Below are 144,179 nucleotides of genomic sequence, written 5' to 3'. Positions count from 1 at the left end.
AGCCAACCTATAGTAGGACCAGGTAAATATAGTATCAAGGACACTATAATGGAACATACAGAAGAGGAAAGGGATTTAGAAGTCACCATTTCAAATGACTTAAAGGCAGGCAAGCAATGCACCAAAGCATTGAGGAAGGCAAGTCAGATGCTTGGTTGCATAGGGAGAGGAATCAGTAGCAGGAAAAAAGATGTGATAATGCCACTGTATAGATCACTGGTATGGCCTCATCTAGAATACTGTGTTCAGTTCTGGAGGCCATATTTCCAGAAGGATATAGACACATTAGAGATGGTACAAAGAAGGGCAACTAAAATGGTGCATGGCCTACATCACAGAACTTACCCAGAAAGGCTAAAAGATCTTAATATGTATAGTTTGGAACAGAGAAGGGAAAGGGGAGGGACATGATAAAAACTTTCAAATACATGAAGGGTCTTAACAATGGACAGAAGGGAAGCATTCTTTAAAGGAAGAGATGTACAAGAACATGAGGGCATGCACTGAAACTGGATGGAGGTAGGCTTAGAGGAAATTTGGGGAAAAATTACTTCACAGAAAGGGTAGTGGATAAGTGGAATACCCTCCCATCAGATGTGGTTGAAGCTAAAACGGTGGAACAATTTAAACACGCTTGGGATAGGCATAAGATTATCCTCAAGAGAGACTTAAGGAACAATTAGGGTTGAAGTTGCCTAAAGGATACATGAAAAGGGGCAGACTAGATGGGCCAAGTGGTTCTTATCTGCCGTCAATTTCTATGTTTCTATGTTGTAGATATCAGAAAAAATGGTACATTGTACAAGGATTTGGTGTTGCAAAAAATAGAAAAACACACAGAGATAATTATAATCAATCGAAACTTAGAGAGCACAATAAGCATATTCTAGGGTTGGTGCAGACATTTTGGGAATTAACTTCCATGGGTTATATATTCCACCCACAAAAGGTACCAAATGAGGCAGCCATCTTGGGCGCACTATGTAGGATTACCCTGGGTGGAACAGGTTACACCTAGAAGAGATGACACAAAATGGGTGTGGTTGCAGCGTCCTGACGCTAGGAGTAGGGTCCCATGACAATAGTCATGTATTTTTCATCCAACCCATGAGAGTACCAGGTGAGGCAGCCATAGTGGGCGCACTACGAAGGTTGCACTGTGGGAGATAAGCCATACAAGGACCCAAGGCATATATGGGAAAATTGACACATGTGGCACTATGATATACCCTGTGTGAATAGATCCACAAGAAGTATATTTGCCCATGGAGGATGCACTTCAGTGGAGGTATAGCACACCAGTATCGCATACAGTGGGGTGGAAGTACATTTTACAAAACCAGGAATAGTAAATACAGCAAACAGTGCTGCAGTTCAGGCATGACATTTACGGGTGACTGAAACATTTGAAATATGAAATGCACTAAATTAATAGATCCACATGTTTGTTCATCCTGCCCAAGATGGAACCATCTGAGGCAGCCATCTTGGGCGCACTGCATAGGTTACATCTAACAGGGTGTGCAGGTAGCAGAAGTATAACATCCAGATGGAGAAAAAATAAAAAGAATAAATGGTGACCGCATTATAAGTTAAAAACCATGTTAAACTTAACAGAAATTAAAAAATGATAGAGTGATCTGCAAAAAGCTACAGCATCTCTTTCGATCGAGTGTGTGGTCTTGTCGCATCCAGCAATTTGTGGAGTTCGATTTGACTGCATCATGTGACAGCACCCAAATCCAGTCTCAGGGGAGTGTAAATGAAGGTGGAGTGGCATCATTCCCGTGCTGCTGTGTTTGGGAAATGGTTTAATTTTTGGTTACAAAGTAGTCAAAAGTCCAATCCAGTTCAAACTCCGGTTCTAACTCCATGCTTCAGATGACATGCTTAAGATGCAGGCTATAGTGGCAGGCCAAGTCTGTGTGTGCAGGCTTTAAAATGAGTCCCTTTTGCAAGAGAAGCTAGGTCATTTAAAAATAACCCAGTTCAGTAGACACAAAAAGCATGCTAAAACAAGGCCAAGAAAGATGTGAAATGAGAGAAACGAGGAAGGCACAGTACAGTAGCTTTTATGATTGCACTTAGAAAATATTTAAAAATTTATTTTCTTAAGTACCAGAGATCATTTTTCACACACACACATATACACACTTGTTTTTCAGGGCCTTTCTAGCTGTGATGGCACTACAAGTCCCAGCGCATTGTTGACAAAGTGTGCTGGGACTTGTAGTCTCATCATAGCTGGACAGGCAGTCAGTGATGATCTAGTTGCACAATGCTGGCCACCCGGTCTGCTTACCTAGAGCTCCAGTGGTGCGGTGGTTGCATAGTCCAGGATCACGGTATGACAGTCAAACCGTGCTGGACAGCTGGGAAGCGGAGCTGAGGAGGCGCCCCACCCCCGGCTAAATCCGGCATCACCCCCGAGTCCTGACCGAAATTACCCGCTGCCCTCACTGCTGACAGTGAGGGCAGCCTCTTTTAACAAAGCCACACACGCGCACAAGCGCTCCATATACTCCGCTGCAGTGCTGCTCCTGGAGCCAGGCAGCCGGAGCAGATGACAGCTTCCTGTTTGTGTACTATAGCGGAACGCAAATACAGGAAGCCCGGCAGCCTGGCACAGTGATAGACATTGATGTCCTGGCCCAGCAACTGATGTTAGCCGGCCCGGCAGAGGGTGGGGAAGGGACCGACCCAGCGGGAACCCTCCCGCTGTCCCGGTGGCCCAATCCGCCCCTGCACTCGGGCATGCGCAATCGGGCACAAACATTATGCGATCCACACAATGTATTGTTCCGATTCTCGTCAGAACTATATATCTTTCAATGGATCGCATAGTGTATACGCAGCTTTAGGTGCTTCTGCAATACTATAAATAATTTTATATTAAAAGTATCAAATGCTTAGTACCAAGCTGTTCCTCATGCATTTAAATGTTTTGAAGATATCCCTTTTATTTGTTTTGCATATTTTTTATTCTGAACCAATAAATTTGAGTTACTGTATATTTACCATTTAACGTATTTCTTAAATCTATCTTAGGTAACCTGTGGGAGACCTGTACCAAAGGTTGAGACCCTAGTCAGTAGACAATATTACATAATGAGGCATTTGTGGCTGGCGGATGATAGTTTAATTTCTCTTTCAGCATACATCTCTTTGCAGATAATTATACATCACATTTTCTCTCAACTCTTTGATAGATTTTTTTAGCACAAGTAATGGATAATTAATATGATTCAATAAACCTTTAATTCATCTCAGTAACTACAGTTGGAAATCTGTATTCCAAATGAATAGCTTTTAAAATACCCAGGACATAGTATTACAATTATTTAAATTGTTTTCAATCCTTCCACAAAATACAACATTATCACGAGAAATGTTATTTACAATCTGGTCTCTAATACTTTTGGAGATAATAGGTAATCATTCATTTTGCAGGACTTTCTATATGACCTGTTTGCCTACACTCGTACCTGTCATTTATTCTAGCCATGCAAGCCGAGCACTTCTAAATTCGATTGACTTCGTATCCAGGCAAATCCATGTTTAAATTTAGCAGGAGCAAATCAGTTGCTAAGCTTTTTATCAGTGTGCAGCATACTGAATTTAGGCATTATCACTTCACTGTGAATACAATACAAATCATTTATTTTTTATTTCCCATCTGCTTGAACTTTAAATTAAGTTAGATATACTACATTTTCTAATAGATGTTGCAATATCAGACATCTGTTAAGTTCTAGTTTAGGTTTATATATTATATATTTACGGTAAGCATTGTATTATTTCTTACATGAAGCAGATGCACCTAATCAGATAAGCTTGGCTGTGAAACCAGTACATAAATGGATTAAATATACCTTATATTAGCCATCCCGAAACTACATTTCTAGAATGCTGTAAGTCTTCATTAATGAAATCTTCACAAACCACATTTGCTTCCCAGCTTAACTGCACTTTTTGGTAAAAGTATACTTTGTAGCTATAAGTACATGGCCTTAATGATATAAAATAAGGAGTATGCAGTTATAACAGAAGCACAATTAATGATGTACCTGCAATGTTGTGAATTAAATAAAGAGCATGTGTAAACAAGAGCTGATCTTCATATACAGGCTTGTTTTGCTTTTAATAACTGTTAATTGTTTAGTCATTGAACACTTTTAAAATACTGTAGGGCATATGAAACAAACATGTATTTTGAACATACTGTAGCAGTTGTAATATCAATGAGATGTGTGAAGATTCCTGGTGAAATATTATAAAAAATAAGAAATATACCCCAGTGTAGATATAATAAATGTAATAGTTGCGAAAGTGAATGCGCTCGTCTGTTCCTAGTGAGATTACATTTTCAACCAAACTATTCTGCTTTATCCCCACAATCTAGCTCAGTGAGAAATTCCCTCATGTACTGTATACTATAGATAAGTGGTGCACATACTACAGGTGGCCAAATAAATGAAAATACACACCAAATAATTTTCGCCAAGGCCAAAACAATAGGGGTACAACTGGTGCCACTGCTCAGGGCACAAGACTGAGGGGACGGCACAGATGCTTTCCCTATATCACCTGTCTCCAGCATGCAGGATAATCCATATTGTGTATTCCATGAACTGTATGTTTTCATTGTTTTTGTGTCTTATACAAAGTATTCTAGTTATATGTTTATATGCATAATGACATCAAGATGTCACAAACAGCTGGGGGTGGTGTGGAGGTTGCTTGATACATTGCTAATATCAGAAAACACATTTATTGTTTCTTGTAAGTTACCAGGAGTGCTCTTGTCTATTTCTGTTTATTTCTTCATCTGGCACTCGGATTTCAAATTATATTTATTGAAGTTATTGGTCCTTCTACTGCTGTTTCGTGCACTAGAATACATATTGTGAAAACCAGGACCAAACAGTCAAGAATCTTCTGTAACCTCACATGCACCACCTTCTTGCTCTGAGTCTAGATGTGTCATCACACACCATCAGACAAATAAGTGGAAAAAATGAACACTAAGGCTGAAAACAAAATGTAATGTACAATTTCACAGATAGCTGAGGAGAGTCTAATGATGTCCTTGAGTGCTATGTGTGAGTCTGATATTTCTGGTTTTAACACTGTAATTGTAATGGAGTCTCCTTCAACCATTTAGGAAACTTCTGCAACTGTGACAGTGAGTAGGAGTAAAAGTAATGACAATTGTTTAGACATAGAAATTGAGGAAACTACGTTGGAAGTGAAATAGGATGAGGGGGATCACTGTGTGTCTGACATTAATGAAGATGTTGATGATAAATGTGTTGGACAAGAACAAGTTTATAAAATCCAAAAAGATGATGCTTGCATAAAAGTAAGTCAGACACCAGTGCCAGCAGTTCTTGCCAGTTATAAAAAGGACATTGTCATGCCTGAGCATAAAACCAAAAAGCCACCTCTTCCATGTGGAATAATTTTTACCCAAATCCTGACATTTATCAAGGCATCTGTACCATTTGTAGTTCAAAGTAACTAGAGGTAGGTACATTAACTATCTAGCCACCTGCTTAATGTTAAGTAATTTGCAGAAAGTTCATGCAAATTAGCTATAAAAATCTGGAAAATCATAAAAAATAATAACAAGCAGTCCAGCATCAGCTACCAGCAGCATGGACATATCCCAGCACATGCAATCTCCACTACCAGCACATTCATTATCAATCTCCTCATTAATGATCGGAGGTAGTTGTGCATCCAATTTGCAAAGGCAAACTGACTCCTCACCTATTATGAATTCCCAAGAAGAATCCTTGCATACTAGGGCTGCTGTTGGAAAACAGCTGGAGAAGCTGAAGGAGGAGATGAAACTAAGACAGTGGTTCCCAAAGCTTTTTGAATCATGGCACCCCAGTGTTTCAGCATTGTTTTCATGGCACCCATAAGCTGAATGTTTGTTATTGAGAAATTCAGAAAAATATGTAGTGAAGTAGTAAAGTAAATTGTGTTTACCTGTCACCCTTAGGTTCAGCTATGTGGTGGTGGACAGGTTTGCACTTCTATTTGACTACATATTTACATTAAATTGACCATAAATAATTTTATTTGGTGCTGGACCACCAACCTGAGGCACCCCTGCAAGTGCCCCGAGGCACCCCAGGGTGCCGCGCTGCACAGTTTGGGAACCACTGAACTAAGCGATCCTGCTAAGTATGTTTGGCCAGATACTCCTCCTTATCAAGAATTCAATGTTTTCAGTAAAGCTGGTGCTGATTTTCTTCCTCCTCACTGTTAATGGGATCATCCAAGTCCAATTTAATTAATCCCTGAGAAATCTCCCAGAGGGCGAAGTTATCTGTTATTGCACCCAGAAACAAATGTCATGACTGAGTATATCCAAGAGAAATTGGAAAAAGGGTTAATCTGCCCTTTCACCTCTCCCGCTGGTGCAGAATTTTTTGTCATAAAAAAAGGTCTGTGCTCCTGCATCGACTACACATGACTGAATGACATCACCATTAAAAACCACAATCCTCTCCCTCTGATCACAGAGCTTTTTGACCAAGTCAGTGGAGCCACCATCTTCACCAAATTGGAATTTCGAGGAGCATATAATCTCATACAAATTCGGGAAGGAGAGGAGTGGCAGACCACATTTAACACCCGCAATGGTCACAACGAGTACCTTGTTATACCCTTCGGTCTCAGCAATGCTCCCGCAGTATTCCAGCACTATGTCAATGAGATATTCTGCATATCTGTTGTACAAACATGTTGTTGTCTATCTTGACGATATTCTCATATTCTCCAAAGATCTGCAAGACTGTTGCCGGTTCTGACACCTCTCCAGTCCAATAATCTCTACTGCAAATTAAAGAAATGTGTATTTGAGGTCAAGTCTACTCTATACCTGGGATATAATTTCAGGTTCTGGCCTCAAAATCGACCCAGAAAAGCTCCAAGCAATTCAGAGAATGGACACTTCCTAATATTCTCAGGACTGTTTAGTGCTTCCTTGGGTTTGTGAACTACTATCCCAAATTCATAAATAACTTTTCCACCATTATTGCACCTATTGCCACTCTCACCCGGAAAGGTGCCAATTCATCCTCATGGTCAGAGGAAGCAAAGGAAGCTGTATCAAACAGAAATTAATTTCAGCTCCTGTTATTTGTGAACCTGATGTCACACAGCCATTAATGTTGGAAGTTGATGCTCCTTCCATAGGAGTCGGAGCTGTGCTCTCTCAATGTGCTTCTGATGGTCTTCTCCACTCCTGTGGATTTTTCTCTAGAAAATTTAATTTGGATGAGTGCAACTACTCTATTGGGGATCAGGAACTTCTCACTATTAAGTTACCCTTGGAGGAGTGGCACTATTTTTTTGATGGAGCTGTGCATCCCATTTCCTTTCTCACAGACCACAAAAACCTCTTATAACTTAAGACAGCCTATTGTCTGAATCTCAGTCAAGCCAGATGGGCACTCTTCTTCTTAAGATTTAACTTCAAATTGTCTTTTTGTCAGGGGGTCCAGAACTGAAAGGCTGATGCCCTCTCTTACTTCATGGAGCAAGAAAATGAGACTACATCCACTGAGAAGCATCTCATCACTGAACCAGTGGCTTTCTCTGCAGTCAGAGGAGAATCTTCACCACCTGTTGTGAAAACTCTTGTCAAGCCTGCATTATGCAAGAAACTACTACATTGTGCTCGTGTTTCCTGCTTCGCAGGTCAGACAGGCATACAAAAGTACTTTGAGTTCATTCCAGCTCTTACTAGTGGCCCTCTCTCAGAAAAAACATCCAAGACTTCATTGCCTCTTGTAACAAGTGTAATCAGCATAAAGTGCCTCAACAGTCTTCAGCTTGGCAGTTACCTCCTATCCTGTTCCACATCAACCATGGTCATATCTGTCAATGGACTTCATTACTGACCTCCTGGTCTCACACAAATTCAACACCAACTGGATGGTAGTTGACTGGTTCACCAAGACGGATCACTTCATACCGCTCATCAGTCTTCAGCCAGCTCCCAAGTTGGCTCAATTATTCATACAACAAATCTTCAGACTCCATGGACTGCCTCTGTAAATTATCTCTGACCGGGGAGTGCAGTTTGTCACCAGGTTTTGAAGTTCCTTGTGTTCTTCACTTCAAGTCAAGCTCAATTTCTCCACTGCCTAGCACCCCCAGTCTAATTACCAGATGGAAAGAATCAACCAAGATCTGGAGTCTTCATTTATACGTATTCTCCTCTCAGAACAACTGGCTGAACTGCTTCCTTGGGTGGAATTTTGTCACAACAATGAGTACCATTCTTCATCTGGTGCAAGAAGTTCACAGACAGGAAGAGAGAAGAGAGAGAGAGTTCCTTCCTTCCATGAAATTTGCAGCCTGCTACATTGGGCCACTCACCATTGAGCGTGTTATCAACCCAGTGTCATTCAAACTCAAGCTACTTCCCTTCCTGAGGATACCAAACTCTTTCCATATTTCTTTATTGAAACCACTCATACTCAACCAGTTTTTTATTCAGCTCTTCCAAAGGCACATAAAGTCAAGACTCATCATGGATTAGAACACAAAGTGGCAAAGATTCTGGACACTAGAATCCGCTATGGATGTCTTCAATACCTGATCAACTGGAAGGGCTATGGCCCAGAAGAACATTCTTGGACTTTTGCCTCTGATGTCCATGCTCCTCAGATGATAAGAGCATTCCATGCCAAGTTTCCACGTAAGTCTAAGAGGTGTCTTAGGACCACCCATGAAGGGGGGGTGCTGTCATGCTCTGACCCTTAAAAACCACTATCTTACTTCTCCGGTGCCTGTCCAGGCTAGTGCAGAGGTCCGCTCATGTTGTGCGTCACTCCCGGCTAGCACCAAGGTCCGCTCATGCTGCATATTGCTCCCAGGTGGTACTGAGGCCTGTCTGTGCTGCTCCTGCCCCTGCCGTTCATTGTCCTGTCACTGTGCCCACAGTATGGGCAATAGACTTATACAAACTGTGTACATCCAATGTACACAGGAGAGTATTAATCAGTATAGACTGTAATTGTTGCAATTGTAGCAAAATGTGAAGTTGTGTCTTTAAGATATGTTTTTTCTTTTACTACACAAGGCTGTAGTATGATATCCAAAAATTGTGAAATAGACTGGTAGATAGAGCCCTTGACGGATTCAGTCAGTCAGCCTGTTGGTCTGGTGGCATCTTTATGTAGTTTAGGGACAGTGTTAAGCACTGGGATGATGGAATTTCTGTATAAGTGTTTTAATAAAATTTTGTGTGATGATGTCACCAGAGACTGCATCTTATAAGATTTGGTAGATTTCCAACTTGAAATTTTAGGTTGGTTCCCTCGTTAGTTTTTATAGATGTTACCATTACTAAGCTGACTCATGATCGTATTTCTATATTCAGATATGTTTTGTATTACAATTGCCCTGCCTTTATCTGTGTGGCGTATAATAATGTCCTCATATCTCTCCTTAGAACCTTGAGGGCCTTAAATTCACCTTTTGCCAGATTTTGTTCTCTCTTATATTTATTGACAAAATCATCTAGTAATCTTGTAAAACATTTCAATGAGGCATTATTAACTTGTGGATCAAATCTTGCCTTAATCCGTTCACAAAAAAACTTTGCTGACCAACTACACAGAGTAGTGTGGATCCAGTAGCTAAGTGTTCATGCAGTCACAATTTGTGGCCAAATTGGTGTAAATCAAGTTTTCAATCAAAATTTGAGTGTAAATTAATAGGAATGATAAAAGTCCCTTATATAACACTCCAAACTCATTGAAAATTAATGATATTAGCATTACACATTGAATGGTGAAACTGGTCTACAAAAATTAAGCAATTGATTCTTGGACTGGTTGTTCCACATGGACATTCAGTAAGACATTGATCTAGTGCACTAACCGATTTAACAGATATATTGTGGCAGTATCAGCATAAAGGATAATGAGCCATGGATTCTGTGTGGGGCTAGAGGGATCCACCCACACAGGGAAGAAATAGGAGGTGTGATCACACCTAATGGCTTTTGAGTGGAGTTAGTCCAAGGAGGACAGAGGCAGACAAGTGTGTATACAACCCAGGTGGGGTTTTGAAAACCAGTCAGGCTGCCTTGTGTACAGAGCCCAGGGAGGGCTGGAGAGTGCAAACAGTCTGGGAGAGACTGTTACAGACAGGTGAGGCTTCAGTGTGGAGACAATCCAGGTGGAATTGTACAGAGCCCTGTGTGTCTGGAGGCCAGTGGGGGCTAGAAAACCAGGCCCAAATGTATGTGGCCAGACCTGTGAGAGACAGGACTGATACTTTTGAGAAATGTTTTTGCATGCAGACTAGCTGCCCTATTATGGATAGTGGTCAAGCAGTGAGCTAGTGAGTGAGGGGCTAGGTTGTTCTTGTTTTCCATTTCATGCTGTAAACTGACAGTGTGTGGACCCTTATTAAGCACCTAGCCACTGCATCACTGCACCTGCTACCGATATATTTGTGTGTATAAATATATATAATATATATATATTTATATAAATGAGACAAGGGGGCCTATTCATCAGTTTGTCCTAACGTCCATCGATACTTTGGTATCTAGCATGCTGTGAATTGCAGTGTCAGATATCATATTATTTGAGAAATTCACGATTGATCAGATGTGGAGATGTGGAGACAGCTGCTCCTAACTTCCCTTGATGCTGTATGCAGTACCCCCTTGGCAGGGGGTACATCATCAGGAAGCAGGAAGGAATAATTGGGTCTGATCAGGTCAAAGCCAGTCCGCATGCTGGGATGGGGGTGAGGTGGAGGATGTATTAATCAACTGCTATTTCCCGTGAAGTGCTAGGTGGACCAAAGTGGTGCTGCAAAAAACTTTTGGAGCCAATAGTGATGGAGGTATTCAGGAGCTTGATGTTATAAATAATAATTGATATAGATATGTCCAGTTGCATCTTGTGTGACAAATCGCGCCACATATGGCGCGAGTCGCACGCACGTGAATAGGTACATGCACCCACGACTCAAGGATTGCATGCTGTGAACACAGCGCGTGGCATGGTGTACCGTAGTACACGCACTCGCTGCAAATCGCATGGCATCATGCGTGCGCACATTTGCAGTGTGAGTGGCAAGGTTGCAAGGGGACACATCTATAGTTAAAATATATAATTATATATTTATAATATATAATTATAGTAGATTAAAAAGGAAATATACTTACATAAAGTTTGAATATAAAGAAAAGCTGGGGTGAAAATAAAGTATACACTTGCAATATTTTGCATAAATAAATAATAATATAATACATAGATGGGGTTGAATTATTGATGGCAAACAATATGTTTTCTCAGGTAGGAAACAACTGTATGGGTACTGGTTTATTTTAAAATTATGCATAAGGAACCCAATTTTTTACCAATCAACACACCATTGTAAACAAAAAACTGCCTGGAATATACACATGTAGTGGTGGAAAGCGACCTGCAATGGATGCAAAGGAGGTTTCACAGTAACACAATAAAAATAAATGGGATTGTACCACTTTTCTTTGTTTTCATAAATGATTCCTATTGTACTTTAAAATAAGTTTTGCTTTGGAATAATATTCTTATGAAGTACCTTTCATCTCACTTGCCTTCCACAATTTCACTCTCATCTTTTGAATAATTTGATATTTGGCAGTGATTTAGCATGAGAAAATGATTTTCACATTTTGCCTAAAATCCCACTTTGAGTTCTAGAGACGTATTTAATGTAAATCCTCTCACAGAACATACAGATCAATCTATTGATTTAGAAGAAACAAAGAAATGTAAGTGGAGTCTGACTTGTTACTGAAGCTTTTACCAACACAATTACTTCGATGTAGTTTCCTACAGTCAGACTAGACCCCATTAAGATGATAGGATGTAATTTATTGATGTTTGCTGTCAGAGTGAAAAATTAAATATGTGCTAAACCTATGATCTATAGTTCAATATTGATTAAATTGTGCACTTTAAATTAGTAAGATTACAAAAACTGATCAGTGAATGTGTGAATGCAAAAGAGTTTTTGATATATGAGATATTATTTAGCATTATACAATGCTTAAACTACTGTATATTTTTTGCGTTAAAACCTGTTAAATAAAAGAATATTTATTTTTTTATTTTTATAAGAGTTGTACATTTTCTTAGAGATATTCTGACAGTGCTTTCTTATTTAATATATGTAACATACTGTACTCTTGCATATGTATTTTTCTATTCAAATGTGTACAGTAGTTACACTCATGCCACGTAATTTAGTCTAAGCACATTTCATGACTATGAATGTATGAATGGGCTGTTGCATGTTACCATCACATGTTTAGACTCTTCAACCGTCATTGCTTGATAAACAGTTATGTACAATTCACTTGTTTTGTCTGTGGCATTATCTATAACTTGTTATAACTAACTAGTACTGACTTCAGTCTACAATAACAAGGCATATCAAATTACAGTACTTAAGCTAATGAAGGTGTCTGGTGGTCTAGTGGTTAGTTACCTTGTACGGTGGGTCTGGCTGCGACTTTCGGCAGATCCAGCTGCATTTCTAGAGGTGTGTCAAACCACTAACCTTAACCCCTAATCCTCTGCCTATTGCCAAACTCTAACCTCCCCTCCCACAGCCTAACCCTCCACTGTCGATTTATGAAGAATGTTGGCGCTTAGCATATCGACATTGTGAACATAAAATTTACAGGTAGAGAATTCTTGCACAGGATCAAACAAAACTTGTGTCTATAGCAGAACCACTAATGTGTCCAGGGCTCAGATCAATACTACTAGTGTTCAAAAATAGAGCGCTATAGACATTTTGGTCACCATGTGGTACCTCAGTAATGGTCAATGGCCTCACGTTTTACATCCCACAGTGAACAAGAAGACACGCAAACAACTTTAAAATGCACAGTGACCCTTATACCATGCAAAAAATTGACCCACAGGTGACTACAAATAACTCAACACCAATGCCGGCACACAAGTGGGGACATGTCTATGGTAAATAAACAGGGGTATGGATAGATCTGACTAGGGAACACAGACCGGTATCTTGCCTAGGGCCCATGAGGTCTTAATCTGGCTTTGGACATAACAAGCGACTAGTGCTGAATTGTGCTGTTAGTTTAAGAGGAACATGCACCATCTGTAAAATCCATGGATTGGAAATCAGAAGAGAAGCAAATTAAATTGATTTATTTCCCATGTTTATTTAGTACATCATTTCACAAATGAGTTGAAACTTGGCTATCTTCTCATGATGAAACCTATGGTTGCACCCATATGTCATCAATATAGGAATATATTTTTAAAGCAATAATAGTAATCATTATAAAAAATTCAATTCATAGGTATTAATGCCCGCAAAAGAAAAACAGCCTATGACAATTGTTCTAAGTTTGGAAATAGCCTGGTGTTTTTAGCAAACAGACTTAAGGGGTTATATTTACCTAGTAAGTATCTTCAGAGCCACCACATTTTCAGTGGTTTCTATCACTGAATTTAATTGGACAATAATATTAAATATAAAACACACTTGGCTTTGTGTTTAATCTTATTGCCACTTTAAAACATGCACCCATTATGCCAAAAACACAGTGGGCCTGATTCAGAGTTGCAGCTGCTGTTGCGATTATTTACAAAGTCACAGTGGCGGTAATATACAAATGCTATTTTCAGCTTTCTTTTCACGTTCTAGCGTGTAGCAGACTGTGCAAACCCTGAGACACCCACTTTCAATGTAACTCCACCAATAATTCTGAACACTCCACCATCAGCGAACCATCAAGCCCACCATTCACATTTGTACCAGCCCATTACTGGCGCAGTGTCTCCTTTTGAACTCCAAGTACACATGGCCTCTGTGGCTGTGGCTCTGCATTTTGGAACGCAGCTGCATTCGCTGACACGCCCATGACACTCCCATAACACACCCATGAGACAGCCTTTCTTTGCGCACCTCTCAGACACCACCCAGGAATGCCCATGGTTTTACCATGCTGGTTCTAATGCCTGCGCAACAGCAGACTCCGCGTACACTCACGGGAATGCATGCACCATAATGGTTTTCAGAACTTTTTGTGCAGTAGCAAATAATCACTCAACTGTGCAAACATCGGTAGTGCCTCCACCTCTGAATCAGGCCCAGTGGCTCTGGAAAATACTACTTACTGTAGTAAATTTACCTCCAGGTGTTTCTTGTAATTAAATCATGGAAGTTAAATTATGATAATGGAAAAATATACAAAAACAGAGTTATGTGAAGGAATGTTAGAGTATTGATAAATTAGTAGTCTGTCAAAAGTAAACCAGTTCAATGTGTCATCTTTTTATTGTTCCATAGGACTTATGCTCTGTTTTAATGTTATTTCCCTGAGGCATAAGAAGGTTTAACATGTACAGCTGGCAGAGGTAAAATATATTGTTCATTGACAGCATTGCAGAGAATTTTTGCAAACCCAGTGACATGCTATAGATTATAAGCTACTGTTGACACATGATTACATTAATTCATGACCTTTCCATTAAGCTAATGCTGCTGAAATAAGGGTTTTTTGTATAAAACGTACAGGCATCTACTTTACTGGAAAAATATGTTAACTTGAATGAAGGTTACTGTCAAGAATACTACTGTATGTGAGCCAACTAAATCCAGGAATCTTTATATATCAATGATCCACATGTAAAAAGCCCCACATTTTGACTTTGACATTGCTTGACTTTAATCTTGTATTTTACATTCTCAAAAACATATGGGCTACACTAATGCTGCTCTATTTCCATGCAATTCTCATAAGTAGCCCTTGGACTAGTTAGCATTTGACCACTTAAGAGACAGTTTTTTTTAAATAAGTAATTATAAGTAAGACTGTCATCAGAACTGAAATTCCCCTCTTTGCACTTTCGTTATGAGTGCATGTGCAGCAGAATGCCATTTACACAGCATTCTGGGGTGATGTTGCCAGTCAGACCACTACATCATTATTGGGGGGTGGGGGAGGGGGAATCTGTTTTGCTTAGAGGGGTATTTATTTTATTAACATCTAACCATACCTTGCATCTCATTAGTATTTACTCTATTTACATCACCAAGGTGTTATAGGAAGAATGTACCCCACACTGAGATCATATCAGGGCCGGATTAACAATGGGGCGGGTGGAGCTACAGCTCCAGGCCTCTCATTGAAAATAGGCCCACACAGACTGCAGTGCAGGCAGGGAAAAAAGTGTTTTTTTTTTTCCTGTCAACACTAAGAAACAGCTCAGTCAGCTCTCTCACCTAATGACTACCAAAAACAACTTAGTCCATTGTGACCACTCCACCCGTTCTCCTCCTCTTGGAGGATCAACAGGCCAGGCCAAAGCCCCGCCCACCCTCAGCCCACTTAAGCCCCGCCCACCTCCAAAGCACCGCCCCATTATACCGAGGCTATGCCCCCTGAACCGTCCTACTACAATGCCCTGTCAAGCACCTAGTTGAGGAGGGAAGGCAGCACAGCCTATCATGTCAGGATTAACTCAGGTCAGTGTAATGTCTGTCCAGGCACTGTCTGTCTGTCTCTCTCTCATGTCTGTCTGTCTGTCTCATGTCTGTCTCGCTGTCCCATGTCTGTCTGATGTCTGTCTATCTATCTCATGTCTTTCTATGTATCTCATGTCTCTATCTATCTATCTATCTATCTATCTATCTATCTATCTATCTATCTATCTATCTATCTATCTATCTATCTATCTATCTCATGTCTGTCTGTCTCATGTCTGTCTGTCTCATGTCTGTCTGTCTCATGTCTGTCTATCTATCTATCTATCTATCTATCTATCTATCTATCTATCTATCTATCTCATGTCTGTCTGTCTCATGTCTGTCTGTCTATCTACAGTATCTCATGTCTGTCTGTCTATCTATCTCATGTCTGTCTATCTATCTATCTATCTATCTATCTATCTATCTATCTATCTATCTATCTATCTATCTATCTATAAGAGCATATATATATATATATATATATACACATGCACAGAAGTATGTGCATATATATACGTGTGTATACATACAGTACATATACACACACATACTGTATATACAGTAAATACTATATAACAAATGTACGTGTGTGTGTATATATATAATATATATACACACACGTACATTTGTATATATATATACTGTATATACAGTATGTGTGTGTGTATATGTACTGTATGTATACACACACGTGTATATATAAATGCACGTACCTGCGTGCTTGTGTGTGTATGTGTGTATATATACATATACACACACACACATATATATATATATATATATATATGTATATTTATATATATATATACTCCAAAAGAGAAGATAGGCACTCAAGACACATCATAAATGCAAAAAGCAAGATGTATTGAAAACAACGTTTCGGGGCACCAGCCCCTTCGTCAGGACACACTGTAAAGACAATAAACAAACAGTGTACACTTACCCACATAAATACCCACCGGCACTCAGGTCAGCCAGCCACCACACCGCGCCGCCTGCAGCCTACGCCGATCACAGCCACTTCCGGGTTCTGCCTACCATTGTCACATGACCACCGTTCAGCTCGCGGCTCAAGCACACATCCGGCTTGCGGTCCAACACCAAGTGACACGTCCGTCATGAGGGGCAATCAGCAGCAGTGGGCAGCAGCACCTGTTAGCACCCCTACTCAAATACAATCCCCATCTGGCAATTCTTTGTTCTCCAGCCCGGCTGGGCTGCAGGCTTCCCCTATAAGGCGAGGTGCTCCTGCGGATGGACATCGCAGTGTCTCCGCTCGCAGCACCCCTGTTAAGCCGCAGTTATTGTTACCTGTCACGGCACCATTGCCGCAGGTGCCCAGTGTTACTGTTTGTGGTCCCGCGCAGCATAACCTGCCTGTGTACAGCCCTGCATTAGGAACGCAATGGTCCCCTTATTTTGGCCATGGCTTCGGGCAGCAGGCGCTCCCACCTGCCCCTCCGGTGTTCACGCAGCAGTACTTTGACCCGCAGTTGTCTCAGGCGTTGGGTCATTTCGTGCAGCAGGCGGTGCCACCCTAGCGGGCCAACATTTTTATACCGCCCCTACGTGGTTCCGCCTTCAGCATCCAGTTTCCCACCAGGCACCGGGCTATTTTTTGCGTCAGGATCTGATCCCGTAACCCCCTCTGCCAGCGGCCCCTCCTCCGATTAGGCCACCCACCTCGCCCCGCTTGGGCCACGTGCAAACACTGGCTTCCCCGCCCGCATTGGACCCACCACAAGCCCCTGCAGCGGCTTCTGTATCTGATGTGAACGGTTCTAACGGTGTTGTTCCTAGTTCACAGGGTCCATCGACTTCGGCCGTTCTGGCTCAAGATGCTGTGACCACAGTGGATGTCCAGGCATCATCAACTTCAACCGCGGTGGGCGCACCGCGCAACGCAAGTCAAGATGCAGCTTCCGCCGTGGGGCCCACTACCCCGTCGACTTCTGGAGCAGGTGAGACAACATTGCATCAAAGCACCGTTGATTTGTAACACTCGGAGGATTCGTCCGACTCATCCAGTTCAGTTGAGAAACCGCGTAAGCTAATGCGCTATTTTGTTCAACAATTGAAAGGGAAGCATAAAAGCCCGAGTAGAGCCCGTAGTTCAGCTGGGAGCTCGGTTCCCGAGGCGATGGGCGATGCGGTGCTCTGCTCTAACACTGCCATTGTAAGAGGCGTTAGATCGAAAGTTAGGGAGCATATTTGGAAAGGCAAGTACGTCGACATGTTTTCTATTATGCATGACGCCAAAAAAGCTTTGGATCTAGCTAAAGCTGGGGGGGCAGCGGCCGAGGAAACTCGCCGTGGCAACGCAAATTGGCTTTGTGGGATGTACATTTTCGTGGCTTGTTACACTGAAACTAGGCCTACTGAGTTTTTGAACATCCTTAAGTATTTACACCTGGTTCATAGCATGCAGTTGTCCGCTAGGCATAACGTTTGGTGTCAATATGACGAGGCTTTCCGTAAGAAGCAGGATGTTTGTTGCCCGTCCGGGTTTCAACATGGCAGGAAAGGGTAAATGGTTCGCATTTAATAACGGACAGTGTAGCAGAGGAGCCAGCTGCCGTTTTAAGCATGCCTGTCTGTCGTGTGGAGGTAGTCACACAGTTAAGGAGTGCAAGCGTACAGATGGACAAGCAGCTGGGCAAGGCGAGCAGCTAGTGCTAAATAGAGTCTTTTCACCAGTGCAAATAGATGTTCTTGAGCGGTGGTTGGGCCGCTATCCGCTTAGGGCGGAAGCGGCCTTTTTGTTGCAGGGTTTTCGGGAGGGTTTTCGTTTGCCAATAGTTAGGCCAGTTTTTGTGTTAGCAAAAAGGAACCTTAAATCGGCCAGGGATTATCCTGATATTGTGAGGGACAAAGTGATGGCGGAGGTGGATTTGGGCCGCATGGCCGGCCCTTTCCCGTCTCCTCCTTTAGCGGCTTTGTGCATATCTCCTTTGGGCGTTGTTCCCAAGAAGGAAGTAGGTACATTTCGGTTGATCCTGCACCTGTCCTATCCGGATGGGGGGTCAGTTAACGATGCGCTGGATCCAAACGATTGCAGTGTTGCTTATCAATCTTTTGAGGACGCCCTCCGGATAGTGCAGGAGTTTGGTAGGGGAGCGCTATTGGCGAAAATAGACAGAGTCTGCTTTCAGGTTACTTCCATTGCACCCCGAGTCTTTTACGTTCATGGGTTTTAAGTTTGACAGTTCATATTTCATTGATAAATGTTTGCCAATGTGTTGCTCCATTTCCTGTTCCTTTTTCGAGTGTTTTAGCTCATTCTTGCAATGGTGCATTCGAGCGGGTTCAGGAAAAACTGGGACAGCCCATTATTTAGATGATTTTTTATTAGTTGGTCCAGCGGATAGCGATGTTTGCAGCGAGCTGCTTTTATCAGTGCAGGCTCTTTTTCACGTTATGGGCGTTCCCATTGCGGTGAAGAAGACAGAAGGGCCTACCATAGTGTTGTCCTATTTAGGTATCGAGATTGATACCGTGATGGGTTTATGTCGATTGCCACATGATAAAGTCGCTAAGATGCGGAGTATTTAGGGCTCTGCCTCTCTGCAAAGAAGATTTAATTGAAGCAGTTGCAGTCATTACTCGGCCTGCTTAATTTCTCTTGCCAGGTGATCTCTATGGGTAGGATCTTCTGCCGTAGGTTGGAGAGGGCCATGGCGGGCGTTATAAAGGCGCACCATTTAATTTGTTTGACTAGGGAGCTTAAGGAGGATGTGCGTTTGTGGTGCGCCTTTTTGTGGGATTTCAACGGGGTGAGGATTTGGTTACCCGAATTGGTGGCCAACTCTGAACTCCAGCTTTATATGGATGCGTCTGGTGCTTGCGGTTTTGGGGTCGTTTTCAAGGGGCAATGGTGCGCGGAAGCATGGCTGAAAAGCCAATATGCTCCTTTTGGAGCTTTTCCCAATTGTGGTGGCAGTAGAGATTTGGGCTGCGCAGCTTAGTAATCGTAGCATAAGTTTCTGGTGCGACAACTTGGGAGTGGTTCAGGCCATAAACAACCAGAGGGCCGTCTATCCTCAGGCTCTCAGTTTACTTAGGCGTTTGATACTTTTATGTCTAAGGGGGAACATTGAATTCAGGGCCAGGCACGTCCCGGGTGTTGAAAACGAGATAGCGGATGCTTTATCTCGTTTTCAATGGTCTAGGTTTAGGTCATTGGCGTCCACAGCCAGCATTCATGGCTTACCTTGTCCTGCTCATGTCTGGCAGATCATCGGGCCGGCATCGATGTACTTGCCTTGAGAGCTTTGGCACCGAGCACCTTAAGGTCCTATACGGCTGCGTGGGATTCTTGGCTGGCCTTCTTAGCTGAAGTAGATCGGGGTAAGACCATGGAGGGCAACATGTTACAGTTCGTTTGGTCGTGGTATGAGCGGGGCCGGTCTAAGGCGGCAATGTCCGGTGCCTTAGCTGGCATTTCGTATTTTTCGCGCTTGCGCAGCTTGGTAGACCCAACCAAGTCATTTATTCTTGCCAAAGCATTGAAAGGTTGGGCTAGAGAGCAGGCGGGCCCAGATGACTCTTGGAGGCCGGTCGACACCGGCTTATTGAAGAATCTCCTGGTAGCGGTGGCAGGAGTAGCCCTAGGCCAGTATGAAGCGGGATTGTTCAGTTTAGCTTTTGTTTTGGCATTTTTTGTGGCAATGCGGTTAGGCGAGCTGGCGGCTGCTAGCAAGAAGTCAATGAGTACGGGGATTCTTTTGGATAATGTGATGGTTAAATCAGATTTGATCTTGCTCAAAATTCAGAGATCAAAAACCGACCAATTAGGTAGGGGGCATTGGTTGACGATCCCTGCGCATCTGGACCCGAGCATATGCCCTGTAAGCATAGCTAAGCATTACAATCTCCAGGGCGGTTTGCAATGGCTAATTCACGAGGACCTTTCACCGCTGACGCGTTTTCAATTCTCTGCAATTTTTAAACGGTGTTTGATAGCACTTGATTTGCCAGTAGAGCATTATGGCACACACTCTTTTAGGATTGGCGCGGCTACTTATGCGACAGCAGCGGTTCTTCCAGCGACGCAATCAAATGGTTGGGTCGTTGGAGATCTTCCGCTTATAAAGGTTACGTTAGAGGCGACATGCTGCCTAATTAGACAGCGCTTCATGCAAGTTTGTTTTTTGGGAAACCCAGTGCCTTAAGCTACCCGCCGCTAGGGGGGGTTGGAGTTCTTTTCCCCTTTTGCCCTCAATTGAGGTTTTGGTGTTGTTCAACTCCATCTGGGTCACTCAAACAACTCAGTTTTTTCCCCGCCCTCGTTGTTGGTTACTTTATCTTGGATATATACACTAATGTTCCTTTAATAATTTTCCCCTTACAGGTTGTGGTAGGGTATTCGATAGGGTGTGGATTGTGGAACATTCGTATGTGTATTTGGCATGCAGACACCACCTTGCTCGTGATAGCCCCGGTAATGTGCGATGGATTGGGGTGCGAGGTTTTAGATGGAGTGGCCTGTTGTCTCTTCTTTGGGATTCAGAGAAGAAATGGGGTGCCCCGGATTGCTTGATCATCCATCTAGGCGGCAATGATTTGGGCACGTGTAAAGGTGTTGAGATCATCATTGCCATGAAAAGGGATTTTCAAACAATAGCTGAGCATTGGCCACAGGTGCAGTTAGTGTGGTCGGAAGTTATTCCTCGTAGGTTCTGGAGAGGGGAGCAAGGTGGAGCGGATTTAGATAGGGTGAGGAGAAAACTGAATGCCGCAGTGTCTCGTTATGTAGCAGGTCTGGGAGGGCGTGTCATCAAACACCCCCGTATCCATTTTGAAGAGGTTGACTTCTATAGACCGGATGGAGTGCATTTGTCAGGAGAAGGTTTGGCTTTGTTTGTCTCAACTCTTTTGTCTGGTATTGGTGGCAGTTAGTGGTCCTATTAGCTGGTGGCGGTACATTGTCAGTGGACACCGTTTTTGGCGGCTCAATTTAGTGCAGCTGAACTTGACTAGCATCCCCCCTTTGAGAGAGGCGAGTCGGTCACTGCCTTAGGGGAGGACCAGGTCTCCATCTTATGGAGGGATCAGCACTGTGCTAGATTAAGGGGGGATGGTACTACTCAAGACAGCACAGATGGTGTAATGGTTAGCATTACTGCCTCACAGCAATGAGGTCATGGGTTCATGTGGTGGGGAATATAGATTGTAAGCTCCACTGGGGCAGGGAGAGATGTGAATTACCAAATATTCTCTCTGTAAAGCGCTGTGGAATATGTGTGCGCTATATAAATAACTGGTAATAAATAAATAAATTTGGTGGGGGATTCCCCACCTCCTTCTTAGTACTATACTCTCATATGGGCTGTAGCCGAGTTAGCACTGCTTTTTCGCCACCATGCTCGGTTATACAATTCAATTTCTGATCCGATTTTAATAAATTTGGCTGCCACCTCTTTTTTTGCAAATCTATATCGTTGTCAGTGTCATTATTTTAGTTGAGTAAGTTTAAGTTAAGTATGGTAGAATAATAAAACTATGGGTGACAAAGTTATCAACGCTTCAGAACTTGTATTCATTCTTTCGTCAGGATTACTGAAAGGACGAATACAAGTTCTGAAATGTTGATAACTTAAATGGATTTTAATTGTTTTATACAAGCCGTCCAGAGTGCCACCCATTCGACTGCTACATGGTTCCCTACCTTCACAGGCAGAGGTAATTAGGAGGGCACCAGATGCCATAGCACTATCCTTTGCACAGGAGTGCTGGCCTACACATGTACAGTCAGCGGCATAGCAGGGCTAACGCACCGTGCCGCTTAAGTGTGTAACGTCATGCCATTGCGTAGAGGTACTGAGGCCGCCGGCACCTGAAAATGCAGCACTGGTCGGAGTGTCCAGGGAGAACGCTGCACTGGCCACACCCCTATGTAAACCACAACCACACCGCACTGGTCATGACCCCACATTACCAGTCACACTGCTACGGCACTTGTCACACCCCCTGCAATGGCATTCTATAGGCCCATCAAAAATTTCAGCTCCAGGCCCATGTGGACATTAAGCTGGCACTGGATCATATTGTAATACCATTTATTTGCTTTATATACCGTATGTTATGGCAAATTAAGTGACTTTATATGTTCTTGGAAGATTTTTCTGCTCTCACTCATGCTGGCAGATTTCTGGGAGAGGCTGCATACAGTCAGATCAAACCAAACAGAACCCTGGGCTAGGCAGCTTTATTTGGTAAATTAGCATAGAGGTGGGTTAGAGATTAGATTTTACAAGGGTACTGTTTCCTGTGGGTGAGATGATTGATGCATAAACTGCAGGGCTGGATTAATAATGGGGTGGGTGGAGTTGAAAATAGACCATAAAAATAGACCCACAATATTTTTTTTTGTTTGAAAAAAAGCATAATTTTGGAACAAAACTAAGTGCTGTAACAGGTTGAGCTTAGTGCTACAGCAAGTGCCGATATGGTAGGTGGAGTAGAAGGACGGCGTCCCTAATTGGCAGAATTCTCTGCTCTGCCTGCCTCCAGGCATCTCTTTGCTGTTAGCATGTTGATTGGTGCATCGTACCAGACATCCACCAATCACAGTGGTGAGAGGTCTCCAAATACTGATTGGTGGATGGCTGAGAGCTATCTTCCAATCATCATGCAAGAAGCTGCAATCCCATCGCTTATGAGTGAATAAAGGAGGCTGCAAGAACAATGAGTGACAATTGGGTGCCCCCATAGATCTGAGGTCTTATTTTTAATTAAAAAAGGTGTGTGTGTGTGGGGGGTGCTTCAAGGGTCTGATTGTCTATGATGGAGTTTTGAAGTCTGATCTGGGGCCTGATTGCAGATCATGGGGGTTGTGTCTGATCTGGGGCCTGATTGTTTATGATGAAGGGGGAGTCTGATATGGGGTCTGTTTATAATGATGGTTAGAGTCTGATCAGGAACATGATTGTTTATGATGGATGAGGGAGTCTGATCTTGAACCTGATTGTTGATGATGGAGGGGGGAGTCTGATCTGGGGTCATATTGTTTGATGGAGGTGGGAGTCTGATCTGGTTTTTAGTTGTTTATGATATAGGGTGGGAGTCTGATATGGGTTTTAATTGGTTATGAGGGTGAGGGGAGTCTGATCTAAGGTTTGATTGCTTATGATGGATCAGGTGGTCTGTTCTGGAGTCTGTTTGTTTATGATGGAGGAGGGGAGTCTGATCTGGGGTCTGATGTTTATGATGGAGTGGGTAGCCAGATCTGAGGTATTATTGTTTATGATGAGGGGGAGCCTCATCAATGATCTAGGATCTCATTGTTTATGATGATGATTAGGGGGGTTGAGTCTGATCCGGGGTCTGATTGTTAACAATGAAAGGGGGGAGTCTGATCTGAGGTTTGATTGTTTGTGATTGGAGGTCTGACCTGGGACCTCATTGTTTATAATGCGGGGGGAGTCTGATATGGGGGATGATTTTTTATGATGATGGGGGAGTCTGATCTGGGGCCTGATTATTTATGATGAAAAGAGAGGGGTCTGATATGGGGTCTCATTTTCATGAGGGTTGTTCTGTCTGCTCTTAGATTTAATTTTAAATGGATCTGGGTTGTGACTTTTTTTATATCCATTTTTTATTTTACATAATTGGAACAGACAATAATGTATAATGAAAAGAGAATTACATAGGTCTTGCACTATATATAAAACCCCCAAAAATGCCTCAAGTGCCTACAGTATTCTGTTCTTTTAAATTATTTTAGGTGGGAAAGATTGGGGTGGGGGAGATGGAGGAAGGAAAGGAAGTGGTACCAACAATGCATTCCTAATCTCATAGATTGAAAATTACACAAATTTATATATACACATCATGCCTCTGGGCACAGGGGCTCCAACCAAGGATATTCCTAAAAAGGGAAGGAGGACAACAACAATGAGAAAGTAAATGTGGGATCTATAGTATGTATCTGTAAAAGCAGTCTTCTACTAACTGAGTATCATGGCCTTCTGTATAACATACTTTAAGCAGAGGTGAGCAGCTCCATGATGGTGACATCTTTGTGAGTATGTAATACATAATGCAATCTCTGGTATCTAAGGGTTATATATTAAATGGTTTAGAGCATGGATGTCCCTTGTGCTTAGAGGTTGAGTATTGAGCATTATTGGGATTATTATTGGGATAATCTGGGATTCAGGTAGAAAATTAATCTTAATTCTAGTAAGGTGTCCTTATAATTAATATGTGGTGTGTGTGTATGTGAGTTTGTATGAAAATATATACAGTATATATGTGGGGATGTAGTTAGCATCCCAGCGGTCGGGATGTCAGTGATCAGAATGCCAGTGCCAGAAACCTGACAGCAGTAGGAGTCCCAGTGCCAGAATCACGACCGCTGACATCCTAATGGTAAGTAATAGGGTTAGGGGGAGGGTTAGGTTTAGGGGTAGGGGTTATGGTTAGGCACTAGGGGAAGGATTTGTGAGGCTGTGGGGGGAGGGTTAGGGTTAAGCTGTGGGAGGGGGAGGGTTAGGGTTAGGCTGTAGGAGTGAAGGGTTAGGGTTAGGTGTTGGGACTTACCAGCAGGTGTTGGGATTCTGACTGCAAGGGATCACCATAGGAAAGGTTGTTGTTTTTAAATAATGCTTGACATGACAACAATAAATTAGAAAATTGTTTTAGAAATACATTGTTAGCATCACCTTGGAGTTGTTAGTGTTACAATGTGTATAGTGTTACACTTTGGTGGCACTTTTGTATGTAAGATCATATACACGAATGGAAACAGCATCAATATAACATATTTGTACCTGTATGGTAAGTCTTAATTTCTATAGTATTGTTCATGTTTTCATTGTAAATTTTTTGATTGTATAATATATAGATTTTTTGTACATATGATTAAATTAGTTTAAAATTATACAAATGTGTTTTGTATGTACAGTATTTAGCTGACTGAGACCTGTCTACAGTGATGCTACTAGGTAAAACATTAAAGTGTAGTATAACTTTCATAATAAACTGTATTATATAACTAAAGCACAAAACACTTTATACAAACCAATAAAAATCCTAAAAGATAAGGTCAATCCCCAGGGATATTTTAAGCTATTGTTTCAAAACAGAGTAGGCATATAACATTTTCTAAAGTTAATCAAAATGTTGCTGATATCATGAAGTTTATTTCATGCAAGAACTTGAAATCAAATAGCTGTGAACTCCTTTTTCCATGGCACTTTATCAAAACCATCTCCTTTCACTTAGTATTCATCAAGTGTAGACTTTAAATTATGAATAAAACTTTGAGCATTACTACTACTGCATTCATGGTATTCTTCTCTTAAATTAGTAAACTTTTAATAATAGTAAATTGACTGTAATGTTTTTGAATACATTTGACATTTGAGTTGCTTGTTGATGTTAATTGAAAACTCATTAATAATTGTAGCTGTCTCCAAAGAAGTACAGGTTTTGTACATTTATGTTGCATTCTGGATGACTGGTGCATACTGTAGGTCTGCTTGAAATGTTTGTGTTGATGCAATGAACAACTGCCTCAATCATTGGAATTTGATAACATGATATGCACAAAACAATACCAGAAATGTAGAGATGAGTAAAATTGCATTAGTTTCCCTAGATATATGAAACATGACCTTCCAATGAAACTGTCAAATGCTAATGATAGAGAAACGCGTCAAGTAATAGTGCTACCTGACCTGTCACTACTTGGATGATCACTTTAGTCACTGGAAGTCCCCATCTACCACTGTGTCTCTGTGTACAGGAGCTATGGCAGTTGATTAGGAGCACAGTGCATTTGGGCGATTGCCAGAGTATTATCTTTTGGAGCCTTCTACAGGAGTGATGCCCAGACCAGCACACTGTCTATGCACATCAACAGTCAGTGACTATTAAAGTTGAGCTAAAAATCTCCTATATCAGACACCATAAGCCATGTGGTACTGTATGTTTGAAATCCTGGATGGGAATCGAACCAGGAATCTCTTGCTTCATACCTCTGTGGCTGGGTCTACCTAGCCACAACGACAATGCTTACGGACAATGACTATCAAAGTTGAGAAATAAATATCTCCTATATCAGGTATCATAAACAGTTATAGAATTTACAGTGATTTTATCCTTATTAGTGACGTTGGTCGCATTTACTATCCAAAGGAACTTTTAAATTGTTATGTATGGTAGACTTGTGTGTAAATTAGGGGTGAGCGGGTTCGGATTTCTGAAATCCAAACCCCCCCGAGCCCCCCCGATCCGAGGCCGATCCGAGGCCGATCTGAGTCAGGCTCGACTTTTCCCTCCTGACTCGGATCTGAAATCGAGGAAAAACGTCATCATCCCGCCTTCCGGGTCTCGCGGGTTTTGGATCCTATATAAGGTACCCGCGTCTGCGCCATTTTCTCACTCGGCTGCGGACAGTGAAGAGGGAGGGTGGGAGTTAGGGCTGGCTGGGCTGTGTAGTGTAGTGTAGTGCAGTGTAGTGTAGTGCAGTGTAGTGTAGTGTTGTGCTGTGCTGCGCTGTGCTGCTGTTGTCCATAGGGGCTGTGTCCACTCCTTTAAAGTCCATAGGGGCTGGCTGGACTGTGTTGTGCAGTCAGTTGTCCATAGGGGCTGTGTCCACTCCAAAGTCCTGTGCAGTGTCCCAGTCCTAAAGGGGTTCTGTAGTGTTGTCCAGGGGGTGCTCTGTCCATCAGGGGTGCTCCCCCCAAGTACAAAAAAAAATTATATTTTTTCTATGTTTGTGAATTGTGTGCACTGTGGCTGCACGTGCATCAACAAAGGAGCAGCGCCAAGCGTGCGCCTGTGTCCCATAAGTTAAAGGCCGGCTGGCTTGTCCGTTAAAGGGTGCTGTAACCCCCAAAGGGCACTCCAAACAAAATAAAAAAATATTTTCTGTGTTTGTGAATTGTGTGGGCTGTAGCTGCACGTGCATCAACAAAGGGTGGTGTAACCCACAAAGTGCACTAGTCTCCAACAAAAATAAAAAATTATTTTCTGTGTTTGTGTGTGCCTTAGCCGCACGTATACATCAATATAACATAAATGGAGTACCAAACTATCTCCGATAAAAATAAAATAGGGAAAGATCAAGAACCACTTCCTCCTAGTGCTGAAGCTGCTGCCACTAGTCATGACATAGACGATAACATGCCATCATCGTCGTCTGCCAAGGCCGATGCCCAATGTCATAGTAGAGGGCACATACAATCCCAAATGACAAAGTTCAGGAAAATGACCTTGAAAAAAACATTTAAATCATCTGAACAGAAACGTAAACTTGCCAATATGCCATTTACGACACGGAGTGGCAAGGAACGGCTAAGGTCTTTCCCTATGTTCATGACTAGAGGTTCAGCTTCACATGACGATGGGAGCCCTCCTCCCGCTAAAAAATCAAACGAGTTAAGCTGGCAAAAGCACAGCGAAGAACTGTGCGTTCTAAGAAGATATCACAAATCCCCAAGGAGAGTCCAAGTGTGGTGGCGGTTGCGATGCCTGACCTTCCCAGCACTGGAAGAGGTGGCTCTTTCCACCATTTGCACGCCCCCTGCAAGTGCTGAAAGGAGCACCCACAGTCCACTTGCTGATATGCAAATTGAAGATGTCACTGTTGAAGTACAACAGGATGAGGATACTGGTGTATCTGGCACTGAGGAGGAAGTTGGCGAGGAGGATTCTGATGGTAACATGGTTTGTTTAAATCAGGCTCCGGGGGAGACAGTTGTTGTCCGTGGGATGAAAAAGCCCATCACGGTCATGCCTGGGCAGAAGACCAAACATTCCACCTCTTTGGTCTGGCAATATTTCTATCCAAATCCGGACAACAACTGTCTTGCCATATGTACCATATGTAAAGGTGAAATAAGTAGGGGTAGGGACGTTAACCACCTAGGAACATCCTCCCTTATATGGCACCTGCAGCGCGTTCATAAAAAGTTACTGTCAAGTTCAGAAACTTTGGCTAAGACCGTAAGCAGTCCAGGGACACCTAAATCCCTTTTTCCTGTTTTATCCAAGGAATCGGTGGATGAGGAGGATGAGGACGACATCTTGCCTCCATAGAGCCAGTTTGTGCAGGGACACATTAATTGCCAGCTTGTTTTGTGGGGGCCCAAACGAAGCAATCATTTCAGCCACAGTCATGTGGCAGACCCTGGCACTGAAATTATTGGTTTGTTAAAGTGTGCATGTCCTATTTATACAACATAAGGGTGGGTGGGAGGGCCCAAGGACAATTCCATCTTGCACCTCTTTTTTTTCTTTGCAGTATGTACTGTTTGGGGCCTAGTTTTTCAAACTGCCATCCTGTCTGCCACTGCAGTGTCACTCCTAGATGGGCCACGTGTTTGTGCCGCCCACTCGTGTCGCTTAGCATAGTCATCCAGCTACCTCGGTGCAATCTTTTGGCCATAAAAACAATATTGTGAGGTGTGCGGTGTTCAGAATAGACTGGAAATGAGTGGAAATGGAGGTTATTGAGGTTAATAATTGCATAGGAGAAGAAAAACCCACAAATTCTTTGATTTAAGCTGTTTTTATGCTTTTTTTCAAAAAAATACAGATCCAAAACACAAAACCCAGAACCCAAAACACGGAAGGGTGGTTTTGGCAAAACCAATCCAGATCCAAAACACGAAGAAAGTTCAAGATCCAAAACCAAAACACGAAAAGTTGCCGGTGCACACCCCTTGTGTAAATTTATGTTTTATTTATATGGTTGATCAATAATTTTTTTGGTGAGTCTCATCATTTTATTTAAATTTTATGAAAGTAGATTAGTAGGGCAATGGTATGAGGTCGTGAAGCATGAAATGTACTTTTCTATCAATCATTACTTTCAAATAGTAAATTCTAAAATGGGGATGATTTATGTCTCTGCCTCAGATAAGAGCAGAATTCACAGTGCAGTAGTTTAAGATAAAAAAAAATCTATTTACATAACTGGGCCAATGAAAAATGTGTTTATAATTCATCACATTATTGTTATTAGTACCATTACATCATTATTAATTTAAGCATTGCTTTTGAGTGGGAAACAAATAGTTATTATGGTATACCAACATATAGTCAGAGAACCAGATCAGACTAGAAAGTAGTCGATCTGGTCTATTATCTGGAAGGCCTGTGGAACCATTTCTAGTAATCCAAACAAAAGGGGCAAGGGAGGATATAGAAGCTTAACTTAACTATGACTAATATATTACTGTTCAGTCATAGTTAAGAGAATTAGGAGTATTTCTAGATACTTAAAATGTATATTTTATATTTATTTTTTCCAAAGTCTCTTTTCTCTAGATCCTAATCTATAATAGTGACTCTTCACTTACATTTATTCATCAGCATTAATATTCTAAAAATGGCAACAATTGAAATAAGTAACACATAAAAGAGATTTTAGCTCGTTAGATCTTCTAGATAAGGGATGCACAACCTTTTCTAGTCCGAGGACCGCACTGAGAGATCACACTCATTTATGGGTCACAATAAAACTTGTGTAGACATGTTAAATAAATACAATTTACTAGTGGATAAGGCCTTGCAGCATTGCTAGATGGTGTCAGCAGAAATGTGTGTATTGCCGCAAAGCAGGATGCACCACCACTGTGTGTATAGCCATCCCATGTAGCTACACATTCCCCTTTCCTCCATTAGCAACACCTTTCAGTGACAAATGCAGGATTTTGAAAGGGGGGCTTCCAAGTAATTGGTTACCGAGCCAATGACAAAAAAGTCTAGCCAGAATAAGCCAGCAACATACACTTTATTGTGTACTTCAAGTGTTTTAATATAAATAACTATAAATAATATAAATAACAAGGCATCTGGGCATAAAACTTGCACAATGTAATTTTTAGCAACTGCACATGTGCAAGAACTTCAGAAAGCCAGTACAGCAAATGTGTTACCCTGAGTGTACACGCAATGATGCTGTTGCGATCGAATCAGATGGTATTGAAAATGGAGTGACAGAGTGATGGGCATTCCTGGGCAGTGACCTGAAGTGAATGCGAAAAGAGTGTCTCATGGGCATGTTATGGGACTGTTGTGGGGTCTTTAGTAAAAGCTGCTGTGTTCTCAGATTCAGAGCAACAGCAACAGAGGTCAAAGTCAGAATGCAGCAGCGCAGTGGCGTAACTATACATTTTGCTTGTCACCTGCCAAAAAAAGTTATTGGTGCCCTCCTCCCCATAGCATTTTGCTAATACTAATGCAGGGCTGTTCCTAGGCAATTTGGCTCCCAGTACGAATAGTTAAACATGTGCCTCCATCCCTCTTAGACAGTTTACATTATCATTTTTCCTCCTTATAGTAATGCCCATTACACATTATGCTACACACTGTAATGCCCATTACACATTATGCCTCATACAGTTATGCCCCTAACACCATTGTATGCCCCATAGTAAGGCTTCAAATTACTTTTCAATTATCTGCTCATTGCCAGGTGTCTCATGTTTGTTGCCAGGTGTCTCATGCTCGTTGCCAGGGGTTTCATACTCATTGTCAGGGGTTTTATGCTATGGGCTTACATGCTCATTGCCCGGGGTCTCATGCTCGTTGTCGGGGGTCTCACGCTTGTTGTCAGGGGTCTCACACTTGTTATCAGGGTTTCATGCTTGTTGTCAAGGATTATATGGGAGAAGATGCAGCTTCCAGTAACACTATGCACTCTGTGTTCCCTGACAGACATTAGAGGTCTAGTAGCACTTTTATAGTCTGTCTCCTCCTAGCCGGCAGCCATTTTTGGAGGGCATTTTCAGCAGATCCATGCGGTTGGCTAGTCTGCATGGAATCTGCTGCCCAGGATCTCTTACCTGTCCGAGAAAGTGGCGGCTTGGCAACTGAGCAGCATGATGGGCACAAGGCACCCTGCCCCCAGCCCAGCCCGGCACTGGGCCAGGGAGGGTTTCCAGGTACTCAGAAACCCCCTGCATGTGCGCCTGCCTTTCTTCATCTTTGTAGCAACATCAGTCATGTCTCTGTTGAGTCCTACCCTGGTGAGTAATTCCCACCCCTTTCCCCAGTGTAGAAAATAAATGGTGAAGAAAAATCTTAATGAGGAACAATAAAATAAACACCACCAAGGTGGCAGCCCTAGATTGTGCATGGCTGTTCTGAGATTGTAAATTATTTGAGTGGTGTGCTTCCTATTTTGTCATGTTTGTGTAAATTTAAAATGATGTAATTGTTGTAATGCCTTGTATGTTTTCCTTACGCTGTATGTACAGTACTGCAGAAGATTTAGTACTCTACAGAGGAAGAGGTGTACATGCAGGAAAAATGTCATCATATAGGGGAACTTGCCATTCATTATGTTATACTTTTTAATATATAATACAATATTTGTTTTTATTGCCCTGATGATCGGTAAATGTCCTTAAGTCATTTATATATATTTATATATATAAATGACTTATATATACGTATATGTATTGCAACTTCTCTGTTTTGGATACAAAAAATTGACACGCATACCTCTGAGCTGATTTAAATTCCACAAAGAAAAATGAGCATAGATAAATAGAATGTTATTGCTGTGAACTGTCACTGCATAATAGATTTGGTCTTTTTCTGTGCATTTCATGGTCCCTTTCCTACAATTCTGCAATTTGAAAGGTTGCATAGATAATGTATGAACAGAGAAAGATGATTTGGAATTTTAAAGATCTAAAGTGAAAGGTCAGCTATTGGGTGCACATTAGAATGGTTACTGTCACTGAGCACAGAGTGCTTTTTACCAGTTTCTAAATTAGTTGAAATAATAACTTTATTCAGAGCTGTTTATTACTGCATTAGCATTAACTGTGATAGGCTCTACCATTAGTTCCAAGATGATTTCCCCTTTCTCCAGTAAAAATGCTCATTAATCAGTAAAATACCATGGCACTGTAAAATAGGTAATTCATGGCTAACAAAGCTTTTTATGAGCTATGCTGTTAAAATGACTTTTCCATGTAGGAGTGAAGTGGTGGCTTAGTAAAGTAAACATTTATTTTTCAGAGGTAGCATAAATGCCAAGTTTATTACTTTATCAACATATTTCAAACTGCCAAAATGTATAATAAATATAATAAAAAAAGAAAAATCTAAACCAATATAAATAAAAAATAGTATTCTACTGTGTCTACAGTATTCAACCAACTCAGAGTCTGATGCTGAGTTGAACAAACATCCATTTGAACTCAGGGCCTGATTCCGACCCGCTCGCGAGCGCTATGCGTTCGCAAGCGGGTCGATAGTGGCCGAGTGCGCATGCGCGAGATCCGGATAGTGACGGGCAAACCGTCGCTCCGGGTCTCGTACCAAAGGGGGCGTGCTGTCGATGTTGAGTGACAGCACGCCCCCTTTGGTGGGCGGGCTGGGGGAGTGGCTGCCCAAACAGAGGCGTTCCCATGTGAATGCCTCCGTTTGGGGTCGGTCCCACTGACATCACGAGTGATGTCAGTGGTAGAGATTTCGGCTCTGTTTGAGCTGAAATCTCTCTGGGGCTTGCTGCAATGAGACCCTACCACAAGGGTCTCGTCGCAAGCCCGATGGTCGCGATGGTCTTGACCATCGCGACCATCATCCTGGCCGCTCGCTATAGCTGTGGGTGGTCACCCACAGCTATGCGAGCGGCCAGGAGGCCGCTCTAAAAAGCAAGAAGGCCGGCGCTGATTCAGAGCGAGCGCTCTGTTAGAGCGTCCGGCTCTGAATCAGGCCCTCAATTTGCATGTTGTGGAAATGCATGTGCTCAAAAACAAAGCAAACACAAGTACAGCTGAATAGCTGTAGCTGAATTGTAGTAGAGAGTTCTTATATAGGTTAAGTTCAGTGTGGATGCAACAGCGAGCAATGCAGAATTGGGGGTAGGTGTAAATGCGCTATTGTTTGCACCAAGTATAGGCTGGGGCAAGTCTGCACTGATTATGAAGATAAGTAGCAACCCAAGTGTACTGTTTGGGCCGCGTACACCGCAAAGAGCTTACAACAGTGCACACGGACAAATATACACATTTGGTTTTATGTGAGCGTTCAGGTCCTCATCAGGCACCGAATGTCCAATTAATTAATTCACACTGTTGAATAGTATTATAGTATAAGAACTTTTATGCAATTTGCCAGGAAGAAATGGACACTGACATACAGTATGTATGATTTTTCTCATTAGAAACATATGTTTAGAGAGAGCCTGCATTCATTGCATCAGAATTCAAGGCTAGGGTGCATCTTCAGTACAGCACAAAAAAATCCTTTTAAATGCTTAGAAACATGAAATGTAAAAAATAGAGGGTTCTCACCAACTCCATGTTTGTGCAAACAATCCATCAGGTGACATTCATCAATTAGGCATGTGACATGTAAAACCAAGCTGGAGCGCACACCAATTAGACAGTTAATCACTGTCAAACTTGGACTTCCAAAGACAGAGACAATAACAACCATAGAAAAATGGTAGCCAATTAGAGAACAGGGTCAACATCAGAGCGTCAACCACATGAAGCTGTTCACACTGCGCTCAAGCAGGGGCGTCACATCTATAGGCTCAGCAGAGTAGTCACATGTTGCAGTCCACTTTGGAATGCAAGAGACAATGGGATGTCAATATTGCAAAACAATATAACCATTTTCACACTGTATTATGGTGCTATAGGTTCCCATAATATAAGATACATTTATTATAATTCAGGCAGTGAAGCCACCAGATAGATTGCAACCAGTGATGTGTGGACAGGTGAGGCAGGTTAGCAGAACCTGTCCTGTCATACTGTAGGTATACTCCAAAGTTTTGACTATAAAAATTATAAGAAAAATTGAAAGAAAATATTCTAAATATATTTTATGCATTATTCTAATCATTATTCTAGTCAAAACTTCAGATAATGTGCCAACTAAAGAAAATTGTGTCTCTACGCCAAATATACAACCACAAATTTGGCAGAACAACAATTTATATATATTTGCCATGAAGCTCAAAATTGAGCTCAGGTGCATCCTGTTTACACTGATCATCCTTGAGATGTTCCTACAGCTTAATTGGAGTCCACCAGTGGTAAATTCAGTCGATTGGACATGATTTTGAAAGGCATACACTTGTCTATATAAGGTCCCACACTTGACAGTGCATGTCAGAGCACAAACCAAGCATGAAGTCCAAGGAATTGTCTGTAGACCTTTGAGACAGGATTGTCTCGAGGCACAAATCTGGGGAAGGGTACAGAAAAATATTTGCTGCTTTGAAGGTCCCAATGAGCACAGTGGCCTCCATCATCTGTAAATGGAATAAGTTCGGAACCACCAGGACTCTTCCTAGAGTTGGCTGGCCATCTAAACTCAGCGATCATGGGGGAAGGGCCCTAGTCAGGGAGGTGACCAAGAACCTGATGGTCACTCTGTCAGAGCTACGGCATTCCTCTGTGGAGAGAGGAGAACCTTCCAGAAGGACAACCATCTCTGCAGCAATCCACCAATCAGGCCTGTATGGTAGTGAATGTCAGGCATTATGTTTGGAGAAAACCAGGCACCGCTCATCACCAGGCCAATACCATCCCTACATTGAAGCATGGTGGTGGCAGCATCATGCTGTGGGGATGTTTTTCAGCGGCAGGTACTGGGAGACTAGTCTGGAGAGAGGGCAATGTACAGAGACATCCTGGATGAAAACCTGCTCCAGAGTGCTCTTGACCTCAGACTGGGGCAACGGTTCATCTTTCAGCAGGACAACAACCCTAAGCACACAGCCAAGATATCAAAGGAGTGGCTTCAGGACAATGCTGTGAAAGTCTTTGAGTAGCCCAGCCAGAGCCCAGACTTGAATCTGATTGAATATCTCTGGAGAGATCCTGAAAATGGATGTGCACTGACGCTTCCCATCCAAACTGATGGAGCTTGAGAGGTGCTGCAAAGAGGAATGGTGAAACTGCCCAAAGATAGGTGTGCCAAGCTTGTGGCATCATATTCAAAAAGACTTGAGGCTGTAATTGCTGCCAAGGGTGCATCAACAAAGTATTGAGCAAAGGCAAATTTGCAAAAATCTCAAAAAAAACTTTTTACATGTTGTCATTATGGGGTATTGTGTGTAGAATTTTGAGGACAAAAATGAATTTATTCTATTTTGGAATAAGGCTGTAACATAACAAAATGTGGAAAAAGTGAAGCGCTGTGAATACTTTCCGGATGCACTAATGACGATGGAGTAAAATACATCAACCGTTGGAGCAATCCTGTGTGTTACAGTATTTCATTACCTGAGTGCCGCCGAGGGAGGTGTGTGTGTATATATACATGCTACCTATTTTTAAGTTTCTATCGGTGTTTTATTTGTTTGCTTTCTACCCACGTTCACCATTATATGTTTTTTATCCTTTTATGGGTTTTATCTTTCTAGTTCACCCTGCATTTCATTCGGGACTGTTTACTTTCTGTCTTTAATCTTTACACACAGGCTGGTCTGCTTCCCCAGTTACCCGGACAACCCTGGCGTCATTAACGTGATGATGTAATCTTCCAGGGACGCGGCAGTCGCCCACCGTTCCAGCCTCTGACACGCATGCGGGTTCCTTCCTTCTTCCTCTCTCTATTTAAGGTAAGCTGTTACACGTTATTTTTGTTACTCACCCTGACAAAGGGGCGCAGATGCCCCGAAACGTCGTTATATTCTATTGATTGCCATTCAAGACTCAGAGTGCCGCTTTCTCTTTTTCTTGCTATATATACACCCACATATATATATATATATATATATATATATACACTGTATGAATCCATACTGTCTGGCACTTTCCAAAGCAATAGTACTGCCTGGGTGCCCTCCACACTCATCCATACAGTATATAAACATATAGGAAGTAATAAATAGGATCAGTTTCAGTGTATATATATATATATATATATAAATATAAAGTCTGTCCCCTCTCTGACATGTGCACCACACACACACCTACGACAATAATTACACAATATTTTGGTCTTATTCTTTTATTGTAGAGATTGTCTTAATATAGAGACATATAATAGGGAAGCAATTGGGTAATTATTGTCAAACATTGGAGAATATAATATCTATACTTGTGAGAGCATTTATCTGGATTGTCCGTTTTATAATGAATAGCTAGAAATGTAGCTACAGTATTTTGGACCATTACTCCCACTGATTATGACCATGAACTATATTTCATTTGGATCATTAAATATAGTAAACAAAATAGAAATAATATTGATCCCCACAGAGGAGATTAGTCACATAACACACTGCAAATAATATCTCATTAGAACTAATACAGTACAGTGTGAATTAGTCCATACACACTCTTAAACTGTATATATAATGGGTATTGCGACTGTGTACAGTTGTATATTTTAATCCTTTTCTACTTTATATTTACGTTTTATTTCGCTGTCATTTTTATGACACCATCTTGGTAAAATAAATAACAAAAGTTACATTTTATTGCTATTTCTCCTGCAAGACATTGTGCATTCGTAATGGGGATTTTTTTTATTTTTGTATATCTTGAAACCCAAGTGCATATGCAGAAGCAGTAAAGGAGCTGCTAGAAGTTATACAGTTATCATCCCAGATTGCAGTCATTAAATGCCAAGCCCATATGTCTGGACATGATGAGATTACTAATGGAAAACATAGAGCTGATATTACTGCAAAAGCAGCAGGACAAAGAGAAATTGTAAAAGAAAATATTTGCACATTTACTAATGCTAATTGTTTACAATGTGCCAACTATAGAAAATTGTGTCTCTATGCCAAATTTATAACAACAAATTTGGCACCACAACAATCTTCAATATATACTGTATGTGTATATTTATATATATATATATATATATATATATATATATATATATATATATATATATTAGGGATGTGCAGGCTCGGTTTTACTTGGATTTACTCGGATCTCAAAATGGCATTTTATTGGCTATCGCCTATCATGTGTTTTGGATAGCCAATATAATAAATCCGAATTTGCGGTAAAGTGGCGATAAGAACCGAGTAAAACCAAGTAAATCCGAGCCTGCACATCCCTAATATATATATATATATATGTATATATATATATATATATATATATATGCATATGCCCTGAGGAAAGATGTGGTTAAACATCTGAAACATTGCGAGTAATACTGCAAGACTACTTTTCTTTATTGAATCCGTGGAGTGCTGCGCTCACCCCTAGTATATACAGTGGGTTCGTTTGTGTGTATATATATATATATATATATATATATATGTATATGTATATGTATATATATATATATATATATATATAGTGCATCTGGGAAGTTATCACGGTGCTTCACTATTACCACATTTTGTTATGTTACAGCCTTATTCCAAAATGGAATAAATCCCTTTGTCCTCAAAATTCTACACACAATACCCGATAATGACAGCGTGTAAATATTTTTTTTGAGATTTCTGCAAATTTAATTAAAAAAAAAACACAAGAAATCACATGTACATAAGTATTCACAGCCTTTGCCATGAAACTCAAAGTTGAGCTCATGTGCATCCTGTTTCCACTGATCATCCTTGAGATGTTCCTACAGCTTAATTGGAGTCCACCAGTGGTAAATTCAGTTGATTGGACATGATTTTGAAAGGCCTGTCTATATAAGGTCCCACACTTGATAGTACATGTCAGAGCACAAACCAAGCATGAAGTCCAAGGAATTGTCTGTAGACCTTGAGACAGGATTGTCTCCAGGCACAAATCTGGGGAAGGGTACAGAAAAATATCTGCTGCTTTGAAGGTCCCAAAGAGCACAGTGGTCTCCATCATCTGTAATGGAAGAAGTTCGGAACCACCAGGACTCTTCCTAGAGTTGGCCGGCCGTCAAAACTGAGTGATCATGAGAGAAGGGCCCTAGTAAGGGAGGTGACCAAGAACCCGATGGTCACTCTGTCAGAGCTACAGCATTCCTCTGTGGAGAGAGGAGAACCTTCCAGAAGGACAACCATCTCTGCAGCAATCCACCAATCAGGCCTGTATGGTAGAGTGGCCAGACGGAAGCCACTCCTTAGTTAAAAGTACATGTCAGCCCGCCTGGAGTTTGCCAAAATGCACCTGAAGGACTCTCAGACTGTGAGAAACAAAATTCTCTGGTCTGATGAGACAAAGATTGAACTCTTTGGCATGAATGCCAGGCATTATGTTTGGAGAAAACCAGGCACCGCTCATAACCAGGCCAATACCATCCCTACATTGAAGCATAGTGGTGGCAGCATCATGCTGTGGGGATGTTTTTCAGCGGCAGGAACTGGGAGACTAGTCAGGAGAGAGGGAAAGATGAATGCAGCAATGTACAGAGACATCCTGGATGAAAACCTGCTCCAGAGCGCTCTTCACCTCAGACTGGGGCAACGGTTCATCTTTCAGCAGGAAAACAATCCTAAGCACACAGCCAAGATATCAAAGTAGTGGCTTCAGTACAACACTGTGAAACTCCTTGACTGGCCCAGCCAGAGCCGAGACTTGAATCCGATTTAAATATCTCTGGAGAGATCTGAAAATGGCTGTGCACTGACGCTTCCACTCCAACCTGATGGAGCTTGAGAGGTGCTACAAAGAGGAATGGCGAAACTGCCCAAACTTGTGGCATCATATTCAAAAAGACTTGAGGCTGTAATTGCTGCCAAAGGTGCATCAACAAAGCATTGAGCAAAGGCAAATTTGCAAAAATCTCAAAAAAACTTTTTACACGTTGTCATTATGGGGTATTGTGTGCAGAATTTTGAGGACAAAAATTAATTTATTCTATTTTGGAATAAGGCTGTAACCTAACAAAATGTGGAAAAAGTGAAGCGATTTGAATACTTTCCGGATGCACTGATGAAACACATCACAATGTTGGAGCAATCCTGTGTGTTACAGTATTTCAATACCTGAGTGCCGCCGAGGGATGTGTGTGTGTATATAAACATGCTACCTATTTTTAAGTTTCTATCAGAGTTTTATTTGTTTGCTTTCTACCACATTCACCATTATATGTTTTGTATCCTTTTATGGGTTTTATCTTTCTAGTTCACCCTGCATTTCATTCGGGACTGTTTACTTTCTGTCCTTTAAACTTTACACACAGGCTGGTCCGCTTTCCCATTTACCCGGACAACCCATGCGTCATTAATGTGATGATGTCATCTTCCAGGGTCGTGGCAGCCGCACACCGTTCCAGCCTCTGACACGCTCGCGGGTTCCTTCCTTCTTCCTCTCTCTATTTAAGGTAATCTGTTACATGTTATTTTTGTTACTCACCTTGACAAAGGGCACTGATGCCCCGAAACGTCGGCCTGTCTTTATAACATGATTTGAATATATTCTACTGATTGCCATTCAAGACTCAGAGTGCCGCTTTCTCTTTTTCTTTATATATATATATATATATATATGTATATATATATACACTCACACATATATTTACACACACTCATATACACTGTATGAATCCATACTGTCTGGCACTCTCCAAAGCAATAGTACTGCCTGGGTGCCCTCCACACTCATCCATATATAAACATATAGGAAGTAATAAATAGGATCAGTTTAAAATATATATATATATATATATATATATATATATATATATATATATATAAAGTCTGCCCCATCTCTGACATGTGCAGTAGGAGCCAGTGATGCGTGCACCACATACACACCTACGACAATAATGACACAATTTTTTGGTCTTATTGTCAGTTTTATAATGAATAGCTAGAAATGTAGCTACAGTATTTTGGACCATTACTCCCAGTGATTATGACCATGAACTATATATCATTTTGATCATTAAATATAGTAAACAAATAGAAATAATATTGATCCCCACAGAGGAGATTAGTCACATAACACACTGCGGATAATATTCCATTAGAACTAATACAGTACAGTGTGAATTAGTCCATACATACTCTTAAACTGTATATATAATGGGTATTGCAACTGTGTACAGTTGTGTATTTTAATCCTTTCCTACTTTATATTTACATTTTATTTCGCTGTCATTTTATGACACCATCTTGGTAAAAGAATTAACAAAAGTTAAATTTTATTGCTATTTCTCCTGCAAGACATTGTGCATTCGTAATGCGGATTTTTTTTTTGTATATAATATGTGGAATTGTAGAAGCCATTTTGGAATAAGAATCCATTTTGTATGCCATGTATGCATGGAGGGTGGGTGCGCAGGACAGGATGGAGTTAATTCATTGTACAGACCCTGTCATGTGTGCACAGAAATATGGTAAGGTATGCGATTCCAATGTTTAAACAGCACTATAGTCTCACTGCAGATGATTTACAACAGATGTGTTACTTGGAACCTATAAATGAGTGTCTGTTAAATAAAGCAGCAGAGGAGGAGATGCTTGTGGTACATACAGTTGTGTCCGGTTTCTCTTTCTTTCACATTATCATATGTAGCCTTTGGCAAACAAGACTCTGAGGGTGATCAATAAGGGACTCATTCAGTAATCACAGTTATTGTCCAGATTTGACAACATGGAGGTCCCACCGACATGCCCAGCAGTATTGACTACCACTGGACAGACGTGAGATCATGCTCTGGGGACGGAGTTGCCAGGACACTTTCCCGGGTTAGTAAACACAAATGTTTTGCTCTCCTGGTAGCTGTGTTCCCATTGCAGTTGATGATCTGTCCTGCTGGAATCAATCCTTGGGTAATTATTGGTCACCCTAAAGGTGTTGTTATTTAAACATGTTATAATCTTTTGTTATATGATCAGTGAATGATAGGTAAATGTTTAAAGTCTTGTTTGTCTGTTTGTTATGTAACAAACATGTCCTAATTGTGTTTTTAGAGTAACTTTGATAAAACTCACTGATATAACTTTAGAAGAAAGCCCCACACAGTGATTTGTTAATGAAATAGAATGCCATGAAATTGCATTAGATTTAGAAAAGTATGCCAGATGGGTACAAGGATTTGATACATTTACAGACAGTGTTTTCATGTATTAGTGTCTGAAAGAACAGAAAGGGAGACCTTGTCAGACAGTGTTTTCAGAAATAGGAGGAACGTTACATCCAGTCAATAGTGTTAATAACTGAGGCAGGAAAAGTCAGTGCGTGGATGTGCCTAAGATAAACATTTGATGATATTATTCTTGTGCACGAGAATAGTAACCTCTAATTAGAGGGGAGACCATTAGGTCTGATTTTAGTCATAAGGGACTTTGACTAAGCTACACAAGGGAATGTTCTAGCAAAGCTTTATGGGAATCAAAAAGCAGGATATTTGATGAAAATGTTTTAAAAAAAAGGCTGACACCCCAGATACTGACTGGTTTAAATATCACAAAATGATAAGCTATGAGATGTGAGAAGAACCAGAGGTTATATTAATAAATATAACCTAGATGACACACTGAAAGGTCTGATTGAGAAATGTAATAAACGTGAATAAGAATATAGAAATGACCCTCAGATGCCCACTTACTTAATTATCACTGCAGAGGAATGTTGCATTTTATGAAACTAGTGTTTTGTTTTTTCTTTTCTTCTCAAAATGTATATTTCATTTGTATTGTGAAGGCATGCTGTGATAGAGTTGCTTTGCTGATGACAATGGAATGCAGGATGTCCCAGAAAATGGCTGCCGTGCTGAAATTGAATGTTTGCTTGTGAAAGAAATGGGCCCATGTGTATGTGATAAAAGAGAGTTAAGTGAACTTGAGAAAGTAGAATTGGTTGGATCAATTATGTTGATCAGATGTGACGTGTGTGAATGATTCTGCGTAGTGAAGGTGTACTGGGAATTGTGGAGAAGGTGTGCAGGAATTGAAAGGGTTAATGTGTCAGTGAGAGTGAGTTGCCATTTTTTCATCGGGATGCCCATAAATAAAAATTGGCATTGCAAGATTGGAAAAAGGATTGATGTTGAATGCATTAATAACAAAATGCTTTATTTGTTATTTTCTAGGAAAATGGATATTGTTTCTGTAACTTGTGAGATTAAGAGAATGCAGAGACACATTGTAATTCTAAAAAAACAGTAATTATTTTTGATTGCTGCAGAAGGGATTAATAGTAAAAGTGATGTATAATTTCCCTAACAAAATGTTTTATCAGTTCAGTTCATGATTTCTTTAAACTGTTGAATGATGCATGCTTACAAATTAAGATGTTAATGGTTTTAGACAACCAACAAAAACATAATTTTACAAATCTAAGAATATAGGTAGAATAGAGGCTGTTGTTTAGATATGACTGGACTTAATTAATCAGAAGCAGCCATAGGAATGCATATTGCCAATACAGTTGCGCAGGTCAAGTAAGCTTTAAATGAAAAGAAAATAATCCAATAATCCACTCTAGATGTTCCAAATTCTGGAGTGTAAAGGAATGTGGTAATATACCCATTATAGAAGAGAAATTATCCTCAGTTGTATAATATCATGAGAAACTGTTAAAAAAGATACAAATCAAGGGATTGATGGATTGATAGGTACATTTACCCTTGGAAATGTCAGGATGTTGAAACTAATTTTGTTTACAGGCATGTAACTAGAATTACACTGACACTACTTAAAACATGCCGGGCGTTTTTTGTATGCTTCTAACTGATTTGGTTAAATTACTCAGATCAATATTAAAGATTAGGATTAAGTAAGATAAACAGAAACAATTTTTTGGGTTCAAAGCTCCAACCCAACCTAACCAAAAGGGTGTCTGGACCCCAAGGGGGGGGGGAAGGAAACAAGTTGTACAAAAAGTGCCTGTACTAAAGATATTTAAACAATTGAAAGGATTTTTATGTCTTATTGCATATTGTGTTGAACTTAAAAGGTGATAGACAGCAGGAATGTAAAAGTACTGTAACTTAGTTCTTGTGTTAGCTCTGCTATATTACAGCAGTTAGTTAAGATTGAATCCAGATGTCACTTCGTTTCTCATGTATTCAAGAGGAGGGAGGAAATGTACTGTGGGGGGATGATGCTGGCATATGAGAGAAGATCTAGCAGCACAGCATATGCAAATTGGAAGGGTCCGAGGCTGCACATCCCTAATACTGTATGTAGTTCAGCAAGCAACCACAGGGGACTAGTGAGACACAGGAAGATGAAAATTATGATTACTTTTTTTATTTTCATCTTTCTTTAATGATAATGATTGTTTTGAATTAATGAAATCTTTTTCGATAAGTCATGTTATTGTAAATTATAGATAGATTATACATAGTTTGTATTAGATTTTTTGTTTGCTGCTTTTCAAATGCCAACAATTTTAGTTTTAAGTAAGGTCAAAAGCACATATCAGAGAACATACCCCAGAACAGGAACTGCTCCAGCAAACCAAGTTGGCAAAATAGGCTACAGTAATATAATTATCTGATATTGGCGACCAGAAACAGCAGAAACATTGAACCGGAATTTGTTATAAGTTGCAGTTACAGGTTCCTCAGAGAGAGAAGTATAACTAGGAAATGACTAGGTGTGCGACTTCGGGTGATGGATGGTTAAGCACCACGTCTGTCTGCCACGTGCACTGTTTTCAGTCTGAGCCCAAATACTTCATGGAAGCACTCATCAGTTTAGAGATGCTATGGTAAAAATAGCCAAGAAGCACTGGATAGCCCCAGATTTCAGTTAGGCTGCATAAGCCTATCCCTAATCATTGCACAGCCCAGGAAAAGTGATCAAGGTAGTAGTAGAAGAAGAAAGAAAGGAGTACCTCACAAATGTTATTCCTTCCAGAAACGAAAGATTGATTTTATTTAGTTGGTTAAGTGTTGGGTATGTTCTGTGCTCAGACCTGTTGTCAAATTGACTATGGTTTTGCAACGTAGCAAACACAAAAACACAAGAGAACAATAGGAACAATAGGAAAAAGGAAAATAAATGACAGAAGTAATTCATACATGTGAAGTACTTGAGGTAATAGAGAGTGACAAAGGTACACATTTTATTAAAAATATTTTTAGAATGTATCTTGAAGAATCTGAGAATAAATAGGACCCAAAGCAATGATAGAGTGTAAAGACTGAATTATACAGTCAAATTGAACTATGAAAAGTTTGTTAGAATGTTTATTTTTAATATGATTCATAGTCAAGAACATTCCCAGTGTAAAACGTAGGATGATAGCTTATGGAATACTATTTAGTATAGCTGTTAGAACAAGATGTGAGCCCCTACAACAGTTACAATATGAGCATGGTGACTTCATTCAATATGTGATGCATATATAATAGAAACTAACCAAAGTCCACCACCAGGTGTTCTCTTATGTTCTAGATCCCAATTCAATTGCAGCACCTACAAACTGCAACCAGGTGATTGGGTCATGATAAAGAAGCATCTAAGGAAAAGTCCTAGGACCCAGATACAAGGTCATTATCAAGTTCTCCTAACTACTCCGATGGCAGTAAAGGTGGCAGAAAAGAAAATTTGGATTCGCCTCAAACTGCAAGATCTTTACATAAGGGGAGTTGGAGTAATTTGAAGTTATGAATTGATATATATATTTGCTAGGCCTTAAGCCAGACAAAGGCTTGTGAGGATATACTGTATACTATGATTCGTTCTTGTTATAATTTGTTTTTAGTTTTATCAATACCCAGACCTAGTGTAAAGAATGATATAATTATTAATGAATTGAAATTCCAGGTGAAGGTATTGGGACAGTTTAGGCTGATCGTTGAGTATCTCACAGCTACACAGGGAAGTAGGTGTAAAATAATGAGACCTGTTTGCTATAATTATATAGCTAAACAGAAAATATAGTTCTGAACCTGCGCAATTGACGCCGCAGACACTGGTATCTAAAGAGACTCCCTACCAGTCTCTAGACCAATAAAATGCAAAAAATATTCTAGAATCCCAGTCCAGCGCTGTCTTGTTTAATAAAGGAAAGATTCTTACATCAATACACAGTGTCCAATTTGAGTGATATTCAGCTGCTTCAGCGATACAGACACGGAGCCATGAGTGTAATTAACCGCGACGCTGGGCCAGTCTCTGCAGAAAAGCCGGCTCCTGGATAAGGGCTTCCCGTTCTAAGTGCCCAACTCCTTCAGCTGGAAATTTCCAGAAACAAAGAGCACTTTGTTTCTGGAAATTTCCAGAGTATAATATTGATAGTAATGGATAGTTTACATGGTTGAATATGTCAAGTTGGTTCAAGGGAACAGAAGAATAATTTTCAGGTATTTTCATGTTAATAGCTAAAGGATTGAAATTGCTAGTCATCTACATGATTGTCAGGATAGATATATGGCTAATAAGGAAAATACTTACACTTGATTACTGTTCTAGGCTTAAAGCGTCTAAAGAAACATCAAAGACAACTATTATCCTGCTACATGGACATAACCAGAACTTTTGTGCAATTTGAAAGACAAGAGAACCATTGCTTTGCAGAGACTTATGTGAACAATGTATGGAAATAATTGAAGGCTTTTACAAGAATACGGATGAAAAGAAGATACAGGACTATAGGAACTGAGGGACTCATCACCTATGTGGTCTTGAATGGGCACTGCCCCATGCAGCTACCTCGTTAGGAGGGATAACTTGTTGTGTGAAGTAGGCACCAGATACGTAGGGGGTGGGCCATGGCTAGATAAGCTAGAAAGGCAATAGTATGTAAAATTTGAATCAAAAGGAGGGAATATGTGGAATTGTAGAAGCCATTTTGGAATAAGAATCCATTGTGTATGCCATGTATGCATGGAGGGTGGGTATGCAGGACAGGATGGAGTTAATTCATTGTACAGACCCTGTCATGTGTGCACAGAAAAGCATATGTACATATATGGTAAGGTATGCGATTCCAATGTTTAAACAGCACTATAGTCTCACTGCAGATGATTTACAACAGATGTGTTACTTGGAACCTATAAATTAGTGTCTGTTAAATAAAGCAGCAGAGGAGGAGATGCTTGTAGTACATACAGTTGTGTCCGGTGTCTCTTTCTTTCACATTATCATATGTAGCCTTTGGCAAACAAGACTCTGAGGGTGATCAATAAGGGACTCATTCAGTAATCATAGTTATTGTCCAGATTTGACAACTGAAACCCAATTGCATATGCAGAAGCAGTAAAGGAGCTGCTAGAAGTTATACAGTTATCATCCCAGATTGCTGTCATCAAATGCCAAGCCCATATGTCTGGACAAGATGAGATTACTAATGGAAAACATAGAGCTGATATTGCTGCAAAAGCAGCAGCACAAAGAGAAACTGTAAAAGAAAAAAAATATTTGCACATTTACTAATGCTAATTGTTTACCAAGTAAACAAACACTATTAGTGTAGTCTCCCGGTACATCATAGCCCTATCACATTGTAACTAAGATGCATTTTCAGCAAACAAATATGCAAAAAAGTTGCCAGGTGCTAGGAGAGTTGCTTGGGACCTCGCAGCTCCCTCGCACCAGGCATCTTCCACTGCATGAGGCTAGATGTATGAGGACACATCTGTACAAAGAGGAGATCATAAAGATGATTCAGCAAGAAATTAAATTATAGTAATGATAAACATGCATAGTACAATTGCAAAATACTTAATAAAAGTAAATTTTGGATTTTTACACACCCACCTATGAGTGTGGAGTTAGGTATACGTACCTACAGATGTGTCCTTATTAATTCAGCCTCAATAACCCTTGCAGTGCAATATGCCTGGCGTGAGTCAGCCACCAGATCCCCTTCAACTCTGCCAGTGTCTTGTGTTTCTATTTGCCAAAAAAGGTCCCCAGCAACTCTGCTAGCATCGGGAATCTCTTTTTGCTGAAAATGCAATGTGACTAGGATGGACCAGGAGACTGTGCAGATTAATTTGATATGCAACACTTTTATATCTGTGTGCAACTGAGTTTGTAATTAGAACTTGGCATGGAAAAAAGCTGCGGCCGCTGCATCATAGCACTTTGCATGCTGAATCAGAGACTTAATAGCATACAGATATCCAAGTGTTACATAACAAATTACTTAGCACAGTCTTGTGGTGCGTCTAGTTGCATCGCATTTCGACTTAGAAGCATTTTCATCAAAAAAATATGTAAAATAGATGCCCAGCGCTATCAGAGACTCACGGAACCAGGCCCACTGAGAGGGGCTGTTTGGTGTGACTGCAACAAAGACGAGTGAGGACACATGTATACTAGCTCAGCACAGATATGCTACATAGAGAATTGTCTTGTCATAATCATACAGGTAATCACACCTGTTTTAACAAGTTACTTAAAATGTAGTTTGTAGTGGATTTCCCCTATATCAGTGTATCAGCAGCTAATCTAATTTATGCCCTGGCCTTGCAAGTGACAGTTGCTAGAGAGAAGCCTGAGTTTTGCATGAATATAGATAATGAGCATAGTATACTGTAGGACAAAAAAATTATTTTAAAGATAAAGATGGTACAGTTAGCACATGTTAAGGGACAAAAGTTGGGTTATACTAATTGTAAAGGAGCACCTTTTGTAATTAAGTCTTATTCAGCAAAGATCGCAACTGCTGTAAAATGCACGCAATCGGCTGATTATTGCGATCGCAGTGACTATGCAGACACCTAGCAGAGTGATTGACAGGACATTCCATTTGGGGGTGGTGACAGGGGGGGAGTAGTCTGTGAAACGCAGACGTGCCAGTGCGTTTGAACACAGTTGCAGGGGCATTTATAAATTAGGCGCTGCAATGCCATACACAGTTTAAGTACTCAGCACTGCTTATTACAGTACATATCCATTTGTTAAGATAAGCTTCTGTTGGTATTCAATACATAAGTGGGGTATTTGGTTGTGATTATCTTGTTTCAACTACAAAAAGATAGTTGTACTTTTAACAATCCAACAGATGCAGCAGGAAACAACACAGCATTCTCTATGGGACTCATTTATAATGGGCATGGTATTACCTTAGGGTGAGTATAGGGTATGTTGAAAATGGGCTTATTCTTAAATTCTATTTGGAGCTAGTGGACGATGTGTACTCTTCTATGTACAGTAGTTCCCTTTATGAAAGTTACTGACCACTTAGATCAATACCCCAGAAACATCCCTGTGAAACATGACCTGGTCCCCGCTGATCTGACATGCTGTACCTGAAACATCATAACAAGAAGGAAGTGGTAAAAAGGGGATATAACCTTTAGATTCTCGGATGGTGAGTGTACTGCTGGAGTACTTTTTCCATTATCCACTATTTTCATGGTAGAAAATGTGATTTCAAGAATACCGACTTTAATGGATCAGATTGTTGGAGAATTGGTTGTCTCTATTAAACAGACAGTGGAAGAAGCTGCCCAAATTTGGAAAGTGGCTTTACAGAATATAATGGCATTGGACAAATTGTTGGCAGATGATGGTGGTACATGTGCTGTGGTAGGTCAAAAATGTTGTACATATGTAGATGAGAAAAGGTCAGAATATTGGATATTTGAATAAGGCACAGGAATTTGAGAGACTTGAGAAAAAAATAAATGCTGGAGAAAGGTGAAAGCCTTTTGGATGGTTATGATCAAGTGTACTTAACCTTTTCTATGGAATAATACAATATTTTATTTTTGCAAACAAAATCTTGAAGCCTAATAAATGAAAAGTCCTGTTTGGTAGGAAGAACTTGTTTAGAAGGCAGAAGAGTTGCAGAACTTGGTTATTGCATCCTTCCTCTGATTCCAAACTGACTAAAACATTTTCCTTAGCCTGACAGAGTGAGTCTGAAAACAAAGAGTGTGGTTTGGGGGATGTTTGGGAATGTTCACCCGTAGTTGCGGGTGAAAACTTCAGAAATTGCCTTATACAGGAATGAGAAGGAATATCCGATAGACGACCTGTGTCCTTCTTAGAGATACCATTCTTATCTTTCCCCATTAAAATAAGGGAGAGGAAAGTTTTTTAAAACAATCCAAAGGAAATAACATTGGAAAAAGATATGCATGATATTTAAGACCGTCACTAGTCAAATTCCCCCAAAGAAAGGCTAGACTGCCATCTCAAACACCCAAGCTAACAAATGTCACTGAGTAGGGTAGCTTGGGGAGAGATGTTAGATATGTTAAATAATTGGAGGGGAAGTAATACAGGCAGAAGTCTTAAGGTAGGCAATGTTACTCTGTTTTAGAAGAAATTTTCCAGTTGGGCTTTATGAGGTAGAATAAAAACAGTCACAGTAGGATAAATTGTGGCATGGAGGACAGTAGAAAGAAGGACCTATTATCAGAGGTGTAGAAGGCAGTCCTAACAGGGGATCTTCCATAGGAGACACTAGCTTTATTTTGGGGAAATAGAAGGGAGCCACTGGTATCAGTACTAGTGTACTATTGACTAGTAAAAAAGATATGCAGGGATATGTGAGTCACCTCAGGCATGTAGGATCACTACTGTAGAGACTGCACAGGTTTATACTTCCAATAAATAATGATTTTTGCTGCAGAAAGAGGCAGGCCATAAGAGAAGGAGAATACACAGTGCCAAATAGAGAAATTTGTAGGAGGCAAGGAAGGTTTTCAAGAATATTGATGAAAATCCAACATCGGACAGCAAACTGATCAGCAGGGGGACAACAATTGTCACATGCTGTGTCTGAAGGGACCTTGTGAGTAGCACCTGCTCTGAATCCAGCTCAACCTGAGACAGGAACTCAGGTGATGGTTCAATAGAGACAGGAAAGTAAGGATCTGTTCTGCAGAGTTTATTGTGTACAAGTGACCATGGATGATCACCACAGCAGTGGATGTACCCAGAGCATGAGCCCTTGGAACTCTGCCAGACTTAGATTCCAAGCAGATGGAAGACTCTTTAGAGGAAACCAATCTATTGGAGGATGGGGCTGGGGGCAGAGTAAAAAGTTCCAGAATGCTACAATATGGAAGCGGTGTGTGGCTGTAAAGTGCTGGCAGGCCTGGTGTCTCATAGTGGGAGATATATCACAGCAGTAGAACAATAGGGAGGTGATAGGGCACACCAGATAATGGCAGCAGCACTCTCCAAAGGTAGTCAGAATGGAAAACGGGGAACAATGGGGCAAAATGGTGACTATAGGAAGCCCCAAAAAGCTAATTTATTGGCTTAGTGATCAGAAGCACTAGGGATAAATGTCTGCCTCAGCTGGCAGTCAAGCCACGTCCCTAATCATGTTTCAATACAATTCTATTTTCTTCTGTGCATGTTATACAAAATAATAAAAATATGAATTTACACTTAGCACACTCACTGCTCAGCTATACCAGTGTGTTGTCTCACTGATGGATACCTCTCTTCAAGCTTTACCAATCAGTGTTAATACCAAGTCTTTGTATTTCTAAACAATACAAAACATGCAATGACAATGATTAAGTTGACAAGACAGTAACAGATGAAAGAAGTTAAAATCAAATGATTTATTTATTGGTGTAAAAATAGCACGAATATCACCTAATGCTTTTCACTGATCCTGTATCTGCATTAGAGGTGTACACTGACCCCCGTGTTTTGGTTCTAATTCATCTAATTTGGCAAAACCACCCTCAAGTGTTATAGTTAGGATTCAGTTTTGGAGCCCTTAAAAATCGGTAATACGAGGGCTGATTGAAGAGTAATGAGACTGCCTCTGTTTTTCTGTCCCATAGGTAGACATAGTAACACTATGCTGGTAACTGAGAAGCTCATACATCGATGTGTCTGAACCTTCTGTTGGACTGCCGTAGTCTTCTTTGTTTGGTCACAGCGAGTGGAAGATCTTCACATGTTTCGTCATAGCGGATGAGGAAGATGTTTCTGTGAGATTATGTCAGAGATGTGATTGAATTTTGTGTTACACTTGGTAAAATGGAAATGAAACTTATGAAATGATATGGCAAGCATACAGAAGAGAAACAATTAGCCGTGCTGCAGTATTTTGATGGTGGAAGCACTTCAAAGAGGTTGACTGACCCAGCAAGTGACTGACGAAGTACGTTCTGGGAGACCATCTACTGCAGTTACAGATGACAACATTGCCAAAGCTGCAGAGTTGTTGCAAAATGACAGAAGGTTAACTTTACGCAAACTTTTGGCTTCATTTGGCATTTCATTCCGACGGGTTCAGCATATTGTGACAAAGGAACCGAAAATGAATTGTGTGTGTGCCAGATGGGTACCCAGAAATCTCACAGAAGAGCAGATGCGATGATGAGTTGAATCATGCAAGAACCGTTCAAATGTCAGAGAGGATACCCAATTTCCTGACATCGCCTTTGACATGTGACAAATTGTGGATTAGTCATTATGATCCAGAATCCAAACAACAGTCCAGTGTATGGAAACACGCAAATTCGCCTCTGCCCAAAAAATTCTGTGTGATTCCTTTGGCATGTAAAGTCATGCTTCTGCTGTTATTTGATGAACATCATATGAGCCTACAGCACTGGCTTCCCTGTGGACAGAGAATTAATGGTGACTACTATGCAAACGTCCTGAAAATCCATTTGCGTGGAACCATGAGGAAGCAAAGACCAGTGGTTTTTGCTCCAAGACAATGCACGACCACATGTTGTTGCTGTTGCATTGGCAGCACTGACTGAAATTAATGGGACAGCACTGGAACAACCTCCATATAGCCCGGACTTAGCGTCCTGTGATTTCTGGGCATTCCCAACCCTGAAAAAACAACTGTGTGGAAAGAAGTTCTCCACAGATGATGACACAAAACAGTCTACTGCATGTCTTTGAATCATTGTTGAAACGCTGCAAAAAATGATTGAATGTGAAGGACGCTACTTTAAAAAGGAAAAACTATTCAGATCCTTTGGAGTCATCTGATTCTGAATTAAAAAAAAATCAGTTTCACTAATTTTCAATCAGCCCTCGTAAATTGATATAAAAATGAATTAAAAAAATTATAAAATATGTCCAAATTATGTTTTTTAAATCCGAGTTCAACTTGGAACCCCAAAGTGATTCTGAACTGGGACTCAATTCTACTAAGAACCCCCTAATTTCAGGTCTGTTCATATTTCAGGAAAACTGAACCGCACATCTCTAATCTACATAGAGGCATATTCTGAGGAATTTGACTCATTTCCCAGCATATGTAGCATGTGTGAATAAGTCTTCAAAGATGCTAAAAAGTGAATTGTTGTATAATGTAGAAAACCTCTGTTACAGTTCCCAGTAAGGGTTAACAAATGCTATAGCATGGAAAACGTAAATAAGAATCTTAAGGTGGGTACACACCTGACAGATATATCTGCAGATGATGGTCGTTCATACACACTGAACAGCCATCATCTGCTTGTGCCCTCGGGTCGGGGGGTGGGACCCAGCAGCCAGTGGGCGGGTCGGGGCAGGTCCCGCCTCCCTCCTCGCGGCTGCTGCTGTGTGTGTACGGGTGGTCTGCCGACCGCCTGTACACACCTGCTGATGGTCAGATATGTCTGCAGACATATCTGTCCATTGGCTGTGCAGCACAGCCAATTCGATCTTTCGGTGAACGACGAAGTTCACCGACATATTGCGGGTACACACTGGCCGACGTGCAGCAGATATATTGGCCGATCAATCGATTGGCCAATTTATCTGTCAGTATGTACCCAGCATAACTGTTGCCCTAACAACATTGCTATAGAAGACAATACAAGTCACAATATAAAAAAAAAAAGTAATACACAAACAAAGGATCTTAACATTCTTAAAGTAGCCATGTGTACTGTATGAAAGAGTGATTATAATCCATCTTACCAAGTAGCCCCAACTTTGAGTATCTATATTTGCTGAAATCAGATAATACGTTTATATCCAAACTGGCCAGATAAAGATTGTTACAAATTGTATCAGGTTACTGGTATCTGGTTGGCAGTCAATTTCCTGGTCAAGCATGTCATATCTTTCTAATACACATTTATCTCTTAAACTAATAAGGTGTCAACATGTATATTGTACTATGTTTCTCAACTCAGAAGGAATAAAATATGTCCATTACAAGCAAGATGTAAATCATCTATAGCAGACAAAAGCAGTTTATTATATGAAACTTTTACATTAAATTGTGAATTCTGAGGGCTTTAATAGTCAACCATGGGCCTAATTCAGACCCGCTCGTAAGCGCTCGCAAGCGAGTCGATGTTGGGGCAGTGCGCATGCGCACAACGGAGGCGGCTCCGTCGTGCGCATGCGCGAGACCCGGATAGCGACAGGCAAGCCGTCGCTCCGGGTCTCACTACAAAGGGGGCATGCTGTCAATGGTGAGTGACAGCATGCCCCCTTTGGTGGGCGTGCAGGGGGTGTGGCTGCCCAGACGGAGGCGTTCCCATGGGAACGCCTTCCATCTGGGGCCGGCCCCACTGACATCACAAGTGATGTCAGTGGGAGTGCTTTCAGCTCTGATAGAGCTGAAAGCACTCCAGGGCTTGTGGCCACGAGACCCTACCACAAGGGTCTCGCCGCAAGCCCGATGGTCGCGATGGTCTTGACCATTGCGACCATCTTTTTGGCCGCTCGCTATAGCTGTGGGTGGTCACCCACAGCTATGCGAGTGGCCAGGAGGCTGCTCTACAAAAAGAGGATGGCCCTGATTCAGAGCGAGCGCTCTGTCAGAGCGTCCGGCTCTGAATCAGGGCCCATGTCTACAGTATGTCACATTTGATTTCAATTATTGAAATTTAACATAATATAAGGTTTTTTAATCCAAATTAATTGGTATCTTGAAATTGCTTAATTCACACTCTTACATAATGTTTATAATAATGCAATACATAAAATCATATACTAATTAAAATAACATTAATAAACTGTATTTTTCCATATACATTAGTAGGAACCTATTAAAATTAGTCAGTGTGACCTTATTGATATATATTATGAGGCAAATTGTTTTACAGTTATAATAAATATTGTGAATAATAATCATAGTAAAATGTGAACATATTATTTCGTTTTGGTGCAAGGAGGAGGCAGACCAGACCTGAGTACATGTCCTAGTTTTCTTAAATAGAGCTTGTAGCAGGATCACACAGCTAGAGTTAACAGAGATACAGTAGTCACATAAGTTTTTGTCACTTAACTTAAAATGTAATTGATTTACTTACTATTGTGTTCAAGTGACCGTGGATGATCACCAGAGCAGTGGATGTACCCAGAGCATGAGCCCTTTGGGCAACTCTGCCAGACTGAGATGCCAAGCAGATGTAAGACTCTTTAGAGGAAAACCAATCTACTGGAGGATGGGGTTGTGGGGCAGTGTAAAAAGTTCTGGAATGCTAGGATATGGAAGCTACACATTAGTATGCCCAACCAACTCCACCTATAGCAAAATAGACAACAATGGTGGGAACAGAGATAAATACACCCAACCTATACCAATAAACAAACACATACATATGCACAAATACAAACATGAAAAAACACATTGACAAATCTAAAGCCACTGAATTTACACAAAATAACACCTATACCAGTTACAGAATTACAGTATGCCGAGATTAATTTAATTTTGTATTTTGTATTTATATATACAGTATATATATATATATATATATACACACATTATATATATATGTATATATATACACATATATATTAATGTATATAATCCTACGTGTTTTGGAGGTGGCAGTCCGATGCAAAACAAAAAGCCACTCCGGAAACCATAAATTGATATATCAATGTTTAAGTACAGTTACATATACTTTTGTCAGGGTGCAAAGTCAAACATAAGTGTACTCACCAAATTTAAATACATCTACCATCGGTACCTCTGGATGCCAGGTCTCCGCTTCCCTCATTCCACCATAAGTGATGTGATCTAGGTCTTATGAGACCCATTGTCCGGGCAACTTTTGTAAACACCAGTAATGTTAAAAAACAAAAACATTGCTAGTATGATTCAGTCAGAGATTAACTAATGGTTGATGGTTTAAAGTAATGGTTAAACATATACTGTATGTGGATGGATGGATGTGTAGATTGATACATGGCTAAGTTTATGATGCCACCTAATAAATATGTAATGAGGAATGGTATCCTAGGGATTCCTCCCCCCCATTCCATTAGTTACCCTATTCCTGGAGGTCAAGTGGATATTCCTCCTCTGCTGCGCTATGTCTGTCCGGCTCCTTTGAAGTGGAAGCCATTGGATGAATAGCGCACACCCCCAGCTCCAACTGCACATGTATGTTGGAGGTAGAGCAGACATTAGCAAATTATTATATAGATATACTATAAATATAGAATGGTTTGCATATTAGTCCATTAATAACCACTAGTAGTTAATGTTGTGTGAGTATTAAACATTTATATAGAAACAGAGTGTCTTCCTAAATGATGTATGGATTGAATCAATTTAAATAAAGCATTTAAACTGCATTCTTTATTTAATCCTTTTAGCTGCTTAGCATTTAACTGACAGATCCAAAACACTTCTTTCTGTAGTAATCTCTTATTCAATTCAAGCTCATTTCGAAGGTCCTTAATTTTGTCAGGTACAATCCATCTCAATTTGGCTACATTATGTCTCATAAGGTTAACATGTATATCTAATGGAGTAACTTTCTTCTCTCTGTGATAATTGTGAATGGCACTTTTATGTTCACTCAGCTTCTATTTCAAAGGGAGAATTGCTTGTCCTACATGCATGCGTCCATGCGTCCACAAGGGCATTTAATGGGATTTTAACTTTGTTGGAATTGCATGTAAATATCTTTCTTGTGTGAATTGAAGTATTACCTTCAATGATGGCACAATAACTCACTGTTGACACACTCTACAAAGGATAAAGGGTACATTTTTTCAGGCCTCTATATAATATTAGTTTTGTTCCTTGATCCAATGAAATATAGATGTGATCAATTTAATACCACATTTAAAAAATAAATGATCCATGCTTTATACTTTTACTATAGCCAATGCTGCACTTTATCCTTAGGTATAGGGATAGATTTATAAGAAAATAATGACTACATTTACACCAAAATAATGTCATTTTTTTATATCTACCATTTAATATAACTGATTTTTCAACTTAGGAACTATAAAATACTTCCCAACTGTACTGATGTTGGGGTCCCATATATGTCAGTCGGTCACCATCAGTGGTACTCTTGCATAAACATCGTATGAGACTTAGGGGTCTATGTACTAAGCAGTGATAAGTGACAGAGTGAAAAGTGATGTCTGTGATAAGTGCCAGCCAATCAGCTCCCAACTGTAATTTTTCAAACACAGCCTGTGAGATGACAGTTGGAAGCTGATTGGCTGGCACTTAACACAATATTTATCACTTTTCACTCTGTCACTTATCACTGCTTAGTACATAGACCCCATAGTGCGTTAAAGTAATCAATTTATTGCAACACTTAAAAGATAAAAAACTGGTGTATCTCCCGCGGTACACCACATATATATTTAAAACGTATTCATAAGCACTATTTAACAGTGCGCAGAATATCCAACTACATGCTTATACATGCACATTAGTATAAAAGGGGCGCTGCCTCTTATTTCCAGTAAGAATTGAGGAATTACCAGAAGTCCCTCTTATAAAGGCCCGTAGAGATAAAGGTGGAGCTGTCGAAGCTGAATAATTGAGTAAGACAAGTTCAGTTTAAAATTCAATCACAGCGATGCCATCTTGCGACTGGCCGCAAGACTCCATTTTAGAAATGCGATCGCAAGACGCCATTTTGCGAATGGCTGCCTAAGCGCCATTTTAGATAAACTCACATTTTAGTACATGTGGCGATAATACCATTAGCATCATGCGAAGGCATCTGTGACCATTATCATATGAAGCAAGTGGCCAGGTGACAACTGGCTTGGGTAGATAAGTTTCCTGCATAGTGTTTGTTCACTACGGGTGGTCTGGCTAGAATAAATAAGCAAGCTTCCTGCAATGTCACAGGAAAGGTGGGAGGGCCTGCTGACAAGAGATGTAGAACTATCTGGCCCAGCATGCTAAAATGTTAGAGACAAGGCACTTATCCTCACACACACATTAAATGTCTTTATATCAAACCCCGAATACTCACACATTTCATATTCACACATAAGGTTCCATAAGCATCAAAATGTATGATTCAAGTTGGTTAAGTTAGTTTAAATGCTAAGAAATAAAGGTTTTTGATAACTAAGGTATTATACATGATAAGCAAGGTGTGTTTGGTCTCGTTCTGATGCATATGCTTTTTACAGCATCCTGGTGTTATCGGTGGAGAGATCGCATCATGCAAACTCAAGTTACGGATCGCAGAACTTACAAGCAACAAAATGTTTAGCTAATGAAATGTTACAGGAGGCGTTACCAGAAAGACTCCGGCTGTTAGAGGCAGGGAAAGTCTATTTGAAACAACCTGTTAAATGTGCCGTAACATATGCTTCTCCTCTGGGAACCAATGATATCAGCAGGAAATTTCCCCTTTGTCCTGCTTTAGCCTGGGGGGAATAAATACATGTGCCCATATACTGGTTTAGGAGTCCATGCTGAAGGTTGTATGTACTAGGGGTCTCTAGTCTGAGGTCTATCTCTGGGTCCGGAGGCGCAAGCGTATGTATACTGTACTTGGGTCTGTATTATTTCCTTTTTACATCTAAATTATGTATGTATAGATTGCGTGTAACTGACTGTACTTTTACCTGAATAATACTTGTGCGTTGGAACCACAGATTCCACTCCTGTCTTTATTTGCGGTTATACTGCGTACGCAATTAGCGTTGTGTTTAGAGGTTTATAGGAAGGTTTTCAGAAGGTATAGGCAGGGGTATATAGAGGTTCATTTCTAATATTGTTAGTTGGGGGCTCGTGAAGAAGTCACTTACCTGCTCACACGGTACATACGGTCATCGATATTTCAGCAAAGGGTGGAGTGGCCACATGCAGGGTTTGCCTGCAACCCCTTTGTGCTGAAAGATCGCTATCCGTCTCCATGTGAATTAAGGAAGCTGACTAGAATCCAGGGACAAGAGAGGATAAAGTTTGTTTTCCTCTGTTGACAGAACCTTGTGTTTAGAGGGGTGCCGCAGTATTGCGTATGTGGCTAAAACGCATTTTTGCGTACGCAGTTAAAAAAGTAATTATACGGTTGTGTGGTAGTCGCATAATTGTGTATGCAGCCGTTCTCACAATAGCGTATACGCACTTCCGGTTCTGCTGCCACGTGTTTGAACAAAGCCATTGAGGTTTACATTTTTTTTTCTATTACCAATATCTGGGTTAAACGTGTTTTTTTCTGCGCAGGAAAAAGTGTGTAACAGTGAGTGTATTGTTGGTAGGGGTAATTTATTCCCTAAAGTTAAGGGTATCGTATGATCCTTAAGGGCTAGGTGCAAGGGTTAGCCTAGTCGCTCGGTAAGCAGCTTACCATTCTAAACACAGTAGCAGGTGTACATGTTGTCTTTGTTGTATAGAGGTGCGTGAGAGTGGCCGACATATAAACTCTCATAGGTCTGGAAGTTACCTTACTAAAGCTTATCCGGGTGTGGAAGTGGCCTGCTTCAAATATTATCCAGGTGTGGAAGTTGCCTTACTAAATCTTATCCAGGTGTGTGGGCGCCACCGACTTAAATCATCCACAGGTAAGTGTAAGTGTCTTGATTGTCTTTCACCAGTTTAAATTTTTATTGAAAAGCATAGGAGTTGTCTCAGAATGGGAGCCACGCAAACAGTAGAGATGTTAAGCAATGATGTGCTGCTAATGGAGGCGCCGTTTGGATCGGCCCGTCGTATCATGCATACCAAGTATGGTACTTATGCAATAAGGTATTGTGATATATGGTTTAATATGACGAGGAAGAGTGTTAGACCGTTTCCCAGAATTGGTAGTTTTGACAAAAATGTGTTAGATAATGTCCAGGATCACATCAGTATGGTGCGATCCCGAGAGAAAAAGATCAAGTATTTTGAATGTTTAAAACTATGGCAGCATGAAGGGGATGCTTGGCTTAAAAATGTGCAAATGACGCAAACTAGCGTTGCGAACGCATTGCCAGAAAATACATCCACGACGCTGAATTGCAATATGGGCGAGCCGCAAATTGGCGCGCACGTGCGGCAAGGTAGCATCGTGGAGAGTATTGCCAGCAGTTCACGCTCACCTCCCCCACCTTATGTGGACGGAGGTGCAAGTACAGTTACCAAAAATACCAACAAAAATGTAACAAGTAATTAGTACCCCCCCTTAAGTAACCATAAAGAAAATGTTTATGACGTAGATGATGAGCCTATTGTAATGTCTGCCATTTCCCATGCTGTGCAAATGATAGATGCTGCATCACCACAATCACGGGTGGTGCCGCCATCTCCATCGGTAACAGCAAGGGAAGTGTTAATACACTCTGCACCCATTGAGGAAGTTGTTAATACCATACATAGCAGCAGCAGATTAAACCCCCAGCCAGGTAATCAGGTCAGAGGTAGCAGCGCTGCCGGTGTGCATCCCATTCGGACAATAACTGTTCCGAATAGAAATGCGGATACAAACGGTGTAGTGCCCACTAGGGAAGTAGTAATGCATTGTCCATGGACAAGGGCAGAACTAAATTCCATCATAAATGGTTTTCCTGATCCAAAAAAGGAATTAGCGAAATCTCAAAGATTTTTGAGAAATTTGGGTAGTTCTCATGAGCCCACTAATAAAGATTGGTGTGTAGTGTTATCGGCCTGTCTACCACGCAATACCGACGTGACAAAATTTATCAAAGTAAACCAAGCTAACATTTCCCGCATTGTGACTCAATTGGGTATATATTTTCCAGTAGTAGTTAACTGGAACAAAATCTTCACAATCAAACAAAAGGAGAGTGAAACTGCAGAAGACTATTGGGATCGGGCTCTGCAGGCTATCACCCAGTACACTGGGATAGAAGATATTAAAGATAGCATTCACCACAGGGGAATGATAGTCACGATATTGATGGACGGTTTAAAAGAGAATTTAAAAACTCGGGTTCAGACCTCACAGCCTGGCTGGAGGGGACTTACAATAGATAACCTCATAGAGTCTGCCATAGAACATGACAAAAACATCTCAAAAAAGAGGGAGACCCAGAGCAAAAAATTAATGGCTGTCAGTATACAAGCTCTGGAGGGAATGACGGTAACACCACAGCCAACAGACACTCATGTCAGAACAAGTTGCTCTCACTAACCCCACTCAACAACAAACACAACTCTATCCCACTAACCCAATGCAACCACAGGTCCCAGGATATCCACCTACTTCTTATCCCCCACAATACCCTTACCCTCCCTATCCTTACCCATATCCACCACCTTTACCCTCTGCTCAAACTCCACAACAACACATGCTTTCACCTGAATCATGGACATGTTTTAATTGCAAACAAACAGGACACTTAAGTAGAAACTGCACAGTAAAAAGAGTATGGACCCCACACCAAGGGAATCCTGGATATCCCCATAAGGGATATGCACAGAGATCAGCAAATATTCAGCAAGCACCAGCTCCAATTGTAGCTGTAAATGCTTTATTGGAAATGGTAGCCAACGATAGGGGTCAGGTCATACCTGTAGTCTACAGATAGTCAGGTTAACGGGAAGTACTAGGGAAGAACCGGTCTTGATGGTTGATGTAGCTGGTACTGAATATCCTTTTCTTGTAGACACAGGGGCGACCAAGTTAGTGATGAAATCTCCCGTTAATTTACAGGTGACCAATGAGACAATGCCAACAATGGGTGTGACAGGTAGAGTGGAACGTTATCCTTTAACAAAGTCTGCAGAGGTTAGTATTGGGCTGTTGCATACCAGACATTCTTTTCTCCTGGCTGCCGCGGCTCCTACTAACCAGCTGGGCAGAGACTTGTTATGTAAAATGGGATGTGTCATATATTGCACCCCTGATGGTGTATATTTAGATATCCCAGAGAGAATGGTATACGAGGTGCGGGATATGTTAGACACTCCTCAAAGGATAATGTATCACTCTACCGTTTTAAAAGAAAATCCATCACAAGTAGATGAAATGTTGTCCCAAATTCCAGATTCCCTTTGGACAAAAGATGGACAGGACACTGGATTAATGGCAAACGTAAGCCCGGTAATGGTAAACTTAAAAAGCGGTAGGCAAGCTCCAAAAATTCCCCAGTACCCACTAAAACAGGAAGTAGAACTAGGGGTGTTTCCAATAATCGAGCGATTATTGCAACAGGGAATTTTAGTTCGTACAGCTAGTGTAGCCAACAGTCCCATCTTTCCAGTGAAGAAGAGTGGTGGGAGGGGTTATAGGCTGGTGCAAGACCTTAGAGGTGTTAATAAGGTAGTAGAGAGCCAATTCCCTGTAGTGCCGAATCCAGCTGTCATCCTGATGCAGATCCCACCAAATGCAACCCATTTCACTGTCATTGACCTCTGTTCTGCTTTCTTCTCTGTGCCTCTCCACCCTGACTGTCAGTACCTATTCGCATTCACATACAGAGGTGTGCAATATACATGGACACGATTGCCCCAAGGTTTCATAGACAGCCCCAGTATTTTCTCCCAGGCATTGCATGACTGTTTACAAGCTTTTCAACCTGCCAATGGATCAGTTCTAATTCAATATGTGGATGATTTATTGCTATGTTCTGACTCTTTTATGTCATGTGTGAATGATACTAAACTTTTGTTACGTCATCTCTCACATACAGGACACAAAGTGGCTAAGGACAAGTTACAGCCGTGCCAGCCCAGAGTAAAATATTTGGGACACTGCCTAACCCAGGGGTTACGACATCTCACAAATGATAGAATCCAGGCCATACAAAACATGACACTGCCGCAGAATCAACAGCAAATTCGTACCTTCTTGGGAATGTGTAGATATTGCCGAATGTGGATCCCAGGTTTTTCTATTTTGGCCTTGCCTTTACAGGAACTAATCTCTTCCTCAAAGCCCGATCGCGTCACACACACTGAGGAATCAGAACAGGCTTTTCTTAATCTTAAGGATAGCCTGACAAAAGCTCCTGCATTGGGAATACCCGATTATGAAAAACCTTTAGATTTATATTGTACGGAAGCCGATGGTTGTGCTGCAGGTGTCCTTACACAAAAACATGGTGATGCCAGTAGGCCCGTAGCATACTACAGTGCCCAATTGGACACGGTAGCAAGATCACTCCCCACCTGTTTGAGAAGTGTAGCAGCTACCGCTTTATTGGTGAGTAAAAGTGAGGATGTAGTATTGGGCCATGATATGATTGTCTACACTCCCCATGCTGTATCTGCTCTGTTGAACTCAGCTCAAGCCAGACACGTCTCCTCGGCTAGGTTCACCAAATGGGAACTAGCCCTAATCGCTCCTGCAAATATTACTGCTAAACGTTGCAGTACACTGAATCCAGCAACATACCTACCATATGTACAACATGATGTACAAAGGGTGGAAGGAGAGGAGTTGCTGGCGGGAGGTGAGTTCAGCAGACATGATGACACTCACAATTGTATGACATATCTGAATCAGACCTTTACTGCTAGACCTGACATACATGACACACCTTTAGAGAATGTGGATGTGACTTTCTATACGGATGGGAGTTGTCATAGACAAACAGACACAGGTGAATTATGTACAGGTTATCCTGTTGTAAATGACACAGACATCATGGAAGCTAAACCTCTCGGTCCTCCTCACTCAGCCCAGGTGGCAGAGTTAGTAGCACTGACTAGAGCATGTGAACTGGCAGCAGGCAAATCTGCTAACATTTACACTGACTCGAGGTACGCGTTCGGGGTGGTGCACAATTTTGGGGCTCTATGGTGTCTGAGAAATTTTTATGACAGCAGCAGGCGTACCAGTTGCACACTCCCGACACATAAAACATCTCTTAGAAGCAATCCAACTTCCCAAGTCAGTGGCAATAATTAAATGCAAAGCCCACACATGTGAGGATGACCCGGTGTCACTGGGCAACAACAGAGCTGATGAAGCTGCAAAATGGGCAGCAGGGTTAAAAATGTCTTCTCCGATTGAAACAATTATGTAATTCCAAACCATTGATATGCTGAAATTAATTGAGATGCAAAATTTGTGTTCAATTCAGGAAAAATCCATATGGAAGTCCAAGGGGTGTGGGCAAGAGTCCTCTGGGCTCTGGAGGGATGGACATGGTAAGCCAGTAGCCCCCAAGGCATATTACCCCAGCCTGGCTGAGGCAGCACACGGTCTGACTCACCTGGGCAAACAGGGTATGTGCAAGTTGGTGAGGGCATACTGGTGCGCACCAGGTTTTTCTTCACAAACAGAGAAGATGCAATGTCCTGTCTGACCTGCTTGAGAAAGAACATAGGGAAAGCGATCCCTACCGAACCGTCCCACATTCCACCGACTGATGGACCTTTCCAGGTGATACAAATTGATTTCATCCAATTATCACCCTGCAGGAACATTAAGTATGTACTAGTGTGCACAGACGTATTTTCTAACTGGGTTGAGGCGTACCCAGCGGCCACTAATACTGCTGCGTTTACTGCCAAGAAAATAGTTCAGGAATTTGTATGCAGGTACGGTATCCCTAGAATCATTGAGCGTGATAGGGGTACCCATTTCACAGGTGATGTTTTAAAAAATATGTGTAAGCTGATGGGTATTAATAGCCGACTTCACACCCCCTACCGACCGCAGGCCAGTGCCAAGGTAGAGAGGATTAACAGAACTATTAAAAATAAGCTAAGTAAAATCATGGCAGAGACTGGACTAGGATGGCCAGAAGCGTTACCTTTGGTCCTACATAGCATAAGGACCACTCCTAGGTTTCCTCTGAATCTGTCCCCATTTGAAATACTATTCGGCAGACAACCTCATTTGATTATAAGTCCCCAGGAAGACTTGAAGGGTAACAACGAGGTAACTGTAAAGTATCTTATATCAATGAGTAGGCAGTTAAAGCAACAGCAGCAGAAATTGAAATTGTTGTCTAATGATATGCCTGAAACTAACTGTCATGATGTTGAACCTGGAGAATATGTAATGATCAGAAATTTCTTGCGTTCAGGTTGTTTGACTGATCGGTGGGAAGGTCCATACCAGGTGCTGCTGACGAGCACTACATCTTTGAAGGTGGCCGAGAGAGATACCTGGGTCCATTCCACTCACTGCAAAAAGGTCAATCAACCAGTGGAGAAACAAGGCGGAGACAAGGCTGATAGTGTGAACATGTCGCTCGCGAACTTGTTCCGGGAGAATTGAAAAGGTTGTAGTGAGATACCTGAACCGAGAGAAATTTTGCAGGACTTGTTGTTAAAATGGACAGGCCTGCTGTGTTCATTCTCATATTCTCGTTTAGAGTGTTCACCATCCTGGTCAGTTCGGGAATATCCAGTGTCTGTGATGGGGGACCGATTGAGGAAACAGGAGCTGATGGCAGTGCTGATGGAGTGGAGAAAGGAGGAGTGCAATGCCAATCAGGGGAGTGTCTGACCAATCTTAGTACTGTTATTGTTAAGAGAGCTGTCCTTCTGGATACTCGGGGAAGGTGTGGAGATTTATCGTCTGAAGATTCCTGTATTTGTGAGTTTTGTGGGACCCTAGTTGATGAGAACTGTATCCAATGGTGCCAACCTAAATATAACCCGTACTGGGGAGGGTATCCTTTAGAGGATTATCACAGCATGGTAGGCAAAGTGTTAAATCAAACTGATTGCTGGGTGTGTTCACATGTGCCACAGGGACAGCATAATGTAGGGTTGGTGCCATTTCCGCTGAATATATGGAAATTTTAGATTTACAAAAAGGGAAAACTTTGGATGGAAAATTCCTCTCATCCAAACCACCTCATTTCAAACTCTATCAATTCCAAGTAGATAGATCACTTTTATGTTTGAACATAACCAACCCCAATAAACCCGGAGGTTGGGAAGTGATGGGGAATAATCAAACGATGACCTTCTCACAAAGAGCTGATAATGAGTCCATAAACTATGATCTGTTACGCTCAATTAAATCAAGTGGAAAACATTTTAGGTACCGGTATACATTGAGTTCCACCAAAGAAATGATTGGTAAAGTACCAGATGGTTATTGTGCTAAAATAATACAACCAGAAACTTGCATATACCAGATGGAAGAGCCTGAGATAGGATTGTTTGCAAGGGAAATGTGTTTAATGATAATGATGCATACCATTCCTTATGTTCTCCCTGATAATGTATATTTTAAATGTGGAAGAAAAGCATATAAATGGCTCTCCCCGAGTTCCGAAGGTTTGTGTTATCTGGGAAGAGTAGTCCCAGAAGTTATGACCCTCACACATGTTGAAATGTTGGGAATACATAAAAACACACCGTCACCATATCTGATATGCATAAGCCGCTCAGTTAATCAGTGAGAAACTGGCTTCCAAGTTTTAGTCGCCCTGGATCCCACCAGAATTGCTAGGGGTACATTAAATTTTAGATATATCCAGGAACTTGCTAAATTAATAGATAATATCACCGAGATGTACGATGACACATTGAGGTACACAGGGAGAGAATTGCAAGCGTACAAGAAAGAACTAGTGCAACACAGGCTAGTGTTGAATTATTTAACTGCTGTTACTGGAGGGTATTGCGTAATGTTAGCCACCCAATTTGGAGTAAAATGTTGCACTTATGTCACCAATGATACCAGCGACCCTAAGGAGGTGATAGACCAGAAGATGGATGAGATTCTACAGTTAAAGTGGGAATTTCGTAAGAACCATAATGCTTCAGTGGCTGAAGCAGGGGAAAAGATAGAAGGATGGGTGTCATGCCTGAACCCAGTTAAATGGTTCTCGGGTCTAGGGGAATGGGTCCAGGAAGTGATTGCCTGCATAGGCAAATTCTTGATCCTTATACTGATTGTCATCATAATAATTGGCATATGCATCTGGTGTGTTCCTATTGTGTTGAAGTGTGGAAAATGTAAAAATAGAGTAAAACGAAAGAATGAAATTATGATGGTGGTCAGAAATGATAATATGTATACCGAGGAAGATACAGAACTGCATTACAACCCTGATCTAGGAAGTACCATCATTTAAATGTATAATATTTAGACATGCATTGAAGATATTATTGAAATGTTATTTATAGAACACCTCAGATAATGTAAAGTCTCAAATTCCCCTTCAAGACTGCAGTTATAAGACTGGTGCATTCCCACACCTGTCACATGATCTCCCAAGATCCGCGGTGTGCGTATAATAGTAGTTTTATGTCCCCACCCAGAGACACATTATTGATGGATTAAGGAACACCTTGTGCCATCCCAGAATAACACAAAATAATATGTAAATGTAAGCCTAAAATAAATTTATATAACAGATTGGGATAGCATGTTGTTTGCTATCAAAGGGTGGACTGTCGAAGCTGAATAATTGAGTAAGACAAGTTCAGTTTAAAATTCAATCACAGCGATGCCATCTTGCAACTGGCCACAACACTCCATTTTAGAAATGCGATAGCAAGACGCCATTTTGTGAATGGCCGCCTAAGCGCCATTTTAGATAAACTCACATTTTAGTACATGTGGCGATAATACCATTAGCATCATGCATCATCATGAAGCAAGTGGCCAGGTGACAACTGGCTTGGGTAGATAAGTTTCCTGCATAGTGTTTTTATTCACTACGGGTGGTCTGGCTAGAATAAATAAGCAAGCTTCCTGCAATGATGCAGGAAAGGTGGGAGGGCCTGCTGAAAAGAGATGTAGAACTATCTGGCCCAGCATGCTAAAATGTTAGAGACAAGGCACTTATCCTCACACACACATTAAATGTCTTTATATCAAACCCCGAATACTCACACATTTCATATTCACACATAAGGTTCCATAAGCATCAAAATGTATGATTCAAGTTGGTTAAGTTAGTTTAAATGCTAAGAAATAAAGGTTTTTGATAACTAAGGTATTATACATGATAAGCAAGGTGTGTTTGGTCTCGTTCTGATGCATACGCTTTTTACAGCATCCCAGTGTTATCGGTGGAGAGATCGCATCATGCAAAATCAAGTTATGGATCGCAGAACTTACAAGCATCAAAATTTTTAGCTGATGAAATGTTACAGGAGGCATTACCAGAAAGACTCCGGCTGTTAGAGGCAGGGAAAGTCTATTTGAAACAACCTGTTAAATGTGCCATAACATATGCTTCTCCTCTGGGAACCAATGATATCAGCAGGAAATTTCCCCTTTGTCCTGCTTTAGCCTGGGGGGAATAAACACATGTGCCCATATACTGGTTTAGGAGTCCATGCTGAAGGTTGTATGTACTAGGGGTCTCTAGTCTGAGGTCTATCTCTGGGTCCGGAGGCGCAAGCGTATGTATACTGTACTTGGGTCTGTATTATTTCCTTTTTACGTCTAAATTATGTATGTATAGATTGCGTGTAACTGACTGTACTTTTACCTGAATAATACTTGTGCGTTGGAACCACAGATTCCACTCCTGTCTTTATTTGCGGTCATACTGCGTATACAATTAGCATTGTGTTTAGAGGTTTATAGGAAGGTTTTCAGAAGGTATAGGCAGGGGTATATAGAGGTTAATTTCTAATATTGTTAGAGCTCTCCGGATAACCTCGCCTTTTTGGATCACTATCATGGGGTCTACTGTGTATAATTCCTCTTGGGTAGATGATCCTGTCACAATGCGCCAATGTGTTTCGGGAGCTTACCTCCCTTCCTCAAGGTTGTGTGACAGTGATCACCAGGAATCATCTTAAATACCCTTTATCCAAAGTCCTTCCAGGTCATAGGTCACAGAACTGCTATTAAAACAGCGGCTGTTTAACACATATAATCCCTATCCCAATGGCTCATAATGAGTTTTAAATTTTAGTAATTAAAATTTACAAATAGGAATGAGTTTAATGTCTCAATATAATGTTCATCAATGTCGCATGAGCCAGAAGTGCGTCACGATCTACGTCCGATTCATGATCCTCATGATCTAGTCCAGGGGTCTTCAAACTTGGCCCTCCAGCTGCTGTGGAACTACACATCCCAGCATGCACTGCCACCTTTTTGATATAACAGCATGCTAAAACTATGTGCAGTGCATGCTGGGATGTGTAGTTCCACAGCATCTGGAGGGCCAAGTTTGAAGACCCCTGCTCTAGTCCGATGCAAACTATTTTTCTCATCCTTCCTCCTTATGTCGGACAACTTTTTTGTCATCCAAGATGTATCTTCCAAGCTGCAGCCAGTTAGGTTACTCAACTTCCGATATTCAGCTACTTTCTCCCCTTGGAACGCATCCCAGAACACACAGACTTCCTGTTTGGTGGCCATCTTATGGATGGCATTCTTGAGATAAGATGGCCACCAAACCTGTCTGTGTGTTAAATAGTGCTTTTTTATTTACTTGGTTTGCGGCCATAAGATGGCCACAAACCAAGTCTGTGTGTTAAATAGTGCTTTTTATCTTTTAAGTGTTGCAATAAATTGATTACTTTGATGTACTTGGTCTCGTACGATGGTCATGTTTTTCATATAAACGAGAGTACCACCGACTGAGACTGACTGACATATACGGGACTCCAACATCAGTACAGTTGGGAGGTATTTTAAAGTTCCTATTTTGGCACCATGCGCACTTGAATTGTCATAGAAATTATTTAGTCATACGTATTTTAAGTATCTGAGGGTGGTACTATTTTTGTCATTTTATCTGCAGCCATTTTAAAGTGCCAAGGCTCCCAAGACTACTTCTAATCACATTTATTGTTTCCATTTCATCTGATTTTTCAACTTGCAGAACAGTGGACTAGGGGCCTGATTCACTACGGATCGCAATATTGCGTACGCACACAGTTCAACTGTGATAGCAAGCCAAAGCACTGTGGTCGCAATACAAACTCAGCACCACATAAGGACACCCACTTTTCCATACGCACATCCAAATGCAGAATAGCAAAACCATCAGTACAATCGAGTAACATCGGACCCATATGCACATTTGCACAAGAATTTGACCTTACTCTGATGCGTACACATGCGCACTATGCAACAATCAACTGATTGCGTACATATTAGCAACTGCAATCCAAGCTGAATCAGGCACTAGGACAGAAAATTTAGTAAACAATGGAAAGCAAATTAAAATGACTGCATTTTTTACTATAAAAAATACATTAAAGCAGCTTAGAGATAATGTAGGAAAACACAGGACCCCATGCATGTTTTGAGCTGGATTGATAGCCTAGCAAGAGTAAATCCGTATATGACTTCTACTACAATTTATTAAAAGCCATAAGGATGTAATTGTGATAGAGAATTTAATACATTTAGTGAAATGACATCTGGCTCATGGTGGGATGGATGTGGCAAGTATTTAATAAGAAATCGAGTGTCAATTACTGTATATCTGGTGCTCAAGTATTGTAGCTTTACTAAAGACTTCAAGGCATCAAGCAATCTTGCCTATTAACAGTAGCAAAAGTGCCCTGGTGCACCAAGCAAACTTTGAGCAGAGATTAGAGATGTGCGATGACCCCCGTGTTATGGCTCTGGTTTTGTCTTTGCCCAAAATTCCTTTTTTGCTTTAGTACAGAAACTATTTTCGTGTTTTGACTTTGGTTTTGTCTTTGCACAAAATTCCTTGTGTGTTTTGGTCATGGTATTGGTTTTGGATTTCATTAAAATAGTCAAAAACATGTAATTTCAGTTTTGTTTAGTTCCACATTACTATTAGAGATGAGCGGTTCAGATTCCATGGAATCCAAACCCGCCTGAACATTGGGTATCCGAGTCAATCAGGTCATTATCGTCGCTGCTCTATAGGCTGTGCTGTGTCCAGACTCACAAATGGTTGTGCTGCTTAGTGAAGCAAACTTCTGTATGTTGTGCAAGTTGCTGTGCTAGTCAATGTGTATAGGGGGAGCATGCTTCTGTATGCTGTGCTGTACTCTGCTGTATAAGCTGTGTCCACACTTACAAGTCACAAGTGGCTGTGCTGCTTACTAAATGTGTATAGGGTATGAATGCTTCTGTATGCTGTGCTATACTCTGCTGTATAGGCTGTGTCCACACTCACAAGTGGCTTTGCTGCTTAGTTAATGTGCACAGGGTATGCATGCTTCTGTATGCTGTACTCTGCTGCATTGGCTGTGCTGTGTCTATCATTAAGACATTCATGTGCATTTTTTTAACCCTGTGACTTCACACAGTTTGAATAGAGCTGCTCCTGTGACATCAAAAAATAAAAAATTAAATTGAATAATTGTATTGTTTGTACTGTTTGATGTACTTTGTTCACGTGGATATATAAACTATCGGTGAGCGGGTTCGGATTTCTGAAATCCAAACCCCCCCGAGCCCCCCCAATCTGAGGCAGATCCGAGTCAGGCTCGACTTTTCCCGCCTGACTCGGATCTGAAATTGAGGCAAAATGTCATCATCCCGCCTTCTGGGTCTCGCGGGTTTTGGATCCTATATAAGGTACCCGCGTCAGCGCCATTTTCTCACTCGGCTGTGGACAGTGAAGAGGGAGGGTGGGAGTTAGGGCTGGCTGGGCTGTGTAGTGTAGTGCAGAGTAGTGTTGTGCTGTGCTGTGCTGCGCTGTGCTGCTGTTGTCCATAGGGGCTGTGTCCACTACTTCAAAATCCATAGGGGCTGGCTGTGTTGTGCTGTGCTGCTGTTGTTAATAGGGGCTGTGTCCACTACTTCAAAGTCCATAGGGTCTGGCTGGACTGTGTTGTGCAGTCAGTTCTCCATAGGGGCTGTGTCCACTCCAAAGCCCTGTGCAGTGTCCCAGTCCAAAAGGGGTGCTGTAGTGTTGTCCAGGGGGTGCTCTGTCCATCAGGGGTGCTCCCCCCAAGTGCTGAAAAAATAATATTTTTTCTGTGTTTGTGAATTGTGTGCGCAGTAGCCGCACGTGCATCAACAAAGTAGTGCCAAGCGTGCGCCTGTGTCATAAGTAAAGGGCCAGCTGGCTTGACCATTAAAGGGTGCTGTAACCCCCAAAGTACACTCCAGTCCAAACCAAAAAAAAAACATTTTCTGTGTTTGTGAATTGTGTGCGCAGTAGCCGCACGTGCATCAACAAAGTAGTGCCAAGCGTGCGCCTGTGTCATAAGTAAACGGCCGGATGGATTGACCATTAAAGGGTGCTGTAACCCCCAAAGTACACTCCAAACCAAATAACAAAATATTTTTTCTGTGTTTGTGAATTGTGTGCGCAGTAGCCGCACGTGCATCAACAAAGTAGTGCCAAGCGTGCGCCTGTGTCATAAGTAAAGGGCCAGCAGGCTTGACCGTTAAAGGGTGCTGTAACCCCCAAAGTACACTCCAAACAAAAAAAATATATATTTTCTGTGTTTGTGAATTGTGTGCGCAGTAGCCGCACGTGCATCAACAAAGTAGTGCCAAGCATGCGCCTGTGTCATAAGTAAAGGGCCGGCTGGCTTGACTGTTAAAGGGTGCTGTAACCCCCAAAGTACACTCCAGTCCAAACCAAAAAAAAAATATTTTCTGTGTTTGTGAATTGTGTGCGCAGTAGCCGCACGTGCATCAACAAAGTAGTGCCAAGCGTGCACCTGTGTCATAAGTAAAGGGCTGGCTGGCTTGACCATTAAAGGGTGCTGTAACCCCCAAAGTACACTCCAGTCCAAACCAAAAAAAAAAATATTTTCTGTGTTTGTGAATTGTGTGCGCAGTAGCCGCACGTGCATCAACAAAGTAGTGCCAAGCGTGCGCCTGTGGCATAAGTAAAGGGCCAGCTGGCTTGACCATTAAAGGGTGCTGTAACCCCCAAAGTACACTCCAAACCAAATAACAATTTTTTTTTTCTGTGTTTGTGAATTGTGTGCGCAGTAGCCGCACGTGCATCAACAAAGTAGTGCTAAGCGTGCGCCTGTGTCATAAGTAAAGGGCCAGCTGGCTTGACCGTTAAAGGGTGCTGTAACCCCCAAAGTACACTCCAAACCAAATAACACATTTTTTTTCTGTGTTTGTGAATTGTGTGCGCAGTAGCCGCATGTGCATCAACAAAGTAGTGCCAAGCGTGCGCCTGTGTCATAAGTAAAGGGCCAGCTGGCTTGACCATTAAAGGGTGCTGTAACCCCCAAAGTACACTCCAAACCAAAAAAATATATATTTTCTGTGTTTGTGAATTGTGTGCGCAGTACCCGCACGTGCATCAACAAAGTAGTGCCAAGCGTGCGCCTTTGTCATAAGTAAAGGGCCGGCTGGCTTGACCATTAAAGGGTGCTGTAACCCTCAAAGTACACTCCAGACCAAGCCAAAAAAAAAAATATTTTCTGTGTTTGTGAATTGTGTGCGCAGTAGCCGCACGTGCATCAACAAAGTAGTGCCAAGCGTGCGCCTGTGGCATAAGTAAAGGGCCAGCTGGCTTGACCATTAAAGGGTGCTGTAACCCCCAAAGTACACTCCAAACCAAATAACAATTTTTTTTTTCTGTGTTTGTGAATTGTGTGCGCAGTAGCCGCACGTGCATCAACAAAGTAGTGCTAAGCGTGCGCCTGTGTCATAAGTAAAGGGCCAGCTGGCTTGACCGTTAAAGGGTGCTGTAACCCCCAAAGTACACTCCAAACCAAATAACACATTTTTTTTCTGTGTTTGTGAATTGTGTGCGCAGTAGCCGCACGTGCATCAACAAAGTAGTGCCAAGCGTGCACCTGTGTCATAAGTAAAGGGCCAGCTGGCTTGACCATTAAAGGGTGCTGTAACCCCCAAAGTACACTCCAAACCAAAAAAATATATATTTTCTGTGTTTGTGAATTGTGTGCGCAGTACCCGCACGTGCATCAACAAAGTAGTGCCAAGCGTGCGCCTTTGTCATAAGTAAAGGGCCGGCTGGCTTGACCATTAAAGGGTGCTGTAACCCTCAAAGTACACTCCAGACCAAACCAAAAAAAAAAATATTTTCTGTGTTTGTGAATTGTGTGCGCAGTAGCCGCACGTGCATCAACAAAGTAGTGCCAAGCGTGCGCCTGTGTCATAAGTAAAGGGCCGGCTGGCTTGACCGTTAAAGGGTGCTGTAACCCCCAAAGTACACTCCAGTCCAAACCAAAAAAATATATATATTCTGTGTTTGTGAATTGTGTGCGCAGTACCCGCACGTGCATCAACAAAGTAGTGCCAAGCGTGCGCCTGTGTCAAAAGTAAAGGGCCAGCTGGCTTGACCGTTAAAGGGTGCTGTAACCCCCAAAGTACACTCCAAACCAAAAAAAAAAATATTTTCTGTGTTTGTGAATTGTGTGCGCAGTAGCCGCACGTGCATCAACAAAGTAGTGCCAAGCGTGCGCCTGTGTCATAAGTAAAGGGCCGGCTGGCTTGACCGTTAAAGGGTGCTGTATCCCCCAAAGTACACACCAGTCCAAACCAAAAAAAAAAATATTTTCTGTGTTTGTGAATTGTGTGCGCAGTAGCCGCACGTGCATCAACAAAGTAGTGCCAAGCGTGCGCCTGTGTCATAAGTAAAGGGCCAGCTGGTTTGACCGTTAAAGCATGCTGTAACCCCCAAAGTACACTCCAAACCAAAAAAAAAAATATTTTCTGTGTGTGTGAATTGTGTGCGAAGTAGCCGCACGTGCATCAACAAAGTAGTGCCAAGCGTGCGCCTGTGGCATAAGTAAAGGGCCAGCTGGCTTGACCATTAAAGGGTGCTGTAACCCCCAAAGTACACTCCAAACCAAATAACAATTTTTTTTTTCTGTGTTTGTGAATTGTGTGCGCAGTAGCCGCACGTGCATCAACAAAGTAGTGCTAAGCGTGCGCCTGTGTCATAAGTAAAGGGCCAGCTGGCTTGACCGTTAAAGGGTGCTGTAACCCCCAAAGTACACTCCAAACCAAATAACACATTTTTTTTCTGTGTTTGTGAATTGTGTGCGCAGTAGCCGCACGTGCATCAACAAAGTAGTGCCAAGCGTGCGCCTGTGTCATAAGTAAAGGGCCAGCTGGCTTGACCATTAAAGGGTGCTGTAACCCCCAAAGTACACTCCAAACCAAAAAAATATATATTTTCTGTGTTTGTGAATTGTGTGCGCAGTACCAGCACGTGCATCAACAAAGTAGTGCCAAGCGTGCGCCTTTGTCATAAGTAAAGGGCCGGCTGGCTTGACCATTAAAGGGTGCTGTAACCCTCAAAGTACACTCCAGACCAAACCAAAAAAAAAAATATTTTCTGTGTTTGTGAATTGTGTGCGCAGTAGCCGCACGTGCATCAACAAAGTAGTGCCAAGCGTGCGCCTGTGTCATAAGTAAAGGGCCGGCTGGCTTGACCGTTAAAGGGTGCTGTAACCCCCAAAGTACACTCCAGTCCAAACCAAAAAAATATATATATTCTGTGTTTGTGAATTGTGTGCGCAGTACCCGCACGTGCATCAACAAAGTAGTGCCAAGCGTGCGCCTGTGTCAAAAGTAAAGGGCCAGCTGGCTTGACCGTTAAAGGGTGCTGTAACCCCCAAAGTACACTCCAAACCAAAAAAAAAAAAATATTCTGTGTTTGTGAATTGTGTGCGCAGAAGCCGCACGTGCATCAACAAAGTAGTGCCAAGCGTGCGCCTGTGTCATAAGTAAAGGGCCGGCTGGCTTGACCGTTAAAGGGTGCTGTATCCCCCAAAGTACACTCCAGTCCAAACCAAAAAAAAAAATATTTTCTGTGTTTGTGAATTGTGTGCGCAGTAGCCGCACGTGCATCAACAAAGTAGTGCCAAGCGTGCGCCTGTGTCATAAGTAAAGGGCCAGCTGGTTTGACCGTTAAAGCATGCTGTAACCCCCAAAGTACACTCCAAACCAAAAAAAAAAATATTTTCTGTGTGTGTGAATTGTGTGCGAAGTAGCCGCACGTGCATCAACAAAGTAGTGCCAAGCGTGCGCCTGTGTCATAAGTAAAGGGCTGGCTGGCTTGACCGTTAAAGGGGTGCTGTAACCCCCAAAGTACACTCCAGTCCAAACCAAAAAAATTAAATATTTTCTGTGTTTGTGAATTGTGTGCGCAGTAGCCGCACGTGCATCAACAAAGTAGTGCCAAGCGTGCGCCTGTGTCATAAGTAAAGGGCTGGCTGGCTTGACTGTTAAAGGGTGCTGTAACCCCCAAAGTACACTCCAGTCCAAACCAAAAAAAAAAATATTTTTTCTGTGTTTGTGAATTGTGTGCGCAGTAGCCGCACGTGCATCAACAAAGTAGTGCCAAGCGTGCGCCTGTGTCATAAGTTCAGGGCCGGCTGGCTTGACCGTTAAAGGGTGCTGTAACCCCCAAAGTACACTCCAAACCAAATAACAAAATATTTTTTCTGTGTTTGTGAATTGTGTGCGCAGTAGCCGCACGTGCATCAACAAAGTAGTGCCAAGCGTGCACCTGTGTCATAAGTAAAGGGCCGGCTGGCTTGACCGTTAAAGGGTGCTGTAACCCCCAAAGTACACTCCAAACCAAAAAAAAAATATTTTCTGTGTTTGTGAATTGTGTGCGCAGTAGCCGCACGTGCATCAACAAAGTAGTGCCAAGCGTGCGCCTGTGTCATAAGTAAAGGGCCGGCTGGCTAGACCGTTAAAGGGTGCTGTATCCCCCAAAGTACACTCCAGTCCAAACCAAAAAAATATATATTTTTTCTGTGTTTGTGAATTGTGTGCGCAGTAGCCGCACGTGCATCAACAAAGTAGTGCCAAGCGTGCGCCTCTGTCATAATTAAAGGGCTGGCTGGCTTGACCGTTAAAGGGTGCTGTAACCCCCAAAGTACACTCCAAACCAAATAACAAAATATTTTTTCTGTGTTTGTGAATTGTGTGCGCAGTAGCCGCACGTGCATCAACAAAGTAGTGCCAAGCGTGCGCCTCTGTCATAATTAAAGGGCTGGCTGGCTTGACCGTTAAAGGGTGCTGTAACCCCCAAAGTACACTCCAAACCAAATAACAAAATATTTTTTCTGTGTTTGTGAATTGTGTGCGCCGTAGCCGCACGTGCATCAACAAAGTAGTGCCAAGCATGCGCCTGTGTCATAAGTAAAGGGCCAGCTAGCTTGACCATTAAAGGGTGCTGTAACCCCCAAAGTACACTCCAAACCAAAAAAAAAAATATTTTCTGTGTTTGTGAACTGTGTGCGCAGTAGCCACACGTGCATCAACAAAGTAGTGCCAAGCGTGCGTCTGTGTCATAAGTAAAGGGCCGGCTGGCTTGACCGTTAAAGGGTGCTGTAACCCCCAAAGTACACTCCAAACCAAATATCAAAATATTTTTTCTGTATTTGTGAATTGTGTGCGCAGTAGCCGCACGTGCATCAACAAAGTAGTGCCAAGCGTGCGCCTGTGTCATAAGTAAAGGGCCGGCTGGCTTGACCGTTAAAGGGTGCTGTAACCCCCAAAGTACACTCCAAACCAAATAACAAAATATTTTTTCTGTGTTTGTGAATTGTGTGCCCAGTAGCCGCACGTGCATCAACAAAGGAGCAGCGCCAAGCGTGCGCCTGTGTCCCATAAGTAAAGAGCCGGCTGGCTCATTTCTTAAAGGGTGGTGTAACCCACAAAGTGCACTGCTCTCCAGCAAAAATAAAAAAATATTTTCTGTGTTTAGCCGCACGTATATATCAAATCGATATAACATAAATGGAGGACCAAACTTTCTCCGATAAAAATAAAATAGAGAAAGATCATGAACCACTTCCTTCTAGTGCTGAAGCTGCTGCCACTAGTCATGACATAGATGATAACATGCCATCAACGTCGTCTGCCAAGGCCGATGCCCAATGTCATAGTAGAGGGCACATACAATCCCAAATGACAAAGTTCAGGAAAATGACCTTGAAAAAAACATTTAAATCATCTGAAGAGAAATGTAATCTTGCCAATATGCCATTTACGACACGGAGTGGCAAGGAGCGGCTAAGGTCGATCCCTAGTATGTTCATGACTAGTGGTTCAACTTCACATGACGATGGAAGCCCTCCTCCCACTAAAAAAATCAAAAGAGTTAAGCTGGCAAAAGCACAGCGAAGAACTGTGCTTTCTAAGAAGATTTCACAAATCCCCAAGGAGAGTCCAAGTGTGGTGGTGTTTGCGATGCCTGACCTTCCCAGCACTGGACGGGAAGAGGTGGCTCTTTCCATCATTTACATGCCCCCTGCAAGTGCTGAAAGGAGCACCCACAGTCCACTTGCTGATATGCAAATTGAAGATGTCACTGTTGAAGTACAACAGGATGAGGATACTGGTGTAGCTGGCGCTGAGGAGGAAGTTGGCGAGGAGGATTCTGATGGTGATGTGGTTTGTTTAAATCAGGCTCCGGGGGAGACAGTTGTTGTCCGTGGGATGAAAAAGCCCATCACGATCATGCCTGGGCAGAAGACCAAACATTCCACCTCTTTGGTCTGGCAATATTTCTATCCAAATCCGGACAACAACTGTCTTGCCAAATGTACCATATGTAAAGGTGGAATAAGTAGGGGTAGGGACGTTAACCACCTAGGAACATCCTCCCTTATACGGCACCTGCAGTGTGTTCATAAAAAGTTACTGTCAAGTTCAGAAACTTTGGCTAAGACCGTAAGCAGTCCAGGGACACCTAAATCCCGTTGTCCTGTTGTATCCAAGTGCCTGCAAACCACACCGTCAACTCCCTCCTCGTCAATTTCCTCCTTAGTCAGGATCGGAAGTAGTCCTGCAGGCCATGTCACTGGCATGTCTGACTCTCCTATCCGGGATTCCTCCGGAGGATCCTGCATTGCTACGCCTCCTGCTGCCGCTGCTGCTGTTGCTGCTGCTGGGAGTCGTTCATCATCCCAGAGAGGAAGTAGGAACACCACTACTTTTACTAAACAATTGACCCTCCAACAGTGCTTAGCGAGGAGGATGAAGTACGACAGCGGTCATCCTGAAACAAAAGTTATAAATGAGGCCTTGACTGCTATGTTGGTGTTAGACGTACATCGGTATCCGCCATTAGTGCAGTGGGATTTAGACAATTGATGGAGGTAGTGTGTCCCCGGTTCCAAATCCCATCTAGATTCCACTTCACTAGGCAGGCGATACCGAGACTGTACAGAAACATCAGAAAAAGTGTCCTCAGTGTCCTGAAAAATGCAGTTGTACCCAATGTCCACTTAACCACGGACATGTGGACAAGTGGAACAGGGCAGACTAAGGACTATATGACTGTGACAGCCCACTGGGTAGATGTATCACCTTACGCAGCAACAGCAGCAGCATCACCAGTAGCAGCATCTCAGAAACGCCAGCTCGGTCCAAGGCAGGCTACGCTGTGTATCACCAGTTTCAGTAAGAGGCACACCGCCGACAACCTCTTAGAGAAACTTAGGGAAATAATCGCCCAGTGGCTTACCCCACTTAGACTCTCCTGGGGATTTGTGATAACTGACAATGCCACCAATATTGTGCGGGCATTACATCTAGGCAAATTCCAGCACGTCCCATGTTTTGCTCACAAAATAAACTTGGTGGTGCAGAATTTTCTGAAAAGCAACAGGGGCGTGCAGGAGACGCTTTGGATGGCTCGAAAAATTTCTGACCACTTTCGCCATTCAGCGACTGCGTGCCAAAGACTGGAGCGCCAGCAAACACTCTTGAACCTGCCCCGTCATCACCTGAAGCAAGAGGTTGTGACGCGGTGGAACTCAACCCTCTATATGCTTCAGAGGATGGAGGAGCAGCAAAAGGCCATACAAGCCTATACATCCACCTATGACATAGGCAAAGGAGGGGGTATGCACCTGACTCAAGCGCAGTGGAGAATGAATTCCATGTTGTGCAAGGTTCTCCAGCCCTTCGAACTTGCCACACGTGAAGTCAGTTCAGACACTGCCAGCTTGAGTCAGGTCATTCCCCTCATCAGGCTTTTGCAGAAGCAGCTGGTGAAAGTGAAGGAGGAGCTAAGATGGAGCGATTCTGCTTGGCATGTGGGACTTGTGGATGAAGCCCTTCATTCGCTTTGCCAGGATTCCAGGGTGGTCAATCTGTTGAAATCAGACCACTACATTTTGGCCACCGTGCTCGATCCTAGGTTTAAAGCCTATGTGGTGTCTCTCTTTCCGGCCGACACAAGCCTGCAGAGGTGCAAAGACCTGCTGGTGAACACACTGTCAGCTGAAGCGGAACGTGACACGTCAACAGCTCCTTCTTCATTTTCTCCCGCAACTGGGGCTGCCAAGAAAAAACTTAGCTATCCTAAGCAACCCGCTGGCGGTGATGCAGGGCAGGCAGGACCAAGTTTGGACATCTGGTCCGGACTGAAGGACCTGGCAACAATTTCTGACATGTCTACTGTCACTGCATATGATACTGTCACCATTGACAGAATGGTGGAGGATTACATCGGTGACAGCATCCAAGTAGGCATGTCAGACAGTCCGTACCTGTACTGGCAGGAAAAAGAGGCAATTTGGAGGCCCCTGTACAAACTGGCTCTATTTTACCTGAGTTGCCCCCCCTCCAGTGTGTACTCCGAAAGAGTGTTTAGTGCAGCCGGGAACCTTGTCAGCGAAAGGCGTAGGAGGTTGCTTCCACAGAATGTGGAGAAGATGATGTTCATCAAAATGAATTATCAGCTCTTCCAGGGAGACCAGCCTCCAGAACGTACAGAGGGACCTGTGGTGGTGGATTCCAGTGGGGACGAGTTAATACTCTGTGAGGATGAGGATGTACACAACACTGAAGAGGGTGAGGAATCGGTGGATGAGGAGGATGAGGATGACATCTTGCCTCCGTAGAGCCAGTTTGTGCAGGGACAGATTAATTGCCAGCTTGTTTTGTGGGGGCCCAAACGAACCAATCATTTCAGCCACAGTCGTGTGGCAGACCCTGGCGCTGAAATGATTGGTTTGTTAAAGTGTGCATGTCCTGTTTATACAACATAATCCCAAGGACAATTCCATCTTGCACCTCTTTTTTTTCTTTGCATTATGTACAGTTTGGGGCCTAGTTTTTCAAACTGCCATCCTGTCTGCCACTGCAGTATCACGCCTAGATGGGTCACATGTTTGTGCCGCCCACTCGTGTCGCTTAGCATAGTCATCCAGCTACCTCGGTGCAACCTTTTGGACATAAAAACACTATTGTGAGGTGTGAGGTGTTCAGAATAGACTGGAAATGAGTGGAAATTAAGGTTATTGAGGTTAATAATAGCATAGGAGCAGAAAAACCTACAAATTCTGTGATTTTAGTGGTTTTTATGCATTTTTAAAAAAAAATACAGATCCAAAACACAAAACCCAGAACCCAAAACACGGAAGGGTGGTTTTGGCAAAACCAATCCAGATCCAAAACACGAAGAAAGATCCAGATCCAAAACCAAAACATAAAACACGAAAAGTGGCCGGTGCACACCCCTAATATAAACCCTGTGGCTCCAGTCCATGCAGTAGTAGAACTGTGCCATTAAAAAAATAAATTAAATAATTGTATTGCTTGAACTGTTCGGTGCATGTTGTTCACATGCATATATTGTATAAGCCCAGCGGCTCTAGTCCATGCAGGAATAGAGCTGCTACATCAAAAAAATAAATTCAATAATTGTATTGTTTGTACTGTTTGATGTGCTTTGTTTTGTTCACATGCATATATAAGCCCTTTGACTCCAGTCCACGCAGGAATAGAGCTGTGACATAAAAAAAATTATTAAATAATTGTACTGTTTTGTGCGCTTTGTTCACATGCATATATAAGGCAAACCCTGTGGCTCCAGTCCACGCAGAAAAGATCTACACCATCAAAAAATAAATGAAATAATTGTATTGTTTGTACTGTTTGTTGTTCACATGCATGCATAAGCCCTGTGGCTCCAGTCTACACAGGAATAGAGCTGTGCCATCAAAAAATAAGTTAAAAATAAGTATTATTTGTACTGTTTGGGGCACTTTGTTTTGTTCATGTACATATATAAGCCCTGTGGCTCCAATCCACGCAGGAATAGAGATGCAACATCAAAAAAATAAATTAAATAATTGTATTGTTTGTAGTCTTTGGTGTGCTTTGTTCAAGTACATATATAAGTCCTGTGGCTCAAGTCCACACACGAATAGAGAAAAAATTTAATAATTGTTTCAAAATTAAAATATTAATAATTGTTCTGTTTGGTGCACTTTGTTCACGTGCATATATAAGGCAAGCCCTGTGGCTCCAGTCCATGTGGGAATAGAGCTGCGCCATCAAAAAATTACATTAAATAATTGTATTGGTTCATTTGTTTGTACTGTTTGATGCACTTTGTTTATGTACATATACAGTATAAAGCTGGGTACACACTGACAGATACATTGGCTGATCAATTGATCGGCCAATGTATCTGCTGCTCGTCGGGCAGTGTGTACCCGTGATATGTCGGTGAACGTCGGCATTCACCAACATATCGCATTGGCTGTGCTACATAGCCAATGGACAGGGGAGGGGGGCGGGACATGCCCCCCACCCACTGGGACACGCCCCCTGGTCACCAGGATCTGCGGGCAGGCACAGATTATGGTTGTTCAGTGTGTACGAACAACCATCATCTGCAGATATATCTGCATAGTGTGTACCCACCTTAAGCCTTTTGGCGCCAGTCCACACAGGAATAGAGCTGCACCATCAAAAAAAATCAATGAAATAATGGTATTGTCTGTACTGTTTGGTGCACCTTGTTTTGTTGACATGCATATATAAGCCTTGTGGTTCCAGTCCATGCAGGAATAGAGCTGCACTATCACAAAAATAAAATTACATAATTGTATGGTTTCATTTGATGTACTGTTTGATGTGCTTTGCTCAAGTGCATATATAAGCCCTTTGGCTCCAGTCCACGCAGGAATAGAGCTGTGCCATCAAAAAAATAAATTATATAATTGTACTGTTTGGTGCACTTTGTTCACATGTATGTATAAGACAAACCCTGTGGCTCCAGTTCACGCAGGAATAGAGCTGCGCCATCAAAAAAATTTAATTGTATTGTTTGTACTATTCGGTGTACTTTGTTCATGTGCATATATAAGCCACTCAGTGATCTGCGAATTGAAAAATGGATAACGTTCCATTTAGAGAACAGCAACCAAATACTGTGGTGCAGAAAAACATAAAATTGCCAACATGCCATTCACTACACACAGTGGCAAGGAAAGACTGAGGCCTTGGCCTTTATTTATGAGTGGTGGTTCTGCAAGTGTCAGTGAGGCATCTTCCTCTGCCTCTCATGATGATGCAAGACCTTATCACTCAGAGTGTAGGAGAGATGTAAAAAAATGAAAACCACTAAGGCAGTAGAACAAACTGTGCATTGAGAAACAGAAATGTCACAAATTCCTGAGAAGTGTGTCCACAATTGTGATGTGTGAGCCTGACCTTTCTAATAATGTTGTACTCGCAAAGAAGCCGCCTTCCACCATTTTTGCTCCCTCTGCAAATGTGGGGATGAGCAGCACAAATATAGTTGATGACATATGAATTGAGGATGCCACCAAGGAAGTGCAAGAGGATAAGGGGGGTATTTGTGTAGTTGATGCTGAGGATGTTGAGGATGAGGATGTTGTTTGTATAATTTAGGCACCAGTGGAAGCAGCTCTTGGTCATGATAAGAGGCAGGCCATTGTCATGCCTGGGCATAGGACCAACAAATGTACCTCTTATGTGTGGAATTATGTTTACCCAAATCCTGACAGCAATTGTCAAGCCATCTAAGTATCACAGCTCTCACCCAGTTGCACAGCGGATCACTGATGCAATCATGGCTATACTAGTATTAGATCTGCATCCAATATCCACCATTAATGCAGTGGGTTTGACACAGTTAATTGAGGTCCTGTGTCCCTGGTACCAAATTCCATCTCGGTTCCATTTTACCCCAAAAGCCATTCCTTGGCTGTACCAGGATGTTAAAAAAAAACCTAAGCCGATGTACCCACTGTCCACTTAACCACAGATTTGTGGACAAGTGGTAGTGGGTAAACTAAAGATTACATGACTGTGACAGCCCACTGGGTGGGTGATTCCACTTTAGCAGTAGCAGCAGTATCAAACAATGCCAGCTCATTCACTCTGTGTATCACCAGCTTCAACAAGTGGCAGACCACTGACAACCACTTAGAAAAACTAAGATATGTCATAGCAAAATGGCTTACCCCCCTAAACTCTCCTCAGAATTTGTGACTTCTGACAATGCCACTAATCATGTTAGAGTATTATGGCTGGGTGAATTCCAACACATCCCATGTTTTTCTTGCACAATCAATTTGGTGGTATAAGGTTATGTAAAAAAGAACAGGGGCATGCAGGAGATGCTATATGTGGCTGGAAACATTTCGGGACATTTTCGCCATTCAGCCACAGAATGTAGGAGATTGCAGCAGTTGCAAGAACAGTTGAATTTGCCCTGCCAACAACTGAAGCAAAAGATGGTAACCAGGTGGAATTCCACCCTTTATAAGCTTCAGAGGATGGATGAACCGCAAAAAGCCATCCACAGCTGTACAACAAGCTATGATATTGGGAGAGGAGGGGAAGTGTTCCTTAGTCAAGCTTAGTGGGGAATGCTTTCCATCTGGTGCAAGGTGCTCAAACATTTTGAAGTAGCCACCTGTGAAGTGAGTGCTGACACTGCAAGATTGAGTCAAGTGATTCCCCTAATTAGCCTTTTGCAATATCAGCAGGAGAAATTGAAGGAGGATATTAAACAAAGCGATTCCTCCAGGTATGTTGGACTTGTAGATCAAGTCCTTTGTTCGCTTCATCATGATCCAAAGGTTGCCATTATCTTCAAATTGGATGACTACATTTTGGCAACTGTTGTTGATTCTAGGTTTAAGTTGAACTTCGTGCCTTTCTTCCCAACTGTCCCAGATCTAAAGAGATGAAAAGAGCTCCTGGCGAGCAAGTTGGCAGCTGGACTCCTAAGGACTTCCATCTCATGCTTACACAGAACTGATACCATCCAGTTCTGAAAGCCCTACTGGTAATTACTCTCTTTTTTGTCCATATGAACCTGGGAGAATAAATGCCACATTGTTATTTGATTCTCAGTATTTTGTTTGTGACTTATTCTATTTCTTCATTTATTAAACAGTATTACACTATATATTTTTCTATATTTTATCCCTCATATCACTCATTATGATAAACATCGGGAGGCTGTTTTCTAAACTGTGAGGAGGAGAATACATGAAGATCCTATTTTGCTCCAGACTACGTTTGGAGGATAGGATGAACTACGATCTATGATTGATTGCATTATAAGGAATGTTATTCATTTTTACATCTGAGTGATACGTAATTGAGTGCTGGTGGTTTTTACACACATTTTTCCTTGATTATAATTGCTTAACAGGTGGTGGGGGTCACCATTCAGGGTGTGTTCTATTTCAGCAGCTTATCTTGTGTGCGCACGGTAAACCTCACATTTTTTGTCTTAATTGTACTCAGAAAGAGGTTTCAGCACAGCCAGGACCTTTATCAGATGATGTTCAAAATGAACTGGAAATTCCATGAGGAAGATCTTTACCGCCAATTACATTAAAAAAATTATGTACACACTGATGAGGAAGAGTAATCAAATGAGGACAATGACCTCTTTCAGTTCCAACTGTACAGAGGATTAACACCAATACTGTTAGCTGCCTTATGTCCATCAGTAGCTTGTTTTGTGGGGGCCCAAACAAAACAATCACTTCAACCACAAGTGGCAGTCCCTGTCTCTGAAGTTATTGGTTTGTTAAGCTGTGCATGTCAAGTTTAATATATACAACATAAGGGTGGGTGGAAGCGCCCAAGGACAATTACATCTTGCATCTTGTTTCTTTGCATTATGCACTGTTTGGGACATTGCTGACTGACATTTTTATAGTTTATTAAACTGCCATCCTGTCTGTCACTGCTGTGTGGCAATGTTTCATAGATGTCCTATATTTTTTTAAACTGCCGTGCATTTGTGCTGCTGCTCTGTCGCTTACTTTTTTTTCAGTTTCATGCTGTATTTATTTAAACTAAAATAACAAATAGATATACTGTACTTGCAAAATACTCATACCTTTTTCAACCTTGATTTGTAGATACCAATCTGGTTGCCTTTATTCTTAAACTTTCATTCCAATGTGTAACAACAGATGGGCTTGGCTTTCCTTGATCATAACAGCCATGTTTGGTTAGATGCAACTCAAGCACCAAATGGAGAGGATATTTTGTGATGGTATCTGGAGATGTTCTCCCCCCTCCCCTCCATACATAATCCCAGAAGCATGATGCTGAGAGATGTTTAGTACCAGACTTCCTGGTCAGAGCTTCTGTTTTGTTTGCTGCCACATTAATAGTTTTTCCTTTCATTCAAGAATTGAAATGGGCAGGTGTGACATTGGAATTACTCCCGTCTGTGGGATTGCCCAATGACAATTCCATCTTGCACCTCTTTTCTTTGCATTATACGCTGATTGGGGCATTGCTGAGTGTCTTTTTGTGTAGATGACAAATATATTGTTATAGTTTATTAAACTGCCATCTTATCTGTCACTGCAGTGCCATTCTCTTTCCTAGATGTGCCATGTTGGTAATTGAACTGCTACAGCCGCTGAAATCTTCTACATGCAGTTGATGAATGCTAAAAATGTGTAGACATTTTTATGGCCACAGATAGCATCTCCTGAATGCCCTTTCATTTTTACAAAAATTCTGAACTACCAAGTTTATTGGGTGGGACATGTTCACCAAGTTGTAATTATTAATCAATTTCTGCCCTTGCAGTCTAGTGTAAGCTTTCATTCCAGTGGTCCTGTGTGAAATGGTGCCCAAATCACCACAAGACAGACTTATATGAAATTAAAAGCCCATGAAATCCAACGCTGGGATGATGATGATGGTTTGCCTTAATTTTGAATCCGTCTGGCAGGAAAACCCCAGCCGGGACTCAGATCCCATCAGACCCCTCCTCTCCCTCATAAATTTTCTTCAGAATCAATTTTTTTTATAAATTTACCAATGATTCAATCCTTCCTTTCCCTGCCTTCCACTACATACATACTCTACACGGATCTAGTTGTTCATTAATTAAAAGTTGCTGCCACTCTGTTTCCTAGACGTGCCTTTTTGGAAGTTGAACTGCCACAATTTCTGAAATCTTCAACATTCGGTTGATGAATGGCAAAAAATGTTATGGCCACAGAAAGCATCTCCTTTGATTTTTTTTTTAAATTCGGAACACCAAAGAGCTTGACTGGGGCAAGCACTGATGTGAATGAGTAACTGTTCTTTGTAAATGCCTCCCCTCCTCCCTCTTAAAATTTGCTTTCGGAATCCAACACTTAAATTTAAATTAACTACGAATCAACCCTTTATCTCCCTGCCTTCAACGACATTCATATTCCATACTATATTAATAGGCTGCAGGCCTTTGTCTCCCTTTTGATAGCCCCTCTTCTTCACTCATAGCCTTGACATTAGCTGACTGGCTGCCTGCTTACTGAATGCTGCTGTGGCTGCAACAAGAGAAACAAATGAGATCATCAACAGGTCAGTTAGGGTATAAAGAGCGATATCTTATGGAAGATAATATTGATAATGAGTGGTAAAGGGTTAATGCTTTATTGAGGTTAGTTAAAATGAAGGTTTTTTATTAGAATGATCTAATTATAATTTGATGTTAGGGTTAATTAATAATGAAAATTATTAAAGTTATTATTGTAAAGGACTTAACTGTATTAATACAGAATGAGTCTGTTACAATGATGCTGGAGTGGTTAATTAATTTTTTGGGAGAGATAAATTATTAATGAGGGAATGATAAAGGTGATGAAAACTACTCTATATTACATTATGGTGATAACTACTCTTTCTATTGTATGGAGGTCACTTACAGCCAATCTCCATTGTTTGGCAGTCACTGATCCTCTCTGTATTATATGGCAGTCACTGATGCTCTCTATTATATGGCAGTCACTGATCCTCTCTGTATTATATGGCAGTCACTGATCCTCTGTATTATATGGCAGTTACTGATGCTCTCTATTATATGGCAGTCACTGAAGCTCTCTGTGTTTTATGGAAGTCACTTATGCTATCTGTATTTAATGGCGGTCATTGATGTAGTCTGTTTGATATCACAGTCACTGATGCTCTCTGTTTTATATTCAAGTCACCAGGGCCAAATCTAGGGGTGGGTGTGGCACCAGCATTTTTTTGCAGGGTACCTAGAATAGCACCCTGCAGCCTGGAGTGCAGTCACTGCTGCAGAGCCACCCATAGAATCATTGGGATTTCTGAACATGTGTTCAGTGCTTCTGGTGGAAGATGAATCGAAAAGCACAGTCAGTAATCGCCAAAGCTGTGGAAATGAGTAATGACAGATTCCTAAATGTATCTCCTTATTTGCCAGAACAATAAGTGCGATATGTAAATTTATGTACGGTACCACAAAACTTTAGGTATAACATATTGCTGTGGAATCACACCGATGGTTTTCTCAAGGATGCCTGTAAGAATTTTTGTCCCTAACTGTGCTCAGTATGTAGATTGAGGTCCCATGTACTGGTTACTGGTGTGATATTGGTGGTAACAATCACTAAAGATGCCAGCAAGCCTAAGACTGGTACACTTGATGTCTTGAACAGCCACCTGGGTTAATTAAGGAGAACCAAGAGATCTAAGCAGCACTGGTACACTTCACAGTCTCATAAAAACCTCAGGGATTAGGCAAAGAGGACCCACAAAGAAAAAATAGGTCAGGATACTAAGAGATCACGTACATCATAAGTCACAGAGGTAATGCAGAGAGGAAGACCTATACAAGCCTGGTTAAACACAGACTCATACAGATATAGTCTCAGTATTTTGGAGCTAGGCAGTAAGCCAAGGAATCTGGCAAACATCTGCAGCCAGAGTAGCATTTAAAAAGGGGAGGCAGGTTTGGTCAGCCTGCCTCTGTATTCACAGCAATCACATGACTGCATGGATAAAGCCAGGGAAAAGCAGCTCATCTACTCTTATAACAGTGGTGTATGGTGACAGATTTCGAAATCAGCATGAAGCATTCTGAAGCCTCAAAAAGTGCACAATTATGCTGAGTATGGTTGTTTAATGACATACTGTACCTCTTTATAAAATATACATGTATAATCCTTGCGCCCAAAGTTAGGGTATAGATGAAAAATGACCAAGTGTAATTCACACAATGTTCGACCTCTCAATGTTTTTCACCCAAAGTTAGGGTAATTGAAGTTTTATCTTGATTTTATAAATCTTCTCTTTTTAGGGTACTGTACACCAGTCATCCCAGCAAATTAGGGAGATATATAAAAGAGAAAAACAGCATGCTCCACATAGTGAAATGCCATATTTGATATTAAAATCAAAGCATATAAATAGAAAAACAGAAAACAACACTGTTTACCATACACAAAAACATGCACGGCATGGTACCGTATGGTTGGGGTTTTGTTTCTAAACACCCAGAATAGCATATGCAGTAATCCAACAAAGTCTCCCGGGATGGACTGATGGAACTGTTGGTAGTCTGGAAACCTGCAACCATGATAGCCAATGATGGTATCCTTTAGCCCCGCTTGGAACCACCAACACGTTTTGACTCTATTCTGGAGTTTTCCTCAGAGTGTGTGTGCATGGTGGCTAACAATGACTTATATCCCAACTGCTCTCTCATTGGTGCATTGGTCAGAGGTTTTCAATTACGCATAATGATACACATTTCTCCAATACAAACCTAAGGTATCCATTCCAAACGAAATATACCCATATTAGTCAGTGTACATAAAATATCTTTTAATTATGAGAAAACAATGTAATTCCTTAATGCGTTTGAGTGTCTCCTAAGTCTCATATCTCAAGATTGTACTTCACATATTATATTCTCCAGATCCCCTGATGTCCACCGCAACAACCTCCGCTGACTGCATCACACCCTCGTATAATGCCGATGCCAGATAAGTCTGTGCCTGAACTTTCAGTAAAGGCTTTCTGTTCATCTTCTGGACTATCAACTTCCAGCACAAGCGTTCCTCCATCCTGGAACCCAACGACGACTTCTGGTTTCAACCTGTTTCGTGTATCTCTGGGCAGATAAATGCATAAAATTAAAAACACAAAAATTCTATATATACATTACAAATAATGAATGCAAATAATAATAACTATAGGGTCATTGTTATTGTTATAACATTATGTTTTTCTCTTTTATATACCTCCCTAATTTGCTGGATTTATTGGGTGTACAATACCCTAAAAAGAAGATTTTGGAAAATCAAGAGAAAACTTAATTTACCCTAAACTTGGGTGGAAAACATTGAGAGGTCGAACATCGTGTGAACTTACACTTGGTCATTTATCACCTTTATCCTAACTTTGGGCGCAAGGCTTATACATGTATGTTTTATAGATTGGTCATTATAGGAGTGCTTGAGACCACTCCGGTATAAGATTTGCTGCCTGTGTTTGGAAGCGTTGGTGACCTATTGGATTTGTTTATCATATCATGCCTCCTTGTCTTTGTTTTAATTTAAGATGTTAGAGTGTTAAGATGTTAATGCTGTAGAGAAACCATCAACCAGTAAATGGCTTATACATCATATACATTTTCAACAGAACTCTATAATTTGACATGAACAACCAGACTCTATCATTTGAACATTTAGAAGGTTAATTTTTAATGCATAGCACTTGCAGTGAGATGGCACAGTGGTTATCATTGCTGTCACTGCACTGGGGTGACAAGGCCCTATTCCTGTGACACTTGCACTTTGCTCTGAGAGCTTCAATTTCTATCCACACTTCAAAAACATGCTGGTAGGCTAATCAGACTGACAAAATTAACCTGTGCATGTGTGTGAGCTTGTGTGTAAGGAAATTTAAACAGTAAGCTCCAAAGAGCCGGGACTGATGTGAATTTAAAATATTTTTTGTTCAGCTGTTCATTATAACTGTGATACTATAAAAATATATAACAATAATAATGCACAGAAGAAGGTGCAATGCAAACAGTCTTTGTTGAAGTCACCTGTCTTGGTTTATGTTGGTGTATCTAGTTTTTCTCCCAAAGTGCATGAGTCTGTTGGGAAATATGACAGAGTCTGCGATAGCTTATGGTAGGAGCAGGGGCATTTCTAGAGAAGAGGGGGCCCGTGTGCAGTCTCCGACACGGGCCCTCTCCTCTCTGTCCGGCGGCGGGCAGCGCACTGAGCTGTGCTTGGCCAGTGCCGGAGTTATAGACTCTGGGCACTAGAGTGCTCCCAGAGTCTATAGAGTATGCGCAGGTCACCGGAAAATGGCTATGGTGGCCATTTTCCCTGTACTGCGCATGTGCAAATGACGGGTAAATGGCCATGGTGGCCATTCTCCAGTCGTTTTTACAGCATTGGACTCCAGAGAGGTAAGTTATACTATGGGTGCAGGGTGCGTGGTGCGGGGACCCTCTGGTCGCAGGAGCCCATGAGCCCTGCACACCCTGCACCCATTATAGATATGCCCCTAAGTAGGAGTTTTGTGGCATTTTGCTCCTTTCACAAGTCCTTTGTGAACCCCATTTTTTTGCACTGAGGGCCTGATTTAGAAAGTACGCTAATGAGATTTTCATGCAGATCGAGCAATTGTACATGCGTATAAGCCGCACTGTGCCTGTGCAGCAATCGCATTGTGATTATGGACACTTAGAGGATAAAGCTTTCTGGGGCTTGTGCCCAGTAGGCCATGCCATCTATTGAAGGCTTTGCCTATAAAAGTCTATGGCCTTCTTTCAGCAGAAATCCCCAGGCAGGATAATTCCTTTCATCAAATGGCTGACTGTCATAAACCTGGAAGTCATAACTTCGCATGGGACAGCTGTCCCATGTGTAAGTAATCATGCATGCAGCGTTAAAAAATGCTGGCATACATGCGATAAGGGGAGGTATGTACATGATACATTCCACCTATAGTGGTTACATAACCATTTATATCAGATTCTTATCTGTGAGTGCATGAAAAAAAGGATTAAGGCCGGGTAGGATGTATTATGTATTGCATTCATGATGCGATACATCCCGCCACTTATCGGGTACATTAATAACATCAGTATGTACCTAGAAATGCAATTAGAAATGCAAAGGACAGCTCTCGGATAAAAGAGCAGTCCTTTGTGATCGCAGGACTTCCGGGTTTATAACCTTCTGCACATGCTCAGTATGATATGTGTGCCACGGGTAGTGCTGGAAGGGATCCGATTGGATGCAAATGCAAAAAGAAGCCATAGTCTTCTGGCATTAGTCACAGGGTCCAAGCTCTCGCATTGTGGAGCTTGGTACATATTGAAATGTATCCTAAACTAAGGTTTGCCCACATTTTTGCACTTAGTACATCCCACCCTAAGACATATAGAAATTGGAATAATCCACGTGAATAACTAAAAAAAATAAACAAAAAAAAACATCTTTAAAGGGGAGGACTTGGGACCAGAAAGGCGGAGAGTCAGGATAGATCATTAAATTGTCCACCTAAAAGAAAGTCTAGATCCTTCCCTGAAATACCTGCCACCTCTGGGTGCTGCTTAGGGTGCCCACAGTGCTTCTACCTGCCTTGACCAAGTGTATATGAATGTTGAATGTGGAAAGATAATACATGCATCCCTAAACCCTCTTTTCTATATAATGCAACTACTTTTGTTTAGGCCAATCTGCAGAAAACTACTTTATGTAATTTTTATAAAGAGGTGTCACAAGGTGTGCTGACACCTGGTGTTGTGACACCCATGTGGCAACTACCGGCCTCTCGTGCTCACCTTCAACATGCACGAAAGGGGACATGGCCTCGTGTCTGCGAGGTCACCTCCCCTTGTTGTATGCCATTTTGGGGGCATGACTGCATGTGACGTCCCCTTCCTCGTAATGCTGGGGGCTTGCCAAGTGGTCTGTGAGCTGCTGGGAAACCCCCTGCCTCTCTCAGCATGATATGGATGACAAACACAGGCTTTTGTCAATCATCACCACTGCAGCTCTGCTTGGTGACACTATCCGAGGGGGTGACACGAAAGTAGCAGGGAAGCTGAGCTATTTTGGTGTAATCACCTCAGGTGGTGTCATCCAGTGCGACCCACACCTCCCGCATTGCCCTAGCGATGCCACTGGTTTGCTGTTTAAAATTTTACAAACTAAAACTATTAACTAACTGTAAATTAAAGTAACTTTTGCTTATTGTGAGTGTCTGCAGCTCACTTTGTCAGCTGACACACCTTGACCTCAATGAACATTTGCATTATACCGTAGGTTGTGAAGATGGAAATGGAAATAATTACATTTTTCACAGTAGAAAATGTCACTGTTGGTGCCATAAGCTCAAAATGCCTCTAACATTAATTTGCTGTAGCATACAATGATTTTGTAGCTGCATATTTGATCAAACATAATTGTTCAGGCAGTGGTAGTGCTAAAGTGAACATTTTGAGAAATTCTATAGATATATTATTTCTTGAAGATTAAAGAATAATTGCATAATATAGACTTGCCTGCAACTGTGTTATTGAGATGAGAACAAAAAGATCTTAGGGGTGAGAAAATGTCTTAGAAATTATTTAAATGAAATCCAAATAAATCATTTCTCACAAGAACACTTTATACTGAATTATTGCACTGTATATTTTGTCTCTATTTTGTTATGTCCCAGTTAACTCAAAAATGTATTGCTATTTGTACTAACTACTGTAATGTTATATTTTTTTTTCAAAGCTACTATGGCCCTCATCCAGAGCCGTTCGCTATTTGCGGTCTGTTCACACCTCTAAGTCTGAATGAGCGAGCAAAACATACGCTCGTTTATTTGATAAAAACGCCCCCTTGCCGCTCGCACCATACATCATGTCCGCTATTTATTAGATTAATCGAGTACATCGAACAGCGTATGAACTGCTCGCTATTCTTGTGGTTGGTTTTTTCAACCGCTATTTTGCGAGCAGTTCTGAGTTAAAAAAAAACAAGTGACGTGGTCAATGACGCTGCTGTATTAATTATGCACTCCCTTAAAACGCCCGTTTTGACCTTTAAGCACGCCTGCGATCTAATTCCACACCCCCGTTTTCAAGCACCTTCCCCTGTTACCACCCACATACGCCTCATTCTGTCACTCAAAATAGCAGGCACTCGCTATATAGCGTACAAACGATATTCGGCCGCACTGACTGGTTCGCGCATGCGTACTAAAAAACGTACGCATGCGCAGATGTGGGAACATCGCTCGGAACGAGCGTACTGCCGCTAACGAGCGGCTCTGAATCAGGGCCTATATCATTTCTTATATAGTAGCTTTGACAGTTTAATATACTAAATTTGCTAAACTGCCCTTCACTACTGGCTAACCAAAACAAGTTTTGATTTGCTAGAAATTATTTTATTCTTTTTTAATTTTGTTTAACAAAGTAAATATTTTATTGTGTATATTGCTGGAATAATAAGGATTTTGTTTAATAAATAAATAGGAAACAACATACAGCAAAATATAGACAAAATTACGTGAAAAACACTTTCCACTGTTCTCTTTTTTAAAGTTACATTTTTGTAAGCCAATTAATGTACAAACATGCTTAGTAAAAATGTTTTAAAAAAATATAACTGATTTACAATCTGAGCAAGACATATTGAAGGAAATATTAGCAGTTTATTTGAATTTTGATTCATTTTACTTATTTTATTTTGTCACAATTTTGAATGAAGCTTGAGTAGATCCTAATTTGTTTTGAAGTGCCCCTTTCTTTTCCAACAGCAAGACATACAGTATAGTGGATTCGGCAACACAATGCACAAAACAGCTCTTAAATCCTGTAACAGTTAATGACCCATTGTAATACCATTATTAATCTAAACAATACTTGTAACATTAAGGCAAGAAATGTAACTGTCAAAAAGGTCACATTTATTGATAGCAAAGCAAATGTATGATGGCAAAGAAAGGATACCCAGTTTCAGTATTGAATATTCACAATTCAACATGAAATTATATCAAAAATGTATTGAGGGTGGAAGTTTGCTCCAAGTGTCTGGGTCAACCATGATGTCACATTCTGTGATATGCTCAGCAGGGTTGCAATGCTCCTTTAATGTCAAGTCACATTCTTCATGAAGCTGGCTAGACGCTATGGGTCTCGGTCTTGTGCTTTCAGCACCCTTTCTCAGGGCTGCAGATAGAGAAGCAGTTCCTGGCATTGTGGTCTCCAGTGCATGCTTGTGCAGTATGTGGACAGCTGTCTGAAATCGAGGTCCCATCTTCAATTCCCATAAATTGGGAACTCACCTGCTAATCAATGCTTGGTGATTATTTTCTGTGCCTGAAAACTGTGCTAATCTCACCTGTGTATCTGATACACGAATCTTGGATTCCATTGACTACCCTGCTGTCTGCTGTGCTACTGTGTGGATTTAATGTATTGACCCATCTCAGTATACCTGGATTTCTGCCTTTGCTACTTTGTGGATTGTGTGTTCTGACTGAGATTAATTTACCTGGACTCTGTAGATTTCTGTGTATTGATCTGGCTGCATTACCTGGGCATCGGATTGTATTCGGACTTGCATTAACTATCCCTTGTTGGCTCTCACCTGATCGTCAGTGTACTAGACCATGAGTTTGTATTTATACTTGTTTTTATAATTCCTTGTCTAAGTTGACAGATCCTGACCATCTGTCAACAAGAATCACCATACTGTTTTAATACAAGTGGACAACATAACTTATTCAAATACACAATGCTCATTATCTTCTACCATTACAGTTTATCTCAGCTACTGTGGTTCAACCTGCAAAGCAACTGCTCTAGCGATTACGTAGTCTTGACATATGGTACCCACTCTCCTTCAGTTCATCTCAACTGGTTGCTATCCACAATAAGGTGGTACATTGAAGCCTGTACTGTGCTCATACTATGAAAGAGAATACACCTTGCACCAATATGTACACCGATCTGCTTTCTTTTCTGCTCACAAGAAATCATGGATTCAACAGCAACAAACAACTCCAACAAGGTCAATCCAAGAAAAGAAGAGAGGGTGTTACAAGGTGTAGGTATTAGTGCCTGGTGAATTGTAAATTAGATTCATATAGCTGGAAACAAATTCATGGTAGGGAGAGGTGAACATTGGACAGGGAAGTCTGAGGTCAGTGCATGAAAGACTAATCACTATAGTGTAATAGCAGACAAGGAGGATCTAGGAGACTTGATCAAAAGACAGAATCAGAGGTCAGGTAAATAAGGGTGGGATCCAGCATCAAAAGCTGGGTACACAAGGGAATCTTGTTATAATCAAGCATTGAATGCAGGATATTTGTTAATAGGCTGCAGGCTAGTGATGTAATCTAGGCATGGTGCCAAAAGGCTGGAGCTGTGCACAAGTGCCAAGAGACCAGTGAGCTAGTGAATGGGCAGAACCTCCAGGCACACTGGCAGGCTGTATCAGCAAACTGCCATGAACTTTACCAGCAGACAAGTATCTAAAACAAAAGAAAAATAAAAGGTGTGCAGATCAGAGTAGATAGGGTTACTCGTCTAAAGGAACAGTTATCTTAAGTAGAATCTGCAATCCACTAAAAAGCAATCAAAGGGAAAAAAATGGAAAGATAGTGCTGATAGACAATCATATATTTACATTTACTCAACATGCAAATACAAATACTAAAAACAGAAACAAAGATACAGATTTTTAATAATAATGTTGCAATTATAGCACATACATCGGAATGATAGCCAGCCTAACTGAATGGGTAAATGCAGGTAGCTTATTCTGGTGTCATACAGTTTCAAAGTCCTACATTTCTCAAGGGATATGTCCAGAATGATATACAGATGCGCCCTGTTACAATGTGGCTGATTGCGCCAGAAACATGCGCACGCATCGCGCCATGTAATTCCATGTACCTGCATGTGCTACGGTACGCTATGGTGCACACTGCAATCACACCATGCATTCCTATGGAGGTGCAGGTGCGAAGGCAGGGCATGTATCCCCTAGCAGGTGCACGTCTTGCACTATGCATGGCGTGATTTGTCACACCAGTTGCAAAGATTTAGCTAGGTAAATCTGTAGGTCCCAAGAGACAAATTTCTGCACCTAAACAAGTGGTCCAAGTCCAATTAAGGAACCAGGTCCCAGTTAATGAATAAGGAATCTAACCACAACAATTTAGGCTCCGTAGATCATATACTGTAGCTGGTATTTTAAACTCAGTGATTCTACTGCATAGACTGCATAGCGTGTAATGTTCTTACGGCATAGACCTAGGCAATAATATAGCAGGCGGATTATTAAACGGCTTAAGGGCCTCCCGAACTGCTGCAGCAACATGATCACTTTCCAAAGCAGACACTCCAAGTTGGAAGGTGTATAGTGATGGTCTAGGTGTCAGCAGTAATTACCGGCAAGAAGATTATCTCCCTTGGTAGCGATGGAGTACAGAGCCCTTAGTATACTATAACAGTAGGTGGCAATTCATCTATCTATCTATCTATCTATCTATCTATCTATCTATCTATCTATCTATCTATCTATCTAATTTGAGCAAAGAAAAGAGTGCACTCGCCAGGGCTTTTCAGTAAACAATCTGTATTATTCAAAATTCACAGCATAGTAGTCAGTCAATGTTTCGGCTACACACTGGTCTTTGTCAAGACTGAAGCACCACCTAGAGAGTAGATGAGGAGAAATCCATCTCTAGGTGGTGGTTCAGTCTTGACAAAGGCCAGTGTGTGGAGAAAATGTCAACTACTATGCTGCTAATATTGAATAATATAGATTTTGTACTGAAAAGTCCCTGGTGAGTGCATTCTTTTATTTGCTCAAATTGTGTTTGTGTTTCCATGTGGTGAATACACTGATTTCGCACCCCAGGCAGCTGATGTCAATTTCAAGTATGAGTGCCAATCCTCTATGGACTGTCCTATATATATATTGTGATAGGATCATCGGTAAAGTGGTCTGTGGCAGGTACATTTGTCCCAGATTCCTGTCTTATGTGTTTTAAACCTCAGTGCAGTGTAGCAGGCTTGAGTCTCGGCTTTTTGAAAAGCCGGTTTGTGACCTGGGGGTTGTGGGTGAGAGGAGAGGGAGGGCTCCACACATGGCCACTCCAGGTTTTGGTTCTCTTAGCCTGGTAACAGGCTTTTTAGGGTTTCCACCTGAGAGTGGCCAATATAAGCCTAGTGTGTTGAGGGCTGATTGTCTCACCTGGGAGAGCAGACAGGGAGTTTGCTCAGAGACACTTGAAAACCTATCTGTGAGTGTTGTGCTGTGCCTTGGTTGCTGGTGAGGGCATTAGGCCCTGCCAGGTTCTGGTAGTGAGGGAACTACCTGTGAAGTTAGTGCCCCGACAGGGCTAGGAGTTATGTTTATGTTTTCTTTATGTTATTTCTGACATTGTACAATAAAGACTGGCGTCGACCAGCTTGTACTTGCATCCAGACTGGTGTGCTGCTTCCCTGCTGCTGTGGGTGTGTGTAAGAAAGGAGTCCTTCTACCCAGGAGAGGGACCCCCTAACCTGACTGTGTCACAATATGGTGGAGAATGCGGGCACCCACACACACTGAACTTGCAGCAAGAGGAAAACTTTCCATTTAAAAATTAAAGGGACAGACACCCAATTTGTGAGTGTGGAAATAACACTGTGTCCTTGGAGTCCCATAAAGGAGGCATCAGCCAATGCTCAGAGAGGCAAGGTTCAGCTTCCAATCTACACCCCAGGACAAAATGGAGGAAATTATTAAGGCCTTGCTCCAAGCTACAGCAGCTCAGCAGGAAGCTACCAGGGCTCTGCAGGAGACTAACAAACTTCAGCAGGAATTCGCCAGGCAACAACAGGTCGCCATTGAGGAAACCCGCCAGGCCTTAGTGGAAAACAGCCAGGCCATAAGAGAGGTGGTACAGCACCTGGTCGCCCGGCCCAGAGATGTTAATACTGGTCCTCCCACCACCACTCACTCCGTACGAGCCAGTCACTTCCTCCAAAAGATGACTTCGGGCGATGATGTGGAGGCCTATCTCGCCGCATTTGAAAGAACGGCTGAAAGGGAGAGTTGGCCCTAGGAGCAGTGGGCAAGTCTGGTGGCACCTTTTTTGTCTGGGGAGCCACAAAAAGCATATTTCGACTTATGCCTGGCTGATGCCAAGGACTATAAAAAACTAAAACAGGAGATCCTAACTCACTTGGGAGTCACCACCTTTGTTCGTGCCCAACGGATCCACCGCTGGGAGTTCCATAGGGACAAGCCTCCACGTTCACAGATGCATGACCTCGTCCATCTGTCCTCAAAATGGCTACAGTCCGAGACGCTGACGGGACCACAGATCGTGGAAAGGGTCGTGATGGACCGGTACCAGCGATCATTACCTGTGACTCTGCGCAAGTGGGTGAGCCATGCAGAGCCTAAGTCCGCGGACCAGTTGGTCGAGCTGGTGGAGAGGTATGTGGCGGCTGAGGAGCTGATGAGTATGCCCCACCGAGCCCCAATGGCGCACCAGCGAACTCCCACAGACACTGGTAAGACTGTTCCAGGGGAGAAGGGTGCTGGGCGGTGGACTGTACCTAAGACTGAGGGTGTAGAACCTGGAGACAGGCCTGCCAGACCAGGAAGGTTCTTGCCCCGTAAACGACTAGACATTAATATGACTCAGTGTTTCCGATGTGGTGGCTTTGGCCATATTGCCTCTAATTGTTCACTTACAACTGAACCTATGCAATGTGATACTGCTCATGTCTACCGCAAGGGGTCTTTCTTTGCACAGACAGCCTGTACGACTGACCGGCAGGCTGAGACTGATAAGCACATGTGTGTACTCACTGTAGATGGCAACCGAGTAGAGGCACTGTTAGACTCTGGTAGCTTGGTGACACTTATAAAAGCTGAGCTGGTGAACCCCTTGGGGCATACAGGGAAAACTGTTGGTGTGACCTGCATATATGGGGATACTCGATATTATGTTATGGCCGAGGTGAACATCGAGACACCATGTGGCTCTGCTATAGTTTCTGTGGGTTTGGTGCATGGTCTGGTGTACGATGCAATATTGGGGAGAGACTTTGCTCACTTCTGGAAGTTGTGGGAAAGCTGTTTTGTTCCAGAGGTGAACAATCCCGATCCATTTGAGAAGGTAGTCGATGTAGTGGAGGAGGAAGTTTCTTCTGAGTCAGAGTTATTCCCTTTTTCTACTATGTTTGGCGAATTAGAGAAAGCGGAACGTGATGGTGGCCCGTCAACTGATGTGCCTCCCATTGAGGTGGGAAGTGTTGTTGGGCCAGGTGATCGTCTGCCTGATTTAGAGGTCAGAAGAGAGGTCTTTGCCGTGGAGCAGTTGAATGACCCTACTTTGGTAAAAGCCAGGGAGAATGTAAAAGTAGTTGATGGTAAACCCGTAGACCCAGATAGTCCTTTGTCCTATCCCCACATGGCAATGTGTCAGGATTTGTTATATCAGGTGACTAAGAAGGGGGAAGATATTGTGGAACAACTAATAGTTCCCAAAGCCTACAGAAGAACAGTGTTGGATCTGGCCCATGGTCATATAACGGCAGGCCATCTAGGGGTAGAGAAAACCACTGAGCGAATAATGCAGAGGTTTTTCTGGCCCGGGCTTCATAAAGAGGTGTCTGACTTTTGCGCATCCTGCCCTGAGTGTCAGTATCATGCTCCCAGGCCACATTTTAAGGGTCCACTAGTTCCATTGCCTATTATAGAGGTGCAGTTTGAAAGAATAGCGATGGATTTGGTTGGACCCTTAAAGAAAGTCTGCCAGGGGACACCAGTATATTCTGGTCATAATGGATTATGCTACCAGGTACCCAGAAGCGATCCCGTTGCGCAATACGTCAACCAAGACCATTGCCAGAGAGCTAGTTCATGTCTTTAGCAGGCTGGGTATACCCAAGGAGATACTAACTGACCAGGGTACACCATTTATGTCAAAAGTCATGAAAGAGTTATGTCGCCTGTTCAAAATTGAACAGTTAAGAACTTCGGTTTATCACCCCCAAACCGATGGGCTGGTCGAGAGGTTTAACAAGACGTTAAAACACATGCTTAGGAAAGTGGTCGACAAGGATGGTAGGGATGGGATTACTTATTGCCGTACTTATTGTTGGCCATAAGAGAAGTTCCCCAGTCCTCCACCGGGTTTTCACCCTTCGACTTGTATGAGAGACACCCAAGGGGATTACTAGACATTGCCAAAGAGACATGGGAGGGGCAGTCTAGTCCTTACAAAACAGTGATTGAGTATGTTTCTCAAATGCAGGAGAGAATTGCTGCGGTAGTGCCGATAGTGAGAGAGCACCTGGAACAGGCTCAACAGGCACAGCAGAGGGTATACAACCGCAATGCTCGGTTACGCAGCTTTGCTCCTGGGGACAGAGTGTTAGTATTGGTTCCCACTGTGGAAAATAAACTTTTGGCTAAATGGCAAGGGCCCTTTGAAATCTTAGAAAGAGTGGGGCAGGTCAATTACAAAGTTTACCAGCCGGGGAAAAGAAAGCCGGAACAGATATACCATATAAATCTGTTAAAGCCCTGGAAAGATAGAACGGCACTGTCGGCCGTCCGAGCCCCTCCAGTAAATCCAGGGCCCTTAGTTCCCGAAGTGACAGTGGCAAAAACCCTGTCGGCAATTCAACAACAAGAGGTCAAGGAGTTTCTGATCAGAAATAGGGTGCTGTTCTCTGACGTACCTGGGAAAACCTCGGTCATTAAACATGACATCATCACTGACCCAGGGGTTAAAGTTAATCTAAAGCCCTATAGGTTGCCAGAAGCACAAAGAGAATCGGTGTCGAAAGAAATTAAAAATATGCTAGAGTTAGGGGTTATTGAAGAATCACATAGTGAATGGTCAAGTCCCATTGTGTTGATTCCAAATCCCGACGGGAGTGTGCGTTTCTGCAATGACTTCCGAAAGTTGAACAGTGTTTCAAAATTCGAGCACCAGAGGGCTTGTTTCAGTACAAGATGTTGCCCTTCGGGCTACATGGGGCTTCTGCTACCTTCCAAAGAATGATGGACAGGATTCTAGGGCCCCATAGACGGTATGCGGCTGCTTATCTGGATGACGTGGTCATTCATAGTCCTGAATGGCAGTCTCACTTACCCAGGGTACAAGCAGTTTTGGACTCCTTCTATAAGGCAGGTTTGACAGCCAACCCAAAAAAGTGTTGTCTAGGCATGGAGGAAGTAAAATATCTGGGATACACCATTGGCAGAGGCCTGATAAAGCCTCAGCTCAATAAAGTTGATGCCATACAAAACTGGCCACAGCCTCTGAATAAGAAGCAGGTGAGAGCCTTCTTGGGAATTACGGGGTACTACAGGAGGTTTATACCCAACTTTGCCACCATGGCAGTCCCACTGACTGACCTGACCAAAGGCAAACAAAAAGTCAAGGTAGAATGGAGTCCTGAGGCGGAGAAAGCTTTTCTGGAGTTGAAAGTAGCATTGTGTTCCCAACCAGTCCTGATGACTCCTAATTTTGACAGGGAATTCATAGTACAAACCGATGCATCAGAAGTAGGTATAGGAGCGGTCCTGTCCCAGAACAAGGAGGGTGAGGAACACCCTATTTTCTATCTAAGCAGAAAGTTGAATGTACATGAGAGAAACTATGCCACAGTGGAGAAGGAGGCGTTGGCCATAAAGTGGGCGTTAGAGGCTCTCAGGTACTACTTGGTTGGAAGAAAGTTCAAATTGATCACTGACCATGCCCCTTTGAAGTGGATGTCCGAAAATAAGGACAGTAATGCGAGAATTACGAGATGGTTCTTGGCGTTACAAACTTTTAAATTTTCAGTGGAACACAGGCCTGGAAGCCAGCTGGCCAATGCTGACGCGTTGTCATGCGTTCAATGTTTGGGGGCTTCAGTTGTTCCGCCCCACAGGTCGAAACAAAGGGGGGGATATGTGATAGGATCATTGGTAAAGTGGTCTGTGGCAGGTACATTTGTCCCAGATTCCTGTCTTATGTGTTTTAAACCTCCAGGAGAAAGTCTGCAGTGTAGCAGGCTTGAGTCTCGGCTTTTTGAAAAGCCGGTTTGTGACCTGGGGGTTGTGGGTGAGAGGAGAGGGAGGGCTCCACACATGGCCACTCCAGGTTTTGGTTCTCTTAGCCTGGTAACAGGCTTTTTAGGGTTTCCACCTGAGAGTGGCCAATATAAGCCTAGTGTGTTGAGGGCTGATTGTCTCACCTGGGAGAGCAGACAGGGAGTTTGCTCAGAGACACTTGAAAACCTAACTGTGAGTGTTGTGCTGTGCCTTGGTTGCTGGTGAGGGCATTAGGCCCTGCCAGGTTCTGGTAGTGAGGGAACTACCTGTGAAGTTAGTGCCCCGACAGGGCTAGGATTTATGTTTATGTTTTCTTCATGTTATTTCTGACATTGTACAATAAAGACTGGCGCCGACCAGCTTGTACTTGCATCCAGACTGGTGTGCTGCTTCCCTGCTGCTGTGGGTGTGTGTAAGAAAGGAGTCCTTCTACCCAGGAAAGGGACCCTCTAACCTGACTGTGTCACAATATATATATATATATATATATATATATGACAGTCCATATATGGTTTGAAGGGGGCACTATTTTCTTAAAATCTTAGGTTATATGTTGAATTGAAAGATGGTAATAGATTTTAACCAATTACTTGGTCTACTTCCTGATTTGTCTGTATCAAAAGCCCATACAAATAATAAAAGTATATTAGTATAGACACCCTTAAACAATTAAAAAAACTTTTTGACCACAATTTTTTATTAAAATAGTACTTTTACAGAGTATAAAATCATATACAGTTTGGCAATTCGTCATACAATTTTTTACTTGTGCATTAATGAAATTCAACCTTTTAGGGACATGGGCCCTCATTCAGAGCCGTACGCTCTGAGCAGAGCGCACGCTCTGAATGAGGGCCGGCCTCCATGAAAATGGAGCGTCCTCCTGGACGCTCGTATAGCTGTGGGTCACCACCCACAGGCTATACGAGCGTGCATTTTGATGGCCGCGATGGTCGTGACCATCGCGACCATCGAAACTGCGAGCCGGAGCCTGCGGTTGAGGTTTTCAACCGCAAGCTCCGGAGTGATTTTGGCTCTATCAGAGCCAAAATCACTCCCACTGACATCACTAGTGATGTCAGTGGGCCGGCTTCTGACGGGAGGCGTTCCCGTGGGAACGCCCCCGTCAGGGAGGCACGCCCCCGGCACGCCTACCAAAGGGGGCGTGCTGTCAATCAACATCGACAGCACACCCCCTTTGATCAGACACAATGAGCGAAGGACTTTCCTTCGCTCGTCGCGTCTGGCGCATGCGCACAACGGAGCTCCCTCCGTCGTGCGCATGCTCAGTCCAGAACATCAACCCACTTGCGAGCGGACAGCCGCTCGCGAGTGGGTCTGAATCAGGCCCATGATTTTTCCAGTTGCTTGCTATGTATAAAGCACACCTTTTATACACTGATGTGTTCAAATAAAGGCTTAGGGTGGAAAAATAAATCTTAGGCAAAGTAAAATTCAGGCAAATTCACCATAAAAACAGTCTCTGTGGGTTCAGGCTTTTCCTCTTCCTCTATGGATTTAAAGAATATAGCACCCTCTTCAGACCTTGTAAAATATATTACTATCAGCCTCACTAAAGGGAAGACCTTGTTAGGGGTGCTGCTTAGTTTACTACTAATTTTGGTGCAGGATAAATTTATATTTACTAATATATATTGTATATTTAGCTTGGTAGAGGGGTCAGTGGTGCAGTGTCTAGGTGCATAATGAAGATGCACACACAGCTTTTCAGGTTGAATGAACATAACTTGACTTTTATTGTCAGCATTCAGAAACAAAATAATAAATTGAACAAGCAGGGAGGACAGAAACCTCCCGAGAAGCAGAAGGGCAAATCTGCTCCAGGGACAGTGGCAGGTGGGGAGTTTGACTGGGGCGGTACACCTGTCAAACCGTAACGCAGGAGTCCTAAGACGAGCTCAGGGAGGACAGAAACCTCCCGTGGAGCAGAAGGGCAAACAGGGCAGCTACTCTGCAAAGTTAACACAGTCTCTGTCTTTATAGACCTGTCTCTCACAGGTTGAGACACTGGCCTCCTGGTCTCGCATGTCTGCCATAAAGTCACACAAGCATTCAGAAGTTGGTGACTGGTCCGCCTCATCAGCCCTATCTGGGCTCTGTACTCAAGGCAGCCCTTGGGTGTGGTTGCACCTCCTTTTTCCCTGTGAGGGCAGATCCCTCTAGTCCCACACAGAATACATGGATCACTACTGCCACCTAGCTTGATATTGCTATACACCCCCTCCCCAGCTCAAATCTCCTGGGTTGAACAATTTGGAATGAGGCATTTTTATGGTGAAGTACCTCTTCACTTTTCATATCAGGGCCCTTCACCACATGCACAAATATCATCCTTACTAGTCTAATGGTTTAATCTTCCTACTTTTCTTGGTTTTTTTTTCTGACTTTATGGAACTTTAAAGGTTTCCATAAATCGCTCAGCACTTGCTTGATATTACTTTTGCAACATATTACTTCATTTTAACACATCTATATACAGTATATATATATATATATATATATATATATATATATATATATATATATATAAATAAATAATAAAGTCTGCAGTTTAGTGGTCTGCCTTTTCATTTTGGATAATCTCTTGAACCACTAGACAGATTTTGATGGGAGTTTCACTATTATGTGCAGCATTTATCAAGGAAGGTTTAGGTGCATGAACAATTCATCTGTTACAAAAGAGCTGAGCAGTGATAATTTTAGTGAAACAAAGTCAAAGGAAAAAATCTTGCACCAAGCTGCTGTATAGGAGCTGGCCAGTGTGCTGAAACAGCAGGACACAGTGAGAGCCAATCACAAAGAGCAATGTGCCCTGTTGCTTAGCAGCAGCCTATAGAAGGGAGGGAGATAGGGACTGAGCAGGGTCATATCTGAAGCAGATAGAGAGTGAGAAAGCCTCCAACAAACCCATGAAGCTGCCCTGATAAAGACACAAAAGCCAGGAAGGAGCCAGGGGAGGTATAGCTATCAGGATTTTTTTTAAAAACCATCAGAACACCATTGAATGGTTTTCTTTCAATGGGGCAGACATCGGACTGCCACCATCAAATGGTAAAAACACTACCATCGAAACAAAAACATTGATGGTTAGAAAGCATCAGATTGCAATGTCAATCTCTTCACTACGATCTCCATCCCTACACTGAACCTGCAGGCAGACTAGGCCACTACTTTTCTCCAGCATGATAGTCCTGCTCAGCCACAGGACAGGCACCTCCAGTGGAAGTCAGTGTTGTTCTCATGCAATGGCACCATGGCAAGGAAGCTCAACAGGAATCCCAAGAAATACAAGGAACTTTGTGCAAAGAGGACATAGCTTATTGCTCTGTTTGTGGAAATATGTACTTGTGCCCCAGCCCCGGGGACATGCTGCTGATAATGGTTGCAGTAGCTGCAATACAAATCTCTCATCCATGATCCTCTTGCTCCTCCCAGCACATCCCAGTGGCTGGGCCCCAGCCAGCTGCAGGGCATCAGTAGTGGGGGTTGTGGTGACACTGGTGAGATTAAGGGGCAGGAGTGAGATGCAAGGGGTTGTGGTGAGATGCATGGGACTGTGGTAACATGGCGTAAGTTATCATGAGATGCAGGAGGCTTTGGCAAGATGAAATTGCTCCCGTACAAAGCTGGGGCAGGTTGCTAGTTTCAAATAATGCTTTTTACACTACTTTTGCCATTTCAATAATTTTCATTGTACATCTAGCCTGACATTCTCTATAGCAGCCTTCAACTCTTTTTGGCTGTATTTAAAAATTTTAATAATTTTCTTCACATCAGATGGCAGGATGCCAGGACCTTCATCCTGTACACTTCTGTTGTTGGTTCAGACAAAGAATGGCTTTTTCTTGGTTTCTTCTTAATATAATTAAGGTTTCTCTTGCTTAAACCTCTTACAGGCACACCTATTAGCAGACTTCTGCTTGAATCCTCATTAACCTTCAGTTTTGAAGCACTGTATTGTCTATTGGCATACTTCACTGGTAACTTATCTTCTTTCAAAGAGCTATTATCATCCTGAGTGCCACCAGCATCATAAACTTCAGACCTTGGCTTTATGTCACAGGACATACTGGCACTGCCACTCTCAGATTCTGGACTCTCTAGTCTATGTAACATACTCAAATGTTTATTCCATTGATCCACAAACTTCATTTCATGGGTTAGATGGCTGTCTGGCACTTCAATAATGATCATATCCCTCAGACCTTATTAGGCATCCACTTGTTGGGCATTGAAAAGGATGAGATACTTCAACATGTTCCATCAGCACAGATTTAGATTCACCCTCTACAGAGGTCTTTAATTTCAGCTTCTGTTTAGTTGTTTTACCTGATTCATGCCTTGTAGTGTGAGACAACTTCACTTTCTCTCAGACAATTCATCTGCATTTCAAGTTCCATCATGGTTGCATAAAGACACGATTTCACATACAGGAGTATTACTCTTCACAAGCCTGTCAATAGTAACTTTCATTAAGGCTGTGCTGTTCATTGTGAATATTGTGTGACCTGGTCACATTCACATTACTCTGATCACATGGCGACACCACAATCTCATCCTTGGGAGCCATCAATATCTATGTAGGCTTTTGTATATCTTGTACCTTTGCCTCAAGGGACAAACAACCATCATCTGTATTTGTGAGCTCCACAGCACCAACTTTAGACATGGATTTATTATCTGGAACTGTAACCCTTTAGGTGTACTTCACTCCTACATAATGGGAAGCGTCCCTGCAAGGTATCTTGTCCACATTTGAAACACAGTCTTTTAGGGAGTTTCCTAACTTTGATAGTTTGGTCCCATCTTACACATGGGTACATTTAATGAGGACATCTCAATTGTCTAACTGCTGCTTGGGTTTTTGTGCAATATTTATCTCCCACTAGGTTCAGTGAAGACATTGGATGCCAGTTTGGGTTTAGAATCCAATTTCAGCAAATTATCCAACTTATTTTACTCTTCTGTTTTCTCCACTAAGAAATGGCATTTTTCTTGAGTTAGAGATTTTTACTTCCAGCCAGTGACATGTGGTGAGGTAAATGGCTGGGGAGGCACTGGCTAGTATGAGAGCCAGATTTACAGATACATATATGAACCTGAGGGTTTATGTGGGCATTAAACAAAGGTGCAGCAGTATATAGTGCTGGAAATTTGGTGTGTTTTGATCAGGAATGTGTGGTAAAGATAGACAGGGGAGGCAGTGCCTCACCTGTCATATACTTTCTGCTTTAGAGTTTTGACTATAAAAATGATTAGAATAATACAAGCAGATATTCATAATATTTACTTTAATTTTTATATTAAAAACTGTATAGTATACCTAAGTATGACAGGAAATGCTCTACCTCACCTACCTTACCTTACCGCACATTACTGCTTCCAGGTGGGTAAATTTTCCCATGGCACTTTCTAACTTGTTCTCAGACTGTAGAAGATTGCTCTCCCTATCTTCAAATTCACTCAGTCTCAACTTTTGTACAGCTATTTCAGATTCTACCACTTTTATATTATACTGAAGCTCTTGTTCTTTGCACTCAATTCCCATGGAGATTGTGCAACTGGTTCTGTGTACTTAAAAGACATTTGTCAAGGCTTTTATTATTTTCTTGAAACTTCTAAACCATAGCATGTACATGATAAAGTTCTTTCTCCAAAGCTTCACTTAGTTCTACTGTCATACAGTCATTCCTCCAGAAACACATTTTTTTCAGCCAGACACTTTGAACTTGCTCTGGCTGTAGCCAAGTTGGATTGGAACATCTGTATTTGCTTCTCCAAACTTGTTTGAAGACAAACTACTTCTTGTCTTTTGCATCATGCTCTTTCTTCCACTGAGTGTGAATCTGCAGCATTTGGAGATATTTTTCTCTTTCTCCAAAGTATTCATAAAGTTTCTCAGCCAGAGAATCTCTCTCTATTTCACGCTCTTCAAGTTTTTCTTGTGTGGACACCATTAAAGAGTTTTTTCCGTTTAACAAAAGAGCTACATTTTCCATTTTTACTTGTATGCGATCTGCATCACTCTGATGTTCCTATATACATTCTTTAATTCTTCCACTTCCATCTGAATTTCCAAACACCTTTGATGCAGCTCAATAATGTCATGCTCTTGTTTTGTTAAATGCACCTCATTCTCATCCTCTTTTTTCAACAACACTCCATTCTTTGTGATAAGCACATCATTTTTACACTCTAATACCTTATAATGCTTCAGCATCCTCAAGGTGTTCCAACATAACTGCTAATTGAAGGACTGTCTCTTTAAGAGCCTTAATCTCCAACTCTCTTTTCTCTTCATCCTGCTTAAAGGATATATTTGAAGAGGACAATTTACTGTGCAACTTCTTTTCAACTTGCTCATGCAAATTTCTCTCATCAGCTAACTGTTCCATTAAGTCATCTATCTGCCCAGCATATTACTTTCATTCAAAATATTATGCATATGGTCAAATTCTTCCAGGCTGATATTGTCATCTTCTGGTCGACCTTGCACCATAAACTGACCACAAACACTGCCAGTTTTACTCTGCTTTGGCATTTTGGATATTGGTATCTCTGGACCACCACTTTGAAACACAGTTGCTTTACTTCTAGACTGTAGATTCCAGTCCTGGATTTTTGACTCTGTAGCTTGAGAGTCCACACTTGTAGCCATCAAACCCCTCCTGGAGCATATTGCTTTTTATTTCCCATATTCATCGGCACCCAGCATAAAGACAAGAACAGCTTTTATTTTCACTATATCACACTTTGCTTTCAAAAGCTTTGTTAGTACAGCAAAACATTTCACTTGATGTGACACTACAATTATGAGCATATATCAAGCACTATCCCTTTAACAGCCTTTGACAGTTATCTTTGTTCTGTCGATACCACAACCTGCTTTAATAAGACAGAGAAAAACACTTTGTTTTCTTCAGGAGTTACAAACTGGGTTTTGCACTATTAACCTCTTATCTGCTGCACACTGCTGCAAAAAAATTCAGAAACACTTGCTTTTGCTTGCAGACAATTTTACTGTTCAAACAACACTTCAAATAGGTTTTGTTTTCAATCACCAGCTCCATGATTTCTGCAAGTGATCTAATTAGGTTCTTTTTTGTGCAGACAGCATTCATATTTCTGCGTAGACTTCTTGCATAGATTATACCCGCATTCTCCACCATATGTGATATTCTGGGGTAATTTAGCTTGGTAAATGGATCAGTGGTGCAATGTCCTAGATGCATAATAAAGATCCACAGCTTTTTAGGTTAAATGAAAATAAATTTTAGCTTTACTGTCAGCATTAAGAAATAAAACAATAAATGACCTAGCTCCCATGCAAGGCACTACCTCATTGCTTGAACCCTGACTAACAGGGCAGCTAGTATGCAGTCTCTGTCCTTATAGACCTGTCTCTCACAAGTTGAGACACCGGCCTCCTGGCCTGGCTTGTCTGCCTCAAAGTCACACAAACAGAGATTTGTGGTCCTTACTGCCTTCCAGGTCTGGACATGGCCTCCTATCCTAACACAGGCCTGGCTTGGCACACTTGGCTCTTTGGCTGCTTTAGTCCTCCTTAGACTGGTCTGCCTCATCAGCCCCACCTGGGCTCTGTACACATTGCAGCCCTTAGGTATAGGCACACCTCCTTTTTGTTTCCTGTGTGGGCAGATCCCTTCAGCCCCACACACAATATATGCTCACTATTGACACCTAGCTTGATATTGCCACAATATATATATCCCTTTGCATTCAGTTTGCAAGAGCAGGAATTCCTCATCTGTATCAGGACAATAAAAAAACAGTTTTTGCCTAGAAAATGCCATTATACCAACTGTCCACTAATAAGCAATTTTGGTTAAACTACAGATTACATGACTGTGACAGCCCACTGGGTGTATCGCCATCAGCATCAGCAGTATCTAACACACAATGTCTGCTCATTCTCAGGCAGGCTCTCTGTATCACTGGCTTCAACAAAGTGCCATACAGTGTCAATCTGTTGGAAAAACTCAGAGATGCATCGCAAAATGGCTTACCTTGCTAAGACTTTCCTCAGGATTTGTCATTACCAATAACGCAAGTAACATTTTACTAGCATTACAACTGGGTGATTTTGAACATGTGCCATGTTTTGCACACACAATAAATGGTTGTTTAGAATTTCTTAAAAACTGACAGATGCTTGCAGGACACGCTGACTGTGGCTCAAAAAATGTCTGGAATTTTCGGCATTCAGCAACCACATGTAGAAGATTGCAGTGGCTGCAACAACAGTTCCAGTTGCCATGCCACCAACTGAAGCAAGAGGTAGTTGCCATGTGGAATTCCACCATTTATATGCTTTAGCACTGGAGAAACAGCAACGAGCCATCCAAGTTCACACAACAAACCATGAGATAGGGAGAGGGGGGAGGGGACATTTTACCCTAGTCCAGCAATGTGGAGAATACTCTCGGTTTTATGATAGCTACTGAAACCATTTGAAATTGTAACTAATGAAATGAGTTCAGACAATGACAGCTGACACATTTATTAAGAGATGGAAAGAGCTCCTGGCCAGTATTTTGTCAGCTCACATGGCACATGACATGATGATGTCTCCTGCTTCAGTTTCTTCTGCAAATGCTGCTGCCAGGAAAAAAACAACCTTTTCCAAGAGACCCACTGGTGATGATGATGAGTCAACTCAGCACACCAGAGTAGAACAATATGATATCTGGTTAGGCTTAAAATAATTTCCCCCAATTATTGAGACCTCTACCATGACTCAATCTGATAAAGTTAGAATCAATAGAGTGGTTGAGGATTATTTTAATGATAATCTGCAAATTAGCATATCACACAGTCCCTTTGAAAAAATGGCAATTTGAAATCCCCTGTACAAACTGGGTTTGCTTTACTTAGCTGCCCACTCTCCAGTGTGTACTCAGAAAGAATGTTTAGCATAGCCCAGGAACCTTGTGAGCGATTGGCATAGGAGGCTACTTCCAAAGAATGTGGAAAAACTGTTGTTCATAAAAATGAACTACAAATTAAATGAAGAAGAGATTTGCTGTTTGGATTTAGTTTCCTAAGGAACAGAAAGAAAAAAGATAGAGTTTTTATATGGTGCACTCTAATACATTGTTGTGTGCCACCTTATATAGAGTATAATGTATGTATTAAAATATGAAATCTTTATTTGTCAAATTATTAAAATATATATTGGGGTACCATATTGCAAAATATAAAATCAATAACTCATAATTAAAGAAATAAACAAAAACAATAAGGAGTGAATGATATCAAAAATAAATGTGAAATAAAAAAGTTTTCCAAATACCGCTGTCTTGTTATTGTTGTATTACTATTGCCACTAATATGTTTCCCTAATCGGGTATTGATATTAATAATCTATCGATATGTGCTGGTATTCCTTTCCTGTTGCTACACACTGTTGCCAGAGTAATGAATGAGTTACAAGTAACAGTTTCTTATCCTCTTACAATACACTGTTTGTCAGAGAGTAAAATAACCATTTATCATCCTGGTTCTCTCCGTTTATGTCACACTCTGATACTGTTCAATCAATTGATTGCATCACCCCATGTACTGGAGGAAATAAGAGATATATTTAATTCACCCTATCACAGGCATATATTCCTCAGTCTTTACAAACTCCGCAGAGTACATGCAATCTTGTCCCTAGTATGATGAGCCACAATACTGGTATAGGGATACTGCACTTCTGTTTGTTATTGCACGTGTTACATCCGTGCATTCATTAATAACCGGCAAACAAATCTTCCCCTTAATAACATCATGCACATAATTCTTATCAGTAGGAAAACATATAGGGATATATTTTCTCTAATAATTAGTGAAGCTTTGGTTAGCTTCACACTTTACATGTCATAATGCATGGGGCAGCGGTATTAGTGGAAACGCCGACGCGTTTTGCATAAGGCTGCTTTATCAAGGCAAATCAACCAGAGCGCTATTTCCTATGATCTTATATACCCTTGACCTTTGCCCTCATTGGTCTGTGACCAATGAGGGCAAAGGTCAAGGGTATATAAGATCATAGGAAATAGCGCTCTGGTTGATTTGCCTTGATAAAGCAGCCTTATGCGAAACACGCGTCGGCGTTTCCACTAATATCGCTGCCCCATGCATTATGACATGTAAAGTGTGAAGCTAACCAAAGCTTCACTAATTATTAGAGAAAATATATCCCTATATGTTTTCCTACTGATAAGAATTATGTGCATGATGTTATTAAGGGGAAGATTTGTTTGCCGGTTATTAATGAATGCACGGATGTAACACGTGCAATAACAAACAGAAGTGCAGTATCCCTATACCAGTATTGTGGCTTATCATACTAGGGACAAGATTGCATGTACTCTGCGGAGTTTGTAAAGACTGAGGAATATATTCCTGTAATAGGGTGAATTAAATATATCTCTTATTTCCTCCAGTACATGGGGTGATGCAATCAATTGATTGAACAGTATGACAGTATGACATAAACGGAGAGAACCAGGATGATAAATGATTACTTTACTCTCTGACAAACAGTGTATTGTAAGAGGATAAGAAAACTGTTACTTGTAACTCATTCATTACTCTGGCAACAGTGTGTAGCAACAGGAAAGGAATACCAGCACATATCGATAGATTATTAATATCAATACCCGATTAGGGAAACATGTTAGTGGCAATAGTAATACAACAATAACAAGACAGCGGTATTTGGAAAACTTTTTTATTTCACATTTATTTTTGATATCATTCACTCCTTATTGTTTTTGTTTATTTCTTTAATTATGAGTTATTGATTTTATATTTTGCAATATGGTACCCCAATATATATTTTAATAATTTGACAAATAAAGATTTCATATTTTAATACATACATTATACTCTATATAAGGTGGCACACAACAATGTATTAGAGTACACCGGATAAAAACTCTATCTTTTTTCTTTCTGTTCCTTAGTTTATGTGATATATAGAGTTGTTGGTTGCACCATCCAAGTGATCAAGTATTTGGACAAATGGAATAAATATTATTAATAAGAAATTTATACTTGAAAACTACTTGGAATGTAAACATTAATATGAGAATCATTTAAGATTATTAAACGTATGTATAGATATACATTGTAGTGTATGTTCTCTTGTGCGGGATTATATTTTGTTTTATGATTTATGGATTTAGTTTCCTGGTTAAAATTTAATTGAGATTTTGGAAGCATGTTTTTATTAGCATTTACAATGTCTCCAATTTGTACTGTTAGTAATCAATCAATCTATGCTTTACCTGGCTTTCACTAACTCCACTTATTTGTGCTGGCTTTAGGCCTCAGATTAAGGAAAACAATCTATAGAGAAATATAGTTTAAACTGTCATCCTGTTTGCCACTATGTTTCATAGATGTGCTATAATCTTTTTTAAACAACCTTGTGTTTGTGCTGCTGCTCTGTCGCTAATACCCCTTTCAGACTAGCAGTAAAAACTCGTGTTATTGCTGGGTTAAACTGGATTGCTCCTAGGTGTAAAGGGGGCCAGGGTTGGATTTTTGGGTTGAGTGACCTGGCAATCCAAACCGGGTAACTTACAGGGTTTAACACATGAATGACCCATGTAACTACAGCATAAACAGGTAGCCCGGGTCGTCCAACACGTGCCACATTTACAGTATGGAAAGATCGGAATTTTCTGGCACTTCGAGATTATGACATCTCCAAGCTCCGGCAGACCAGTTCCATTTCACCTGTGTGCAGTGTAAACGGCACCAATCCGGGAAAACCCCAGGTCGGCACTGTGGTCTGAAGGGTGTATGTCCCGGGTCTGACCTGTTTTGGACCCTTGTTCCAAGTACCAGGTCAGACCTGGGAATTTAGTGTAAAAGGGGTATTAGTTTAGCCAGACAGCTCGCTGCAGCCTTTGGCCAATATTGTTGAAAACAATATTGTAGCTGTGAGGTGGTCAAATTTGACTGAAAATGACTGGAAATTAATGTTATCGGTGCTAGTAATACCGTTGGGACAAAACATACACACAATTGCATGATTTTAGCTATTTTTATAAATTTTAAGAAAACCAAAACATTTGAGAGTGGTTTGGCCAAAACACCACAAAGATTTAGAACCAAAACATGGGGTCCGCACACATTTCTAAAAAAAACACTTGTGGTTCTTTTTCTTTAAGTTAATATTGCAATTATGACGACAACAAATAAACTTGAATTTTTGCTTGCAGGATTGCATTTTATATGAGGTTTATTTCTTGTTTCGATACCATATTTGCAAAAATGAGCAAAGATTATTGCCTAGAACATTATGCCATGACATAATCAACCCTATAGTTATTATGTGATAATCTCATTGTTTGTATTACAAAAGTGAAAAACATATCTGAATACATATCATAATATTAATATGGCTTCAATGACTTACATTATATTATTCTAAAGCAGGAGCTGCATAATTATAAGTATTGCTGTTTACCAGAAGATCATTTGATTGAAATAAGTGTGTGGTTGTTTGTTGGCAATAGAAAATTTGAAATCCCCTTAACTAGTGTGTAACTGAATTTTCTCTAGAGCTAGATATTTTTACTGGGACACTAGGCTGGAAAATCGAGGTTATGAGCTGAAGTAACAATTCAGAATCTCTAGGAAAAGTTAATTAAACCAGGGTCAGGAACTAGAAAAGCATGACCACTGCATAATCCCCAGGATAAACCAAGGTCAAATGATGTGATGTGCCCTTCATTACTGTAAAACATTTTGTAATATCCTAAATAATAGAAAGTAGCTCTAATGAGTTTCAAGCATATACATACTGTAAATGATAGGGTGATGCATCAAGCAGTGAAAAGATTTGCAACAGGACTAGTGGAGAAGTTGACCAGTAACTAACAGCACCAACCCCAACTCACAACAGTGTAGTGCACTTTGCAGAAATCTAAATGCTAATACTACTTATGGCAACAATGCTATACAGCAGAGAGCAATTAAATGACAAGTACAAGGAAGGACAAGGATAGTAAAATAAACTCAACAGCTTATATTTGACATAATTGGGGAAATGGTGGGAAGAGTTTAGTCTCCTTCTGTGGCACTATCATTGGTGCCTTTAACACTTTGACCCTGTTGGCATATTGACTGTTTTGAGAATTAGGTGGTTCTTTATGGTAATGTGTAACTGCCTTGGAAAGAGTGCTTTGGAGGCAGCATCACTTTTACTGTTTGTACCTAGAGTACTGTGGCACACAGGGCCAGATTAAGGGGGAGGGGCGACAGGGGCGGTCATCCCTGGGCCCTCACACATGGAGGGGCCCCCATTAGCAGCGGTGCGCTGTCTGTACGTGCCGCAAGTGTCCCCTCCGCTAGTGTAGTGTAGACCGCAGTGAGCGCAGTCCACACTACACAGTGACATACCCACAGCCACCGGCGGCAGCTGTGTGTATGTTACAGCAGCCAATGAGAGTAAGACAGACTCTCACTGACTCTCAACTGAGGGAGCCGGCTGGAGCTCACTCATGAGCTCCACCTTCCGGCTCCCCCCGCAGATGATGATGATGGGAGAGATGTCATGACGCTGACGTCTCTCCCAACTGTGCAACAGAAGAGCTGGGACTCGGAGCGGAAAGCGGCGGTCGCGTCAGGAGCGGGGATTCAGTACAGTTGTTTTTTTTTGTGTGTGTGGGGCACTGTCACTGCATAGGGGGGAGCATTACAAGGGTCACTGTATAGGGGGGCAGCTACAAGGGTCACTGTTAAGGGGGGCCACTTCATGGGGCACTGTACAGGGGGGCCACTTCATGGGGCACTGTATAGGGTGTGTGTGTGCTACTAGGGGCAATGCATAGGAGGGGACTACTACTGGGGGAACTGTATAGGGGGGACTGCTACTGGGGGCAGAGCATGGGGGGACTACTACTGGGGGCAATGCTTTTGGGGGAATACTACAGGGGGCACTATATAAAAGACACTGCATAGGGGGGACTACTACTGAGGGCAATGCATAGGGAGGACTACTACTTCAGGCAATGCATAGGGGGGGACTACTACTGAGGGCAATGTATAGGGGGAGCTACTACTGAGGGCAATGCATAGGGGGCACTGTATAGGGGGACCATTACTGTGGGCATTATATAAGGGGCACTGCACAGGGAGGACCAATACTGGGGGCACTGCAAAAGGGGCACTACTACAGGGGGCACTGTATAGGGGGGACTACTACAGGGGGCACTTCATAAGGAGCACTGCATAGGGGGGACCATTACTGGGGACATTGCATAAGGGGCACTTCTACAGTGGGCATTGCAAGAGGGGCATTAAGGTGAATAGAAAGAAAGAAAAAAATCTTGGGTGACAAGAAACGGTGGTATATAGGGGCCCCCACAAGTTTGTTGCCCAGGGGCCCCCACAGACCTTAATCAGGCCTTGGTGGAACAGCCTATTTGCTGAGGAGAATGGTATACTTTATGTCTACCACCCTTTAACGTGTTCTAGGAACCTAGGTTCAAGTTTTTGGCGCCCTCCCCCCATTTTTTGAAGATAGTGCACCTGAAAAAGGGCCATGGCTTCATGGGAAAGGGCCAGGGAAGATATAGGGGCACTCCTGGAGCAGCCAGGAGATGCTGGTGACAAAAAAAGAGGAAGCTACAAGTGAGAATGATACTAAACAGGAAAATTGATAGCCCAAACAGTGCCCCCTGCCCTGCGGTGCCTGTGCCATGGCACAAGTCGCACAACCCTTGTTACAGCCCTTATCTGGAGAATGGTCTTTCGCCCTAGGAAAATAAGAGGGGTTGTACTCTATTTATGTACCCTACTGCACTGTTTGGCAGTAAAACAGGGTTTTGGATTGGACAGTAAAATAGAGCTTTATTTGTGGCGGGAATCGGCGTTAGCAGGAGATTAGGTGTTCATGCTAGCACCAAATTTAAAATGAGCTTAGCACCTGAGGTTATCAGTATACTGGGTTTAGCATCCAAAATAAACCAGTAGCTCAGGCCTGGCACCAAAATGTAACAAATAGCCTATGGGCTCAGTGCCCCAAATTATAAAGCTCTGCAGGTTTAATGCCCCAAATTATACAGTGCTGCATAGCTATTGCCTGAAATACCTGACAGCCCCCATAAGACCTAATGCCTACAGACCTGGAACACTAAGGACCTAGAACCCTAAGCCCTGATGGTCTAGGGAGGGACTACAAATACTGTATGTGGTCAGGACCCAAGGGCAATACAGCAGAGGCTGCAACCTTTCTCAATAGTAGCAGCAAGCCATGGAACAGTGAGTGAGACCACCAGCGCTGTGGAGTACATTTCGCCTACCCTCAATTCACAAGATGTGGGTGACAGCGACAGCACCTTAAGGACCAACAGCAGGGATGTTGTGCACAGTGGCCCTCATTCAGAGGTGGTCGCAAGAAGCAATCGCTCTCTCTGAATGAGGGCGGCTGCTTCTTTTTTTTTAGTGCGGCCTCCTGGTCGCTAGCTAAGCTGTGGGTTACCACCCACAGCTTAGCAACCGACCAGGGTGATGGTCACGATGGTCAAGACCATCGCGACCAATGGGGCTTGCGACAAGACCCTAAGGTTGGGTCTCAGCAACTGCAAGCCCCAGGGAGCTTCCTGCTCTGATTGAGCAGGAAGCTCCCCACTGACATCACTGCTGATGTCAGTGTGGCCGCCCACAAAACGGCAAGCGTTTCGTCAGGAATGCCTCCGTTTGTGTAGCCACCCCCCCCACCCCGCCTACAAAACGGGCCGAGCTGTCGATCAACATCAACAGCCGGCCCTTTTGTAGTGAGCTCCGGAGCAAGAGAGTTTCTTTCTCGCTCCGGGGCTTGAGCACGCGTACAGCGGCTGCTGCGCATGTGCAGGACCAAAACATCGACCCGGTTGCGAGCGCGCAGCACTTGCGACTGGGTCTGAATGAGGTCCAGTGTGTATTATCCCACATGGGCTGATCAGCAAGACACTTGGGCCCCCATTTATCAACCAAGCAAACACCAGCTGTTTTTTTTTGTTTCGTATCACTGTGATACAAACAAAGAATCCACTGGTTATTTACCAATACTTACCCCTCCGGCGAGGTCCTGCGAAGTCCTCCTCATCTGTGAGGTCCTCCGCTGGGGGTCTTGTGAATTGCACATGTGCGATAATCCGTCTGTGCATGACACTGGGACTCGGCAGTGCCTGGAAGGATTGGCTGAAGGCAGAAAGGCAGCGCCATGTCCCCATTGCTGTCAATGGGGACCGCATCACTCTTGACATCTAAAGCTGGGCGAGAGTGATGCTGTGACAAACAGCAGTAAGCTTAGATTACCTCTGTTTGTTAAATGCAGAAAGGAAGTCATAACCCCTTTGTCGAACACTAAAGGGGTTATGCTTCATTTATAAATAGGGGCCTTGGTACTTGATTATATCTTATCTCTAGAAATCACTACCTACCAAGGAGTCGCATAGTGAGACTGTGTAAGAAACATGGGAGCTTTATTATTAACATCTTACATAGGAGAAAATCTCGTAGTGACTTATCTACACATGAGGAGTCTCTGAGACTATTTTTAATTGTATCATCATATTACAATGCGTGAGCTCAAAACACCTGACAGCTTCTGTTCTCTATGTTTTGAAGCTGTACTGCTGCCTGAATTTGTGCTGTGATATAAGCAATTAGACTAACCAACTGTAGACTGCAGCTCTACTCTGTCTAACAGCTTTCCATGCAGCTATTTCTAACCATCTTGCTGGCTTACTAATCCCTGGTTTGTGACTACTACCACTGAAGTATTACACTCTACCTAAAACTAATATCTTGCTATATTGCTGGTTTAAGTGTGATTAATTACAAAGGACATATCATCATTTTATAGTATGTTTAGAATTGTAATATTATTGTGTTTTATATGTGATATATTAAAACTTTTTTAATAGATCAATTGTCATTTGGTGTATAGACAGCACTCTACGGTTCTACTTTTCAGGGCCCAAGGGTGCACTCTCTTCTCACAAGTTCAGTATATTAAGATGACAGTGACCATGTCTACATTCACATTATCAACATAGTGTGTACATGTCCTCATGTTCATCATGACAACTATCAGCATGTCGACACTCAGCATGCTGACACTGACCTAAACCCTAATCCCTAACCCTAATACTTTTACTATGTCACATGTTATATGTCAACATTTTGTACATGTAGACATTTTCCAGGTGTCAACATTTTAACCATGTTAATGTAACTGGGTATTGGTTTGAAATGCTTATCAGTGCCTCTTCTCCAGTCATCTGAGTATCAGGATTTCCTATAGTGGACTTGGGAACCCTATTAAGGCATCTGTACCTTTTAGTATTGCTTAGTTAAGAAATATTCCCTTATTTCCCTTTACTATCAGTAATTACTTGTTTAAACCCTCTCTACCACTTCTCCCCTTCAGACAATGAATGACATTTTAAAAATAATGTATTTTATATGGCTGGAATACTACTTCTATGGCTTCTCCTGTCTTGCATTAGTCACAATTAAGAAAGTAACACTGTAACAACTTTATTATATTAGCAAAATATCCAGTGTGAACACCACAGCAGTAAACTGATATAAATGTTACCTTTTCTTGCAACTGTCTAGCTTTCTCTTAATTATCAAATAACTATCCTTTAAACAAATATATATCACTCTTCCTCAGCAATAGATAGTGCCATATCCCAAACAAGTTCTTCTAGAAAAATTGGTACACTAAAATAGGGTTTACTAGATATACAGTAATTACTATGTCATCACTGAGGGAGATGCAATTCAATCCTTTACATACACTTAAGCTTCACTCTATTTAATTGTTCTTTCAGTAGTTTAGTAATCACAAAATTTTATTCCTAAGTATAAGACCCTCACTTAGTAATTCCTTTGTATATTTTAAAGTATCATAATGCACTGTCCCAGTATTTACCTTAACATTTAACTGTATACAGACAATAACTAAAAGTATTCTCTACCCATGGTCATTCTATCGTTGGTGCACATTGTCATTTGAAACAGCTTTTTGTTTTATCATTCAATGTATATATTCAATGTATATTTCAATAATGTCAATGGACCCATAAGTTTACTTTGACTGTGTCCTCTTAGTAATCTGTCTAGCTAGCATAGCTCTTACAATGGGGAAGTAGTTAAGAGACCGGCGGCCGATGCTGGAATCCCAACATGGGAGTTAAGATAGACGTTGAAATACCGACACCTATCTTAATCCCGATGCCGGAATCCAGGAGGACGCACGCCCGAATGAAGGTAAGCCGGGGTGCCCGTAGCGTTAGCTGTGAGAGGGGAGGGTTAGGTCTAGGTCAGTTAGTGGGGTTAGCATTAGGTTTTGGGGTGGAGGGTTAGGGTCAGGCACCACTGGGGGGGGTTAGGTTTATGCGCTAAGGTGGGACGGTTAGGGTTAGGCACAATGGTGGGAGACATAGGTTTAGGCACTAGCGGGGAGGGTTAGGGTGCGGGGTTGGGAGGGTTAGGGTTAGGCTAAAAGAAGGGAGGGTTAGGGGGATAAGGGGAAGGGTAAGTATACTTACCTGACCCCTGTTGGGATACCAACCATCTGGATGCTGCTGTCGGTATTGTGACAGAAGTCTTCCAGACAGAAAGCATTACATACCCATTCCCTTACAATGTATAGAGATTGCTCATATTTATTTAGGAGATCCTTCAATCTATAGACAGTGTTTATATAGTGTGCCACCTCATTCACCTATATTGGAGTGTCTGCTCTGAAGGGTAATTACCAATCTCCTAAAAAGCAAGAATGCCCAAACATGGAAAAATCTAATAGAGCGCTCAAACTCCAATAGAGACAATATACAATTTGCAACTCTCCATTTGAATAATAATTTATTAGCAATAGATATAATCTACCATATAAAAAGGGATGATCAGTCACAAAAGCACTTATACGGGAGCCTGTGGCAGTTGGCTCTTACAGGTCAGCTGCTGTATTAGGTCCTGCTAAAGCTTTTATACCAGACTGTGGGGCTGAGTATCCTTCCCATCTGACCTGTGAGCTATACTCTGCAGTGGTCGCTTGGGCAGTTTAGAAATTCCCCCTCTCACATACCCACAAATATTGGTTATAATTAAAAGACTTAATGGCATTAGTTTTTTCATTGCTGGCAACATTATATACATATACAATACTAAACTAATCCCTATATGCTCATACTGAATCTTAATAGCACTTTACGTATATATATATATATATATATATATATATATTAGCAATAAAACCGCTCTTACTAATATTTATATGCAGTCAGGTGCATAAATATTGGGACATTGACAGAATTTTCATATTTTGGTCTCTATTCACCACCACAATGGTTTTGAAATGAAACCAAACAAGATGTGCTTTAACTGCAGACTTTCAGATTTAATTTGAGGGTAATTACATTCAAATCAGGTGAACGGTGTAGGAATCACAACGGTTTCTATATGTGCCTCCCACTTTTTAAGGGGCCAAAAGTAATGGGACAAACTAAACAATCCTAAATCTAACTTTCACTTTTTAATACTTTGTTGCAAATCCTTTGCAGCCAATTACAGCCTGAAGTCTGGAATGCATAGACATCACCAGACACTGGGTTTCATCCCTGGTGATGCTCTGCCAGGCCTCTACTGCAAATGTCTTCAGTTCCTGCTTGTTCTTGGGGCATTTTCCCTTCAGTTTTGTCTTCATCAAGTGAAATGCATGCTCAATCGGATTCAGGTCAGGGGATTGACTTGGCCATTGCATAACATTCCACTTTTTAGCCTTAAAAAACTCTTTGGTTGCTTTTGCAGTATTCTTCGGGTCATTGTCCATCTGCACTGTGAAGCGCCGTCCAATGAGTTCTGAAGCATTTGACTGAATATGAGCATATAATATTGCCTGAAACACTTCAGAATTCATTCTGCTGCTTTTGTCAGCAGTCACATCATCAATAAATACAAGGGAACCAGTTCCATTGGCAGCCATACATGCCCACACCATGACACTACCACCACCATGTTTCACTGTTGAGGTGGTATGTTTTGGATCATAAGCAGTTCCTTTCCTTCTCCATACTCTTTTCTTCCCATCACTCTGGTACAAGTTGATCTTTGTCTCATCTGTTCATAGGATGTTGGTCCAGAACTGTAATGGCTTTTTATAGATGTTGTTTGGCAAACTCTAATCTGGTCTTCCTGTTTTTGTGGCTCACCAATGGTTTACATATTGTGGTGAGCCCTCTATATTCACTCTTGTGAAGTCTTCTTTTGATTGTTGACTTTGACACATATACACCTACCTCCTGGAGAGTGTTCTTGATTTGGCCAACTGTTGTGAAGGGGTTTTTCTTCACCAGGGAAATAATTCTTCTGTCATCCAGCACAGTTGTTTTCCGTGGTCTTCCGGGTCTTTTGGTGGTGCTGAGCTCGCTATTGCGGTCTTTCTTTTTAAGAATGTTCCAAACAGTTGATTTGGCCACACCTAATGTTTTCGCTATCTCTCTGATGGGTTTGTTTTGATTTTTCAGCCTAATGATGGCTTGCTTCACTGATAGTGACAGCTCTTTGGATCTCATATTGAGAGTCGACAGCAGCTGATTCCAAATGCAAATGTCACACCTAGAATCAACTCCAGACCTTTTACCTGCTTAATTGATAATGAAATAGCGAGGGAATAGCCCACACCTGTCCATGAAATAGCATTTGAGTTGATAGTCCCATTACTTTTGGCCCCTTAAAAAGTGGGAGGCACATATAGAAACCATTGTAATTCCTACACTGTTCACCTGAATTGGATGTAGTTACCCTCAAATTAAATCTGAAAGTCTGCAGTTAAAGCACATCTTGTTTGTTTCATTTCAAAGCCATTGTGGTGGTGAATAGAGGCCAAAATATGAAAACTCTGTCAATGTCCCAATATTTATGCACCTGACTGTATATATAAAATCCCAAACAATGCCTGGCACTCCACAGGTTAAAAGCACAACATCCCTAGGTGCCTTTCCTGCAATGCATCATGATATAATCCCAGTATGGATGACACTCTTAGGGGTAAATTTACTAAGAATCGAGTTTGGTCGAGTTTTGTTTTTTTCTATTTCGATTTGCATCTCCGAATCTTGGGTGATTTTCCAGTTTTTCATCTCTCAAATTTACTAATAAGTGAGTTTAGGTGAAAGTGAGTTTTCCGATGGTGAAGCAGATCGAGATATCTCCCCCGAGTAGCAAGTTTAGATGAGATTACTCACCTGAGATTGCAGTGTTTTCTCTCTGCAAAACTCCAGCGAGCAAGCAGCCTGCACATATCAGTGAGATATGGGAAGGCTGTTTGTGTGTTGTACCTGTAAAAAATGGGTTCAATGTTGAAAATAAATTACATAGGGTCCCCCCCAGTAGCATAACCAGCCCCTTGACTGGTCAGCAAGTCCTGGTTCCAAAAATTATGGGGAACATAACAAATAGGGATCCCCCTATATTTAAAACCAGCACCGGACCCAAACTGAACAGGGTATAATGCCACAGCCAGGAGACTCTATCACCAGGGCTCCATGGCCAAAGCATTACCACCCCAAGCTGGTCAGGCCAAGCCAGTAATCTCAGGGGAGTTGGGACCCCCCAAGACGGGGCCCCCCCTCTCCCAAAACCCCAGGCTTGATCTGAAGTCTGGGGCTCTTCCCCGCACACCTGGGCTGTGAGTACGAGGCTAATAAAGTGTTAAATAGTAGTAAACTATTGTATTTTTACAGGTTAACTAAAGGTGCCAGCATGCCTGCCCTTTGGCACTGGCATCAGCTTGGGGTGGTAATGCTTTGGCCATGGAGCCCCGGTGATAGGGTCTCCTACTTGTGGCATTACAACCCTGTTGGTTTGGGTCCAGTCCTGGTTTTAAATATAGAGGGACCCCTATGCAATTTTTTCCCCTACATTTAAAACAAGGACTGGCCCTGCAGCCTGGTGCTGGTTCCGGAATTATGGTGTAACCCTACTCATTTTGTTCCCCATAACTTTAGGAATCAGGACTGGCTGACCAGTCTGGGGATGGTTATGCTTTAGGGGGGGGACCCTACGTCATTTAAAAAAAAAAATAACCATATTTTTAATATTTACAGGCAGAAACATACACAAATCACACTGATCTGTATATGGTTTTGGCAAACTCGCAGCTCCAGAGTTGAGTGTTTAATACTTCAATTTGACAGAGAGTTTGCTGTCATCTCACCCGAGATTGTCATCTCGATTCGTCGTAAATTTGCAAGCTGTATATTTTAGGTGAAAAGTACTTCCGAGTTTGCCCGAAGGTGATAACATTCGAGTTTGCGATCGCACCTGAGTTTTATGAGTGAGAAGAGAGAACTCTCTCCCAAACTCACAAGAGTTTGCCTTTAGTAAATTTGCAAGATGAAAAACATGCCTAAACTCAGCAGAGATTGTCATCTTGATCAGACTTGATTCTTAGTAAATTTACCTCTAAGACTTAATATTATAAATATATACTGTATATATGTGTATATATATATATATATATTAGGGGTGAGCAGGTTCGGATTTCTGAAATCCGAACCCCCCCGAGCCCCCCCGATCCGAGGCCGATCTGAAATCGAGGCAAAATGTCATCATCCCGCCTTCCGGGTCTCGCGGGTTTTGGATCCTATATAAGGTACCCGCGTCGGCGCCATTTTCTTACTTGGCTGTGGACAGTGAAGAGGGAGGGTGGGAGTTAGGGCTGGCTGGGCTGTGTAGTGTAGTGTAGTGTAGTGCAGTGCAGTGTAGTGTTGTGCTGTGCTGCTGTTGTCCATAAGGGCTGTGTCCGCTACTTCAAAGTCCATAGGGGCTGGCTGGACTGTGTTGTGCAGTCAGTTGTCCATAGGGGCTGTGTCTACTCCAAAGTCCTGTGCAGTGTCCCAGTCCTAAAGGGGTGCCATAGTGTTGTCCAAGGGGTGCTCTGTCCATCAGGGGTGTTCCCCCCAAGTGCAAAAAAAAATAATATTTTTTCTGTGTTTGTGAATTGAGTGCACTGTGGCTGCACATGCAGGGCAGCTTCTAGGGTCTGAGGCTCCCAGTGCGAGCAGACAAAATGCGCCACCCCCCCAGAAGCGGAGTGGCCGTGGCCTCATCGTGAGGGGGTGTGGTATCACAGTAAGAGAGCGTGGTCTCGAAAGACCACAGAATGTCAGCCGCTGTGACTACTGAGCCCATTGGTGGCTAACCTGTGAGAGGCAAAGCACTGAAAAATATATGTAGTTAAAGGAAAGACCGAAAGGATGCACGTGCCGTAGACGCGCGCTCAAAAAATGGGGTGTGGTCTAGTTGTCAAGCCCACGCCGCATTTGTTTGTGCATGCCTTTGGTGTGACATTTGCAGGAGTATGACCTTGTATCACACCTGTTTTTAGTCACGCTGGAGGGCGAGCCCAGCACATTGAAAATACAAGCCAGGTCCACATAAAATACACTGAAAAAGCCACTTCAGGATTACACTGCAACAAACCATTTCCACATAAAATACATTTTGAAATCCAGGAACACATGAAAAAAACACATTGAAAAAACAAGATTCACATAATACATACTTCATTCCAGCCCCCTCCCTTGCAATTCCAGCCTGACAGGTCTTAGGCTTCCCCCCACTTGCTCTCAGGCAAAAGTGCCCATTATGCAGTGCACCCAGTAGTAGTGCCCCCTATGCCATGCCCCCATTAGTAGTGCCCCCATCAGTAATGCCCCCAATAGTAATGGTCTCTGTAGTAGTGTCCCCTGTATACATTCCCAAGTATTAATGCACCCCTGCCCCCCTCAAATTAATATTACACAAGCTGCACCACCCCCCCAGGCCCCAATATGCTGCTGCAGGCAGCTTGCACCCTGCACAACTGACAGTGACATTATTTACACACTGCACGCGCTCTCCCTCCCCCTCCCCCCACAGAGGTGCAGTTTAGTTACCTGGAAGTTGAAACCTGTTGAAGCTGCTGTGCGCTTGCCGCACTTCTATCCCGTGCCCAGTCAGTGCCGCCCAATCCGGAGAGCAGGTGCAGCCGCCAACCGCCCAGAGAGAGAGAGAGAGAGGAGTCGAGTGCAGCAAGCAGTAGGAGGAGGTCACTCGCAGCTGGCATCCGGACAGTCTTCAGTGCGGCTGATGTGTGTGCCGCCCCCTTCCTATCATGTGACACCCAGGAGGAGAGGAGGGAAGGCGGCTATTGGGTGCGCACCGTGTGCGCGTGAAGTTACTATAGTGCCACCCGATTGGTTGAGGAGGGAGACAGGCTGTCACAGGCTAGCGCTCATGCAGGCGTCAGACCCGGCGTATCTTGCATTGAGGGCGGAGCGCCCCGTGCGATTGCACGGGTCGTCCGCACCTAGAAACGGCCCTGTGCACGTGCATCAACAAAGGAGCAGCGCCAAGCATGCGCCTGTGTCCCATAAGTAAAAGGCCGGCTGGCTTGTCCATTAAAGGGTGCTGTAACCCCCAAAGGGCACTCCAAACAAAATAAAAAAATATATTTTTTTGTGTTTGTGAATTGTGTGCGCAGTAGCCGCACGTGCATCAACAAAGTAGTGCCAAGCGTGCGCCTGTGTCCCATAAATAAATGGCCAGCTGGATTGACCGCTAAAGGATGCTGTAACCCCCAAAGGGCACTCCAAACAAAATAAAAAAATATATTTTTTTGTGTTTGTGAATTGTGTGCACAGTAGCCGCACGTGCATCATCAAAGGAGCAGCGCCAAGCATGCGCCTGTGTCCCATAAGTAAAAGGCCGGCTGGCTTGTCCATTAAAGGGTGCTGTAACCCCCAAAGGGCACTCCAAACAAAATAAAAATATATATTTTTTTGTGTTTGTGAATTGTGTGGGCAGTAGCCGCACGTGCATCAACAAAGTAGTGCCAAGCGTGCGCCTGTGTCCCATAAATAAATGGCCAGCTGGATTGACCGCTAAAGGATGCTGTAACCCCCAAAGGGCACTCCAAACAAAATAAAAAAATATATTTTTTTGTGTTTGTGAATTGTGTGCACAGTAGCCGCAAGTGCATCAACAAAGTAGTGCCAAGCGTGCGCCTGTGTCCCATAAATAAAGGGCCGGCTGGATTGACCGCTAAAGGGTGCTGTAACCCCCAAAGGGCACTCCAAACAAAATAAAAAAATATATTTTTTTGTGTTTGTGAATTGTGTGCGCAGTAGCCGCACGTGCATCAACAAAGTAGTGCCAAGCGTGCGCCTGTGTCCCATAAATAAATGGACGGCTGGATTGACCGCTAAAGGATGCTGTAACCCCCAAAGGGCACTCCAAACAAAATAAAAAAATATATTTTTTTGTGTTTGTGAATTGTGTGCACAGTAGCCGCACGTGCATCAACAAAGTAGTGCCAAGCGTGCGCCTGTGTCCCATAAATAAAGGGCCGGCTGGATTGACCGCTAAAGGGTGCTCTAACCCCCAAAGGGCACTCCAAACAAAATAAAAATATATATTTTTTTGTGTTTGTGAATTGTGTGCGCAGTAGCCGCACGTGCATCAACAAAGTAGTGCCAAGCGTGCGCCTGTGTACCATAAATAAAGGGCCGGCTGGTTTGACAGCTAAAGGGTGCTGTAACCCCCAAAGGGCACTACAAACAAAATAAAAATATATATTTTTTTGTGTTTGTGAATTGTGTGCGCAGTAGCTGGACGTGCTTCAACAAAGTATTGCCAAGCGTGCGCCTGTGTCCCATAAATAAAGGGCCAGCTGGATTGACCGCTAAAGGGTGCTGTAACCCCCAAAGTACACTCCAAACAAAATAAAAAAATATTTTCTGTGTTTGTGAATTGTGTGGGCTGTAGCTGCACGTGCATCAACAAAGGAGCAGCGCCAATCGTGCGCCTTTGTCCCATAAGTAAAGGGCTGGCTGGCTCATTTCTTAAAGGGTGGTGTAACCCACAAAGTGCACTAGTCTCCAACAAAAATAAAAAACATTTTTCTGTGTTTGTGTGCGCCTTAGCCGCACATATATATCAATATAACATAAATGGAGGACCAAACTTTCTCCGATTAAAATTAAATAGAGAAAGATCAAGAACCACTTCCTCCTAGTGCTGAAGCTGCTGCCACTAGTCATGACATAGACGATAACATGCAATCAACGTCGTCTGCCAAGGCCGATGCCCAATGTCATAGTAGAGGGCACATACAATCCCAAATGACAAAGTTCAGGAAAATGACCTTGAAAAAAACATTTAAATCATCTGAAGAGAAATGTAAACTTGCCAATATGCCATTTACGACACGGAGTGGCAAGGAATGGCTAAGGTCTTTCCCTATGTTCATGACTAGTGGTTCAGCTTCACATGATGATGGAAGCCCTCCTCCCACTAAAAAAATCAAACGAGTTAAGCTGGCAAAAGCACAGTGAAGAACTGTGCGTTATAAGAAGATATCACAAATCCCCAAGGAGAGTCCAAGTGTGGCGGTGGTTGCGATGCCTGACCTTCCCAGCACTGGACGGGAAGAGGTGGCTCTTTCCACCATTTGCACGCCCCCTGCAAGTGCTGAAAGGAGCACCCACAGTCCACTTGCTGATATGCAAATTGAAGATGTCACTGTTGAAGTACAACAGGATGAGGATACTGGTGTAGCTGGCGCTGAGGAGGAAGTTGGCGAGGAGGATTCTGATGGTGATGTGGTTTGTTTAAATCAGGCTCCGGGGGAGACAGTTGTTGTCCGTGGGATGAAAAAGCCCATCACGGTCATGCCTGGGCAGAAGACCAAACATTCCACCTCTTTGGTCTGGCAATATTTCTATCCAAATCCGGACAACAACTGTCTTGCCATATGTACCATATGAAAAGGTGAAATAAGTAGGGGTAGGGACGTTAACCACCTAGGAACATCCTCCCTTATATGGCACCTGCAGCGTGTTCATAAAAAGTTACTGTCAAGTTCAGAAACTTTGGCAAAGACCATAATCAGTCCAGGGACACCTAAATCCCGTTGTCCTGTTGTATCCAAGCGCCTGCAAACCACACCATCAACTCCCTCCTCGTCAATTTCCTCCTTAGTCAGGATCGGAAGTAGTCCTGCAGGCCATGTCACTGGCATGACTGACTCTCCTATTCGGGATTCCTCCGGAGGATCCTGCATTGCTACGCCTCCTGCTGCCGCTGCTGCTGTTGCTGCTGCTAGGAGTTGTTCATCATCCCAGAGAGGAAGTAGGAACACCACTACTTTTAGTAAACAATTGACCCTCCAACAGTCCTTAGCGAGGAGGATGAAGTACAACAGCAGTCATCCTGAAGCAAAACGTATAACTGAGGCCTTGACTGCTATGTTGGTGTTAGACGTGCGTCCGGTATCCGTCATTAGTGCAGTGGGATTTAGACAACTGATGGAGGTAGTGTGTCCCCGGTTCCAAATCCCGTCTAGATTCCACTTCACATGGCAGGCGATACCGAGACTGTACAGAAACGTCAGAAAAAGTGTCCTCAGTGTCCTGAAAAATGCTGTTGTACCCAATGTCCACTTAACCACGGACATGTGGACAAGTGGAACAGGGCAGACTAAGGACTATATGACTGGGACAGCCCACTGGGTAGATGTATCTTACGCAGCAACAGCAGCAGCGTCACCAGTCGCAGCATCTCAAACGCCAGCTCGTTCCAAGGCAGGCTACGCTGTGTATCACCGGTTTCAGTAAGAGGCACACTGCCGACAACCTCTTAGAGAAACTGAGGGAAATCATCGCCCAGTGGCTTACCCCACTTAGACTCTCCTGGGGATTTGTGATATCTGACAACGCCACCAATATTGTGCGGGCATTACATCTGGGCAAATTCCAGCATGTCCCATGTTTTGCTCTCACAATAAACTTGGTGGTGCAGAATTTTCTGAAAAGCGACAGGGGCGTGCAGGAGACGCTTTGGGTTGCCCGAAAAATTTCTGGCCACTTTCGCCATTCAGCGACTGCGTGTCGAAGACTGGAGCACCAGCAAACACTCTTGAACCTGCCCCGCCATCACCTGAAGCAAGAGGTTGTGATGCGGTGGAACTCAACCCTCTATATACTTCAGAGGATGGAGGAGCAGCAAAAGGCCATTCAAGCCTATACATCCACCTATGACATAGGCAAAGGAGGGGGTATGCTATGCACCTGACTCAAGCACAGTGGAGAATGATTTCCATGTTGTGCAAGGTTCTCCAGCCCTTCAAACTTGCCACACGTGAAGTCAGTTCAGACACTGCCAGCTTGAGTCAGGTCATTCCCCTCATCAGGCTTTTGCAGAAGCAGCTGGAGAAAGTGAAGGGGGAGCTAAGATGGAGCGATTCCGCTTGGCATGTGGGACTTGTGGATGAAGCCCTTCATTCGCTTTGCCAGGATTCCAGGGTGGTCAATCTGTTGAAATCAGACCACTACATTTTGGCCACCGTGCTCGATCCTAGGTTTAAAGCCTATGTGGTGTCTCTCTTTCTGGCCGACACAAGCCTGCAGAGGTGCAAAGACCTGCTGGTGAAAACACTGTCAGCTGAAGCGGAATGTGACACGTCAACAGCTCCTTCTTCTTTTTCTCCCGCAACTGGGGCTGCCAGGAAAAAACTTAGGTATCCTAAGCAACCTGCTGTCGGTGATGCAGGGTAGGCAGGATCAAGTTTGGACATCTGGTCCGGACTGAAGGACCTGGCAACAATTTCTGACATGTCTACTGTCACTGCATATGATACTGTCACCATTGACAGAATGGTGGAGGATTACATTGGTGACAGCATCCAAGTAGGCATGTCAGACAGTCCGTACCTGTACTGGCAGAAAAAAGAGGCAATTGGAGGCCCCTGTACAAACTGGCTCTATTTTACCTGAGTTGCCCCCCCTCCAGTGTGTACTCCAAAAGAGTGTTTAGTTCAGCCGGGAACCTTGTCAGCGAAAGGCGAAGGAGGTTGCTTCCACAAAATGTGGAGAAGATGATGTTCATAAAAATGAATTATCAACTCTTCCAGGGAGACCAGCCTCCAGAACGTACAGAGAGACCTGTGGTGGTGGATTCCAGCGGGGACGAGTTAATTCTCTGTGAGGATGAGTATGTACAGAACTCTGAAGAGGGTGAGGAATCGGTGGATGAGGAGGATGAGGACGACATCTTGCCTCCGTAGAGCCAGTTTGTGCAGGGACAGATTAATTTCCAGCTTGTTTTGTGGGGGCCCAAATGAACCAATCATTTCAGCCACAGTCATGTGGCAGACCCTGGCGCTGAAATCATTGGTTTGTTAAAGTGTGCATGTCCTGTTTATACAACATAAGGGTGGGTGGGAGGTCCAAAGGACAATTCCATCTTGCACCTCTTTTTTTTCTTTGCATTATGTACAGTTTGGGGCCTAGTTTTTCAAACTGCCATCCTGTCTGCCACTGCAGTGCCACTCCTAGATGGGCCACGTGTTTGTGCCGCCCACTCGTATCGCTTAGCATAGTCATCCAGTTACCTCGGTGCAACCTTTTGGACATAAATACACTATTGTGAGGTGTGAGGTGTTCAGAATAGACTGGAAATTAGTGGAAATTAAGGTTATTGAGGTTAATAATAGCATAGGAGCAGAAAAACCCACAAATTCTGTGATTTTAGCAGTTTTTATGCTTTTTAAAAAAAAAATTACAGATCCAAAACACAAAACCCAGAACCCAAAACACGGAAGGGTGGTTTTGGCAAAACCAATCCAGATCCAAAACACAAAGAAAGATCCAGGTCCAAAACCAAAACACAAAAAGTGGCCGGTGCACACCCCTAATATATATACACATACACCACATACACACACACATATATATATATATATATATATATATATATATATATTCTAAACCATGAATACCTCACACTTCCCTATATACATACAGTATGTTTATATGTTTATCCTCTATTTATGACCTGGGGTCACATTAACATCATAACTATAGACATTATGGTGTTGAATGATGACATACTGACTACATATCCCCTAAGAGAGGCTGCAGTGGAGAGCTTCATAGTGCTCTTATGCTTTCCTCCACTGCAGGCCTCTCCAGTCCTCAGGTTTGTACTTTACTCTCAGCACTCACAATTTACTAAATGCTCAGTATCAGTACTGGAGTCTTCTGTTTAGCCTGTCATCTTTACTGTTGATCCAGGAGTTTTCCTGCTCATATTTCCACACTTTGTCATCTACTGACTTGCTGAATGATCATCTTTCTCTGCTGTAGACTCTTGAACTGTCACTCCCTGATCATGGTGCCTAATATTAGATGTCATGAGAAATCAAGCTCACTACCATCAGAGACCTGCAACAGTGGACTACACACACTTACGTGTAAGTCTAAGAGATTCATGTTCACCAATAGGTGACAGTACAAGTCTCCCACCAAGTTTTCTCTCTCAGCCAATGAGCTTACTAGAGCTTAGGGTAGTTCAAAAATATTATATTTTATCTTTTGAAGAAAGGTTTTGAGATATGTTATTTTAGTATGTTATTTAAACTGAAATATTAAACATTAGTGAACCCTCCCTACAACTGGCTACGGATTACTTAGTATTGGGATATATCTAGTTCTGTTCTTTTCATGTTTGAATTAGTGGACAAGACTTTTTGATGGGTTAGTTAAATCCATCCAATTCACTAATTGTGCATTAATCTCTTATATTATATACCATGCAAATTTATTCACACCTTAGTACCTGATTTTTGTGGTCAACTTCACCAAGGTATGACATAGAGAAGAGGAATAAATGGGGGGAGATGCAGGAGAGAAAAAGAGATGCAGACATAGATGGGCAGGATAGAGAAAGGGTGAAAAAGAGCAAGAAAGAAGGAGAGAAACAGAATCATGAGAGAAGGAAAAATTAGAGAAAGGGGAAAGGAAAGAAAGAAAGAAAGAAAGAAAGAAAGAAAGAAAGAAAGAAAAGAAAGGAAAGAAAGAGCAGGCAGGCCAGTCACTGGAGTGTGTGTGGTCAAATATAATGGGAAAAAGTGCTGGTATAATTTATGTCCCTTTTATATATTAAAAATAGAATACTATTATAATATATATATATATATACACATACATACAGTATATTAGTGGGATAGGTCAGTGATCTATTCCTGTGCATTGCAGTCAGTTATATGGGCAAGGGAGGATGTGGAGGTCATGGAGGCAGTGCAGTGTTTGGTATGGAGGCAGGATTGTACAAACAGCAGAGAGATAGTGTTTGGTATGGAAGGGTAGAGGGAATAGTGCAGATATGTAGTGGTGAGTATGGAGGGGTCAGATAGGTAGTGAAGAGATATAGTAGGTCTATTTACTATGCCTTGGATGAGATATAAAGTACCAACCAACTAGCTCCTAACTGTTATTTTTCAAACACAGCCTGTGACATGGCAGTTAGAAGCTGATTGGCTGGTATTTTATGCCCCCCATATTATGCCACAGTGTGGTGCATCTACATTATACCACACTGTAGTGCCTCCCACATTATACCACACTGTAGTGCTCCACACATTATACCACACTGTAGTGCCCACACATTATACCACACTGTAGTGCCCACATAAAATGCTACACTATAGTGCCCTGACACATTATACAACACTGCAGGGCCCCAACATTAAGCCACACTGTAGTGCCCCCACATTATGCCACACCTTAGTGCCCACACATTATACCACAACAGTGTTGTATAATGTGTGGGCACTAGAGTGTGATTCTCTGTTTCTGTCACACTGTAGTGCCCCCACATTATACCACACTGTAGTGCCCCCACATTATGCCACACTGTAGTGCCCCCACATTATGCCACACTGTAGTACCCACACCTTATACCACACTGTAGTAGCCCTACATATGCCATACTGTAGTTCCCAAACATTATTTCACACTGTATTACCCACAGATTATGCCACACTGTAGTGCCCACACATTATTCCACACTGTATTGCCCCCACATTATGCCACACTGTACTACTGACACATTATACCACACTGTAGTACCACACATTATGCAACACTGTAGTACCCCCACATTATGCCACACTGTACAACCCACACATTATACCACTGTAATGTCTCTGCATTATGCCACCTGTAGTGTCCACACATTTTGCTACTTGTAGTGCATACACATTATGCCACACTGTAGTACCCACACATTATACCACTATAATATCACACATTATACCACATTGTAGTGCCCACACATTATACAACAATGTTATTCCCACACATTATTCCACACTATAGCACCCCCACATTATGCCACACTGTAGCACCCTCACATTATGCCATACTGTAGTGCCCACGTATTATGCCACACTATAGTGCTCCCCACTTTATATCACACTGTAGTGCCCACACATTATATCACACTGTAATGCCCCCACATTATGCCACACTGTAGTGCCCACACATTATGACACACTGTAGCACATACACATTATACTACACTATAGTGCCTCCACATTATACCATACTGTAGTGCTCTATATTATTTCACCTGTAGTGCCCAGACATTATGCCACACTGTAGTACCCACACATTATTCCACTGTAGTGCCCACACATTATTCCACTGTAGTGCCCACACATTATGCCATACTGTAGTGCCCACACAGTGTACTCACCAGAAGCCACAGCATCCTCAGGCAGCTGCAGAGCAGCAATATGATCACAGCAGCAGTCATTGCCTCACAATGAGTCACGCCCATGAGGCTGCACTGTTGCTGAACTCCATGGGTCAGAGGAGCAAGTGATGGGCTCCTCCAATTAGAGCTCAGCACATGGTCCTCTGGCCCCTCCGTAGAGACTACTGGCATTTATTACCAGTAGTGCACTGCAGTTCTGAATATGACTGCAGTGTACCTTGGTCCTCTGCGTGTAGCTGCCGGCAAGGCCAGTCACGGTCTTGATGACTGCCTGGCTAGCAGCTGCATTGCAGCCTGCTATACTAATGGCACCATAGGTCACACCCTACTGCGATAGAGGGCTTGGCTACAAATTACTGGGGTCCACTGTGGATTTCACTGAATCCCAGGTGGCCCAGTCTGAGCCTGAGTTCAGTGAGCTTCCTGCTTACTTCTCCCTCTGCATACCAGCCAGGAGTTGGGACAGTAGCCAGCAAGCAACATGGCATCCAGTGCTAAGAGAAGGATTCTGCCCCAGGACCAGCACTTTGAGCAGAATGAGGAATATGAGGGGGGGGATTCTGGTGACAAAGAGGATGAGGAGTCTGGGCAGGATGCCTAACCATAGCGCAGATAGAAGGGAGTCTTGCCGAGCACTTACTGTGATTAAATACTTTAATTTTCAAAGTAAAATTTTTCAAAAACCTTAAGTGATTTTGAATTTCAGATGGTATATTTGGAGTCTAAACACAAAAGTATGTGGAAATTAATATTCTGTATATCATGTCAGATGCAAAATGGCTGTTGAGTAGTGTAATTATACAATAGGTACACTGATGCACTTAACATGATTCCATTTTGTGGATCACGGTTATTCAGATAAAATAGAGGGTAGAGGGTGCATTTTTAATGTTGACCTAATCTGTGCAAAAGAGAGAATAGTCAGTTAAATTCTGCAAATGGTTTGGATTTTTTTGCCATCTCTGTACAAGTGGCAATCGGGTCTTGTCGTTTAATGGCAGAGCAGCACAATTGTACAGTACTCTAGGTGCACTTAGCCCAATATTTAAAAAAATTCAAATACAAATGTCATAATGGTTACTTTAAAGTCCCTTCAATGTGATTGTTTTAAGACACAGAAGTATATGAATCAAACCTTGGAGAGAGATAAAGTGGAAAGAGATAAAGTACCAACCAATCAGCTTCTAACTCATTTTTCAAACAGCCTGTAAAATGGCAGTTAGATGGATTGTGTGGTACTTTCTCTCTGTCCACTTTATCTGTCTCCAAGGTTTGATGCATATGCCCATGTGTACTGCAAGTAAGAGGGTTTGGGCCAACATAGAGTCAATTTGAGCATCTAAATATTAACAAAAACACTGAGTAGTACTGTGAGGCTTTTATGTGATGGAAAGATTGCTGTGTGAAATAAAGTAATATATCCAGCTTGTCACTTATAGGTGTTTATGTCCTTGTTTTAGATTTCTTTAATCAGTGATCCACTCTGCAGTATCATCTCATATTCCAATTAATTAACTTAAACAATACAATAAAACTGCCATGTGGCTGTGTTTGAGGATGTAGAATAGTTATCTACAACTGAAAATAAATAACATTTGCAACATAAAAATTATACTCCTTTAAAAAAAAAGTATACTTTTCTTCAAATAAATGTGTTCATTTATATTGATTACAGACCACTATATAATCAAATAAAATAGCAAAGCAATGTTAAATGAAAATATCCTACCCCCATGGTAAAGATTATATTTAAGACAAATATTTTAAATTTTAAACAATAGGTGATTAAATTAATTGCTGATAATGGTTAATTGAATATGAGATTAATACCATGTTCCCTCCTGCATTTATGGCAATCTAAACGCAATGCAATCTAAAAATTGCTCATGCTAACGTTCTTGGAAAATATATTTTACTTAGCAAAGTTCTGTTCATAGACACCACACTAGATGGCAGTCACACAATGTATAAACTTCTGTGTTCCCTTCCCCCAAACATTGATATTCTAGGAAAATGTTAGGTTCATTCAGAAAATGTGGCATGCATACAATTTTAAGCAGTCAATATGTGTTTAGAAAGTTAAAGCTACTGATTTATTTAATGTGAAACTACAATTCTGGATTTTTTTAAAATCATATTTGTGTGAGTATTATATATGCATTTGAGCATTTTATAAAGGAAACATTTATTAGTAATCTACGAATATTTCGTAACATTTGCAATATTTTTTTTTCATATTTTTTGATCCAGCTGATTTTGTATACGGTACAGGTAAAGCTGATTGATCTAGTATACAGTACAGGTAAAATGGAATGTCAACTGTCCTCATTTTCTTACATTTACTCTAAATATTACTATAAACATATATTTTAAAGGAATATACACACACTCATAGTAAACTGAATATGTAGAATACATTATATTACATGTATAAAAAAGACATTTATTATAGCATAAGGACTATTTTTCTCCCGGATACTGTATGTAGGGAACATTAAGTTGCAAGCTGACACTCTTTTATATGCTTGCTACCAAATTTCACATTTGTATATAGTGAAAATATAAAATTTTAATCTGATAAACTTGATTCTGTATTCTTCCGTATGTAAAGAGAAGTCTGCAGATCAAGGCTTGCAACTTGAGCTATCCTAATAATAAAAATGTAATATATATATATTAGGGGTGTGCACCGGCCACTTTTCGTGTTTTGTGTTTTGGTTTTGGATCTGGATCTTTCTTCGTGTTTTGGATCTGGATTGGTTTTGCCAAAACCACCCTTCCGTGTTTTGGGTTCTGGGTTTTGTGTTTTGGATCTGTATTTTTTTGAAAAAAAGCATAAAAACAGCTAAAATCACAGAATTTGTAGGTTTTTCTGCTCCTATGCTATTATTAACCTCAATAACCTTAATTTCCACTCATTTCCAGTCTATTCTGAACACCTCACACCTCACAATAGTGTTTTTATGTCCAAAAGGTTGCACCGAGGTAGCTGGATGACTATGCTAAGCGACACGAGTGGGCGGCACAAACACGTGACCCATCTAGGCATGATACTGCAGTGGCAGACAGGATGGCAGTTTGAAAAACTAGGCCCCAAACTGTACATAATGCAAAGAAAAAAAAGAGGTGCAAGATGGAATTGTCCTTGGGCCCTCCCACCCACCCTTATGTTGTATAAACAGGACATGCACTCTTTAACAAACCAATCATTTCAGCGCCAGGGTCTGCCACACAACTGTAGCTGAAATGATTGGTTCATTTGGGCCCCCACAAAACAAGCTGGCAATTAATCTGTCCCTGCACAAACTGGCTCTACGGAGGCAAGATGTCATCCTCATCCTCCTCATCCACCGATTCCTCACCCAACTGGAAGAGTTGATAATTCATTTTTATGAACATCATCTTCTCCACATTTTGTGGAAGCAACCTCCTTCGCCTTTCGCTGACAAGGTTCCCGGCTTCACTAAACACTCTTTCGGAGTACACACTTGAGGGGGGGCAACTCAGGTAAAATAGAGCCAGTTTGTACAGGGGCCTCCAAATTGCCTCTTTTTCCTGCCAGTACAGGTATGGACTGTCTGACATGCCTACTTGGATGCTGTCACCGATGTAATCCTCCACCTTTCTGTCAATGGTGACAGTATCATATGCAGTGACAGTAGACATGTCAGAAATTGTTGCCAGGTCCTTCAGTCTGGACCAGATGTCCAAACTTGGTCCTGCCTGCCCTGCATCACCGCCAGCGGGTTGCTTAGGATACCTAAGTTTTTTCCTGGCAGCCCCAGTTGCGGGAGAAAATGAAGAAGGAGCTGTTGACGTGTCACGTTCCGCTTCAGCTGACAGTGTGTTCACCAGCAGGTCTTTGCACCTCTGCAGGCTTGTGTCAGCCGGAAAGAGAGACACCACATAGGCTTTAAACCTAGGATCGAGCACGGTGGCCAAAATGTAGTGGTCTGATTTCAACAGATTGACCACCCTGGAATCCTGGCAAAGCGAATGAAGGGCTTCATCCACAAGTCCCGCATGCCGAGCGGAATTGCTCCGTCTTAGCTCCTCCTTCACTTTCTCCAGCTGCTTCTGCAAAAGCCTGATGAGGGGAATGACCTGACTCAAGCTGGCAGTGTCTGAACTGACTTCACGTGTGGCAAGTTCGAAGGGCTGGAGAACCTTGCACAACACGGAAATCATTCTCCACTGCGCTTGAGTCAGGTGCATACCCCCTCCTTTGCCTATGTCATAGGTGGATGTATAGGCTTGAATGGCCTTTTGCTGCTCCTCCATCCTCTGAAGCATATAGAGGGTTGAGTTCCACCGCATCACAACCTCTTGCTTCAGGTGATGGCGGGGCAGGTTCAAGAGTGTTTGCTGGCGCTCCAGTCTTCGGCACGCAGTCGCTGAATGGCGAAAGTGGCCAGAAATTTTTTGGGCCACCCAAAGCGTCTCCTGCACGCCCCTGTCGCTTTTCAGAAAATTCTGCACCACCAAGATTATTGTGTGAGCAAAACATGGGACGTACTGGAATTTGCCCAGATGTAATGCCCGCACAATATTGGTGGCGTTGTCAGATATCACAAATCCCCAGGAGAGTCTAAGTGGGGTAAGCCACTGGGCGATGATTTCCCTCAGTTTCTCTAAGAGGTTGTCGGCGGTGTGCCTCTTACTGAAACCGGTGATACACAGCGTAGCCTGCCTTGGAATGAGCTGGTGTTTCTGAGATGCTGCGACTGGTGACGCTGCTGCTGTTGCTGCGTAAGGTGATACATCTACCCAGTGGGCTGTCACAGTCATATAGTCCTTAGTCTGCCCTGTTCCACTTGTCCACATGTCCGTGGTTAAGTGGACATTGGGTACAACGGCATTTTTCAGGACACTGAGGACACTTTTTCTGACGTTTCTGTACAGTCTCGGTATCGCCTGCCATGTGAAGTGGAATCTAGACGGGATTTGGAACCGGGGACACACTACCTCCATCAATTGTCTAAATCCCACTGCACTAATGGCGGATACCGGACGCACGTCTAACACCAACATAGCAGTCAAGGCCTCAGTTATACGTTTTGCTTCAGGATGACTGCTGTCGTACTTCATCCTCCTCGCTAAGGACTGTTGGAGGGTCAATTGTTTAGTAAAAGTAGTGGTGTTCCTACTTCCTCTCTTGGATGATGAACGACTCCGAGCAGCAGCAAAAGCAGCAGCAGCAGCAGGAGGCGTAGCAATGCAGGATCCTCCGGAGGAATCCGGGATAGGAGAGTCAGTCATGCCAGTGACATGCCCTGCAGGACTACTTCCGATCCTGACTATGGAGGAAATTGACGAGGAGGGAGTTGACAGTGTGGTTTGCAGGCGCTTGGATACAACAGAACAACGGGATTTAGGTGTCCCTGGACTGCTTACGGTCTTTGCCAAAGTTTCTGAACTTGACTGTAACTTATTATGAATGCGCTGCAGGTGCCGTATAAGGGAGGATGTTCCTAGGTGGTTAACGTCCCTACCCCTACTTATTCCACCTTTACATAAGGTACATATGGCAAAACAGTTGTTGTCCGGATTTGGATAGAAATATTGCCAGACCAAAGAGGTGGAATGTTTGGTCTTCAGCCCAGGCATGACCGTGATGGGCTTTTTCATCCCACAGACAACAACTGTCTCCCCCGGAGCCTGATTTAAACAAACCACATCACCATCAGAATCCTCCTCGCCAACTTCCTCCTCAGCGCCAGCTACACCAGTATCCTCATCCTGTTGTACTTCAACAGTGACATCTTCAATTTGCATATCAGCAAGTGGACTGTGGGTGCTCCTTTCTGCACTTGCAGGGGGCGTGCAAATGGTGGAAAGAGCCACCTCTTCCCGTCCAGTGCTGGGAAGGTCAGGCATCGCAACCACCACCACACTTGCACTCTCCTTGGGGATTTGTGATATCTTCTTAGAAAGCACAGTTCTTCGCTGTGCTTTTGCCAGCTTAACTCTTTTGATTATTTTAGTGGGAGGAGGGCTTCCATCGTCATGTGAAGCTGAACCACTAGTCATGACCATATTAGGGATCGACCTTAGCCGTTCCTTGCCACTCTGTGTCATAAATGGCATATTGGCAAGTTTACGTTTCTCTTCAGCTGATTTAAATGTTTTTTTCAAGGTCATTTTCCTGAACTTTGTCATTTGGGATTGTATGTGCCCTCTATTATGAGATTGGGCATCGGCCTTGGCAAACGACGTTGATGGCATGTTATCGTCTATGTCATGACTAGTGGCAGCAGCTTCAGCACTAGGAGGAAGTGGTTCTTGATCTTTCTCTATTTTATTTTTATCGGAGAAAGTTTGGTCCTCCATTTATGTTATATCGATTTGATATATACGTGCGGCTAAACACAGAAAATATTTTTTTATTTTTGCTGGAGAGTAGTGCACTTTGTGGGTTACACCAGCCTTTAAGAAATGAGCCAGCCGGCTCTTTACTTATGGGACACAGGCGCATGCTTGGCGCTGCTCCTTTGTTGATGCACGTGCGGCTACTGCGCACACAATTCACAAACACAGAAAATAATTTTTTTTTTGGTTTGGACTGGAGTGTAGTTTGGGGGTTACAGCACCCTTTAACGGTCAAGCCAGCCGGCCCTTTACTTATGACACAGGCGCACGCTTGGCACTACTTTGTTGATGCACGTGTGGCTACTGCGCACACAATTCACAAACACAGAAAATAATTTTTTTTTTTGGTTTGGACTGGAGTGTACTTTGGGGTTTACAGCACCCTTTAACGGTCAAGCCAGCCGGCCCTTTACTTATGACACAGGCGCACGCTTGGCACTACTTTGTTGATGCACGTGCGGCTACTGCGCACACAATTCACAAACACAGAAAATATATATTTTTTTGGTTTGGAGTGTAGTTTGGGGGTTACAGCACCCTTTAACCGTCAAGCCAGCCGGCCCTTTACTTATGACACAGGCGCACGCTTGGCACTACTTTGTTGATGCACGTGCGGCTAATGCGCACACAATTCACAAACACAGAAAATAATTTTTTTTTGGTTTGGACTGGAGTGTACTTTGGGGGTTACAGCACCCTTTAATGGTCAAGCCAGCCGGCCCTTTACTTATGACACAGGCGCACGCTTGGCACTACTTTGTTAATGCACGTGCGGCTACTGCGCACACAATTCACAAACACAGAAAAAATATTTTGTTATTTGGTTTGGAGTGTACTTTGGGGGTTACAGCACCCTTTAACGGTCAAGCCAGCCGGCCCTTTACTTATGACACAGGCGCACGCTTTGGCACTACTTTGTTGATGCACGTGCGGCTACTGCGCACACAATTCACAAACACAGAAAATATATATTTTTTTGGTTTGGAGTGTACTTTGGGGGTTACAGCACCCTTTAAAGGTCAAGCCAGCCGGCCCTTTACTTATGACACAGTCGCACGCTTGGCACTACTTTGCTGATGCACGTGCGGCTTCTGCGCACACAATTCACAAACACAGAAAATATATATTTTTTTGGTTTGGACTTGAGTGTACTTTGGGGGTTACAGCACCCTTTAATGGTCAAGCCAGCTGGCCCTTTACTTATGACACAGGCGCTCGATTGGCACTACTTTGTTGATGCACGTGCGGCTACTGCGCACACAATTCACAAACACAGAAAATAATTTTTTTTTTGGTTTGGACTGGAGTGTACTTTGGGGGTTACAGCACCCTTTAATGGTCAAGCCAGCCGGCCCTTTACTTATGACACAGGCGCACGCTTTGGCACTACTTTGTTGATGCACGTGCGGCTACTGCGCACACAATTCACAAACACAGAAAATATTTATTTTTTTGGTTTGGAGTGTACTTTGGGGGTTACAGCACCCTTTAACGGTCAAGCCAGCCGGCCCTTTACTTATGACACAGGCGCACGCTTGGCACTACTTTGTTGATGCACGTGCGGCTTCTGCGCACACAATTCACAAACACAGAAAATATATATTTTTTTGGTTTGGACTTGAGTGTACTTTGGGGGTTACAGCACCCTTTAATGGTCAAGCCAGCCGGCCCTTTACTTATGACACAGGCGCTCGATTGGCACTACTTTGTTGATGCACGTGCGGCTACTGCGCACACAATTCACAAACACAGAAAATAATTTTTTTTTTGGTTTGGACTGGAGTGTACTTTGGGGGTTACAGCACCCTTTAACGGTCAAGCCAGCCGGCCCTTTACTTATGACACAGGCGCATGCTTGGCACTACTTTGTTGATGCACGTGCGGCTACTGCGCACACAATTCACAAACACAGAAAATATATTATTTTTTTAGCACTTGGGGGGAGCACCCCTGATGGACAGAGCACCCCCTGGACAACACTACAGCACCTCTTTAGGACTGGGACACTGCACAGGACTTTGGAGTGGACACAGCCCCTATGGAGAACTGACTGCACAACACAGTCCAGCCAGCCCCTATGGACTTTGAAGTAGTGGACACAGCCCCTATTAACAACAGCAGCACAGCACAACACAGCCAGCCCCTATGGACTTTGAAGTAGTGGACAACAGCAGCACAGCGCAGCACAACACTACTCTGCACTACACTACACTACACAGCCCAGCCAGCCCTAACTCCCACCCTCCCTCTTCACTGTCCACAGCCGAGTGAGATAATGGCGCCGACGCGGGTACCTTATATAGGATCCAAAACCCGTGAGACTCGGAAGGCGGTATGATGACGTTTTGCCTCGATTTCAGATCCGAGTCAGGCGGGAAAAGTCGAGCCTGACTCGGATCTGCCTCGGATCGGGGGGGCTCAGGGGGGTTCGGATTTCAGAAATCCGAACCCGCTCACCCCTAATATATATATATATATATATATATATATATATAATTTTCAATAAAAATCTCAATTTTGGGTTGCATGTAAACAGGTCCAAACAGGTCCAAATTACATTATTTTAGCTGTTTTTAAACCAAAACCAAATCCGAACCAAAATACTTGAGGGTGATTTTGCCAAAATAACTGCATATGCTGCCTATTTAAATGTGATCGCTACCTGTGTCTACCTAATGTGCGGAAATACACTTTCTTTGCAAGAAAATTTCTTTTAGCAAATTACTCCAATTTTACTTCCAACTCAGCATCAGCCTGAAAATGTCTGCTGTGTTTGCACTAATAGTAATTAACTTCCATTAACTTTTA

Source organism: Taudactylus pleione, unplaced genomic scaffold (assembly GCF_031769625.1).
Source record: "Taudactylus pleione unplaced genomic scaffold, aTauple2 ptg000179l, whole genome shotgun sequence".
Taxonomy (NCBI): domain Eukaryota; kingdom Metazoa; phylum Chordata; class Amphibia; order Anura; family Myobatrachidae; genus Taudactylus; species Taudactylus pleione.
This window is presented reverse-complemented; position numbering follows the sequence as displayed.